Source organism: Thunnus maccoyii, chromosome 2 (genome assembly GCF_910596095.1).
Source record: "Thunnus maccoyii chromosome 2, fThuMac1.1, whole genome shotgun sequence".
In the NCBI taxonomy this organism is placed as follows: Eukaryota; Metazoa; Chordata; class Actinopteri; order Scombriformes; family Scombridae; genus Thunnus; species Thunnus maccoyii.
Window position 1 is genome coordinate 5,349,963 of NC_056534.1, and position 144,179 is coordinate 5,494,141.

Genomic DNA, 144,179 nt, shown 5'->3' on the forward strand with positions numbered 1-144,179 from the left:
TACTTCTTCTGTTAACAAAAAAACTCAAGTCACCCTGCCCCTTTGCCCTTTGCTACATCATGGGGAAATAACAAGCAAGAACAGAGTAAGAAACGAACACCAAAAGCAACAGAGTGCGAGTGATTTTACCTAACATACTGCACTGGACTTCTGTATTGTTTCCCTGAATCATCAATGGAAAAGGCTCATCCTCTTCCTTTTTCAAGATAAAAGTATATGACATTAGAGATTTGTATATACATATGCATTTGTGTTTGTGTCTGTGTGGGGCTTGTATAGGTATATCTATGTGCACATATAGAGTATTTCTTATTCTTAAATATGTATAGTTAAATTAGAGGTTAGTTGTGTTTGCGTTTTTTTTTACATTCAGTTCTTAACAACGATAAAGAGTAGATAAGTAGATAAAGAGGTATGCAAAAGGAACAACATGGGGACTGTGTGGTTTCAAGTGTTCCACGTATCGGCCTTCATTCTTTCAGCAAACCCACTTTTAAAAATCAAAAGACGGGAGGATTTTTGTTTTGTTTTTGTTCAATTCAATCTTCCCGAGCTGTTAGGACATTGCGATGTATCAAATTGCCTTTAAAAAAAAACGACCTCCTTTTCATCTTTTACTGACGAGTGCAAGGTGGGCTGCGAAAGGTTTAAGACCGAGAATGTTCACAAATCAAAAGACAGAACACATATAAGGATGTGAAACTGAAGCGATATAAAAAGCTATGGAACCTCCACTGGGCGCTACACACTGCATGGCAAAAAAAGAAGCAAGAGGGGGGAAACAAAAACAAAGGACATATGATGAAAGTGCCCAGGAGATGTGTTCATGGACAGGATCTGATAAGATGTGGAGGTTGTCAAGGTTAAATGGATTTCTTTTCTGAGGTATTCTGTGTTGTAAGTTTTTTTTTTTTTCTTCTTCTTCTTCTTTACATTTTTGCACACCAAGAAACACCAAGATGGAAAACATTATCAAAGACTGAAAGAAAGAACACTCAGTGTTACTTTCCCAAATGCAGATTCAGTCAAAGCGCTCGTTTCTTTCGTTTTATTTTCACGAGCAACTTTCCTTACTTTTGACATTCAGGAAGGCAACAGTCCAAGTCTTGTAAGTTAGATCTCCAGAGGACCAACGAGGTGGACTGTTAAGTGAGCTCCACATGAGCCTCCCCTGCAAAGAGTTATTCATATTTACAATCCTTGCTGTTTATAAAGCACTGAAAAAGTATTTGGCTGAAAATAATGTACAGAATCAGTCAAAAACAATATAAAAGGCTTTTCAAAGACCCTTTTAAGCGATAATGTTCTGGCTTTTATGACTCAACTTCAGCCAGTTCAGCGTGAGGTGTTCCATAAAAGGTTTTCTGAATAGTTTTTTGTTTTGGCAGTAGGAATCATCTGCATGACATTTAATCTTCTGTACTGTTTGACAGAATATTTATCTCACTTGCCAAACTTCCTGGCCGAGGACTGAACTCCGATATCCGCTCACCGAGTGCCGGTCTGTCTGACCTAACTATCGATCGTGCTCATGAGCCAGTGTTGCTCCTCAGCTCGACTATAAATACACTGGCTGGTATGGTTATCTGCATGTAGTGTAGACTTCACAACTGAAAGGTAACAGAGAAGGTAAGACACCAAAGTTCAAATGCAGAAGACGCCATAACTTGAAAGACGGCAAAAAGAAGCTACAAGAGAGGATCACAGCAATGCACTGGCAATTTCAACAAAACACAACCCCGCTCATTAGCTGATTTTTTTTTTTTTTCTTCTTGTTTTCCTTTTTTAAACACAGAAACTAAAAGTCAAGCCCGAGCCCATTACCCTGAAACATCAAAACAAGAGATCAGAGACATCATACAACATTAACGGCCAAACTTTTAAAATATTGAGTGTCTTTTGTGGAGAGAGTTCATGAAATTTTCCCCTAGGCTGAAATATTAAACAACTGTCAAACATACTGTATGTATGTAGGATGTTAGTGTGTGTGTGTGTGCGCGCATGTGTTTTTCTAGAAACAGTTCTCAATATTGCAGAGGATAATGACCCTCCTTGTTGCTGAAAGAACCTCAAGCCCTATCTTTAAAAATCTAAATCTGCGAGTTCCTCATCAGAGGAACGCGTGGCAAAGCCTCTGTGAAAAGATAAAAGAGAATGAAAAAGAAAGGGTGAGGGAGGACCGTGTTCAAGAGGCCTCTGGGTTGCGGATACAACCCCAAGAGGTGGCAGTGAAGTTTATGAAAAGGCCTGATGAGAGGTGAAGGACCCAGGGCTGCCCAGAAACACCTCATCTCTCCTGGGATAAACAAGGGCCTGTCAGCCCCATGGTGCTCACGCTCCACTGGCCAAGGATGCTGAGAGGATGACAGAGTTAGGGGGCGAAGGTGAAGGGAAGTGGGAAGAAGGGGTTTACAGTTTTTCATCAGAGAGAGTGACAATAAAATCAACCAACGTTTACAGAGGTGTAGAATGGGGGATGTGTGGCCCTGCCCGGCCACCTACTGCGCTGCACGAGCGTCACGTTGCATCTCCGGTCATTTCACACTTTTGAGTGACAGGACAATCAAGATCTGACACATTTCTGAGAGGAAAAACAAGAAGAGGAGACCAGCGATGGTCCGCCAACAATCAGAGGATACTGTCATCGAGGAACACCGGTGGGGAACTGACGAATCATCCAGCTAACTCTACGCAGAATTTAAACGAACTGCACTTATACATCGCCTTTATTGGTCCTATATCCAAACCAGCCCACCTGACCTCCAAGGTTTATAAGGCCAAGGGATGCTATGAAATACTTGTAATGGTACAATGGCAAAAAACAGACTACATTTAAGTTTTTTAAAACAACTTTGAAGAACTGTCTGACTCCTAAAGCACCTGAAAATATCCCTACAGGCAAGTCTTCCTGACAGACTGAGGTAGCAGATACAACAGAGACCATCTAAGAGACGAACAGAAAGACGGACAAATAAACGCTCTCAAATGGATACAAATGAGAGCAAGACAATGAAAGGAGACATTAGGAGAGGATAACGGATATTCTGTGGTATATATTTGTTTAAAAGTGTTGGGCAATGATCTTGTGTAACAGCACTTGCTTTCAAAGAGCAGCATTAATACATTAGTGTCGTTTTTGCATCAAGATGGTGTCAATTTTGGCCAAAAATCCAATGATGAATCAGTGTTTGCAGAGCTGGATTTGACTTGAGAGCAGCTGGTCCTTGTAGGTGGCTCTAAAGGGCCAGACACACCTCCACATGGGAGCAACGCTGCAAGATTGTCATGGCAACACACAAGGGCACCTCATGAAATGCACTCTATCACAGAGCAGAACCAGATTTCCTTCCTACAGTCCTGACTAAAAATTTTCCTTTTCAACCTGCACATCAGGTCTGGTATTTTTGTCCCTAATAATCCCCTTCCCTCTCTTAAGTGGAGTTTCAGATCGACCGTGGCAGCTTTTAATCGTAGACGCGACGCGCCGAAGTAACGTTCCGTCTGTGGAGTGAATTTACCGTTCCATTAAAAGCCTGTTGTTTAACTGCGGTGTGGGGGTGGGGATGGCGACCTTCAGCGGCCTTTATTCTTCTCTACTTCACTTAGATTTCATCCTTGCACTCCCATCCATCTCCTCCAACCGCTGTGTCTATCTTGACGGTCTGTCTGGCTGCCATCTGTGTGAGGAGGCTTTCTGACGAGGCGGAGGGATGAGACGCACGCCGGTACCCGCGGGCTCGTCGGAGGCGAGAACAGTCAATGTGAGAAAATGTCTCCCTGTGAGCCTTTCACAGTGCAACATAATCATAAGGAGGGAGGGGGGGGAGGTGGGGGGGGCTGGGAATTTAAGCCGACAAATTTGACCTGAATCTAACATGACATTTTGCTTCGACAGAGGATTGTTGTTCTTGAAGCAACCTCTCTCGTGATTTCACTCGGGCGGTTAGATTATACGTGATTAAGAAACCAACCCGTTACAGATTTGATTTAAAATAGTGATTAGAGTCTTCAAAAGGCACTCTTTATTCCATTGATTGAAGAACAACAAATTTAACTTTAAAACTGATTCCTGGTGGTGCCATCAGAATGTATGAAGCAGATTAATGAGCCACTTTAGATATTTGGAAATCATCGGCTTTGAATAATATGCAGGGAAACTAGGCTGCAGTTAGAAAATGAAGAGTGCAATTTGAAAACGCATTCAGCCCCATAGAAATATTCAAAATCTGGCTGAAAAAGTGTTTTTCTCATTTTCATGTTTGGTACATCAAAGCACAAGATTTTGCAAAAGATTGCATGATTAAAAACTGTATTAAAAGGCCAATTCAAAGTGTAGTTGTCAGAATAGTTTTGACTAAGATGCAACACTTAAACCATCAACTTTTAGCTTCAGAAGCCAATTTCTACACTTTAGGTTCAGAATTTTCTCCAAATTTCCGTCCTGACCACCGAGGCCCCTTCCAAATTTGTTGTTTTGCAAAGTATAACAATAAGGAGTGACGGTGTCTGTTTTGTTGATTGCTGCAGATGAGCATCGTTCCAGAGGCGTGTCTGGCCTTTAAGATCTGTACTTATCTCAGCTTTCAGTTCCAGGCTGCTACTGAGCGACTGCTTGTCACATCTCCACAAATGCTTTGACATTTACAACACTTGGCATCACACTCTGCCACAGAGATGCACGTTTTAAGAGATCTTTTAGCGCTGCTTTGATGAATATCGCGGGGGGGGGGGACAACAGCATGGCAAAGCTTACAAGAAGAATTGTAACCATCAGTTGATGTGCTGATTATTACTTTTTAAAAAGGTAATAAAAGTGGGATAGATCTCTTTGGATATGTAGTTAAAAATGGATCCATTCTAAAAATCACCAGTATTCTCTGACAGTAATCTAAGAATAGAAGAAATTCCGGGTTGGGAACCTGAGGAAACATATTTAGCTATTGGTGATGTTCTTTGCATTCCTGCATCTATTTTTAGCTTGTAGTGTTGTTTAGGAGGATCGATGTCTAAACCCACAGCAACCTGCAGGGACCAGAATGCACTGCAGCCACGAGATGAAACACTGGAGCGACCCTCGTTTTTTGTCTTGATTTTATCCCGCATCTGATCACAAGTTGGGATGTAGGATTTCTTTCTGTCAATTTCTTCTGAATTGTCAAATTGGCGTGGCTGCATTGACAGTCTACTGTGAACAAACATTACAAGATTGTAGGTTTTAAAGCATTTCTCATGTCAGTTATAACTCTCAGGTTTATGCTCCTGAGCAGCCAAACAAACACTAAACCACAGGTGTCCCCAGGTTTTTTCCATCTGAGAGGCTCGAATACCCTTCTCACTGCTAATTTCCCAACCAAACACGAATGCAACATGAATCTGTTCATCTCCACCGACAGTTAACACACAGCAGAACACCAGAAGTTCATGCCCGTACTCTGGCGGTTGTCAAAAGGAATTCTGGGAATCGCCGGCAATCGCTAACAACAGCGGAAATTGACAGATGGAAACAACAGAGACTTAAATTACAACAAAATAACTGCAGGAATGCACTGAACATCATAGAGTGGTGACATGCTACAGGGCAAAACTGACAGGAGGATTTTTTGCCTTAAAGGAGAAGATTGATAGAAAAAGAAAGAAAGAAAGAAAGAAATGGAGTCTTTGTTGAGAGCATGAAACAAAACAAAGTGATTTTCACAGAGGCATTGCCTGCAGTGTCCCAGTGTGCCAGATCAAAATCAGCAAGCAGGGCTGATGTTCTGCAGGCTGTGGACAAAACACACCCACCTGCTTCTAAAAGAGACACAGCAGACTCCCAGCTTCATAATTATACATATAACCTGCCCACACAAAGTATGGCTACCTGATGAGGAGGGAGAGTATATATGTGTGTGTGTGTGTGTGTGTGTGTGTGTGTATGTGTGTGTGTGTGCGCGTTCTGCTCTTCCACGGCTGTATGTGCTAGAGAGAATACAGCATTGTATTCACAGAAACCTGGCTTCTGGCATTTTAAAGAAATTGTCTTTTCTATTTTTTTTTTATATAAGAAAACAAAGAGAGGAAAAGAACATGCCATCAGAATAACAACAGCACGAACAACGACAACAAGAAACGACGATTATTCAAAAACTGCTTCTGTCGGTTACATCTAAAAATCTGGAAACTAGCCGTACTAAAAATCCTGATTCTTCTTTGTGTGTTTTGTGTGTGTGTGTGTGTGTGTATGTGTGTTTCTGATGTACAATCAGCTGCTTTGAAGTGGTCGGACCTGAGGTATAAATGACAACCAGATATGCAGCGTGACAGAAAAAGAAACAGAAGAAACCTCTCCGCTGAGAGAGGAGCATGGCAATCATATACATTATGGTTCTTTCTTTCCTGGTAGCCGGCAGCATCACATACCATCCTGAAACAAAATGGCACGTCATGTGGCGTCTACTAAGTGAGGTTACAATAGTTGCTGTTCGACATTTTTTTTTTTTCTTCTTTTATCACGTTTTTGACAGTCTTTCACTCGAAGAAATGAAAAAATAAAAACCAACCAGAAAAGCAAAAAGAGTAATCGATTGGCTTACCTGAAGATGCAAAAACAGTAAAATAAATACATATATATTCATAAGTATATAGCTATTTTCATCATATAAAGGTACATTTTCCTGTGTGTGTGGGGTGTTTTTTTTTTTTTTTTGGAATGCAGTGTAAAAGGTTTTGGAGAGAATATTTTTTCTTTTACAAGACAGCAGATAAAGGAAGGTTAACTTGTCCACCTGTCCCCCAATCTCCCCTCTGGGTCTCTGATTTCTCTGGGTGTGAGAAATAAAAAACGCAAAAAAAAACAAAACAAAACAAAAAACTAAAACAAACAAACAAAAAAAAACCTGTCAAGTTTCAACCTGGGGTTATGTTACACCTAAAAACACACAATAAACAAAACAAACAAAAAAAAAAAACCCTCAGTGAACAGAACACCTTGTTCTTTATCAGACCAGGGTGGGACCGACCTGACTTATCGCCTCCAGGGTGAAACCAGACGACTGAATCCCAAAATGTTTTGACTTCTAGAGGAAGAAATGAGAGGTTTGCACCCTTTCATATCAACCCCAACCGGCACAGAAATAGCTGTCCCTGTGGGTCTTTTTTTTTTTTTTTTCCAATCTGTTGCTCATTATGTACTTCTGTAAGGTTTTGTTGTTGCAAAAAAAAAAATACCTGAAAAGAGGTAGGGTGGCAAATATTGGTCAGTCAGACACTTGAAGCGTCTCCCTCCACCCTTTGCAAAGAGGGAGGCGAAACAAAGAAAAAAACAAAAAAAGATAATAAAAGAAAAGAAACAGCGGAGGATACTATATTTCCCAGAGTATCGGCTATCCCTTCGCTAGGCTCCCAGGTAAGGGATACATAAAAGTACGAGGCACGGAAAGGAGTCATTATTCTGAGATTGAGGTATAGCACTTGGCCTCTGCTGACCAAGTCGATATATTGTTTATATATATACGTCCATAAATTACATCTAGTACAGGTAGTTAAGTCTGCGCCATTTTCCGACTGACAAATATTGCTGCCCATCCTATTGGCTCGATCCTGAGACATTTACAGTACTGAAGGCTACTGTCGCACGCCTGCGTCGGAAAACGACTGCATTTCCAACGCAAGCAGCGTAAAGTGAAACTAAAAGCAAAATAATAAAAACAACAGTCTGACAGTGCCATCTTTTTTGCAGATCACTGTTCTGGTTTTCTAAGTTTGAGAAATTCATTTCAGTTCACTACATTCATTATGTGAGTATTTGTTAATATATATATGTATATAAATAGATATATACTGTATCTTAAGTATATAATATAGTATGAGGTTTCTTTAAAAACAGCAGTGAGACTCAGTTGCAAGAAGGAGGACTTTTTCGGACAGGGGGAGCCGTTAACCACATGACTATAAACAATCAATAGAACCCAAGAAAAATCAAATCAAATGAAATAAATATACCTTAAATGGCATGCACCTCAGTAGGTTAGATCAGGCTGAAAATGGGACTTTTAAAAAATTTAAAATTACATTTTTAGAAAGCAATGGCAAATTTATGGCAAAATCCAAACGCACAGTAAGGGTCAAGAATTTCTTGAAGGACAGAGAGAACATTATTGTCAATGATTTAGAGATTTGTGTAAATTATACACAGAGATCGTTTGGCCTTCAAGGAATCGCCCCTCTCAGGGGAGTTCAGTCTAAGTGCTGTTGGAGTTTTTCCATGCAAACCTATGCATTAAGTGCCAATCACAGTATTTCCACACATATATCTTTTTTTCTTTTTAAGCACAAATCCATGCTTTGCATGCATCACATGAAACAGGCTAACAGGCAGAGTGCCATGGGTTCATTTTGTTCTGGGTTTTTTTTTTTTTTTTTTAGAGGGAGGGGGTACAGTAAAGTAATCCCACACTGTAAGTCATGTTTTGTCAAATGGTAGGGGTAAGCGAGCAGCTATCATGCCTTTTATCAGAGGCGTGTTCATAAGAAGTGCTTTGCCATCAACGCTGGGGCTTTGATCCTGTTTTAACTATCGGATCAGTGCATTGTCCTTCGCTGGGTCCAACTTGATGCACAAGACAACCTATTAGACACTTCAAATGCTCAGCATTGTTTAAGTGTTGGACGCATTTCATGCATGATGACCCCCCGGCAATATTGATGTTTAAGGGGTCTTTTCTAGAGCTTTTCCCCATTGGCCGTGCATACCTGCCAATTAAGCCAAGGGAGCTACAAAGCTTAAGGTGGATAATCAATAACAATAGTGGGGAAAATAAGATTGTATGCAACAGTTAGTAAACAATTCTAATAATAATTAAATAATGATTCATTCGTAAGTTGGAAAGAGTTTTAGCATCTCTGGCTCAGGATTAATTGTGTTGAAATCCTCTCAACATAATATATTCAATTGCCCAACCCCCAAAATCAGCCAAAAACAAAGTGGTGCATGCCATTTTGAAGAGAATAATCAAAAGAAAACAAAAAAAACAAATCAAATAAATAAAATGTACAATACATTTCAAAAGGAGTGAATCATCATCATTTCATCTGAACAGAGAGGTACAATTCTCATGTTTAAAAATCTCACAGACTGGGTGAGCACCAGGCAGTGTTAGGAGCGAAGAGCAACATTTACCACAGAGCAAAAAAAAACATGACAAGCAAAAAGCTTCTGTCATCTCCTTCAATCTTTTCCTGATGGAAAATACCAAAAGAGCATTTTTTTTTTCTTTACACCTGTGTCCTCTGAGGGATATTCTTTCCCCGTCTGGTAAAACGTGGTGATAGTTTATCTATCCCTGGTGCTTCAGTGACGAGGGGAAGGGAAAACAACAAGACGACACTACACAGAACTTAACTTGTTCAAGCTGTTAACCATTTTTTTCCTTTTGATTTTTTTTTTTTTTTTTTTTTTTAATTTTTTTTTTTTTTTAATTGAGGAGGTAATCGAGTGGAAAAAAGTAGTTTGGGTCCAAGCTGCAGCTTTCTGAAAGTCTTAACACACTAAAGCTTTTTTCCTCCATCTCTCTGCACTCCTCACAGCTCCCTGCTCCATATCCCCCAGAGAAGAGCTACACTACATGCATAACCTCAGACAGCTTTCTTTCTCTCTTGTTTTTTCTCTTATTTTTGAAAAGTGCTATTTTAGAAGTTTAGCGCCATAAGTTTGATCCCCAAAGCCAACGTCGGTGTTTTCTGTTCTTTTTTCATGATTCGTTAGCAGGTCTATCGGCTATGGCGCTGCTATATTTACTCACATAGCCCCTCCCGCAGACAAAGCATTAGTGAGAGGCGTGTCTTGTCCTCCTGTCTGTCAACTATAGGTCCAACAGGAAACAACCACATTTGAAACCCACATCATCTGTCTCAGTTACCCTGAGTTAAAAACGAGGAGAAAAGGAATCTTCCAGAATCACGGATTGGCTTTTACGTCATCAGTCATAATAATTTATAATATATTAAATCTGCCTTTCCCTCACCTCTATCAACTACCCCTCCCCACTGCATATTGCCCACCCACCACCCCAAATGAACACCCCTCTATAAATGCACATTGTCGTAGTAAACTGCCTTTAAAACTGTCTTTGAAGTTTGAGGGTAGAAGAATTTTTTTAAAAATTCATCAGCTAAGCTGTTTCTGCTTAGTTTGATTAGAAAAGCAAAAAAACAAAACTTCAGCAATGTGTTGTTGTTAGCTAGGACTAGCTAAAACTCATTAGCTAAAACTAGCTAAAGCCTTGTATATGAGCTAGATAATCAACTGGATAGCAGCAGAGTTTCACATTCTGATCCTAAAAGGCCTTCATCCAATAAAGATCTCCATGAGGGGATGAGCTCACTTTGGCCACCCATTTGGAGGGCGGACCTGATGGCGGCTCTGGCATTCCAGGATCAGCAGTGAGACACTGATGGAGGTCCATGAGGTAGCATTCCGCCTTAAAAACAGCTGATCCATAATCAGATTACCCCTCAACTTGTCCCTTGGCAAAAAAGAGGGTTAAAGAGCTTCCTGGATCTGATTATGGATCAGCGTGCACAGGCGATGTGCACCTCTGACCCATTGCGAGGTTGCGACTGGGCTTCAGAGACAGACCATAATAAGTGCATGATGCAAGGGCAACAATGCCGAGGTAACCTGGTCTGTAAGCGCCAGACCCAAAGTGTAGTGCAAAAGAAAGCAAAATCAAATGAAAAGATAAAGATAGAGGAAAAGAAGTCGAATTATAGAAGTCAGTAGTATCCACGAAACTCACAAACATGCATCCCTGAATGACTTTTGTGTGTCTTTTCTCGTTCAAAAAGGACGGGTTAATGTTGCTTTCGTCCACACAGAAATTAGCAGAATATCTTAAGGAGGAAAGAAAAGGTTTGCAGTTAAAGCGTCATGGCTACCTGGCAAATGGGTTTTGATTCAGAACCCTGGTGAGGAATATCGATGGCATGATTAAACCTTACAGTTGGCTTCAAATGTAATCATCAGTTCACTTACCAATTTTCAGCTAGTACTCCATGACAGAGGGGAGCGGTTAAGGGGCTTTAATTTGTCAGTTTTTTTTTATAAGGAGTTAATTTTCAACCTTCCCCTCATTTTCCCCCAAATTGGAATGGTCCAAACCCCAAACTGCATTTATAAGCAGCAAAGGTTCAGTGTATCAAGTTCAGAAAAGAGGGGGATTAGGTTTTGGGGCTGGGGATTATCAGCATGCTTAAGGAAACTTCATTAATTGTCATTTAACTCTTGTCTTTAGCTGCATTTGTTAAGCCCCTGGATATAAAAGCTAAACAAATGCATGTTCAGCGTCGTTCAAGTGACGCTTGTTTAAAAACCATCCGATGTTGTTTCTCTCCAGTTTTTTTAAGAATCCTCATATTATCCCTGCGTTTGTGCTCACCCAGATACTGCAAAGTAAATTGGCACAAATAAAGCCCGATCCGTTTTCAAATTACTTTTGTCATTTGACTGAGGTTTACATGTGTTAGTCGTTTAGTCGATTGGTTTGAAATTGTCATCAATCTCTTCTTTTACATTGTCCTTGAGCTCAGCAGCTGCCAGTGGCGGGCCGTCATCTCGTGAGGTTGCGGTGGGTGTATTCTCTGACTCCACGGGAAAATCCTGGCCTCCTGCTTCCATCTTCATCATCAGCTTGAGCTTCTTCTTTGGGGGATTCTTCAGGGTTCCCATGCGCTCCTTGACCTTGTACTCCAGGGTGCTGTGTGGGATCCCGTACATGTTCTGGGCCTTGGACACACTCATCTTCCCGCTCATCACTACTGTAATGGCCTCCTCCAGGATCTCGCTGTTGTACTGGCGATAACGGCCCCTCTTCTTCCTCGGTTGCTTGGAGTTTGGGTCCCCTTCCACATCAGAGGTGGAGTACGCTGGCCCAGAACTGGAGTGGTCCAAGTCAGAGCTCCAGTAGTCAGCCGCCCCGTCCAACAGGCTTCCAAGGCTTCCTCCCCGGCGGTTCTGCTTGGGTAGGATGGCTCTCAGCTTCCGGCTCAAGGTGTTCTCCCCATGGCCACCACCCCCAACCCCCATGGCGCCGTAACCATACAGTTCAGAGGCATGAGAGTCCCAGGAGAGATCCATGCCCCGAACCTGGGGTATCTTTAGGTCAACAGGAGGTGAATGGCCCTGGTCTCTCTTGCCCTCGTGGTGGTGTTGGGCCTTGGAGACCTGATTGTGGTGGTGATGGTGGAGGGAACTCTTGAAGGAGAAGGCTCCGTGGTGGTTGTGATTCTCCAGAAATGTAGGCAGGTCTTTGAGCTCGCTGAGGGCCCCACTCAGAGCTCCACTGGCCTGCTTTAATTTCATCAGGCTGTCAAGGTGGGCCTTGCTCCCCCAGAAGGAGGAAGAGCCCTTCTGGCCAAGCAAGGAGTGGGACTGCCCGTGATTGAGCAAGCCGGCTGACTCTAGATTAGCCAATGAAAGAGCAGCAGGCTGGCTCAGGAGGCGGTGCTTCTGGCTGAGGAGCTCTTCCTTGATGCGAAGCGAGCGGGCCAATGGGGGCTTGAAAGAATTGGAGCTGATGTAGTTCTCCCTCAGTCCGTCCTGCAAGCTTCTCTGCAGCAGGCCGTCCTCCTCATCCACCTCTGGCAGGGTATGTTCCACTTTAAGGGAACGTCTGGATGGAGAAAAAAGGAAATAAAATTATGAACAAGGTCAGAGATCTCACAATTAAACAAAACTGATTTCCTGAGACCAGGGTTTGATGTATATTGTGTAATTAAATGTCAGAAATGTCAGCAGGGAATATCTTAAAACCTCTGCAAACAAAACTGAAACAATCCGCATAAATACCACTTAGGGTTATTGGGAAAATACATGTTTTTGTGACTTGAGTGAATTAACATGTTTTCATTTATCCAGTCAATAATTACGCCTGTTAATGCCCACACAGACCTGTTAAGTAAAACAACAAATCTTAGAGATGTCTACTGCATCGGTCTTCCTTTTTATGGAACGCAGAGCATTACTAGGCTTACAATTTGACAAAACAGTTGCAAACAAGTTGTTTTTCTCAGCCCTTCATTATTAAACATCAATTAGTTGTTTGCAATGACTATAACTGAGGTGGCAAAAGGATGTTAGAGTCATTATGTTTTAATCTTTCATGCCATAATTAAATCTCAAACTTATACACATAAATGCACATTGCAAAAGGCACCAAAAGCATCAATTATATAAATATTAGCACAAACATTGAAGCTGTTCCCTCTGCATTGGCAGTCTTGTCTTTACTCTGGTTAATACAAATTTCAGTTTATAGACCCATTTATTTTTTCAGTGCGATGTGACTGGAGTGTTAAAATGGCATTGTGATGATTTAGAGATGTAAGCTGATTCAGAGATGTTGGGGAAAAAAGCGAACAGAGAGACATAATGCTTATAAAATTCAGCACATGTAGCAGCAGGGTTTGCTAAGCTAATCAATAATGTAACAATAAGGAGAGGGTTAAGGGGAGATGTGTGAAGGCAAGGACACATGAGAAGCTATTATCATGGTTTTATCACACTTTCACATACTGGTCAAGCAAAAGGATTTTGGAAACTATAGATTTAACCAAATGTTCTGATGCACATTGTTAACTTCTTTCACTCATGCAGCATTCACTGATCTAACAGATAATGACTAGAATAAACTCTTCACAAACTTCAAACCACTATTCAGTATAAAATTGAACTCAGTAGACCTCCAAAATAATAAAAACTGAGGGACTATCAATCAACCAAAATAGTAGATTCTGAACACTAGGCAATAATAATGTGTGGTATGTGACTGCTGAGCTCAGTTTGCAGATTGTACCATAACTCATAAAACATTTATTATAATTCAGTTTTAAAATTTATAAAAGGCGTGGTTACCCCTTATATTTATCTTAAAATAAATATAAGAGTTGACATGATGATTGACACTATAAGAAAGAGGTAGAAAGGTCGTCCAAAGTAGAGACTGCTTCAATTTTAATGGTCACAGTCCAAAAAGATTGGGAAACTTGTCCTATGGTTTATCATTCCTGTCTTATTTTCGATAATTATTTACACCTTAAATTGAGTTTCTTGAAGTTATATTTAACTAAAATGAAAACATACAGTATGTCTTCTGTCCAACCTGCAGTGATCAGCAAGCATCTGACATTTCAATGTTTCAAATTTTCTGAAAACTGCCTGTGGTCTTGAAACATGTGCTTACATGCCACTTGAACTGCTGCAGCCAATGTTCCTACTGCTAAGTAACTATGGCAACAGTGGACAGTCTCTTTTAAAAACGCTTCCTTAAGGCTGATTTATGGTAGGTCGCTCGATACTTTTGATAAGTGTCACTCAACAGAAATTTAAGACATCTTCAATTCATGCTTTGGCGAAAGGCGCCGGTGGTCTCCATGGTAACCAGACGCCATCCACCAACTGGCTTATTTAGTTACATTATATCATCCAGACTGGGTCTAATTAAACAAGGATGTTATAAGTTATCTAAACTTACAGTCCAAAATATCAATAAGGAAGTTCAGTGAAAACTACAATCTCCATGGCGATGTTAGTAACACTACCCAATCACATTGCGTGACAAAATATAATGGTGTCCATGACGTAACAAAATTCTCGACGTGCGCATGAAAGGAAAGTGTTGAGCATCACTTATTTCTATAGAAAATACATAATTTCTGTCGAGCGACACTTATCAAAAGTGTCAAGAGACCTACCATAAATCAGCCTTTAGGTTCATAATAACAGGAAGTAGCTTGTCAAGTCAGCGGATGGCATGTGGGAGAATAAACTTGGGGGAAATACTGTATCTCTTCATTGGAGACATTCTGGTGAGCTACAGTGTGACCAACTGTGCGATGTGGGGAGTCCTCAGCAGGAGCTTTAAGACAGATTATCACAGTGGGCGGTCTCGGGCTTGTTGAAAACAATACAAGGTTAACGAGAGGCTTTAGAGTCTACATTCTAATAGAGCGTTCTGTTAAAATAAGCATACAGTCATCAGGGAGGCTCCGCCAGACAGTAATGGTGGATCTGAGGCTTCAATGTGAGCATACATTTGTGAAAAAAGGAAGAAAGAAATATGCATAACAGGGAGATCCCCAATGAGACCAATTGAAAGAGTCTTTCAGCAACTGGGTGAATGATGTGTTTCCCCTTAACAACAGTCTTTTGAGGCTCACATGGTTTTTGAAGAAAGGTAGTTTTATTCTGCGGCCAATGTTTATTTTTCTTTAAATATGATAATTTGCACTAGAAACTGCAAGGGGAATTTAGGGTATAATTGTATTCTTGTTAGTTGGGAAAAACTCTTTGAAACAACAATTGAAACCATCATGGGACATCTTAAACTAAAAACTGTTATTCTAATAGGGTTTGTAGCTTCTACATGCATACTTAATAAAATCACAAAATAATGAATTACTGTAATGCATTTGATTGAAAACCTAATAAAAGATCTAAATATTAAAATAATGTACAAACTAAAGAAATGTGTTTTTAATGCAGATGTGGCCAGAAAAAAAAAACTTTAAATTAAAGGCCCGTAACCTGTAATACATGCACTAACCTGCTGTGTGCTTTGGGGATTGTCTGGCTATCAAAGATGAATGGGTGGGTGTTAGTGGGGGTGGAAATACAAGCTCCTCCTCCTCCTATAGTTAATATTACATGACCTGATCATTAGAGAGTCCCAGTGAGGCTCAGGGCCTTAGGGCCTTCTGGGCCTTAGGGCCATGAGGCGAGAAACAGACTCCTGTCCTGAGGGGCTTAAGGTTTCTAATTTTGATTTTAGTCCTGGAATGTAAATACTTCACCTGCCGAGGTTTACCAGCTGGGCTTTTGCTCATGGAGTGTATTAGAAGGCAATATATTGTGTTAGAATAAAAAAAGGAATCTTATGTATCTGTAGAAAAGGTTTTGCTGAGCATATTCCATGAGTCGATGCCCCTTCAACCTGTTTCAACAGGAAATGTTTCAATTGGTTGATTACGTTGGCTCTGAAACTGTCAGGCATAATAACACAGTCCTCACCAAAGTAAATGTAAAGGTTGTAAACAAGCAGTTTAGCCAGATTATCTAAACCTCCTTTTTTAGGGGGTTCAACCAAAATTGAGACCACTTAGTCAGTAATTATCCCTCATTACACAGGAAAACTGTGTTCACAAGTACAGCAGATGGAAGTTAAACCAGGAAGTTGTAAACTGTGACGGATGTTTACAAAAGACAGGTTGGGTAATGATTTCAGCAGACACCTTTATTTCCTCATTTCATATGGTTTAAAACCTGTATGATTATCTGACTGATGTCTTTTAAGCAATTTATAAATCTTAGCAATTAACTTGGTGGTAATCATATGATTGCTGATAATTGCAGATAACCGCCAAAACTATACAAAATAAGACCCAAAGTGTAATTAAGTCGATATGCATCCTTTAAAGCCCCAATTAAATGCCAGGTCTGTAACTTAAAAAGGGTGGCTGCTGTTTCTCACTCGGTAACTGTCTTTTTGTTTCATTTTTAACTCCAAACTAGTGCAGTAAAGCTTTGTATCAAGGCAGCATTGGTTTTCACCAGGACAAAACACTCATGTGGTGGCCACACGGGACTCTTGTTAACTGAAATGTCAATGCAACACTTCTCAAATCTCAGTTCAGTAGGCGGTTGGACGTGTATTCACTGCTGGATTAAAGAGAAACTGTCCACATGGTGGGTGCAGGTTTTCTATGCCCACATCCTCCACCGAAGCACACTCACCACACTCAGCGTTTGGGGCTGCTCTGTGTATCGAACCTCTCCTAATCCATCTTTGACCTACAGATCAAAAGTATTCCTGGAAATGGCAGCTGCAATTAGCGTTGATTGTTTATTCCCTCTTGATGCAACAACCAAGTATGATGGCTACTGATTCAAACATGACTTCAAGGCAAAGTACACGTTCATCAATAAATGATCGGGCTGCAACACTGAGCTTCGTCAATAAAGGCACTGACACGAAGACAAACAGAGAAAAGCCTCCGTCATGTGTTTGACACGCACCGCCGTTGAACTCTCGCTCTTGGGTGGGGGGTTGGAGGTGGGGGTGGATGAGGGCGGAGTCTGAATTATAAATACCTGTAGTATGAACAGCTACAGCCATGGAATGGATGGTAGCTCAGGTATTGATCAGCTGAGCGAAACCAATAAGTAAGAGATGAAAGGTGGGAGGCGTTGGCAGGGCTCGCTTCAGGACGACTTCGCGGAAATCGAAGTATGCAACATTGAAATGTTGAGAAACCCAGCGAGGTCACGGCACTTTCAAGACCCGCAGACCCTTCGCTTTGCTGTTCCCACAAAGTCGATTTTCTCTAAGTCAACACTGTATTTACCAACAGGTTGTTTCTTGCCTTGCTGCTACTTCTGGAACTTAATCTATCTAAACAATATATTATTAGATTAATAGAAAGATATATGAAAAAAACACAATCAAGGAACAAAGAAAATATTTAAAGCCTAACCAACAGAAGGTTTGACACCTTAAGATCGTCTGGAACTGATAAAACACAGCTGTGATTAAACCTGTACTAAGTTTATAAAAGCTTAATGGTGATGGTTCAAGACACTTTTATCGTTTCCAATAAACACTTACAGAGAGTTGAATTTAATTAACATAAAATCCACAGAAAAAAAGAAGCATAATCTACTAGGGATAAGCTGCGTGTTGTGAAAATGTAAATATCTGGTTCACATATTGTGTTCTTTAAGGATACAACTGACACTATATGGTGGTTGGAGAAACATACTGCATTTGTCAGCAAGGCATGAGCAGAGGTGAGCCGAATGCTTACAAATGTACTGCATTGTCCATCTGTTTGGTGGTTTAACTTGCTCCCTGTGATGCTCTTCCACAGCAGTGGATTCACTGTTTTGCTCATCGTCACTTCATGCATCTTTAATGAAAAAAAATGTTCAAGGATCTTACTGATGCTTTTGCATTTCTCCCATTTACCACATTAGATTTGAAAAGCCTTTGCAAGCCGCTCTGTGGTTGCGTAGCTGGGATGTGTTTTGTACTGTAAAAATGTTAAACATCTTAGGCTTGAGATCACAAGTACTGCTTCTTAGAGTGTCTGTAAACATTCAGAAAGTGGTGTTTTTTTTTAGTGATGACAGCTACATATGTTGTCCACAGATGGTAAGAATGAATAACTGCAGATATAAGTCATGATAGTCAAGTCATGACAATATTGACAATATGTAATGCTCTTAACTTATAAGCACGATTAAACACTAATTGCAGACTGACTTCACAGCCTCAAATCTTCTAAAGCAGATCTATACATTTCATGAGATAAAAGAATTCATACAATTGATAGACACAGCATGTTGACTGATACATTTCAATTATTGTTTACCATCCACCAGTTATTGCAAGTAATACTTTGCAAACAAGGCTGTCTTACTATAGATACACGTGAAAATGTTGTGATGTGATCCACTGGGACACGTTGTTTTCAGCATCTCTGCCTAGATAACAGTTTGACTGTTCCTCTAGGAGAGGAAATAATAGTCTAAAGCTTCATTTATACTCCCGAGCAGACGCGCACACGGACAGCTGCAGACACCACGGATGGGTAGTCGATGTGTTTGTACTACCTTCTAGGGTCCGCTCGGAGGACGTGTTCCACACATGCGCAGTAGATCGCCGTCTACAGGAACACAACAAATTGCAGGTACACGGATGTCCGCACAGAGCCCACGCGCACACCCTCTGATGACGAAATTTACGTCACGTGGACCCAACTATAATTTCAGCTTAACAGTGTACAACACAGTCCACAATCCATTAAAAAAATGATAGATACATTTATGATACTCTGCAGTCCAAAGCTAAATTCGATACTATTAATTTCAGCCAGTAAATGGATTTAATATTTTTACTTTTCACTTAATTAACTGACTTAAATGTATTAAGACTCAAATCTTAGTTGGTTTTTGGTAGCTGTGTCATTTTTCTTTTTTTAGCCTGAATTTCAGAGTTTGGGTCAGATCTATGGTTATGCATCTATTTAGCCGAATCTCATCAATTTTTCAATGCACAACAGTTGATCTTTCCACCCCTTGTGTACTCTGTAGCTTGTTGAAGATAAGAGTGGTTTGCCATCTAGGGCTGTGTTTTCCAACCTTTTTGGCCTGTGACACTTTGAAGTGAAGTAGTATCAACTGCAGTCCCTTTGTGACAGTTTGACTGTACTGTATCTATGAGTATTACCTAAAGAGGTTAAACTCTGCTGTATTTCAAAAGTAAAGAACAAAGATTAAAGAAATGTCATAAAAATATAAACATAATTTGTCTAGCAGAGATGTGTTTTTTTTAATCTTGTTAATTATCTTACAACTTCTCAGATTCATTGAGCAACCCCTTGGGGGATTTGACCGTTGTTAGTCACATCAACACGCAGCGCACGTTCACCAGACAACAGTTCAGAGTTTTATTTTTGGCCAATTTGACAGAATTAATTAACAACAGTTGATAAGATCTGCCTGTGATAGTTGTCATCTCAGCCTGTGAAATCAATGTTTGTTGGCTAAAACCAAGAAGCCTGACTGCGGTTTAGCATCTGGATCTGAATCTCAATCTCTGAGTATGACATCATCACCTCAAGCCAAGTTTCCACACAGAGCCCAGTGTTGGACTGACATGAAGTGCTCTCCAGAAAATGCAGTGCAGAAAACACAGCAGCAGTGACCGCTTTAACCTCTCCGGTGTTGTTTTAGGCACATGACCGTGGCACTCTACTACCAGAGGCCAGTTTGACTAATCCTGTTGTCTTACCCTTTGACCCCAGGCGCAGAAGAGAAGCCGGGGAAGGCTTTGAGGCTGCCTGCGCTGTGGTTCTTCTTGGTAGAGAGGTCCAGGACGCCATCTGAGGATAAACACATACAGGAAACTGGTTGAACTCAAATCTTAGTCAAAGCTTTACTGGGCGTTGCAGTCAGAAAACACATTAAAACACATAGCAAGTCACATACCTAGATACTTCTTATGCATTTATATTGTACTGAAGGTTCATCATACTATACACTTACTCAGCAATGTGTAGATTAATGTCTAATTTGGTTATCTGGCCTTAAAGGTTCAGTACACCCCATCACAACCTTTTGCCAGATGGTCAAATAGCTTTGGAAACCCCCTCCCCGCCACACCTTAAGGTAAGAGGGAATATTTCTGACCATTTCTGAAACGTTTTGAAACCAACTCACCCAATTTCTGCCATGATTGATCAACTGTGCCAGAAAGGAGCCAGGGTTTGAACTCTCTCTAACTACAAACGAGTGCAACACTATGAATGTCTTCCAGGAGAGACTGTCTGAAAGTGCATACATTTATCCCCATATTTAAGCGTCATAACATCTCCCTCTCTACAATAGCCGACTTAACATTCCTTCGAGTGTAACCAATCGAAACAACTAGAAACACTTTTGATTTCCAACGTTGTCAGACAAGACTCTGTAGGAACTGGTTCTGATCAAGCATAAACTGAGGTGATGGTGATATGATTGCTGCTGGTGCCCTATGCAACCCAAAGAGGACACTTGTAAAAACAACCAATAATGGTAGAGAAAGGTTAAGATTGTGAATCAATGCCCACTTGCATATAGCATTTAGAAAAAGTCATATTTTCTGTAAGCATTTTGATGTTTTAATAAATACAGTCAATTCTGAGCTGCATAAACAAAACACTTAAGGTGCCTTCAATGGCAAAGGTTTTTTTTCTCAGTGATGAACAGCATCAAAGGTCCGTGTTTGGAGACTGACAATCCTGTGGTTGGTATCTAGTCAATTATTTCTTGCCACATTCCAGTGGATATTTTCAGATATTATTTACTACGCAGGATCTGTTTTCTTTCAGCGTATTCATCTAACAAACAAACATATTCATCGAACGACAATTTTCTCCTCCTCAGTCCAGCTGGACTCCTAATTTTCACCAGGTGTGTTTAATGCCTCACTATACATCAATAATGATGTTTTGGATCGCAATCACGATTTGATTAACCTGAGCAGGAACAGCGTTACCGTGGCAACTTATTCCATATTCCTGTGTGAAGGTGAGAAATCACTCGGTTTTGCTACGTTGACAACTATACTATATGTTAATCGATTTGCTAAGAGTAGCTGCTTTTTATTTTAAAACAACACTCCTCATTAGCGGAGAGGGAAAGGAATAAACTGGAAAAAAAAACAACTGAAGCATACATCAGATAATATATGTGTGTGTTATATATGAAGCTGTTCACTCTCTTCTCACTCAGACTTGCAAATGGATGCTGTGTGTTTACTGCATAAAACATTTGTAAAAATTTACCTCCACAGTGAGAAATCACTGCTGTGTGTGTGTTTTATTAATGAAATCAATCATCATCTTATATACAAATTAAGAGCTTCTGTAACTGCCTGTGTGGTTGTGTGTCTGCATATGAATGTCTGCTTCTGCTTATTTCTTTGGTTAGATGACAAAAAATGAGATATTTCAGAACAGGTGGACTCTGTGACACTTTAGCACTAAAGTCTGGGAAATCCGGCAGCATACTGTGTGTGAAATCTCAGCTTATTTGTGAATATGTTTCAGGCAAGTCAGGTCACCACACACAGAGGAGATACAGTATATCATCATGTTTTAACTAATCTGCTCCTTTTGCAAAATCCCGGTATCATGTAATGCTGTTATATATATATAAAAACCTGATCATTTCCATGCATATCATGCATAGGGGGCTTTTTCATGACTAGATAGTTGTATTAAATTATTTCCAGCTTTTTAGGACACACACTCTGACAGATAGTTAACAGGCATTGCATCTATGTTGGCCAAAATTGATGAAAATACATTTTTTTGTGTCTGATATTTTGCCAGAATTTGGCAAAAGTAAGTTTTTAAATCATAAAAACTTTCCATTGAAAAACCTACAGTGTACACATAAATGCAAATGTATACACATATATTCATGAACAAACGCCCTCTCTGTCTGTCTCTCTGTGTTTTGCTGGTGTAATCCCTAAAGTGCAGCTGACCTTTCGACCGCTCTAACCCACGCAACCCTATATGGGCACAGGACGCACTACTGCATCGCTAATCTTCAGGGGGCTTTTTGTCATTTAATCGGACAAAAGGGAAAATGTGAGGTGATATTAAAATGAAAAACAGAGTCACTGTACAGCAGCAAATGAATGAAAATGATAAATCTGCTGATGTGTGAGGGCAGCATGTACTTAATGTAAAGCATACAGTACACACTGGAATCCATGGCACATGTGTGTACACAGGAATTTGGCTCCAGAATTAATCTGAATCAAAATGTACTTGAGCCACAAAGTGTCCAGCAATAACAACCAAGATAGTATATGGAAGTGGCCTTCTTCTGGCCCGGACAAAATGGATGTGAGCCTGAATTGGCGTGACATGTAAAATAGCAAATATGGCCCAAATATCTAAAATCAAATATGGGCCTTTTTTTGTAAAGATGCAGTGCTCTCACTGGATGTGTGCCAGTTTTGGTTTGACATATGGCATTGCTATGGCTTGCTTGTGGCCCAGATCTGGGAAACAGGGGCCCAAGTGCCATCATCCCACATGGTATGTGGACTGGATGAAAGTGCTGAAAGTGTTGGGAGTGGGCCGGATCTGGGCCACAGCAATTTTGCTATCTGGGAACTATGATAAATTACACATAACAAGTCACACTAATGAGTTTCTTCTCTCAGTTAATGAACATGTTATTTAGAGTAGATCTACGTTAGCATGCTTGTTTTCACATAACACATTGGTGGTAGTAATAAAATCACCCTATATTACAGTATTTAAGAGTTAAAAGTCCACCTGATGAATGCAGGTCCAATATTCACTCTCATTTTGGCTCTAGTTTGGTCACCAGCAACTCCTGAGAAAAACATCTGGCTCATTAGATGCTAGATGCTCAACTTTCTTCAACAGCTAGTCCTTAACATCATCTGTCTACTGTTTAGTGCTGGGCACTTAGTGTTGGTTTATCAGAGCTTATTTACTGAGAGCAGCTGCTGGGAAAGAGGTTCATATGAGCAGTGAGAACGACACAGAATTTGCACCGTAAAACCAAAACTATGAGCTAAAAAAGGACAAAAAGCGTAGAGGTGCACCCATTCACATTACATGTAGTAATTCTATGATTGTTAATATAAAAACATTCATTAGTGGAGCATTAAGAATGTAATTTTTTCCTAGATTACACCTACTGTGTCATATTTAAACGAGTGCATGCCTGTGTATATATGATCCAGCTTTGAGGATAATCTGTTAGAATTCGTCTAAAAGGTGTTTTGTGTTTGCGTGTGTGTGTGTGTGTGTGTGAGAGAGAGATAACGTGCGAGCATGAATTGGATGTAAATGCCTAAACCTTTTTTTGTAAAAAATTAAGGAGGCTTACAGTAAGCAGATTCCAAAAAGCTGGTATTAAAGTGGGTGACCAGTCACACTGTGGTCCAGGACTGAAACAGTGATCTGTTGCTGCGGCCTGCTCGGCGATCGAAACGCAGACCTCCTGCTGGTTTAGTTTGATTAAACGGAGATTGAGCCCTGAGCTGAATTTCAGAGCTCAGAATAGTGCTGCGTGGGCTGAGTCCAAAATATGATGGCTTTTCAGTGATCTGTTCATGAGTATAATCTGTGTGTTGAATATGAATCTGCATGTGCTCAATGTGAACCTGTGTGTGTGTATGTGTGTGGTCATCTGTGTGTTAACAATGTCAAGGTAATGAAACATTTTGTCAACATGGCAATCCTCTCTGAGTTTAATCATCTGCTGTGTTACTGTGTCAATAGGAGAAGTAAAAACATGAATCAAAAATACAGAAATAATGAAATTAAGCAAATATATACTACAAAATGTACAGCTGATTTAATTACATGAGTTGAAATTATTGAAATGCTCCTGTATTCTCTTGATTAATGTGTACGTGTGGGTACCTTTGCTAATAGTATTGTGGGGGCTTTAAGCCCAAATAATGAAATATTGATTTTTTTTCAAGCTCGGGGATGATTCACAAATTTAATTGATTTTTTTCCCTGCAAAATGCAAACGTGATTAAAACATATTTTTTAGGACTTCACGTGCAAAACAGTTGAACAACATAATAAAAATAAAATACCTGCACTGCCTGCAAGGAATGGACTGTCAATGTCAGATGTCTCCACTAAATCAAGCACAGACATCCATTTAAATAATCAGTTTCAGCACAGATAGAGCAGAAAAGTTTCCATGGTAATTCATCTGCTTCTGCTGTTTGTGTTTCTTGACAAGCCTGATATCTACCCAGCAGGTAGGGACAGAGTGGGGATAGTAGAATCCACACACTCTTTTAATCTGTCCCTACTGTTGATGGGACTCCTTAAATTCACTGCAAAGTAGCCAGAACAAGCTAGCCACCTGAAATCATGACAGTCCAGCAAACTGCAGCAGGTGCACTTACAGTGTTCATGTCACAGTTTACAAGGCTGTTATGACTGACCAGTGTAGCCAGCAATCATCTATGTTACTTTTTGCCAACAAGATAACCTTTTGTGCACGTTGTAATAACTTGATTTTTACGATGTGTGGACGTTGTACACATCATGCAAATACAAAAACTTAAAATGAATATGGTCCAACGCTCTCACCCTGCTGGCTCGGCTCTGGGTCGACCTGGTCCTTTTTGACGGTGAGGTCCAGCGGGCCGTCCTGGTCGGCCATGAGAAGTTTGCTGAGGACGGGATTCTGTGCAGAGGCGACGGTCGTACCTCCTCCACCGTTACTGGATCCCGTGCCGTTGCTGCTCTGGGTGCAGGCGTGTGCTGAGGCAGCAGCAGCGGCCGAGGCAGAGGTGGGGCTGAGGCCCAGTCCCGAGGTCGGGGACGGGGAGGAGGAGGCAGATGACGGAGGGGAGCTTGGCGTGGGCAGGGGCCCGGGTGGGGAGCAGGGGGCCGGGGCCAGAGACGCCGCTCTTGGCAGGCTTTGGTCCTTCATGGTGCCGTTGGGCAGGGGCGGGTCGTCCTGAGTAGTTTTTGAGGTATATTCCGCAGCGAACTGGCGGATCATTCGCTGCATGATCTCACGAGCCACTAGAGGAATGTGAGGGTCTGAGAAACTTGGGAGGTCTGGAGAGAAACAAAACAGAGGAGCAAAAACATGTCAGCAACCCATCCTCCAGGAATCTGTTCAGGCATTGCTATGCTCAACAGTTTATTTATCCCATTTTATCCTGAAAATGTAATCCTGATGCTATGCTGAAATAATCCAAAAATCACCCAGAAGCACATTTAATCCCGTCTATTGACCACGATGAAAACACCATGATATCAGTGTGCACAGCAGATTATTCCCTGCCATTCATCAGCTGGGGTTTCCATCCTTCCTCCTTAAAATCTCAAAGGAGTCTTTCTTAATTCTATAAATCTCTTGTATTTCAGAACAATATATGTATGAAAATTCAGCTGCGTATTGTTCTTGAATCATAGTGTTCACTAAAATGTGTCTGCACAGACAAACACACATAGTCTTCTTAACAACACATGATACCATACAGCTCCTTTAAAATTGGTAAAGAATAGATTTAATGAATGGTGATTTTTGATGATCAATTAAATTGGTATGGCATCATATTGTTTTGTATGAGATCGAATCATATTGAATCAAACTGTGTTTTCTGATTTAGTCATTAATCAGGATTTTGTTCCTGTTCCATTTCTAAAATACTACTTCTAAAGTACTTTGAAATACAGAATATAAGAATATAAATATAAGATCTATTTCAAAGTGCACCAAGCACCAGGACTTGGAGACTGGGAGACTGGGAGAAAGCACAGAATCAAACTTTCCATCGTCCCCTGCTGCGACAAAACAAACCCACATCAAACACTGGTCATTGATCTCATGGGTTAATACACGTTGAGCAAAACAATGACGATACTCATTTGTTATTAGTGCATTAATCTGGCATCGTCCCAGATAAGTCAACTGTACTTATCTCTTTAAAACCAGCAGCTATATTACTTGGATACTTGCATATGTGGAACCTTAAATCCTCAAAACAATACATTAGCCCAAAAATCTAATCCTAAAGCTATACTGAAATAATCCAAAATCACATATATTCTATACTATATATATATATATATATATATATATATATATATATATATATATATATATATATATATATATATATATATATATATATATATATATATATATATATATATAGCACTTAATCCTTTCTATTGAACAAAACACCATAATATCAGTGTACAGCAGGTACATGCTGCTATTTTCCAGCGGTGCCTCACACAGCTGCTTTCCTAAAATGCCTCCTATGATGTTTTTAACTCTGCACTATTTCTTCTTCTTTCTTTTTTTTTTTTCAAATAGCTGCTCCTTTTTCCAAACCAATTTGTACCACTTCTGGGGGTTTCATATCTTATCATACCCATAGCTGTGTCATCACTTGTGTACTCCAGATAAGCAGCAATAAGGGCTACAAAGTAAATGTGTGAAAAAATACTGTAAAACCACTGATCTATCGTACTTCTCCATCTGAACTTCTGCCTGAGGCTCTTCCAAGTCTGGGTGACTAAAGCTGACATCTTGATGAGAGCTCAAGCCTGCAGAGGCAGTTTTTCATCAGACTTTTATAGCAGTTTTATAGTCACACTTACAGCAAACCTTTAAACAATGGGTATTATTCTTGAAGTTGCCATTGTGTCTGCTGCAGAATTGCTCAGATTTTGCATCTCTGATCATTGTATTACGTATTGTAACAATAAACACTCTTATCAAATTACTAAATCTTTTACAGAGATGATCAAAACCACCATGGAGATGAACAATGGAAATGTCAGACATGAATAAAAAAACGCCAAGACAAACAACAAGAAAACAAAGAAAGAGAAACAAATCATGTCAAAGCCTGTCTGGTACAGTGTTGTTTTATGAAGTTTTTTTTAAAAGGGGACATTAATAAGTCCTCTGAAAAGAAGGGAAACATCTTTCTCCCAAATGAAACCATGAACTCCTTTTATCAATATGAAATAAAACATGACACAAAGTATGTTTTAGGATAATTAAAGCTCATGTCACAGTTGTACTGGGTAACAATCCATTGTACTTTTTTGGAAGATAAAACAAGTCTTATGTCAAACTTGCAGCAGCAATGTAGTGCTAAAAAGGAGGGTAACCTAACTCCATTTACTGATCAACTGAACCTTCAGAAGCACATTTAGTTAAATCTTCTCTAAATTCATAAAACTGACATTTGTCTATGCCACTTTTAAGTACAATAAATAAGATTTCTGCCTTTCAGATTTGACTTTTCATTATCAAAAGCTTAAAAGACTTAATGACTACAACAGGCTGCTGTAAAACCACAGACCTATATGTAGGTGTTGTTGCCATTTGTTGTTTGCGATACATTGCCTAATCCCCCTGTTAATGTTATGTGATTTCTGTGCTTGTGTGCTCCACCTAAACAGGACACTATATAATCCCTGCCACTGAAAAGACCTTGTTGGCATGACAATAAAAGGGCTTAAACTGTAGATTGGAGTATCTGTTCTGACCTGACAAAAGATACGATAAGTTACAGTAGTTAACAGACTCACATTCGTGATTCCATTGTGTGGACACACTGTGGAGCTTTTTCCCTTCTGCCAGAATCAAACAGGCCTTAAATGCGAAGAAAAGCCAGGGAGCGGCTTACTTTGCTGTAAATGTGCCCTAATTATACAAGTTCATTTTGACAGGTGCGGGTTTTGCACTTCTACCTTGGAAAATCTACTGGGGGAACTCCAGCACGCAGCGACCATGTGTGCTGTGTTTGCAGGGAAATGGCTGTTGTGTAACACTGCAGGCCGGTGCAAAGGTACACGAGTGGTCTCGCCTTGCTAGAACAAAGCCGAGTGATTTGGCAGCTGCATTTTTTTTGAGAAACATTTCCTTGAGTGGTTGAGGAATTCTGCCGTCCACCCTGAGGAGAGAGGAAGCTTCCTGAGTTTGTTAATGATTGGACGTTTGTATGCTCCAATGTGTTTGGATATACTGTGTAGTATATGTTACACATCCGTGTCCTGTACAGGGTTTGGAATCAATGTAAAGTCTCACTGCATTCTGAATATTTCTGAGGATAATCTGCCATCGCTCTAGGCTACTGGTGTTTGCTTACATTGCTTACTAGATAGCACAGGTGGTATTTTTGGTTCATTTCAGATTTCTGACTCAAAAAAATTGACACATCGTGGTCAATACACTTCTTTTAATGCGGAATTATAATATATATAATAATAGGACAAAAACAACTAGGAATGAGTTTCAAAGGGTATGTAATGTTTGTCCCAAGCAAAGCAAAATTCAAAATCCTAAAGTCTAGTATTGTAAATTGTACAATGCAGACAAGAGGTTGGGTTTACTGTGCTTTTTCATCCCTGAGACTGTGACAGAAAACAAATAGTTTCCTTTCCAGTTCAGCAATTCAAACCAACCAGTTTTTTTAAAAATGCCAGAAACTGCAGATCAAACAGACGATACAAGCTTGTATTAGGAATCCAGCCAGAGGCCAAAACATGCTGTATCATCATAAAAAATAGACCACAAGCACAGTGCAGTAAAGTACTAGATACTGACAAATATGGTAGAGCAGTGATGTTACATGACAATGTGTTCTTGTGCTGACTTGTTTGTTAATGTATGGATGTCTGGGTGAGTGCCTGTTTGTGTGTCCCATCATGCTCATGCCTGTGCGACTGTGTTTATCTGTTCTATATATAGAAGCTCCACAGGCAGCCCTGCCTGTGTGAGCGAAGCCAGATTGATTAGGGACGGGCGTTGATTGGACAGACATCTGCTTCCTCCCTCCCTCCCTCCCTCCCGGAAAAAACACAACAGCGACTGTCTCCCAGGCTCAGCTCTCGTCTGTCACAAAATACCTGCCTGCCTGGGGACGGAACATGATACGCACTGAGTTTGGAGGGTGTTCTGGCAACTCAGCAAATTTTTCGGACATTGAATAGATGCTGATACCTGCAACAAAGCAGTGAGTGTATGTAAATGCAAGCACCACAATGGTAAATAAGAAACTGATGGGAAAATACCATCACATATATGGAACCATATTTATGTTCTCAAAATAAGCTTTGGCCTTACATCAATTCAACTAAGATATCATTCTGCTTGATAGCATTCATCACCAAAGGGGTAATAATACTGGAGAAACAATTTGAGTTCTCAAGTAATTTACCTAGTTGAAGCAAAACTAAAATTCGTATTCAAATCTTTGTCTCTACAGGAACTAAATGACCTGTAACTTAAAGTGTAGCCATTGTCACAGGTTCTGCTTTTGTTTCCATTGTGCTCCCCCTTCTTTGGCGGTAAGTTCCTGTACCTAAATCTTGGCTCAGGAGGTGGTACTAAATCCGAGTTCAAGGTGCTGTTGACCTTTTATTGTGGGGGTGGGGGTTTTCTATTAATTCAATGATACACACATTTAAAAGTCATTGAATGTAATGTTGTTAAACTGAACTACACTCGCAACACTTGCCTACCAAGCAGCTTGCGTAAATCACATTTTTGTCCTGGTGACGCCACACAATGTCTCCTTTTCAATGATGTAAATCCGAAATGTTCTGGTTTGTAAAGCAATAGTGGAAAACAAAGCAGAACCTAGAACCTAGACCTTACAGTCTTCTTACAAGTCCAGGTACAGGTTATGGGTCATTAGCTTTCTGTAGTAGAAAAGAGCTAAAAGACTATGAAGAGCTTGTTTTGTAGACATTGAATGCACTTAAACTTGCATCAGGTTTTAGGAGTATCCTGTTTAGATGTTCCACATGTAGACACCATGTCTTGGTTTCAGAAACCCGGATAAGTCTTTATCTTGGTTTTGAGAAACCTGGAGTGCTCTGATGGAAACCAGAATACTGGTTTATCCAGGTTTCTGATTATTCTCTGCCATTTTCAGAGGTGTGTCATTAATTCAAGTTATGTAGCAGTCAGTCAGTAATGCACATAATATGATGGCAATTTATGCTGTGATGATCAACATACTGAAAGGAAAAGTCTGACTTTGGTAATGCAGATCATGAAATGTGTTGTTGTTTTTCATTACTGGTGATCAAATGGAGAAGCTAAATCAGCATAATAATAGCAAAATAATACATGCAGCAGAGTTCAGACAGCCAGAAAACAAACTGTGTTCATTCTCAAATGTTGAGGTATCTCAGTATGTACAGAAACATGTCATATTGTTGTATTATTGTCCATGTTATATTTACTGGGATGTTACACAGCTGGTTTGATAGTTTCTTAGCATGGATTGAGGAATGATAGAACATAATTCCTTAAGTGTCCGAAAGCTATTTAAATGTACATCACTGAATGTGGAGTCAAAAGTCAGGTTTTCATTCAAATGACCTGCAAATTTTCACTGAAATTAAAAAAAAAAAAAAAAAGCAAATTAATAAGCGTTTCCATCCACTACTGTTTTGCAATATAGATAGCACAATGCGATGATGTAATTAATAGAGAGACAGTCATAGCTGAAGTGAAAAATGTGATACAAATCCTGGTGATGGAGAGCATGATGGACAGTGGAGATTTTTCAAATTTCCAGTGTTTCCACTCATATTTTTTTTTAACTGCAAATTGAAAAAACACATAAAAAAGGGTAGATGGAAATCCACCTAAAGTCTGCATGGAAGAAAGAGTTAGTTTGGCAAAAATGCTCTTTACAGGAAATGAAAGAGCATTTTTGAAAGATCTTTGTTTAGCCGTACAAAAGTCTCGACTATGACTCCTACACTACACTGAGTGTGACCTTAACACCTGCCAGATAATAGAGAGCAAAGGCCAGCTTTTATGCAATACTCTAAGCATTTAATACTCTATGTTTACACTGCGGTATCAAGTGTCATTGCTCAAACTTTGACGTTGAATGTGACAAAGATTTAACATTTATGGTTTATGAAATTGTCTTGTAAATGGCCTGGGGAGAAATCAGCCCCAAAGTTGCTCAAGGTTGTTTTAAGTTTGCATCAACCAAGCTTAGGTTTTATATTTGGCTCTAAATATTGAGGCTGCAGTCCTCGTGTGACGATATTATACCAGTGCCCCTAAAGTTAACTGGACATCTCCCCTTGGTTCATTTTCAGTCTGCCACACTTAACTCAAACAAGGCCCTCAAAAAGGCTCAGTCTGGGTCTGATTTGCACTAAAGCTAATGAACAGTCTTTGATTTTAATGTGTGTATTTCATGTATTTTTGTTATGGCTTTCTTATCTCCAGCCTAACTAACACTAGCAAGTAAAATAACCTTCTACAAAGTTCCCACATGGCCTCTCATAGTAATCATGGCACTGTTAGTACAGGTCGGAAAAGTGGGTCGGCCTTTCTGGCCCAGATCTTAACCGGTTTAGGGTCTACCTGGAGGGCAGAAATGTCTTTGTCCCAGTTGTAAAACTATGAAAAAGTTACATGTGGTGTCCCTCAGGGATCGATCCTTGGCCCCCTTTTTATCCATTTACAAAGTGCATAAATGATCATATTATGCAGATGACACACAACCTTACACTTCACTCTCCAACAGTAATGGCTATAGCACCTTTCAAAACCAGAGTTACAAGGTGCTAGAAGAGAAATTTACTCTGCAGATGAGAGCATTTACATTACGAAAACTGGTTTCTTTGATCTTGCATCTTGAGATTAAACCATATTTTTCTGATCATTGTAGGAAATCAGCAATTTTGATGCCGTTAGAGTTTTATACTGTGTACTGCAATGAAAAGCAACAAAAAGCGGGGGTTTGCTGTGTCCACTTACATGATTTATCCATTACTTTCCTTACAAAAAAGCTTTAAAGTCCTAATAATTTTCCCAAAAAGAAAACAAATCTGTAAGAAATGGTAAATGGTTTAGTTTCAACTCAAGCTGGGCTGTAAAATCCTCTAATGCAATAAATGTTGTATAATACACTCTGGTATTATATTCCCTTATAGGTATAATTTTTATGAAATTCCCTTATATTCACTGATTTCCCATGGGAATAAACCAAATTTTCTGACTTAACCTGTCTGAAATACATCTCTGGAAATAATTCCAGATGTTCATGACCAGAGGGAATGTGGTAATGAGTAATGAAATGACGGGTGAAGAGTGTGTCTTGTGTGTGGGGGTCTTACCTTTTCTGTGGAACACAGCATTGAGGAAGTCTTGGGCCTGTCTCTCCAGCCGGCTGATCCGAGACTGCTCCTGTTTGAAGTCTTCACACTCCGACAGCACCTGGCTGCCTCCACCGTTCTCGACACTGTGCTCCTACACAAACACAGAGAGACAAATGAGTAGGTAACGGCTCGTTCTGTCAAAAAATAATCCCTTCACACCACCATCGCATCACAGGTGAGCTCCACTTGTCATTTTACATTGTGATTGTTTAACCATGTCCAACTATACATGTCCATCATGGTTCTCCTGCTCAGCTCTGTGAGCCAATAGAAGATGTGAAGTATTTCCTTTGGCCAGAAAATGGAAAATTATACTCCAAGTCTACAGGTAAACCAAATTAACTTCTTTTTAAAATTCCAGTTGAGAAAATTTGAGTGTGGTCATCCTTTCTCAAAATGCAACACATCTTGTGGACATCTGCACTTGTATATTTATCCTGGTAACACTAGGACTATATTTCATTGGTTAAAAACAGGTAGGATTTTTGTTTTTATATCAGGCATAACAGTTAGGCTGAAAGTAACAATCCATTGTCAATTAATATGTCTGTTATATTTTTCAGTTAATCAGAGGCAGCAAATCCTCACATATTATATCATATTGGCTATCAACCACTGGAGAGACAGTCACCAATTGCTTTTCTCCAGTTGATTTTAAGACGGTGTTTTTTATGTATTTTATTTATTCTTTTGGGCAGTGGGGAGAAAATGCATTGTTGAAATGTGCAATTATTTTTTAAATTGGTGCCCTATGACCAGAGAAAACTGAGAAAAAGGCTGTAGATTCCCCATGTCCTACAACAACCAGAATGCATTGTGCATGACCGGTCCAATAAGACTGACTGACTGTGTGCAAGGAACATAAAACAAACAGCACACTGGGGTCAGTTATGTTGATAATTGCAAACTTAGCAAAAGCTGCACAGCTGCACACAAGCAAGAGCTGTCGATGGAAAGTTGAAACACCTCCAAGTCTGCAGTCTCCATGAGAGCATGTTTTGGGAAACAAATGTGGATGAAGGGGTGAAATACTGCAACCAAACGCTGTTTCTTTTACCTATTTTTGACGACAATGAGCAGCCGCAAAAGTTAACTCACAGGAAACTCAACACAGTCGCTGTTCACTTTTCTATATTCAAAGTTAAAGTTCGATACAATAATCTGTCAGAAAACAAATTGAGGACCGCAAAGTTTGCTGAAGTCCAGAGTTTTCAGTCTGCCTCCCTTCTCTCTGACGATCCTCACCGGTCACCTGTCGATGCTGCAAAGCTGCAGCGCCTGTCTGGTGTGGTCGCTTCCTCCTCCACACTGTTGTGTCTGATTCAACAGCGCAATATTCAGCCTCATATCATGAAACTAGTTTTCTTCTAAATATGCTGATATTTTAAAATATTTAGTAGTATGATATTTTAGTGTCTGTCTTCTGCTTTGCTGGCGTAACATGGTAGACTTGAGTGTTTTGGGAGACCCACATTTGACAGTCCTTGAAGGCACCACTACAGAAAATGAGAAAACGTAGTTTGTAGTCTAAAGTAGATCTCCAAAGTCCACCAGATGATGCGTCACCTGGCGGACTTTTACCAGCAAATGATAGGGGAGCTCTGGGTACAGGCAACATGGAGGGAAATTGTTAATTTGCATATACTACTCACATTGTAATGATACATTGCTGGTTGAAAAGTTTCCCTTTAACACCACTGTCAGCATGTCTGGTGGTTGTAACTTGTAATGAGTGTAAAACAATTGTCTTTACAGCACTTAACAGGGAATTTGAGTGTGTGTGTGTTTGCGTGCATCAACGGTAAGAGACAAAGCAACAAACATAGAGATGAGAGCATCTTTTTAAGGCTCTCACTGTTCCTCCCTCCTCTTTATTTTAACCCCCTCAGTTCTCTCTTTCTGCTGGCAGTTTGCATGGCGTCAGATCAATGAATCAATGGTTCCCGCCTACTGAAGCTCCTCTGGCATTTCACAAACAAGCAGAGGGTAATAACAGTGAGACACATAGAGCTTTCAAGCCCTAACAGATGAATAAAAGATGAAAATTATATTGAGTGAGAAGAGAAATACAATTAACGCTACTGCAAATTTTGTCTTATTTGTGTCATGATTTGCAACCTTCGAGTGGCTAACATAATTATTGACCAGTCAGACAATACTGCTGAAAAAAAATCTCATGTAATCCCTGCAAGGCTTTAATTGATTTTGCTCTGCTGATTGATTTAGATTTTTTTTTTTTGTTCAGTTCAAGTCTTAATGATATTTGTGAGAGCTTTGGCAAATTAGCTCTGTCAGTAAAAAAGGGCTTGCATGGCTTTATTAGCATAAGCAGAGAGAAGGAGACAGATGGGGGATGGTGGAGGGGGAGGTGGTGGCGAAGCGAGGATGTTTTTAGGAGACAGATGGCCGACTTCGGAGGTCGGGCAGGGGTCAAGTCGAAAAACAAGAGACGGTCGACGGCTGCAGGAATTACGCCCCCTCCTAACTTCCTTCCCTCCCTCACTCGCTACACATTCGCTCCCTTGTTCAATCACACCCCAAAAATAAAGAAGAAAATGGAAAAACAAGCTCAACACCACTTCATGCACCCATAGACCTGCAAATTAACCTACAAATAGAGACCAAGAACCACTTAAGAGAACAACTTTTAAGCCAATATGGGCGAGAAATCCTAAAAGTGCTCAGAATTGAAAGCTCTGCAACAATCTAGTAAGTGGACAGCAGATAACATTTTGTTTCAACTGTTGCACAAATTGCACAAGAGAATTTCTAAAATAAAGCCAAATAAAAATGTGAATCAGTGCGTTTTTCCATCAATGACCTTCCTGCAAACATACTCAAGAGAAGGCAATAATTCATGGAGCACAGGTCACACCTTTCATTGCTACTTCCCACCTACAATAACATGGCATAACATTTGTGTTTTCTCTTTTTTTTTTTAATAAATGAATTTGTCTTGATCTACATGGACACTATGGTGATAGAGAGGTGACATGAAACAAAGGCTGCCGTCTGGGTTCAAACAGGAGCAGTTACATACATAACCATGTGTGCGTATAAAGTAATAGTCATAAGTCATTATCTTGCTCGTACCAGTTTTTAGCCGACGAGAGAAACTCCGAGAGGAGGCACGCACTGGCCTCTTTGCTGCTGCGGGGAGTCTCACTAATTTACCCCTGTTTCACCATCCTCCTCCTACCTCCACATACATACCTTCAAATCATTATGTTACATTCTTTTCACAAGCTAAATTGGGGTCAAGACCATGATGGTTGAACAACAGAAATAACAAGTATGTCTGAGGAGAAGGAGGAGAGACGAAAAGATGTTGAGGAGAGAAAGATGGTGAACTTCCAACAAAAAGCTTAGAAATAAAAATAACAAAAAAAAAACACACAGAATATGTAGAAGGAGGAAAAAGATAATTCGTGAAATAACATAAGTGCTATATTGAACCGGAAGAGAATACATATAAAAACACACAGATTCTGTTGCTGGATTTTTGGATATTTTGGAATGAAACACTCATCTCTTCCTCTAATACTCTTGTCACCCACAAAGGTAGTACTTTCTATTTTGTAGCCTACATAACATATTGGTTATTTATTTTTGTAAGTCTTAGCTAAAAGTGTATGAAAACTGAATGCAATACAATGAAATCTCATATAAGTATATGATGATTACACATGATATATCATGTCTAGCATTTTGTCAGTTTTACTAGAGCCAGGAGACAGTTAGCTTAGCATAAAGCCTAGCTTGAAGACTGGAGGCAGGTAGAACTGCTAGCTTAGCTCTGTCCAAAGTTAATAAACGCCTACCAGCTGCTCTAAATATTACTAGTTAGCATGTTATATATTGTTTGTTAAATCCTTGGTTTGTTTAATTCTCTCTCAGGAGAAAATAAAAGCAACCTTGACCTTGAATCTGTACACAAACCGAAATGTAAAACTTTTTCTTTGCCAGGTGCAGTGACTTCCTGGAGTCTCTACTGACTGTCTGGCAACCTCAAGGCTCCAGTCTTCATGGTGAGCTAAGCTAATAGGCTCCTGTCTCTAGCTTTATATTTAGGATACAAGCTTCTCATGAAACTCTGCAAGAAAGTGGAAAAAGTATATTTCACAAAATAATGCACTATTTTTTAGTTATAAACTATTCACCTATGTGAAGAAACTAATTGACTAACTTTGAGCCCTATAGGGAAACCCTATATGAACATGAGGATAATGTGCAAACTCTACACTGAAAAAACCCGGCCAGCTCTGACTGGTTTAAACCGAGGGCCTTCATACTGTGCTGACTCTGAGCCATCCGCTCACCAGTTTCTGAAACAGCTATGGCAATAAAACCATTCAAACGCTGACAGGGAGTTTAGTCTGACAAAGAGACAAAATGTTACCTTGACTTTCTCGCGTCTTAAGCAGCAGAAGAGACAGTTTTCATCAAAGGACCAGTCAGACACTTCCTCGGGCTCGCAGTCTGGATAAGAGAGGGATACAGAGAGCAAAGGGTTAAATCCAGACAAACTCCAACTCCCATGATTCCTCGGTATGTCACAACTTGATGCTCATTCTAGCAGTCTTTTAAACAGGCATCACCAGAGTTGTAAAGTCGTGGTTTGGCACCTTCAAATGTACACACAAGCAAGTAAGGAGTTTGGAGGGAAATTCAACAGCATAAAAAGGACATCGCCTTTGTCTCTGATTATGTTTTGTGTTTAATTTGCACCGTGTGTATGTTTGTATGTCTTAATATCCGGATGCAGGTGGAGTCTTCAAACCAGCTGTAAATGAAGCGTAGATGAATCAACAGAGAAATCCCAACACACATCCAGTCGAGCCTGCAGAGTGAAAGCTGAGGGCCCACAAACCACAACAATGAGAGCATTAAAATGATTCACTTTTAATTACAGCCGACGATTAAATTAAAGCGATGACTACCTTCACACGTCAAGTACGCTGTGTGAAAAATTAACCACACCTGTGATTGACAGGTGATCTCAAACGCTACGTGAATGCCTCTCTGTGTGTGTGTATGTGTGTGTACATATGTCTGCATGTGTTTGTGAAGTATTCATGCCCTAAAGCCCTATTTGTGAAGAAGTAATAACCCCTTTCTGAGGCTGTATTCTGCTAACATGTTCAGTGGGATGAAGAAATTCACAGCATCCTCCTGGTAGTTCAGCTGCTACAAATCATGAAACGGAAACATCCTGGTTTTCAATCCTCTCTCACCTCAGAACGTTTTTTTTATCTCTCCCTATCAAGTGGAGACGTGGGAAGAGCCTCTGGTTCTGCGAGTAATTTCACCCCCACTGGAAATTCACCTTTGAAAGTTTATTTGTTACTAACTGTAGCTGATCAGAAACATACACAGGAGTTTTCTAGATAATTTAACATTATGTTAACATAACAGAACATAAAAATGACAGAATTCTGCATATTGTTATAACAAAGAGGCTCGTCTACCATGTGGTGCCCCTTGAAGAATAAACATGAGATCTTTTTAACCCTCCTGTTGTCCTCGGGTCAAACTTGACCCGTTTTCAAATGTTTTTATATCAGAAATATGGATTTCTTTCATCTAATTGCCTGAAAATCACATGGATGGTTCCATACCACACACTTTGCAAGTAAAAGTAATGATCACTACTTTCATTGAATTTTGGGTGTTTCATTAAAATTTATAGCATCTGAGTCAAAATTGACCCGGGAGGACAAAAGTTGCACGGTCGACTGGAAGACGACAGGAGGGTTAAACAATTATCACAGTATAATTGTGGTGAAGGTCTGAAGGATTTGTGCGTGACTTAATGCAGTAAAAGATTTTTTTTTAAAAGTCTGTGGTTAATGTTTACAATAGAAGTTGGACCTTGCTTTTTTGTGAGAATTAAAAAAAAAAAAAATCACTTTTATTGGAAATAATGGATAAACCAGGGCTGCAACTAACGATTAGTTTCATTATCAATGAATCTGTCGATTATTTTCTCGATTAACTGATTAGTCATTTGGTATATAAAATGTCTGGTTGCTCTCTGTTTCATCCATCAGTCTGTTGTACATCATCATTTTTTTATAACATGGTCAAAAATCTTAAATAAATCACTGAAAGCACTGCTTAACTGGATAAAGGTATAAGTGAGCTCTTCACAGGCCCTACTCAGGATCAAATAAGTCTGAATTATCTTCAGTGTAATTGGTTCCAGGTACGGTCCTGTTGTTTTGCCTCTGGGGTCTTTGGTCTGTGCGTCTAACATGGGATCCAAGCGGATTCACGATCAGCTCATAATCATCCCAGGACAAAAATATGATTTTTGACACGTGAACTGCAACGTGAAGAATAAAATTACAAGTACTGTGACTCTTTAATTGATGGAGCATCAACTGCTGCCAGTGTTGGTGCACTTTGGATTGGTTTAAACTGTCATTGGGCTCATTTTGGACCTGCCTCTGACTTTTTGTATGTGTGTCGGTTTTGGGAAGGTTTTCCATTGGTTAGATCAGTTTCAGAATTTTGGACCGGTTAAAATCTAACTTCTAGAAATCAATGTCTCAATTTTATACCACAGAAGCACAACAGAAATCATGTAAAGAATGAAGAAATTAAAAAAAAGAAAATGTGATATTATGGAGTCTATGTGAAAAAGAATGTTTAAAAGAAACACAACCGAGTCATACAAAATACAAATCTCAGCAATTATAACTGATCAATGGCTGCTGGTATCAATATTAATCCTGTGCTTGTGGGCTGATGATTGATTCAGATGTTTCCGACTGTCAGTGCAGCTTCACTGAGAATCATTTCAGTTCAGTTTTCTGTACTTACATAGGTTATATACATGTGAGTCTCCATCCCTCAGAATGTAAATGCATTTTACCAATATAGCATCTTCTGAACTGAGAGAGAGAGAGAGAGAGGAGAGAGGAGAGACTGCTGTCGGCTTGGTTACAGCTGAGCTGTTGCCATGGCGCTACACTTCCTTTAAAAACCAATTCCGTTCAGTCCGAAACCACATCACCAGAGAGTGACAGACATATATACAGAGAGAGAGAGAGAGAGAGAGAGAGAGAGAGAGAGAGATGCGTTGAAAAAGAGGAAGGAGTGAGGAGAGGGAGGAAAAAGAGGAGTATGTTACAGACAGGAGGAGAAAGAAAGAAGGCAGAGTCAGCTCCACAGAGAGACAGAAACACAAGAACAAAATCAATACGGTCACTATATACTGTGAACATACAGTACATGTCAGAAACCTTGTATGTCCAAAATGTCACCTTTTCAGGTGCTGAGAAAAGCAGCTGAAGCTGAGTTAGTGTTCAATCAGCCCTGAGGATGGTGAGATACTCTCATATATCTTCACATGACATCAAAATGTGAAAATCAGCCGAATAAAACCACATCTCGTTCATATTAACGGTAACGTTCCCACTGGATCATCTGGAAACCTTGCTCAGATTTACCAACCAGATAATTAAAACTGAACATTTTTTTTAACTTTGTGGACGCATACAATGAGATATAAATAACTCATCAATTAGTAATTTGTAATTAACTTATAGATCGCCGTAACTGCTTAATTTGACAGACCTGTATTATAAGATAACACAAATTTATTATTGAACCTGTCTGAAGATCACTCCTCTGCATGTTTGATTTGTCTCCTTGTTGCCATATTAGCCTCCAGAATTTGCAGCCAAAATGCAACCTGAGCTCCTATAAATCATTTCCTGTCTCATGTTTGACAAAATAAAAGTAAGAAAGTAAGAAAAAATAAAAACAAGCAATTCTTTTAGAGGAAAATGCAACCGAAAATTATTAGATTATTACAACACATGGAACTTAAATTGTTAGCTGATCTGTGTGTACATAAAAATTTTAATGGATTTACTTCTACTGTTCTAGGAAGCTAATGGTTTACATTCATTTCTGTTCGCTCTAAAACTTGCTTGAGCTGTGTCTTCTTTTAAAGTGAATATAAAGTTTTTTGTTTGTAATGTAATGAAGTGCATTTCTCTAAAGATCTCATTATTATGAGAATTACAAGATACAAATGTCATAATTATGAGAACACACTCTTTTCTTTCTCTAGTGAACGCAATGAGTTTCCATAGAAATTCAATATCGACTTTTCATATGATTCTCCAACCTTAAAATGTGTTACCATGCAACAATAATGCAACAATGCAGAAGGTTAATGCAAACTTGATGTTCACTGATGGATTTACACAATGTACTGCATGCATTGAACACAGTCAGTATAAATATATATGTGTATGACTTGGAGTTCAGAGTTACTTAACACCACACTGGTGTCCCGCTGCACCTCTGACCACGCCCAGCAGTGATGTCACAGTGTACCGACACACCCTGAGTACACCATTACATCACTACAGCAATGTGAGACTTGAGGTCAGTGAAAACAAAATTATTAGCTAGTGTTGTAGTGTTAGCAAGTTGCTTTTTTGGGGAATTTAAATTTGCAAAGACAAGGGAACATAACTGCATACTGGATAATACGCATAACACAGAACCTCAACGTCTGTGGTTCAATTTCTGCCGTTTACCTTTGTTGCATGTCTCACATGACTCTCTCTACTCATGTTTTCTGGTCTTTCTGCACTTTAAACTGTCAAATAAAGGCAATAAATGCCTAACAATGGTTTAAAAAAAACACTGGTGTGGTCCTTTTACGCCCGGGACACACTGGATGTGTGAGCAGCGTTTGTGTATCGCGGAACCTCTTGCTTTTCATTTCGGCGGCCATGTTAACATCTAGAGATTCGAGGTCTCGCCTATTTTCTCTGCGCGTGGTTCTAGGAAATAAGACGGGGAAAACGAGAAAGATAGGGCCACCAGTAGCAGAAGCGCCGCAGCAGACACGCTGCAAGCATGCGAAACGCAGCAGTTCAGCGACACACACGCACACACGCTGCTCATGCATCCAGTGCGTCCCAGGCGTAAGAATACAGACGACTTCTGCCATCATCACAAATCACAAAAAGGAACCATATTAGGTCTACTAGGTTACACAATGTATAAGTTATCTACCTAAAGCCATCTTTTTTACCTTTATGTATATGTGTGTAGGTGTGAGTGTATAAGTGGCTGTTCATACACGTTCCTTATAATACAACACATCTCATCTATGGCTCCTCCAATTACATTCCACCTTCCTTTCACATTCCTGCGAGACGCGCAACAGATAAACGGACAGTCTATTACTCTCTCTTTCCGTGTCTCTCGCTGTAATGAAAGGGTCAAAGGTGAGCTGTGCTTGAACCCTGTGGTTGTGCCACTTACAATATCCCTGGGAAGACGCCAATTAGCTCCAGTCCCACTGCTAACGTGACCCCCCCCCTCCTCCTCCACTCTCACAGTAGTCAAGTTTGTGTGTGTGTGTATGTGTGTGTGTGTTAGTGAGCTCGAAGAAGACATTGATGCTGTTTACTTGAATCTTTAAGTGTGTATTCCTGCTTAACAGTCCGTGTGTTTGCATACACTCCCTTAATCAGGTTACGGTTTTTGCAGTTATTAGTCTCTTAAACATCATGTAAACAAATATCATGGATTCCTTACTTGAGATTAAGAGAGAGCTGGTTAACATATGTAGATTTCTGCTGGAGATTCCTGATTTCCTGGCACTTAACTAGGTTTCTAAAAGGTTTTTTTTTTATATGTGAGCATGTGACCAAGACTTTAAAACAGGGGAAGTATTGCAGTGACAGATGAAAAGAAAGATGATGACAGTAGTGGTGCCTTGTATACTAAACTATTAAAAGCCATAGTTTGACTAAAACTGAAACATCAACTGAGATAAATTAGTCCGTTTTCACAGCTTAATAACAGGCGACTTATAAAAATTAGACAGCTCTCTCACTATTTAGCTTGTCATGGCGCTGTACTGTCTATTAAATTACCCTCACGCTTCAAATATGCCAGTTTGCCAGCATATAAGTATGTAGCCCTCCACAACACTGTGTGTGTGTGTGTGTGTGTGTGTGTGTCTACTGAGTTAAATGGAGAAAAAAAATCATTAAAAAACAAACCAAACATCTAATTGTTAACTGCAGATATCTGGTCAAACCAAACCAACTATTTCAAACTATACAGAGCAAGAGGAACAAATCAAGGACTTTTCTCTTTCTAAAGCTGCACTTTTAAAATATTTTATAAACATTTTCACAGAAGAAATCAATTGTGAAGGCAGGAAGATCAATTTTTGCACTACAAAAAGAAGCAGACCTGTTTTTTTCTCCAAACAGCTGTTTAGTTTACTTAACTTACATGAAAAAACTTGTACCTTCGATTTAAGTGCTATGTGTTGTCTTGTTGAGCTGTAAATGCGTTTGCCGCCAGGATGTTAGACTAGAACGGCTGACCAAGTGAAAAACACTTGTGGTAAACTTGGCAAATAATTCAGTACATGAAGAAGAGTTCCTTTAACAGAGAGTAAACGAGTTGTGATGTTAAACTTTAGGTTGAAGAAACTATGTGGTTGATGCTAAATGTAGCTATATAGAGACAACACGGTCACATGACGGTTTTCAGACTTTACAGCTTGATGTGGAGTGCCACGTGGAATTCTGGGAAATGTAGGAAACTACTAACTGATGCAGGAGAGGATATAAGGCCTGTTGAGGGAAAATGATTTATGATACAAAGCTGTGTGTTGTTGTACGTTCAGGAGATCTAGTGTGTGTTTGCAGCTCTGTGAATGAGGCAAGTGCCAGCTTTACGTGGAGAGTCTGTGTGTGTGTGTGTGTGTGTGTAAAGTGTAATGCATGAGTGAAAATGACGTAGACAAGCCAGAAATATTCTAAAAATGCCTTAAGTTGGTGGGGGAGGGGTCACATGACTCCAGGACGCCATGTTGACCTCGTTTCTTCGTGAGAGGAGGATAGAAAGAGAGAGAGAGAGAGAGAGAGAGAGAGATGTTGGATGTTTAGGTGAGATTGGTCTTCTTTCGCTTTTTTCTCATGACATTCATATTTGATTTGTGTCACTCAGGAGGAGGAAACCCTCTCTGAGAGGCAGCCAATCTGACTGCAGTTTTGTGACCGTATTTTCTGGTATACGAGTGCATAATTTATTTCCGTCCCACACAGCTCTGAGGTTATATGTGTTCTAAATAACATGTTATTCCCCGAAGTACTGTGCATTGCAAAATGACTTACACATGAATGAATGACCAAATGAATGAATAACACACAGCACACTTCTTAAAGAGTCCAGAGATTCAGATTTTTTATCTTTACACTATCACTAAAGTCTTCAACTAATATTTAAAAGTAAAAAAACTTTAAATGTATTTCTGTTTTATTGTATTTCCTCAGTAGAAGACATGAGGATGAAAAACATGAGCATAGTATACAAATATGTGCATTTATGTTTGAAGTCTAAACACTGTTGTAAAGTCCAGCGCTCTCAATGCTCTTTTTAATGCATTAAAGGTTAATTCCACATAAATTAACACATTTAATTTAAACTTCTATGAATTTGATTTTGTAGTTACAGCAGCATGGCTCCTCAGATCAAGATAAAAAAAAAGAATACCTAACATTTTTTACCCTAAAAATACTTGTAACTGTTTGTAATTTGTAATGTCAGTATTGTCTTTTAAAATACATTTGAGTCATTTAGAATATATTTCAGTTGATGTTTTGTATTATTTTAAGAAGACAGCTTTTATTGTGAAACAGCCACTTTTATTTAGAAAGCCAGTTCAGCAGGTAAAGATGCACATGCGCCCCAGCTAAGATACATGCTAAATATCAACCTGTTTAAGTGGTTATTATTTGCAGAACGCAGCCAACGAGGTAATTCATGTTTTTGTCTTTATTTTACTTTGATGAGCTGCTTTTATTTTCACTAACTTTGTCTTTATACCGTGTGTGTGTGTATGTGTCTGTAGTTTTCACGGTGGATTCAGAGAGAAAGCTACAAATAAACTAGTTGCAAGGAAGCCACCTGTGTTTGAAGACATGCACTAAATCTGCACCTTAAACTAAGAAAACTAATACTGACATCGTAACTCACTCACTGTATCTCTGCTCTTTCTATATAACACGTCAGGCCTGATGTGAGTTATTGTGCACAAATAGTATAATAACTCTGTCAAGGTCAACCCCCCCGCCTGAGTTACATCACTGAAAGGTCCACAATGTCCTCTAACTAGGACCAATAACGTCAGAGAAATGAGCCAAAATAAAGTTTTCTACACAGGATTGAAATGATTCGCTGGCTACCAAGAGGATAGAGGTTAAAAACTTAATATATCTTTGACTGTTACGAAGAGGTGAAGGCCCTTATCTGTTATGTTGATCCATAACATGAGCTGATGTTAGCTTCCACCTTTGTTGGAAAAAGAAAACAACCCAAAATACAATACCAGACCAGACCAGACCAGACTAGACAGACTGGTTATGCTGGAAGCCAGTCACTCTGGCCTCCGGTCATGCTTTGACCATGAATTAGCAGGTGCATTTTTGGTCATTTTTAAGCTGCTCCTAGCTAATCCATCAAACAGTGTTTTGTCCTTCAGCATCTTAATGAGAATCAGAACATTTTTTGCCTGGATGAAACCAGTAAAAGAGACCATCCAGCTCTGTTTAGTGACATCTGTCAGGGTTTTGTCAGCCAGAGTTTGGCATAAATTAAACATGTCTGTTGTATGAATTAATCATATTGTTGTGAATTGTAAGCAGTTTTGGCAGCATTGTGAATTCTTTAGTCATTGTAATAAAATGCCTTTAAGATAGATTAATAGATAGTGTGGAGCTGCTGTTTTGGCTTTTGTACAACCAAACAGTGTATCACACAAAATAAGCTGAATATAGAGAAAAAAATTGAAAAAAACGTGTAGTTCTGTTGCCAAAAAACTTAAATATTTACAGCTTGATTTGTTTGTTTCGTCTTGTTTATCTTCATAGTTTCTAGTCATTGTTTTATTAGCTTAAAATCACTTTGTAATTCTGCCATTTGCATCCTGACTGATGTTGTTCTCTATTTTATATTTGTGAATGTATATTTGTGTGTGTGTGAGCATGTTTACCTTGGAAATGGGTGATATCTTTGACTACTCCCGGCCCAAACAAGCCTTCCAAGATGCTTTCAAAGCCTGTGAAGAAGAGGAGAGATGTGATATTAATGTGAGCTGACATGTTTACCATCAAAAACAACACATGACAGCAGCTAAAATACTACGTAAAACAAAGACTGTAAAAAAAAAAAATTATAATAATAATAAAAATACCGTCACGCAGAAGAAAACGACACCAGCGTTACACAAATAAACCATTTTAAAGAATTTTTGAACCTTTATTTCATCTTTTAAACGGGGGAACATAAATGAATAGTGTGGTTTTTTTTTTCCCCGTGGGGCATATTTTGCTGATGCACAGCCTCTGCTGCTCTCACTCAGCAGCAATAACAACAACAACAACAACAACAACAACAAAAAAGCTGCACAAAGCACTTTGTAACCCTAAATCATGTGCTGAATTTAACGTGTAAATTAACAGTTTTTTAAAAATATCTTATGCAAACTGACAAATGACATTATTGCATGTACACAGACTCACACACTCAGATGAAGCACTTTCCAGGTACAAACAAACACAGAAAACAATGCAAGAGCACAAAAAAAGTATTGAAGTACACATGCATAAACAATAGACGAGGCTTTTTAGGCACTCACAAGCAGAAACACACCGAAATATCTAGAAAGGCAAGGCTGGATATAAGCTTATTATGCAAAAAAAACACACAATACACACACACACACGCACACACACTGGTGCGCCTATACAGACAGGGTGTGGAGCCATTTATTAGTCACTAAACACAAAAGACACACACAAACACACTGTCGTCTTTCTTCTCATCTCTTAAAGCAAATGAGCGCTTTACCTCTAATACACCAAGGTAATGTCACTCACTTTTTATTAACTGTAAATACCCTCATTTTGCTGTTGCTTGGCAACCACATACAGAGAAACATAAATACATATCGCAATTTTCAATCTGACCCCCCCCCCCCCCCACACCCCCTATCCTTCCCCCTCCTCCCCCCCCACCCCCACCTCATCCTCCATTAAATGGAAATGGAGGCAGACAGCAGAGAGAAACAGAGACAAAGACACGTGTGTGTGTGTGTGTGTGTGTGTGTGTTTTTAGCAGGGAATGGAAAGGTTAACAGAGCGCACACACACATACATATATGTGCACACAGTTCAATTGTAGCCACTTGTCTCAGTGTAGAGGGTGAACGTCTGAGGCCACATACTTACCATCGCAGGAATAAACTAGCTTGATAAACCTGGATGAAAAAGGTGGTTCTCTGTTGTAAAATCATTAAAGCCGACCTCACGGCAACAACGGCACCAACAGCACCACTCCACTGCTCCTACAGCAACGACGTTACAAGCAACCGACAGGAAGGAGGTAAAACATTCAAGGACTGTCGATGTTTATTGGTTTCAGTCCAGTTACTAGTAATGGAAACAAATCTGATTGGTCACATTTTTTTTTTTATATTAGACAGTTTTTGTGATGCTAGACTTTGAAACAGTGACATATTTTTTGTTGTTTTGACTCTGTACTTGACCACATTAAATATATTAATATTATATATTAATTATTTTGCTGTCAGTGACTATTTGATGATTGAATTCAAACCTACAGACATCAGATTCTTAGTATCTTTCCTGATGGTGCTGTCAGTGGTCTGTTGTGTTGGAGGCAGGGGCCCCTTTCATTCCTATGAAGGTCGCTCAGTGGTGCATGAAGCCAAAAAAAAGTTCAACTTCCAGGTATAAAATGATCTGGATCTAGCATTTCCTCCATTAAACTCTGTGACATCATCCTGATGTAAAGGGCTGCATGTTCGGGGGCCGGAGAACGTTTTTTGGCTCACGCACCAGGAAAGCAATTTTCATTCTAGTGAATCGGCTCCATTGTTGAGTATCCAGTTCTTATTATACAATACATGTTTTTTTTCTGTCAGTCTGGTCTTCAGGAGTTGGATTGAGGTCATGTGACTCACTTGGCCAATCAAAAACATTCCCATATTACCATAGAAATTAACATTAGGATCATTATTCCACTGCAATGTCCAAAAACTGTGAGTGTTTGTATAAAAAGGATGACAGATCCTACACTTTTCACCCAATGTGGATGTAAACACCCCCTAAATAAAAAACTAAATATTGGCAATTTGACCTCACACTAATTCGTTTTTTTTTCATACTATTACATTCATTTTTGTCCAAAGAGACTTACATTTATAGAAGCGCACTTCGGGAGCAACTGGGGTTCAGCGTCTTGCTCAAGGACACCGACGTGTGAATGGAAAGGAAGAAAGTAGGCAGCTCGTCGCTTTACCTGTCATCATAGTGCGGAAACACTCCTGCACTGTCTGCTCTGATAGACAAACACACAAAGCTCGAGACACACACTGCATCTCTTATAAACATCTTACTGATGAAGAAATGACCTCAGTGCTAAAAAAAGGACAGTAATCACTAAAGCGTCATAGTTTTGAAAAGCGAGAAGAGTCGATATCAAATTGTAGAAGGAGACTCCCGCCGATGAAAAACGTTCATTTCTACCACTTGTTTCAGTTTTATTTCATTTTAATGTGAAAATCAGCTTCAACTGACTTTTCAAAATCAGTGAGCACATTCCTGATGGATGGTTTAAAACATGCAGTGTTGCATAAAGTCACATTGCCTTGACTAAAAGTGTGTCATGCGCGCGTGTGTGTGTGTGTGTGTGAGAGAGAGAAATCCCTCATTACTGATCCTTTTAGACTTTTCTGCTTGTGTTTCCTCGATTAAACAAATTAAGTTTTCCCTTTAAGTTCCAGCAACACACATCATGTGGTGACGGTATCATAGAGTCTGTTTCTTGTCTATTCCAAAATTAGTTTTTTATGGCCATCCTGCGGTCGAGGACGAGCAGAGAGGGTTTTATTTGAAAATGTCTGTTCTTGTCATCTTTGCACTACATGAACTGGTACAAATTTGCAGCCACACAGTACTCATAGATTCATAAAACAACACTACACGAAAAGGAGCCTTCAGTCATGATACACAGAAAACACTTTGTGCATGTCCAGGCCAATCATGCACACATTTCAAAACTAAAAATGATGAGAAATGGGAGTTACATTCTTTGTTTTTGTGATTATTTTATGATTTTATTTAGTTTGTTTAAGGCTGTTGTTTTCGGGGGAGCTCAGGGCTCATGGCTCCCCTGTAATTCAAACACTTCTAACACATCGTGCCTGTTGGAAGATGCAAAGAGAGCGTGCACAAATTGTGCTTTTAGAGCTAAATTATTAGCTAACTTGAATTATTAGCTAACTTGAATGCAGATGAAGCAGAGAAACAAATTTCAAATGTATTCCTCATAATTCCCAAATATATTTTGTTGGATGGCTGACACACATTTTTCCTCCTCTTTCCTCTGTTGCACAAATTAGCGCAGTGCTGCATGTGGCACACACATAAAACACACACAAACACACACACACACACACACACACACACACACACACACACACATCACAAAGTTCCCTTAAACCTGCACATGCAAAATTCATGTGGCCTACAAAGGCAGCTTTGATAACAAAAAAACTGAAGCTTCAAAGAATTTTCAAAAGCTTCAATTTTTTCCCCCCTTCTCCGGCTGCCACTACGCACAGAAATGCAGCTCGCCTTTCAAGTCAAGGAGGGGGAAATAATTAGGGTTTCTGCGCCGCAGCGAAAGAAATCGGCGCTGAAAGTCAAAGTTACACGGGCCCCCGTGCTATTCGGGGGCCACGAGATGGAGGATGTTTTCATATTTAAAAAGGCAGAGTCAAGCACAGATACATCTTCAGAAGCGGCCAGCGGAAAGTAGAGGATGACTACCCCTCCCTCCCACCCCCCCCCCCCACCCCCCCCACGAGGCCGTGGCCGCCGCTGCGATTGGACGGATGAGATCCGGGATGTGATTGGACAAACGAGATTAGGGGGTGTGATTGGCTAGATGAGATAACAGCGACAAAGTCTCCCAAGCCACAGGCAAAAAAGCTCCAGAATGTAGGTCAGTTAGTGAACGCACACTCGGCCCAAAAGCGTTTACACATGACATGGTAGAGAGAGAGAGAGAGACCACACACATACACACACACACACACACACACATTATGGCATCTGGGATTCTGTCAGTGTGTTATGCAAAAATGCACATGAACATACACACACACATATACAGAGCTGTCCCCAATCTCTGAAACCTCCATTGTGTCACTTCGTTTCACTTCATAGAGTCCAACAGCACAGCCGAGAGCAGCGTGACACAAACTTATAGAGAAACGCACAAAAATACACACAAATACATGCATGAGGGGGGAATCACAAGACATGGAGATAATCTACATCTGCACCAGAAAGCACAGTAGCTCTTTTTTTTTTTTTTTTAAATATGTGAACATATATGCAAAACCCTGCTGACTTTGGAACTGCTGCGGAAGCAGGAAAACATGATTTAAATAGTAAAGAAGAGGCGAATTATGTAAACACACGCACACACCTGACAAATGCAGGATAAGCACATGATTCATCTCATAATTAGTTAGTTTCTTCCCAAGCTGCACAATTATTTATATTTTGGAGTTTTCTTATATGTTTATGCAGAAACTGAAACTACACAATATCATCCAGCTGCAACGTCAATGTACGTCATCTACAAGCAAAAGAAAGTGATAGCTGGTTAACTTCACCACCTGAGCCACCGGCAGCTGCTCCATGTACTGTAGCTTTATTAAGTCATGTACATATTTATGCATCCCAGAATCACAAATTTTGGGCTATATGAATATATTCTCAAGAGGAGGACAGTCTATGGTTGATACAGATACAGACAGATGCCGTGTAATGTGAAGAAGATAACTGTTTATCTCATTTTTAATGCCAATATCCATACACACACACAAAAAAAGCATTGTGTTTAGCCTTTTATGCAGTAAACATACAGCTACAGCTAAAGACTATGACTGCATAGGCATGAAATAGTGCTTTCATTATTTTTTTCCCCCTTGGTGTTGTTGTTGACAGGTAGAATTTAATGAGCTGTGATCACATCGCTGTTTTATACTATTCAAATGTCTGAAAATAGAATTGGGAAAATATGTCAATGAAATCATTTATCAAGATAAAATAAGGCAACAGAGCAGACATGTGACTTTTTTCCATAAAAACTGAATTTATGATAAGAAGTCCTTATATTTGGTTGTAAAGACTTATGACCATGAACTGAGCTGGACATTTTACAGTTGAAAGTCCTTTATATTTGTATTATCGTCCAATCTGACCAGGAGATTTATCAGTTGGGCTCTTGCAGAGACCAAATGGAGAAACATTATGTTAACTGAAAGAGGGGAAGAAGGAGAGATTTGCACTCATTATGTAAGGAGAGTTTTTCAAAACTGACCAGGAATGGGTCCTTCTGGAGTTTAGGGGTTAAAAACGTTGACCTCCTATGCATCTCTCTCTCCCTGATTTCCTGTCATCTCTCTACTGTCTGTAATAAAAGGTTCGAACGCCCCCAAAAATGCTTTAAAAAATATGACCTGGAAATGCTAGATTTAGCCGCATTAGTGTGAACATGGCCATAGGGAAATCCGGCAAGTACTACATGGAAACAGAAAAGTGCTGTTACACAACTTGCACAACTGCTTTGCCTCTGCTGAGAGCAACTGAGCTGCTCAAAAATTCATTCAGGGTGTGCTTGTCAAATCAAAGCACACACACACACACATATACACACACACTAGCATGTAAAGAAACAGCATCTCTCCCATTTCCAACAGCTGTGGAAAGGAAGTCGACACTGAAGGAAGCACCGCAATCAATCTGAGAATGAACGGGGAGGAGAGTGGAGGGGGGGGGGGGGGGGGGGGGGTGGAAGGAAAACAAGGAGCCAGAGAAGGAGTGTAGAGGAACAAGGAACTAACGTTTGGTTTTCTTGTGACCACTGGACCTAAGCTATATATAGTGCTGCATGAGCATTAATAATGTAGCATGACCAAAGCCTTTAGAAGAACAGGGCCCCTTGCCTGGCCCTGATCAAATCAATACCTAATTAACCCTAACAGGGGTGTGGGCTTAAAGGAAGAGGAGGGAGACAACATGTAGGAGAACGATGAGGAGGCTCAACAAGCCAAGTAAACTTAACACCTCTGACGCTGTTTGTGATGTGAAAGTTCTTGTTCTTGACACCTGAAAAGACGGGTTGTACCTTTCTTTTTAGGGTTATCTCCAAAACAGGGTTAGAAGCGGTGTGAATCAAGAATTAAGCAAAACTTTGGACACCTTTTTGTCAAAAACACTAGCTAGCGTCAAGGAAATCACTATTTATACCAAATGAGTTCTGAATCTGAGCAGCATTGAACATACCTGATATAATCATACACTGTGCATATTAGCAAAGTAGAGCTGCAACTATTAGTCTATTTATTGATTAGTAATGACTGGTAATCATTTAGAGTCATTTTAAGAAAAAAAAAATCCACATTCTCTGATTCCAGCTTCTCAAATTTTAATATTTTCTGGTTTCTTTAGTCCTCTGTGACATTAAAGTGAATATCTTTGGGGTGCGGACTGTTGGTCGGGACAAAATAAGACATTCAAGAACGTCCCCTTGGGCGTCGGGAAACAGCGATCAAGATTTTTCCACCATTTTCTGACATATTATGGACCAAACAAACTAATGAAAAAACAGAAGCAATGGTCTGTTTGTTTGCTGTAAGCGTTCTGAAAGACATTAAAACTAGCCGCTGATTATCTAGGGTTAATAAATACACGTGTGAAATGAGGTTAAGCTAGCCCTCGGCTTTCTGTAGCCAATTTATTATGCGAGCCAAGGGCCTAAAACATGCACATGCGGTTCACATTTAGTGCAAATTTTTTTCCCTGGTTGTTTCATACTGTATATGAAGGAGGTGTTAAGAGGCAGCATAAAACGTTTAAATGTGTATGCTTCTAATGGTATTGAAAGAATGAATGGGACCATCTTTTTTCACCTTACAAAAGTGCTCAAGGCAGCACTTTTTCCTTACAAAAATAAACTCCATCTTACTGAGTAATATGCATTAGTAGTGATAGCTGAACAGAAGAAGAAACATACAAGTAGACAATCAGGTAAATCAGACACCACCAACAAACTTTAACTGACAATTTGAGAAGTTATTTCTGGTAAGTACTTTTCTTCCTTTAGGATGCTTATTAACTCTCTATATATTTATCCAAGATTGCTAACGCCCTGGAAAAATCTGTTCCTGAACTTTGTCTGATTAAGGTTACAGCAGATGTCTGTGATCATCATGATCTTTGCACTCCAAACAAGCTCTAATTAGCTGCAGCTACTTCCACTGAGGTTGCTTTCTGCTGGTAAAAAAATAACATTATTCTGAGTAATTCTTTGCACTTTGACCCTGATTATAACCCCCATACAGCAAAACATCTAACCCATACTGGTGACAGTGAAGGGCATGGCGAGGAGGACTCAGGATTTGGAATGACACGGGGTCATCACATGACAAGTCAGCTCCTATAAACACTAAAACAGAAATTTACTTGCAGACTAATCTATTTTTTCCACACATGTTTCATATTTACTATGATTTGGAGTCATCTCACAGTGACTATACAGTACGCCTAATGTGGCGATAAGTACAGTGGACTGTAGAGTGATATGTATAGTTAATCTTATAGTTGATCTTTTTAATGTCTGAGTATGGTCCTTTGCATGGAAATCAATATTAGGGCAGCCATTTTGATACACCACTCAGAGAAGAAGCATGAACAGCCCTGACATGCTGCTTTTCACCAACATGCACATGATACACAGATGAGGAATTGAAAATTTATCATTTCACAGATTTCAGCTGCTTTTTACGTTTTGGTCATTTGCTGCTTTGTATAAACCATATAAATTAACCACTAACGCAAGCTACTTCATTAAGTTAGCCAGCCAGAAATGGCAGCCAAAGAAAACAAAAGCCAAACATTCAGCAACCCAAAAGAGAGAGCAATATCTTTTTCAGGAGATGGTGAACCAAAGTAGAAGGAAAATAGAGTGACTGTCCATGATAAAGGTTTAGGAAGCTGTTCGCTAACATGATACAACTTGATGAGCTAAAGCTAATTGCTTCAAGTGTTGTTTGGCGTTTTCTTCCATCTAGTAATTAAAAATGTCTTAACACACCAAGAAAAATGAGGAAAAGAAAGATGTGGAATAAAGCATAAGTATTGTTGCTATGGCTACTGCTAGTGTAATGTAAGCTAGGCTAACATGAGCACATGTTTAACTGTTGACCCCAATCTGTAAATTGTAATTAGCAACTAGCTAAAATCCAAACAGTAATTTTATCTGGCTATAAAATGAAGTTGAAGTAATACATTTGTGTTCATGTATTACAATATATTCATCTGTAATGTCTACTGTGTTCTTGTAAAGCGCATTGATTGATTTGATTTTACGCTTTAAATTAGAGCTGCGACAATTAGTCGGTAATGAATTAGTTGCCAACTATTTTGATAACTGATTAATTATTTTGAGTCATTCTTTAAGAAAAACAAGTCCAATTTCTCTGATTCCAGCGTCTCAAACTTGAATATTTTCTGGTTCCTTTAGTCCTCTATGACGGTAAACTGAGTATCTTTGGGTTGTGAACTGTTGGTCGGGACAAAACAAGACATTTCATGACATCAGATTGGGCTTTGGGAAACAGTGATTGATATTTTACTAAGCAAACAACAATCGATAAGTCAAGAAAATACAGATTAATCGATAATGAAGATAATCTTTAGTTGCAGCCCTACTTTAAATAAACATACTTAGTTATTAACAGTTGCTAATTTTGGTAAATGTCAGGTATATTTAGTATGTTCATTGTTACGGCACTATTGGTGTGTTTTCTTTTTTTCTTTTCAAATATGACACTGAGACAGATTCCTGCACATTAATTGGCCTCAGTGACTCTGTTTCTATAAGCTTTTCACTCTCCTCTTTGGGTGTGTCTTTCTCTCACACACACAAGGTTCAGGACAATGTTCTCATATGTCGCCCTAAGGACCAGCTGTCTGCTTTGACTGGATGATGTCTGACTGACTGCTGGAAGAAGAAGAAGAAAAAAAAATGAAATTCGGTTTGACCTTGGAGCCTCAGTGGAGATCGTGGGTCTGATTTCAAGGCTGCAGAGAACATACGACCAGCGAGAAAAGGAAGCTGGAGTTAATGAGATACTGCTGGGAGGAAACATTTAAAACCCCTTACTTTTCATCATCATTAGAGGGAAGTGATGTGTGAAGTGAATTATAAAAGTGAAAGATGTTTTCTTTACATTCAGTGAACGAGAAATGTGAGGAAGTAAATTGCATTACCGAAGAAAGACGTGTAATTGAGAATGACGACAACAAACCTTTAGCTAATACTAGTACTGTGAATAGTATGATAAGTATAATTCTCACCATCATCATGATGTTGATAACTGGCAGTAGAAGTTAGTAGACTTACAGTTTATCACCAGTCTTCATGTGCTCCAATCTCTCTTGTATATTTAATTATCTTTTTCCACCAAGAACATTATGTTTCTGGTTGTGTTTGATTGTTAGTTAGCAGCATTTCTGAAAAAAAACTGTCTTTAATTATTTAAATTTGGTGTAAACTTTGTTTTTTGCATGCAGGTGTAGATGATTTCTTAACATTTTCACCCTTTCTTTATGAACTCCTACACTTAAATGTAGGAGTTGCATCCCATGATTAGCTCTCTTTCTGTGTGTTTTGATGCAGATCTGAATGCAGATTAAAATGTCTACATTTTTTATATTGTTATAGAGGACTGTGCAGATTTGGAGAAGGTATTTTCTGTCTTCAAATTAGATTTTCATCCAACTGAACGAAAGTCACAGAAATAACTACTCTCCTCACTTTAATTAGTGCCTGAAAGAGTGGAAGCAACAGTATCAGTAATGAATCTTTATTTACTTGATTTTAGATCATGCTTTTAAAAAGCAGTAATTGCGTAAAATCAATACTGACACACATAATAAAAACCTATTGGATGGTGTTTTTGTTAACCAACTCTGAAATCTCGGAAGGTTAGAAGTAATTTAAACAACTGAAAATGTTTGAGCACTGAAATAAAAAGACCCAGCAGAGCAGAGAGAGCGGTGATTCACAGACATCACAGCTGAGGAAAGATCAACCAAATCCTTTTTTTCTCTGCAGGAAACAAACTTCAGTGGAACTGTTGAATCATTTTTGTATGTGTCTGTGTGAGAACAAATACAAATATAAAAGCGTGTTTACCGAGAGTCACAACCACCTCTGGCATACAGTTTGCGCGGTGTGTATATGTATGCATGTATATATGTGCATGTATGTATGTGTGTGTGGGTGTGTTTCCTGGGGAATGAGGAGGAAATGGAATAAAGCAAAAATGTGCATGATTGGCCGAAGGCGTGGTAAAACACAGAGACTCAAACAAACTGCAGCAAACGCGCACACACACACACACACACACACACACAAAAATGAAACACAGCCTAAACATGGTGTGTCAATTCAATCTGACGGCTTCTCGGCAAACCAAATCCCTAATCTCATCTCATCTCTCTCTCTCTCTGAAGTATCCGGTGATGAGCTCAAAGGAGGCTGATGTGTGCTGGCAGCTATTTCTGTGACTAACACACCACCGCACACACACACACATACTGTACACACACACACACACACGCGTGCACGCTTATTAACACAGCAGAAACACTGTATAAGCAATCAAAATTGGGTGGAGTCTCATAAGAAGGTGAATCAACCAGAATACGAACCGTCACACCACACATCAAACTGTGCATTTGGAGGTTTTATGATGAATTATGTTGCCAAGGCGTCGAGCTAGTCACACTTTCAACATTTGAACACGGTCATGGCTCGGGGAAGGGAAGGAGGAGAAAAAAAAAAAAAAAAAAACTAGGTCGAGCTCTCTGATTGGCTTACGAATCACCCCCTAACATCAAACAGCGGCACAACGGATGACTGCACGTGTGCAACGAATCACTCTCTCTCTTAATGCATACACACACATATACATACACATGCACTATAAATGCATGGCTGTTTTGGAGAAATTCAAACGATCCGTCATGGCAAATTTGGGGGCCCTGTTCCCCCATAATGCACCGGGGCAGCCTTGCGCCACCAGCTTGGAAAGGGTGTGGTGAGGCGGTGGCGGTGCTGCTCTTGCTTTGAGCTCCCGATTCTGTTTCGCTTTGCTCATTTCTGCAGCTACGCAGACGTCACAGTGGGAGGAAAGAAAAAAGAATCAGTCCAATTACTTGTCTAATTATCTCATTATTCAATTATTTCATTATGTGGTGGAGAGCAGGAAGGAGGATGAAGATGGTCTCTGTGTTTCCTTTCGCCCTCTGTGCTTCGCTCCTGGTGACGACACCTGGAAATATTTCAAAGTATTACCTTTCTGCACAGAGCTCTCGGCTATGGATTCTAGACATCCTGTACAGAATTTGTTGCTACCTCCACCACACACACACATACAACCCTCCCTCTCTTATTTACACCCCTCCCTCCTTTTTTTGCATGTTTTCTCTCTCTGCAGGCGGTTAGATGGAGAAGAAAGCTAGAAGGAAAGGAGGTGCAGGCGTATCAAAGTGCTAACAAGAAACAAATTGAAAACAATTAAAGGAGAGATAGGGGAGTTTGCGTGTTTGTGCAAATGAATGAGTTTGTCGGTGGGTGTCTGTGTGTGGGTGGGGTGGGAGTGATTAGCAGGGTATTAAAGAATGGGAGTGGTAATTGGTGTATTCTTTTATTTTCTGCCAATTAACTTGCCTGCTAAAGTGGTAAACAATGAGGGTGTGATGGAGCAAAAGACTCGAGAACAGACTGAGGAGAACAGACCGGACTGTGTTGGGATACCTCGGTTTATTTCAGCTCTGGAGTGTTAATGAGTTACAGTGAGAAGTTGTATTTGAACAAATAACAGCACTGAGATACCTGCAGATGTTAGTCTGTCATCTGTTCAGTAAACTGAGGTGCATTCTGCACAGATTGAGGATTTAATCTCAATCAAATACAAGAAAAATGTTGAGACAGGGTTATAAGAGAGTTCTTTAACTGACTTTTATTTTGAAAAATGAGAAAATACACTTAAATACATTATCCCTTTATGATTTTTTTGCCTCAAATTCACGTCATGACATTCCTCTAGATGGAAGAGATGAATGTTAGTAGCTGGAAAAATCAACCATTAAAAAGTAAACTAAAGCAAAACTGCAATCTGATTATGATCTTCACAAATTTAGCTTTTTTTGTGTGTTCCTGTCTGATGTGGATTGCTAGATAAGCCAATCTGTCTTATTCAAAGATAAAGGGACCGGAAATCTGATTTGTTTCGACTCCCCTCTGCTGCCAAAACCTTTGGCATGATGACAGGCAACCAAACATCTGTCCAGAAAATGAGCCACAGCTGAATGATGCAACATTTGTTTACAAGCCTCCTTTGCAAAATGTTCAGCAGGTGATTCCATCTTTGTAGTGAGGCAAAGAACTGAGTGAACAACATCAAGCTAACTGACTTCCTGGTTTGTGTTGGTTTGGCTGTTTTCCAGCCCAAAGATACTCCTGATTGCTTCTAAACCACAGAGTGGGCGCTTGCGGTCTGTCTGTCCGGGTGCACCGGCACTGTCTGGTTCTCAACCATCTGCCACTGAGCCCCGACAACACACAGGCAATGTCTGCAAATTAACTTCATAGTTTACCTGCCAGGAAATGCCAAGAATAAAACACATCTCACTGGTCTTCATTTGCTTCTTTTCTTGTAGCCTCACATTTAGACATTTAGACGCATATCAACAACTGAAAAACAGATGCTACTGTTTTCTTGAGAGCAATTTCATGAGTTTCTAGATTATTAGAGAAAGCCTCATCTTTCACATAAGTCATACATGATGTGACTGTGCTGTAAGGTTAAAATCAGGAAGGGTTTCTAGCGCCAAAAAGTGTTTGGTTGAGGTTTGGAGGTGGCAGTCACTAAAGTCAAGGCCAATATCACCAAGACTTTTTTTTAGGATGCTTGGTGCTGCTGGTTCTAGCATCTCCCAAGTGATTGTCACAAACAAATGTTTCAGCATTTGAGGAAAAAGCAGAAACCAACCGGTGATCAGTGAAAATTCTGGTGGGTCAAAGGTGCAAAAGCTAAACAAAGACGATCAGGCAAATCACATCTGTAATAAACAATGCTTATCAAACTTGTACCTAATAAATCAGTAACTCAGTGTTGACAATCTTACATTTTTGCCCACAGCAGGTCAAGTTATGGGCTGTTATGCGACATAATAGCTCCAGTTGTTTGTTAGTCTTATTGGCTAGAACGAGAGTAATAATTCCATTACTGGTTAATCTAATGATCTCTTTTCAATCAACTCATTGACTGCTGAGTCTATACAATTTTTAAAAAAGTAATAATAAATGCCAATCACAAGTCCCCAAAGCTCAAGGTGACATTCTCAAATTGCATGATTTGTCCGACCAACAGTCTAAAAGTATTCAATGATATAAAAGCAACAAATCCTCACATTTAAGCAGCTGGAAACAGTGAATGTTTATCATTTTTACTTACATCGATTTTCTGAATGAATGAATCTGAATAACAACATGTCAACTTTTGACACCACTTAGTCGCGTGCAACTTATTGTGCTGTTACGGGCGGCGGGACGTGGAGTGCGTTACGCTGTTGTTCAGCTCTTTCACAGCATCAGACAGATTCATACTCACAAGCTCTGAGCTTGTACCCTTGAGTCACAGTGTTAGCTGTGTCTTATTAATGTGTTTCCATGTCCTTGCCGTGTGAAGCACTTTGTGTTTAAATAAAAAAAGCGTTAAATAATTAAATGTGATTGACTTGACTAGAAAGGAGGTGTAAAAATGGGTCAATGTCTCGATTCTGTTTACCGTGGCCTCTTGAACGTCTCCCGCACGAGTCACACTGACACCTGAACTGTGTCGACACACAGCCAAAAGATTAAATACCGTTGAAAACCTACCACCACTACACTCGGTTGGATCTTTCATTCTGCTTTCTTTAAAGGATGCAATTTAATTTTTATTCGTTTCTGAAGTACGTTCAGACCTTTGAACTGACCCGCGAAGAAGACAAGAGTCTCTCATTTCTATGGCCAATACATGTTCCTCTCCACATGACTGTATAGGTTTTTCATTATGCTACAAGGTCGCAAAAAAAAAAAAAAAAAAAAAAAAAGGAGAGGAAAAAAAAAGAAAAATAACAGAAAATGAATGTCATTGAGAATCAACAATAAAACAAGAAATGAAATGAATTAGACAGTTTTGTGATGCCTGAGAGCTTGGTAACATTTTTCTTGCCTCATCGACCATTCTTTAAATTCTTTTCAGTCACAGGAACAAATTATTCACAGTTGGAATGAAAAGAATCTAAAATATTAGTCTGCAGCTGTAGGGGACAGAAAAAAAAAAAAAAACGTAAAAGAACGAGACAAGGTTTTAAACTGTTACTGAGATAGAGACCTTGCCTTTTAAAGACCATTTCGCTTCACTGCACCACGAGCCCCCCAACAAGCAGTCAAGACTTCATAATTTCTAAAGGGCAGCAATTTGCAATTCACTGGAAACAGAAGCCTTTCAGATTGAAGAGGGTGCCACACAGCCGTCCTTCTGGCCTTGAAATTCCATCGTAAGAAGAAGAGCAAGCAGGCAAGATCACTAACTAGCTCCCTGGCTACCCCAAGAGTTGGCATAGCAACCGGTGAAGACCAGCCATGATGGACTTGTTAAAACTGAACAAAAGAAAATAATTAGGGCTTGTGTAATTTGATTTAATTAATGATTAGTATCGGGGAGATAATTGTTTATGTGGGGTTCCACAGTCCAGTGAACAGTCAGGAGATTTTCTTGCTCAGACTCAGGGGCATTTCCTGAGGTCTTTATTTAAAGGGTCAGTTCACTCAAATTACAAAAACAACATATTTTCTCACTTACCACATATGATGTGTAGTTTAAGTGAAGGGAATTAATTTGTGGTGCTCACAAGATTAAAAATGACATTTCAAATAAATCAACAACAGCATCTCTTTACAGAATAAGTTCCTAAACCAACAGAACAAGATGTTATACTGAAGGTCTTCAGAGTCCACTCGGTTCCTACTACCAAGACTTGACCTCGAACCTGAGTCAGGCCGGGTCCAAAGTATATTCAGTGTAATCAGGTTGGATATGGGTCTCAGGTTTGTGTGTCAGTATGTCTAATTCCCAAATCCGAGCGATGATCAGCTCTGATCACATGGTACGTCTCAGTCATCGCAGCAGAAAAACATGTATTTGACAGAAGACGAAGAGTATGAACTGTGAATTGAAAAGGACAAATTACATGTGGTACTGCTAGGGCTGAATCTGATTAATTGTAACATTTAGAAAATGTCAGAAAATAACACATCAAGGTTCAGGTATTCCACAGATACATCTCAGATTGGACCTGAAGACCTCTACGGGATGTCAACAGCTTTATAAGGATAAGTAAAAACTGTTCAGAGAAAGGTTTTAATGCCGTGAACACAAAACGAAATCCCATTCACCTCCATCAGGAGAATTCTCACTCTCAAACCATCTGGACGAATAAAACTAAATCTATCTGCATGGCTAGATACCAGCAGCGTAACTGAGAAAATGTGTTTTGTTGTAATTTGGGTGAATTGACACTTTAAAAATCCTTTGTTTTAATGTCTTGTGACATGTTACATTTGCACCTTTACTGTCTATTTGAAAAGCATGTGTAGCGTTCATCAGTTTTACATGAGATGTGTTTCATCAGAGGTTCTCAGAGCAGATCACAGCAGTTTCCAGGCTGTTGATCCCAGTTCATCACCGGAGCATTTGGAAGCTTTGTGTAAAAAGTCTTCTTGTTCTGGTGCATGGCAAAGTTTCAGCATTGAAACCAACACTGTGTGAAAGTTCTGTGGCAGTGGCACACGAGTCAACAATCACATGCTGAATCTGCTCGTTAGCATCAAAGAGCTGTGAAACTGAAGCCTTTGTCTGCTTTATTATCTCTTTACATAGAGCTCCTGAGCTCAATCTTCCACCGGTAATTACTATCAAGTTCTTTGCAAAGGGAGGTAGGGATTTGACAATCTAAATTACCATTTTTCAAGGGAGTAAAATATAATGACTCTACTGTGTAACAAAAAAAAAAACATCCATAGCACAAATGAGGCGTCCTTCTATCAAATGAGAAACATCCGGGCTCGGATGGAAAGCAAAGGAGGCTGATGTCTAATCTTGTTAGTTGAGCTGAAGTCGACGGCATGCAGCATTCACAACTTCCACAACTTCCACATCATTATCTAGCCAATCAGCAGCTTGTTCTCAAAAAGGATGGGTCGTTTTCAGCACTAACCTTGGTCTATATTATCAATATAAAAGCTACATTACAGTGGCCAGAAAGTAGAACAGCAGACAGGATTAAGTTTTTTTTCCACAGTGGTCATGTGACTGTGCTACAGGTCAGAGATCATCCTGTACCTGCCACTTTCGTGTCTCATAATGTGGCTCAACAGAACTCGAGAGAGGAGGAGAGGATTTAATTGTGCAGAAGCAACAGGAATTGCTCGCATTGTATGTTAGCATTAACGAGCTGATTTATTCTGACTGGTTTGTTGCCCTGCTAGTGTTCAGTGCATCCGTCTCTGACTCTACACCAATATGGTTTTTCCATGACATTTTGCAACCAAGCCACACCAAGGGCAGTCAAGCCATGCTGGCATCGTGTTAGTGTTTTTCCCCCCAAGACAAAAGAAGCTGTTGACCTTGTTAGAGTGCTGGAGGTGTGCTGGTTTGCAGAAAAGCTTTTCATCTAACAGCTCACTGTGGCAGATTCTGCTTGTACTATGTAGTATTTAAAACTGATCTGTTATCTTCATATCTTGTTGTGTAGATCTGTTTAATGATGATAAAACACATTTAACTTACACAATAAAAACCTCCCATTAATTTGTCTGTTGGAAGTTTTTAATGTTAAGTGGCAGCAGGAAATGTTGGGTTTTCATCAGAGGTAACTTAACACTTCAGAAAGTGATCAGGAAGCAGTAAAATAAGGCTGATATCTGAAGGAAAAGATAGAAATGCAGAAAAGAAACTCAACTTCCAGCCCACAGAGATTCAGTTTAAAGCTACAAAAGTACTGGGAGCTGAACGCAGAGAGATGGAGACATTTAAAAACATGGATATTCATTCTGCCCAGATTTCTAATGACTTTATTTACCCCTTGACCTTTGACCAAGCATCACCATGGGCCAAATATTTATCATTATGTGTCATAAAATTTACTAATCAGGTTTTTGCTCCCTAAAGGATGAACCCTTTCCATTTTGGACACTCCATGAGTTTTCATCTAGCAACACCCTCAGGCCAAAATATCCATGTCACTTTCCCTCGACTCCCGTCGCTTTGCTCAAGAGCTCTACGACAACAGTTTTCTGATGAAAGATAAGTGTGTTAATGTTTTGACTCTCCACACTCAAGATTTTTCCCAGAGATTCAAATCAGCAATGTTCTGGTCACAAGTCTGCTTCTCTAAAAATGAGGCTTGAAATCTTCATTTTGCATGTTGATGTAGCTCACATGTATATGTCGAGCTGTGCAGCAAAGTCAGGAGGAAGAAACACCGTCAGGAATGTAACAAGTATTTAAACACAAACCCGAGATGTGTCCTAGGATTTGAATTTGGGATCACATCCCAATAATGAATCAAAGATCTAAAAAAAACCCACCAAAACAATCAAAATTGACTGATGAAACAAGGAAGTAAATTTTCATTGTGTAATGATGTTCAGGAAAAGGGGTTGATAATTTTGTTCTGATTTTACACTGGCTTTATATTCCCATTTATCAAAAAGTTGTTTCCTGTTCAGCAAACAAGATCCTCTGATGGTGAAAACAGGTCAAAACATGCTTCCGCTTATAGAAAATAAACTGGGAAATGTGCAGGAAATGTAAAAAAAAAAAACAAAAAAAAAAGGAAGAGAAGAAGAAAAATACAGCTGACTACTACAGATCAGAATAAGTTTCATAAAAATTGTTTCTTTTACAGTTTTTTTAAATCAGATTTTCATGTTTTTTATTGTTAATACTCAAGTAAATACTGAAGAATTCCCAGATTAGAAAAATAAAATAAAAACTACTGAGTTCTACTGTATATACTTTATATCACTGCCAACCATTTTCCAAAACACACCTTAACACTGCACATTGTATTAATTTTACATTATCATCTTTTGAAAATGGTCCGCAATAATGTCATTAAACTAAATGTACTGTGTATGTATGTATTAGACATACAAAAATCACTGAAATAGTCCTTTAAGGGTGCTGTCTAAACTGCTGACCCTGCTCAGGATTCAAGACTGAAAAAAAAAATCTAACTACAGCAATTAAGACTTGAAAAAAATATTAGATTTGGATGAATTACAAGTGAACTTTCAGTCTGAAGGATTCGGCCAACACTGAGCTGTAACTGTAACACAGACAGACACACACACACATAGATATCTAATGAGATTCAGTGACTCACTGTACCATCACACACGCAACTGAGTAAAGATGCACCACAGAGCGCTTCAGCACACAAGTCCGTCATTACACACACACACACATACACACACACACAAACACACACACACGTGCTGCGTCAAACACACTATTTGTTTTGTTTTTGTGCGGCAGAAGCATCAGGCAGCATTACTGCGCTAAACAATCTCATCTGGTCCCCGCACTTGACCTAGATTTCACTTGAATTAAAACTCGCTCTGACCAGAGGGATGGAGAGAGATAGAGAGAGAGGGAGAGGGAGAGAGAGGAGGAAGAGAGCGAGCGAGAGAGACAGATTTGGAGTGACATCATGCTTAACGAACAGCTGAGCTACTGGAGAGCAGAAAATCCAATTTGTGCAGGCAGGACCTCGGCCACCTAACACACCGAGGGGGGGCTTTTTAGCTCCAACACCCTCCAACCCCCCCCCCCCCCCCCCCCCCCCCTATCCAAAGACAGCAGCGGAGTGGTGGGGTGGATTTTTTTTTTTTTTTTTTTAAGCTTTTAATGCCAGTGATTAAAGCCAGAGGCGAGGTTCGAGGTTCTTCACTAAGCACCGAATAAATGTGTTTTTTTTTTTTTTTTTTTTTAACGGACAGATGTGAGGCATCCGCCGTCCGGAGCAGCTGCGATCACGTTTAATCTTCACTGAATGCATCTTGATCCAACCATCCTAAAATTGTTAAAGATTTTTTTTTTTAGATGGCATTGAAGCTTTATTATACTTTTCAGGGTGAGTGGAGATGGAAGAAAAAATGAGTACAAACAAAAAAAAAAGCTCAAGGCAATTGTGGTTTCACGGCACATCTACTGAACACACTATGACTTAAGACTGCTTTCACCGTCCCTGGAAGTTTGTTGAGATCTGACGCAAAAACTCCTCCAATGTAGAGACTGAAACATGGCTTTTGAAGTTAGATACATCTCAAAGTTCACAGATTTTTAATTTTTTTTCGCAGTAATCTTGTCTTACAAGACATGACAGCATAAAAAAAAACTGCTGAAAATGTCTCTTAATACCATAACATTCCCCTCACAGCACTACACACAAGCACGCACAGTTTGATCATTAAGTGATGAATGGTCTAGCTCATTATTTTGGTTTCACGATTTACCTTTGACTCTCTAAAAGAACAAAGAGCTCGTGTTGCCTGCAGCTGTTCAATTGTTCTCTTCTTCAGATGTCTTTCCATGTTTTTGGTATCTTTTCACGTCCGTATGAATTCATGAATGTATTAGTTTATCCCAAAGTCTAAGTGTTGTTGTACAGGCAAAGCGTTCACAGTATGAGGCTTCACAGGTAAAGACCTACAGTAAAAAAAAGAAGTGATTTGACTTGTACAGTGAAGCAACAGCAAGAAAGTAGTTCGGCTTTAGCTGCTGTCATCTAAATCTACAATTGAACTACAACAGAAAAAGCTGACCCCCTCTTGTTTAGGTTCACTTCCGCTCACAACAATCATGCTGAGCAGTTCAATGAAGCTCTACATTCAGACAGGAATACTTTGTCCTTCCTCCGCCGAGCCATTCAAAAAGGTCACACGTTGCATCTTTTGTCTTTCTTCTAGTACAGATTCCTCCACGGACGCTGTGTATGTGTGTGTTTACTACTCTCTGATTAGCTTTAACTAGCTGATATTGCCTCCTTTAGGACTGAGATCGATCACCTCTATGTACACCGAGTTTGCATGTTTTGCACAAGCCAGGTTAGACGTTAAGATTCATGGACTTGTGTGGGGCATAAACAACAGGATACACTGGACAACAACATTTTTACAAGTGGGAAAACAAGCCTTATAAGGACGGAGCACCGATACAAACAGGAAAAGACGCGTCTTCAAATTTAGAAATCACAAAAAAACAACAACTGCGGCACAAAAACGACCAAACCGATCAGCTTTACTGTTTGTTTAGGCGACACAGCGGAGCATCCACATCACTCACAACCAAAACCGATGGCTGAATCTCAATGTGTGAACCCCCATCTGAGCCTCATTGTTCAGCGTGGACACCACTACGCCTGCCAGACAAGAAACTACGGCGCTACGTCCCCTATTGTACTGTGTGTGTGTGTTATTATGTAGTGTGTGGCCGCCATTAACCCGCTGAGGCACGAGGCCGTCCTCCTGTTTTTGATTTCAACACTCTCAGCTACCTCTCCTCTACTCATAGACTGACAATCTTTCATTGCAGTGATTTATTTTTTATTCATTTCGTCTTGTTTTGGGGTGTCTGTTAGCCAACTGGCTTCTGGGTAGAAAAGGTTGATAGTGGACTAAAGCTCTTTAGCCGGCCCCCTCTCTCTCCTCTCCTCTCCTGTTGACCCGCCGGGGCACGTGGGTAAATTCCTTGTGAGATTTAAATGTTGGATGAGACAAAAGAAAGCAAGAGGTCCCCCCCCACACACACACACACACACACAGAGGTTTCTGTGATGTATTGTATTTACTGAGTGTGTTCAAGGGTTAAGGAGAGAATAACATACTGAGGGAGGATGGATTGAACGCGACCTTCAGCTGGAGACACTTCAGGGCTCCGAACTCGGATAATAACACAATTGGAGGAAAACATGCTCTCTTTGCTCAGATTTTCTATCCTTCTTTGACCATGTTATTATCTCTTGTCTTTTTTTTTTTTTTTTTTTACCATTTCTAGCCCTTTTATTTCTTTTTCTTTCTTGTTTTATTCTCATTTTCTGTTGTAATTCTTCTTCCTTGCTGCTGTTGATTGATTCTTTTACTTCTCTGTTTCACTTTCTTCTCTTCTCTAACCTGAACTCTCTTTTATCCTTCCTCCATTCTCTAATTCCCCTCCCTCCCTCGTTTGATCCAGTTTATAGTTCATATTTTTCTTTGTTCACTCGTTCTTTGACCTAATCTTTTTAGTTCCCCTCTCTCTCTCTTTCTTTCTGATATAACATTTATTTGTCTTTTTTTCTCCCGTCCTTCACAGTGTCACTGCCTCTTCTATTTACCACGAGAGATGAGACCTTCTTCCTCCAACAGTACAACTGTTTAGATGCTTCACACAAAGCAAAGGCCACACACACACACACACACACACACACACACACACACACACACACACAGTGATAAAGCCATTCAGAGGGGTAAAGAGACACTGAGGGATGAACTTGTTGAAGTAATGAGTGGTTTTGTTTGTTCACAGATTTTTCTAGTTATGGTAAAAACATTTTGGTTGTGATTTGGGTAAAATTTTGATTTTATTTCCTGAATTTCCTACTTATTGGACTAAAATCAATAATTTACAGCGATAAAAATACAGTTCAGTAATTTCATGATCATCAGGCTGATGATTTGTGTTTGTGTTGACGGAAACATTTTGTTACCATTTAATAATCGTCCCGTCACCTCTCTGGGGTTTTTTATTTGTTTTTTTGCAATTAATATGATATGAATTTGTGTTACAGGGAAACTTATCACATCTACCTCGAAGGATAAAGATCATTTACCAGATGTGAATCATTGTTTGACGTGTGAGCGACTGGCTCCTTACACACAATACCGCAGAGACAAATTACATTTAAACGATGTAAGATATAATTGTTGTGTAGTCGACCAAACCTGTAAAAGCAGTAGTGCTGCGACTAATGATAGTGAAGGATTTCATTATAGGACAATTATTTCTCAATGAACTGATTAGCAATTTGTGCCATAAAATGTTAGAAAACAGCAAAAAATGTCCATCACAGTCTCCTAAAGCCTAAGTTAACATGTTCAAACAGCTTCTATTGTTTGAAAGATACTCAGTTTACACTCTTAATGCTCTCTCAATCAAATAATCAGTTCATCACCTAAATGTTTCAGCTCTTAAAAGCTGCAGAAGATATTTTGTAGGAAACATAAAGCTGCTCAAAATTCTTCAGAATATCAGAGCAGCATATTTTACACATCTAAAAAAAAACATTTACTACAAACATCCTTTGTTAAATCTTCAATATCTGCACATGACAACTAAACTATAGTTACGGTGTGAAGAGGATTATCAAATTAAATGTTATAAAGAAATATCACGGCTGTGATCTCACAATAAAGAATGTTAAAACTGACAACTAGAGATAGGACTTGAATGTGGGACAAGAGTGTTGAAAGCACATTTTTTTTATGACTTACATAAATGTCACATTACTTTGTGTTCTGGCACCGAGTGTCACCATTGAATTAGTGCAGAACAGTCGCACATGAATGTCATTTGTGGATTTGTGCTGCTAAAATTGTCTCAGTCTAAAAGTCTAAAGAGTTAAAGTAGAGTTATGTCAGATTTGGACGGGGAAGAGGGCGGCGACTTTTCTTTAAAAATACACAAAGGATCTGATGGAGGGACGATCCACCACGAGCTAAGAGAATAACCGTCCCGCTGCGAATCTCCATCCATCTCCTCCCCCACTCCCCATAAACACACAGTGGAGGCTTTTACTGAGGCCTCATGCTGACTGACTGATTGACTACCTCTATATTTATGTATGCATGTGTCTGTGTGTGTGTGTGTGTGTGTGTGTGTGTGTGGATACATGCACTAAATGAGAGCTAGTGAGCCACGTGCCTCAATTGAAGAACAGGGATAAGAGCAAAACCCACAGAGGCCATTATGGTGTAAACCCCCCCCACCCAAAAAAAAAATCTGCCTAACATTCAGAGGCAGATTAATGCAAACAGTCGTCCACAGCTCGCTAAGCCAACGTTATGTGAACGCTGGACTTACACCTAAACAACACAGATGACCCAAGGTGCAGACATTTGAAGCTAAAACACACTGGAGAGCACCAACCGTCACTGATTCCCGTTAAAAATAAAGAAAAAAACAAAGAAAAAGATGTAAGCACAAAGCTTTCCTCTAATTATTTTAGTAAAAGTCTTATGAACTGGTCAAGAAGGCAAAAAAAAACTGGAAAAACAATACAGACAACACATAGAGAATACTCTGAAAGCATCTTGTGCAGCTCAGCTGAGCTGACCTTTATTGCCTCTTGTGGCTGGAAATTAAAACTGTGTCCTACTTTTTTTTTCTGTGTTACATTGCAGCGACGCAACTAGCCAATCACAACCCAGCATGAAACAAAACGGCATGTTGTTTTTTTTAAAATCCAAGTGTTCAAGTTCAGTGAGCATTGATCGCTCGTGGTGCATTTTAGTCGCACATGTCTGCACACGGGGCGAACCTGATGTAACTTAAAATCTTCAGCGAAAAGGGCAGCAGAACTGCAACAACAGATGCGTTTATACTGACTGTCTTGAGTTTTAAGGAATAGAGTTGTGTATCCAACCTCAATAGTTTGTTCAGCACAGACTGAAATGTGTCTGTAAATAACTGTAAAATACCATAAAATTACATCAAATGCTCAGATTTTATATTATTGTTTACTTATTCGTTAACCAGGTATTTTTATGATTATTTTAATCACAATTCTGCATATTTCAGAAAATTTAATTTCAGGAATGTTTTAAGAATTTTGTCTTCTTTTGTTGAAAAGTAAACCCAAGTCCTCAAAGTAAAGTATCATTTTGATATTGGTACTGAAACTCAGGTATCATATTAGCACTGGTAGAGTACTTATTGAGGAGTTTAAAAGCCTTCATTAAACAGTACAGTGGAGTTCCAAAGTTTTTGCATCTGTCTCACATTGTTGGTATAAATTCAGTCTGTAATTCTCAGTAATGCAAAGTTGTGTCTCCCAAATAAATGGAAATGCTTCAGTTCTCAGTAAGCGTGTCCATCTGCAGTATGTTTTTGGGTTTTTTTTTCGCAATAAATTTTTATTGGATAATTTCATTTTAAAATCACCAAAACGGATCAGACTCCTCGACTGCAGTTTGATATGATTACATGTGAAACAGCAGCTTCCTATTTCGACTGCATTCACGGGACAAATAACATTGGATCTATTCTGTAAGTTTATGTACATTTTTTCAAATCTAATTTACTGTATTTATTTATTTTTATTACTTCATTTGGACCCGTATTAGCTTCACTAATGGCTGTTAATTTTCCTGTAGCCGACAGACAAGTCGATACTGTAACTTTGATTAAATCTGGTAGAAAAACAAATTAAACATCAGGGGCTAAAAAAAAAAAATCAAGGTTATATGAATCCGTAGAGGTAAAGATGACCCACAGGTGTTCAGATTATTAATTCAATTCCGCTAAAAACAATTTACAAATACATTGAATGTGGTTTTTAACATGTTTTTTTGTTTAAATTGGTGGGTTACGACTTTATATGTCACCGCCCTACAGGCTGAATTTGTTCTAGGCTGCAGAATTACAATGAAACCAACAATAACCTGCTTTTAATAATTCATATAACAAAATACAGAAGAGCCATGACAAAACTGCTTGCATCTTTTCCAATGAAACCATGATTATTATTTCAGAAATTGGTTTTACATTCCATAACACCTAAACATTTCAGTGCTAAAATCCACAAATTACTGTCTAAATGAGAGATAAACTGATTCACCTTCTAACTATGACCCTGTTTGGTGTTTGTTGCTCCAACATTGTGCGGACGTGGAAGGTTCTGGTTCACTAACATAGTTGTGGAACTTTATAAAACCCAAACACACACACACACAGATTCACATGTCTGCATGTAAAGAGGAAATAAAAACCATTCTGCTGTAACCAAATGGAAACGTAGCAACAAGCTCCTCATTTGTACAGAAATGTCTCGTCCTCGACCTTTTTCAGCTCTGAGGTCAGAGGTCGTCCACTTTACACCAGTCTGTCAACCCCGAGAGGTGGAACCACTTTCTGAGCCCTTTAATGGACAAGTGAAGACGATTCCAACGGCTTGAATTTCACTTTTATCTGAGCGTTTTTATCAAAAGCATCTCACAGCAGAAAAAGCACGCTGGTTGCAATTTATACAATACTGACACTATCAGCAACCGACAGGGAGGAGTGGAGGAGAAGAGCAGAGGAAGAAGCAAGCGGCATAAATTAAAGGATTGGTTCGCACAAAATACTAAATCTAGCCAAGCAGATACCATATCGGCCTGAATATAAGACGATATTTTATTTCAAATTACATTTGAAAAAGTGGGGGTCGTCTTGACAATTACGTGTTCACAACATTCGAGACCGGGGTCCAAATCGTCTGTCAAGCAGCCAAGAATTACTGCTGTCACAGATGATGAGGAGCACAAACAGGCCGTCTGAAAAATGCAAACTGCCAAAGAAAATAATTTTGAAATCTTCCAAGAGCCTGACAGGAGAGAGTGTGAGTGTGTGACTGATGGTCAAGCTACATAAATGTGATATTTACCTTCTGCTTTAATGGAAGTATTTCATTTTTAAAAAGAGAAATGGCTTCAAGGATGAGGACTTCTTCTCCTCAGATTAATATACTAAGAAACTTTCCCAACAGTGCGAGTATGAAAGTGTGTTGTATCTTCAAAAAGTCATTCTATAATCAAGGTCGTCTTGTAGTCAGGCCGATACGCTAGGTTTACATTTTACATTTTGTCATTTTGCAAATTCTTTTCTCCAAAGCAACTTAGGGTTTGGCCGGACCAAAGGTTTGGCTTTATTTGTCCAGGTTTTTAGTTTTTAGTTTCCGGTACAATGGAGGTAAATTGAATTTAGTTTCTCATGCTCTTCACCACGTACCCCTAATGCCGTATTCAGACCAGATCAGGCGGTGCGGCAAAAGTGGCCGTTTTGGCCACTGCAGCGCCGCACCGGACTGTGGCTGGAAAATTGAGCCAAAGTCAACTTTTGGAGTACCGCAACCTGACGTCATCTGACTGATAAGAGTTGTAAACTCTGCCATGAGGGAGGACAAAGACATTACAAGGACGAGGGGAGGACATTTCCCTTCGCTTGATGACGTTAGTAAAGTTAGACTTTGCTGTCGGCTTCCCGAATCTCATTTTAAAAAATACGAGAGAAAAAGAGAGAGAGAGCAGCTGTGGTCGAGCGAGCTAGAGAGTGAATGAAGAGAGGGAGCGCTGGTAGCGAGAAAGACGATGAATCGGATCAATAAAAGGTTATTTTCTGATTGTTTCACAGCGGTTACGTTCTAGAGCACAAATAAACACGCCCACACCCCCCCGTCACACCTCCGCTCGACCCTGGACGCCACACCGCCTGATTTGGTCTGACTACGGCCAAACACGTGTGCCTTTTCATTCCCTACAATCTGCAAATGAATTAGTCCTACTGTCACTGAGGCAGGAAAGCTTGGATTGTATCTCACTGGTACATAGCTTTGGATAAATAAATAAATGTAAATAACATTCCAGTAACTCTAGATAATCCAAAAACCTTGCAGTTGTCCTCAGAAGTAACTTTCTTCCAAATGAATAGTTGACTGTGTGATCTGTGGATTATTCACAGGAGTAGAGACGTTACTGTTCACACTTCGAATGTCTCAAAATCCAGACAAATTAAACCAAAACTAAAGTCATGGCTAGAAATACCAAATATGTTTGTTTTATTTACATTTTGGGTGATCCTCTAAGATCTTAACAGAGGAAACATTCAAGAAAATTAAAGAAGAATTTGTGCTTTCTTACAAGTTCTGTCAAAGTTACACAACGCTGACGGTCAAGTACAATTTTTTACTTAAAGCAAAGAAAATTAAAAAGCATCCAAACTGCAGTGACACACTTTATAGTAGAGCAGCTGTTTGCTCTTTTATTTCATTGACCTACACACACACAAACATATACAAACACACATAAACACACACACACATAAAGGACGCAGGGATCATTTAACATCTTTTTTGCCTTGACTACATCAACCAGCTGTGAGGATTGGTTGAAATCTGGGTGAGTTAACGAGGTCAGGGGGCCCAGAGCCGATAAAACATAGACATATTTTGGACTTCTGTGTGTGTGTGTGTGTGTGCAGTCTAAATGTGTGTGTGTGAGCTTCTTGTTATCATATGATTTTCACATGAAGTCGTGCTGCTTACAGTTTGATGGACAAAGGAACCAATTCACAGACAGCAGCACATACAATAAAGGAAGGATGTATGGATTCAATAACAGAAATTCCCCTAAAACACACACACACAAATATAATTGTCTGCTCTTATAAGTGGAAGCTAGCTGATGCTTTCAGTGACCTGCCTTTTTTCAAACATGAGTTATTGAATTAAGACTTGTGTTTAGCCCTACATTTGGTGTTTGGGTTTTTTAAGTGAATTGCAGAAGTGTGAAGTTTATTTAGCCATTAAAAATAGGTTTTTTGTTTTTCTTAAGTAAAATTAACTTAACATGAGAGTCCATTTGTATTTATTTAAGTTGGCTGTATAGCAGATGATCACCCCATCAAACACAAATCAATCGTCAATCACAGCTTTCTACACCAGGGACCAGATGCGCAAAAAACTGTAGATTCATGACTAAAACACACATACACATTCTTTTCCTCAGATTCATAAATCTAGCTTCCGTCTCTAACCTTGTTTTTTCATTTCCACCTCATCATATCTGGAAAAACACGTGTACGCCTAGTCTGAAGTATGCATGAGGTAAACATCGTTTATGCATCCGGCCCCAAACTGGACAAAGCACCATTTGCCAGGATATTGTTTTCTTTGCACTTTGGATTTTCAAACTGGTATCCATTGTCAAATCTTTCAAACCCTCCCACAAAACTAACACGCTCTCTGCAGCTTAATGATTGTTCCAGTTTCCACTTGTTCAGTTCTCAGGATGTTTTTTGGACTAAAGAGCTGAATAAACTGACATTTTGAGGTTAGAGGGTGTTTGTTAGCTAAAAATCCTGTTTTTACTGACTCCCACCTTGCTGCAGTGATGTAGAAGTGTACTCCAGGGTGTGGTCAGTACACCGTGACATCACTGTTGGGTGTGGTTACAGCTGCAACAGGTTACTCTTTAAGTTTTAAGGGAAATGCTAGAAAAATATTTATTTATTTACAGGTTAAATTTAAGATGACTCTACAACAGCAGGACAGACGCGGCTGCAGGGACAGTCGTCATGGACCACAAAGAGGAGACAATGAGCTGGGAACTAGTTGATGTGTGTGTTCGGCTGTTGTCATGGGTTAAACCTGGGACATGAAATTGTATTTTTGTGCCTCGGAGCGTCATATGATCCGGTCAACATCCGCAGGCAAAATGAAAGCAGCAGCAGCCCATCATCCATCTGCTTCAACGCCGCGGGGACATCCATATGTTTTTAAAGAACAATTAAAGCTGTAAAGCCATTAGCTACATATTTCTTCATTTTGGTCATGAGAGCATGAGATATGAGCGACATTATCTGACAGAGGCAAAACAACTTTCCCAATAAAAATCACATCTCCAATAACTTTTGCATTCTAATTTTCAAATTTCTAAAATTTTGAACTAAATCGCATTTAACCCAAATTGTCCAACCCATTTTTAAGAAGTGAAAATGTCCTTTAAGACCATCAACTGTGTTGAAAAACTTGTACGATGGGTTAAAGTCGAACCAGGAAGCTGCTCTAATGAAAAGTAACAACAGATAATTGGCCTGATAAGTTAAATTAAATAATCAACTTAGCTTTCCTTCCCATCTTAGTAATTCAGGAAACTGGAAGAATATCTGAGCAATTAATCTAGTAAGTTTAATGTTCTCAAATCTGAGAGGAATGACGGCCAAAAACTACAAAAAATTTGATGCAGGTTGTAAAAATACTTTGCATCGAGCATCTATGTTGAGATTTAATAGTATTTTATATATAAAATACTTTCTCAAATTCATGTAGGTTTGGTTTTAGGGCACATTCACTGAACTACAAGTATTTATTTTGCATTTAGCGGTTAGCTAAACGACTAACTTACCATTTTAATAAGATGGATTCGGCTATCAGAAACCCCACCCTATGACCATCTTTAAAAAAAAAATGTATATGTTTGGTTGGCATATTTCTCCATAATGTATAGTAATTGCACTGCATTGTGGGTATAAAAGTTGCTCTCCAAGTGAGGCCTTAAAGCAACAAAACCCTGCAGATGTCCTGTAGATGTAGACAAGCTGAGAAAAAAAAAAACAGACCTGAGAGCAGCCAAGCAGAGAAATGATTTCCTCGAAAATAAGAGAGTAAGGTCAGAAAATTTCTCACAACACGCACACACACGCACGCACACACACACACACACACACACACACACACACACACACACACACACACACACACAGAAACATACATCATGGCATTAAAGGAACACCCCATGTTGAGAGCCTGAGATCTGAAGCCATTTTGGAGCCGAGGCTAAGTGCTGCAGTGAGTTTAATAGGAGGCGACCACGTGACACACACGCACACATAATTGCAGACACATACACACACACAGAGATATGACCATATGGCTGCTTTTAAGTCGTCTTACTTCACATTCACACACACACACACACACACACTGTGCAAACCTTCAGTGAGCCCACCCAGAGCAAAGGAGGTCTTCAAATGGAAATATCTGTATGGCACTATTGGCCCACAGTCAACACACACACACACACACACACACACACACACACACACACACACACACAACACTGTACCCAGGAGAGTTTTAACAACTGTTCATAAATATTTCCCTTTTTGCAAATCAAATGTCTGGTGGTGTACACTCTCAAATGCTCGTGTGTGTGTGTGTGTGTGTGTGTGTGTGTATCTGATAGAGTGAGCAAGCAAGCAAGCAAGCGAGAGAGAGAGAGAGAGAGAGAGAGAAAAGAGAGGGGAGAGAGCAGCTCTAGAGTTCAATATTGACACAGCAGCGGAGGAGCCTCCTCGCATTAATATTAGATGATATTATCACTAATATGGAGGAATGTTCTCTTAGTTAGCTCCGCCTACAGCAGCACACACACACACACACACACACACACACACACACACACACACACACACACAGAGGAAGTCGTCCCTCTCCGTGTGTTTATAGCCGTATCCTTGAACTGTTCCCTAAACAGCTTCCTGCCCAATTTGTCCTCGCAGTCCGAAGGTGTACGGTCCAAAGAGCCGCTGATAGGCAGCGACACACCTTAGTTCACAAAATGTTCACAACTCATTAACTACATCCAAAACTGATACAATGCAAAACAGCGTAACTCAGATAAAGCTGAACTCTACTCAGTTTATACAACCGAGAGACCTTTTGCTGCACAGAATGAAAACATCAGCAGAACCAGTGTATAACAATAATTAGTGAGTCTCATAGTCTCTTCAATTAATTTTTATGTTTTTATTTTTTTTATATAAGATATTTTTAAATATTTTGTAACCACAGCAGGACTCCTTATGTAACATCATGATTTCTCTAGAAACTGTCGACATCAATTAAGTTGGCAAGTTAATTGGTAGAAATGCCTTCCTATCACAGGCTCTATTGGCTTTGCTGGTTAGCTAAGTAGCTAACTGAATAGTTCAACATTTTGGGTGATCCGTTCACTCGCTTTCTTGCTTAAAATTAGACTGATACTCGTGTCATCTCATGTCTGTACAGTAAGTTATGAAGCGACAGCCACCAGATGGATCAATTTGCTTAGCATTAAGCTAGCCTGGCTTTGTGAAAATGTAACAAAACACACCTGCTAGCATCTCTAAGGCTCACAAATCAGCCCACAGTAAAACTACAACAGGGTTAAATTTGCTCTTCAGTTTGTGTGCAGATTAAATAAAAAGAGATGTAACGTTGTAATTAGCCAGATTTAAAAGGTTCTAGTAGCTTTTGTTAACTGTGGACAAAGCTACTAATAACATAGCATAACCCATATAACACATATATTGTTGCTATGGCTACTTACGGCTTAATATAGGTTGAGTACTGATTGAAAACACAGTGATTAAACTGTTAACTGGAAAAACGTTTGATCAATGGTTTTAGCATGTCAGCCAATCAGAAACATCTCTCACATCTATTCAGTTTAGTTGAAATAGACAGGTTACTGTGAACCAGTCAACTTTTGACCCCTCTTTAGTGCCTTTAATGTTTCCTTTATATGATTCACATGAGTTTGTCCTTGTGGTTCTGATCTCTTACACTCTTTATAAAAAAAGGCCTGAAAACCTTTCTATTCAGGAAGGTTTTTTCATCTTAACTCTCATTACTATTTTCTTTATGATGTGTGTTCCATGTAATTAATACTGTAGCACTTTAAGTTTCAGTAGGAATGTAAAGTGTGGTACGAATGAAATGTGTTATTATTATTTAATTATTATTAATGCAGGTTTCAGCTCTTCAGTGTGTGTGTAGCAGCACAGTGCTCTCATTGTTGTTGTGTCAAAACTGCAACACTGCCAAATAAAATGTCCAAAATTGCAGAAGGCTGCCATGTTAATGAACCACGGAGAATGTGTTCCTTACTGCTTTTTAAGTAAGGAAGCAAAATAACTACAAATTAGAGTCACATTAGGGAAAAAAAAATTCATTAACACGGTCTAAACAGTCTTCAGTCCCTCTGATCCTTTTTACAGTGTTGAAAAAGGCAAAAACACTTGATCCACATGGCTCGCTATTTACACGCCAGTCGCGATATTCAACCCAAAGAAAAGTATATGGACATTATTGACCTGAGCACAAAGGTAGCTCCATAAAAAAAAACATTTCCCAGTTTGGTATGGAAGAACTTTACTGGCCTACACAGATCCCTGACCTCAACCCGGGCTGTTAGAGTGTCTACATACTTTCGGCCATGTAGTTTATATTTCCACCGTTGTAAATTTTCATTTGAAAGTTACTTTTAACAACGTTTTCTCTATTAATCACCACAAAAACACAACAATACTACAAGGTGATGCAACATCCACAACCCAACAGTTAATATGTTCAGTGACACTTAATACTACAATACCCATAAGTCTCATCGGCCATTGCTCAGTTTTAGCAAGCTGTTTTTGCAAGTTGAAATATAACATCAGTGAGGCTGCAACTAACGATTATGTTAATTATTGATTGATCTGTCCATTATTTTTCTCAATTATTCGATTATAAGTTGCATCTTATTATCACTGTTTTGCAAACCTCAAGATGCATATTAAAATGTCTTGTTTTGTCCCGACCAACAGTCAACAACCCAAATATCTTCAGTTTACTATCACAGAGGATGAAAGAAACCAGAAAACATCCACATCTAAGAAGCTGAAACCAGAGAATTTTGACATCTTTTCTTTAAAAAATGACTCAAAACAGAAATAAATGATCAGAAGAGTTGGCAATTAATGATCTAATCATTGCAGCTCTAACCAGAAGTGATCCAAACTCCAAAATAAAAAACTGAATTTATCCAACAATTTCTACATTTCAGCCATTAGCTGCACAGCAACAGAACTTAAAGCTCACTGATTGGACGTTTTCTCACCACAATGCTCCTTGGGAGTCGTAGTTGATTTCTCTCCTCAGGTATGTATGAACACGGAGTCTCTTGTAACATTCAGGGGGACCAGGACTCTTCTATGGAAGTTTCTGACTATTTGTACTCAAAAAGCTTCACACGCATCCAGTTTTTAGGCAAACTCTGACGGCCAGTAACCTCTCGCTGACTTTTACCACCAGCCAAATATAACCCCACCCACTTCACTACCCTATTTTTCCCCCCACTTTTACTGCCATTTCTCTCTTAAGATGATATTTCAAAGGAATTTGTCCTTCTGGTTTTGACCCTTACATTCATTACTACGGGTTTCAGCTCTTCCAGCGTGCGACACAGTGCTCTCATTGTTGTGTCAAAACTGCAACACTGGCAGCTGAAATCTCCAAATTGCATGAGGCTGCCATGTTAATTAACCAGAGAGAAATGTGTTTCATGCAGCTTTTTGAGTAAGGCATGCAAAATAACTACAAATTAGAGCCGCATCAGAAAAAAAAAAAAAAAATCTTTCATTTCACTCACACGGTCCAAACCTTAAACATCTTCTGAACCTTTTTTTAAGCGTTGAAAAAGCAATTACTTTGAAAACACTTGCTTTACATGGATCACAATTTATCTCCCAGTTAGAATATTGAACGCGGAGAAATTGCACTTTGATTTTTTTTTGGTCTCTATTGTGCAGCTTTACTCTCAACTAAATAATGAAATCACATGCTTGCACTGTGCGTTTGTGCGTGTGCACAGCAGCTGCACTCAAAAAGCTCTGTGCATTTATAATACAGACATCTGAACATTTATCTGACCACAGCGGCGTGACATCTGTACACAAGTATGAGGAAGTAATGATATTAGTGAGAAAAAATGTTTATCATAAAAATCAACACTGACAGATTTGAAGAACAGAGAGGAAATATGGAAGAAAAAAAAAAAAAACCCCAACCTGCCTACGCCTCAATTAAGTCTGAGACGAAAATGTCTCAGTGTGTGCTTGTGTCTACAGACACACGCTCGTTTGAGGGTGGGTGTTAGAAAATCTACCGGAATAAAAAGTTGCAGAATATAAGTGCCTCTTGGCAGAAATGAAATGAAACAATTCAAGAGATCCTTCAGCGAGCTGCGGACTCACGACGACTGATACGTTTCTATATCCCTCCGTCGGAAAAAGTAGAGCCACAGTGAGAAACGCTCCTTCATAAGATATCAAAATACAGAATCTGAGGAGGAAAAAAATGTAGGTTGTGAGAAGATAAAGAAGAAAAAAAAAAGGAAAGGGAGATAAGGATGGAGATGAAAAGACGAGGAAGAGAAAAAAAAGTCATCGGGGGAGGATGAAGAGAAACAGGTGAAAAAGTATAGAAGAAGAAAGAAGAGCATAATGCAGAATCAAACTTCTTATGGCATGAGAGGACTGAAGAAAGACAGGAGGAAACAGAAGAGGAGTATAGAGGATAAAAATATATAAGAAGAAGAAAAAAAAAGCAGACAAAAGAGAAGTGACCATGAGAAGCGAAAAAAAAGAAGCTAGAAGAAGAAGAGTGAGGATCAGCGCTAAATGAAAAGGATGAGTTGCTGTAAGAGAATAAAATAAAAAGAGAAGAAGAAATATGGATGAGACAGAAGAGAAATAGAGAGGATGCAGCGGGGAGGGGGGGGGGGGGGGAGATAAAAATACAAGTGACATTTCTCCTGACGGTGACGAGGGTGATGGCGGCGGCGGAGCAGCGTTTGTTGCTTGACCTTCAGTTTTATTGGAGTGTGTGTGTGTGTGTGTGTGTGCGTGCAGTCTGGTGGGCTTGACACCTAACTGAGGGTGACACGGTCACACACGGTGGAGAGTTGAGAGCCCCCCAGCTCTAGCTAGTCCAGCCCGGCCCTCACACAGCACAGCTGGCCCTGTCACCTCCACTTATCCTGCACGGCTCCCAGTCTGCATGTACAGTAACTCTGTAAACTGTAATATCTGTGTGTGTGTGTGTGTGTGTGTGTGTGTGTGTGTGTGTGTGTGTGTGTGTGTGTGTGTGTGTGTGTGGCTCCAGTACAGAGTTGGGTAAAAGCCAGATGCAGAGACTCATTAACATAAAAGGTACAATAACAAAAGCACTAAATGACTGTAAATTAGCTGCGAGCGTTGCCAGGTTTGTTGTTCAATACTTTTCTACAATCAGAAGCCACAAAATCTGTTTAAACATCTGGTTGACATGGCAACTGTTAATCTTGCATGAAGCAACAGGGTTGCGGCTAGGATTGGAGTTCAATAGCATTTTATTTACTTTAATATTTTGTGATTAAAATGTTTAATTAGCTTTACCAATTTATACAGAAACATAACACAACACCAGAGGAAATATTACTTCATAAAACAGTGTGAATATTTACTTCTTGCTGTGTTTCTTTCTTTAAATACATCAAAAACTGAGAACTTCCTAAAACTTCCTTTGTTAATTATTAGTCGTTGGCATTTGAGCTTCAGGGAAGTAACGTCTGTCATGTTTAACCAATCAGCTTCCACTGGTGCAGAACAAGCTCCAGTAAAACCTGCCAGTACAAGTCCAAATTCTTTTTTCGAAAAAAAAATGTCTTGGGGGGAGATATGAATGTATATTTAGTATCTAATGCATTGATAGAGTCCAAATATCTATTTATGTCTTGTTTTTGACAGTTTTAGGTTGCAAAACTTACAAATCTCAAATAAATACAGACAAACAACTAAAATATGTTGTTGTATTAGATAGTATACATAATATATATGCAGTATATTATTATAAATAAGAATAGAACTACTGTAAATGAAATTAAGACTAAAACTTAATTTTGACATACAGAATCCATATTTACTATTTAGCTAAACAACAACCTGAAAGTTTTGCATGATGCTCTTTGCTAATAAAAAAGAGAGAGATCAGATCTATTTCCTCAAGCCTTAAACAATCATCTATGTAAAGAAAAATGACTTGTTTGAAAGTATTTTCAGTATTTAAGTATTGATTTTCTATTGAGCTAGCTAATACAGCTATGAGAAGCATGTACAGTCTTTCTATTTTGTTTTTTTTTTTATTGTAGGCATTCATACTTTTCAGTATAAAAAGGAGACATGTCACGTTCTGTAACTACATTGTTAGAAAGGTCGCTGTGTCTCGACCATCTATGATCCGTCTCTTTCTGCCACAACAACAACAAACCATTAGCAGTGGTAGCGACCAGTCAGCATCCTTTATCCGATCACAACACAAGCTAATAAAATTCAAAATTCAAACTAAATGTGTTTATCAATTTCCTTTTAAAAAGGTGCTAAATGAAGAATATTTGGAAGTTTGGACTACATTTTCCCCTTCCAGGTGTTTAGATCAAGAAGAAGTTGAAGTTGAAACTACGCAGACAGAATAATGAAACTGAAATAACGTGTTTATTACTAGCAAATGGTCAAACAGCACCATCTAGCTGTGATCTGTCATAAAGCAGTGATTCAGACTTTGGCCTCCACAGGTCAGAGTAAAGATGTTGCCAATATTCTTGACAGTGTTTACAGTAATTACACTAATCATGATTGTTTTAAAATTACACCACCGACTGATTCTGTGGCGTGAAAACGCTACACGGAGCATCTTGCACGACACAGTTCACCATTGAGCCGACAGAGGAACATGCATCATACGACGCAATGAAACAGCGGCTTTGGATAAAGGTTGCACAAACCCACCACTGAAAACAGGCAGGGGACTGTTATGTGTGCTGTCGCCTCTCTGTTACCTGAAGGTGAAGAATCTTGAGAACACAAAAGAACCATGTCGTAGGAAATTCAGGCTTCTCGTCAGCCGAACGTTCTCTACGTCTTTACCGAGCTCTAAACAAAAGAACGGGGATACAACAAGTGCAACTCCAAGAAACAGACCGTGCACATCTATGCATGTGAGCAACTGAGAGTCTGAGTGAATGACGGACTGCAGGATAGTGGATTAAGAAGCAGAAACTGCTGGTTAGGTGGGAGTTAAGGTAGACTGTAGGCGGAACTGAAGAAATGGCTCAAGAGAAGTCCTGGAGAGAAAATCTGCATTGCTGCTCATCACATCTACGACTCACTGAATCTAATATAATGTAGAAACCAAAGCTTTAAACTCCTACTTTATCATACTGTGGAGACAATGGCTGACCAGATAGGATAATAAATGGTCAGGTTACTGACAGTAAGGCTGCAACTACCAGTTATTTTCACATCGATTGACTGAAAATCTTAAAATGTCAGAAAATAGTAAAAAATAGCCATCAAAATGTCCTAACTCCCAATGTGATGTACTCACTGTTTGTTCTGAACAACCAAAAACCCAAAAATATTCAGTTTACCATCACAGAAGATGAAGAAAAACAGCAGATTCACAACTGAGAAGCTGAAACCTGTGCTTTTATTTGGTATTTTTGCTCAAAATAATGACATAAATGAGTGATTATCAGTCAATCGACTAATAATTCAGCTGTAACTGACAGTATAAGGATTTTTTTTTTAAAAAAAGGGGGAATGTCTTGCCCCCTTATCTGATTATTGAATGCATTTTCCTCCTTTTCACAAGTGGTAATTGAACTTTAAAATAATGGACTTGCATTGTGAGTCATTTCTCCACTTACAACAAACAATCACCTCCAGCTGCGGTCGGTCGGTCCGATCAGATCGCCTTCCAATCACAATGCGGTTTTTACCACCTGCGTTAACATGTGTTTTTCCTTTAAACGCCAAGAGTAAATTATGTTTTAACTTCCATCTTGCTGCTGGAACCTGCTGGCAGGCTTCCATTTCCTCCACCTCTGCATGACTAAAACATCCCATACTCCTCCATTTTAGTTTTTTCATATATATATTGTTGGGTTTCTTATTATTTACAGTGCGTTGTTGTTCATCTACTGCTTGCTGTGTGGTGTAATTTCTCCTCCTATTTTTACCCAAATCACACAAGAAAGAATCAACCTCTCATTGGCTCCTATGACTCACCTACAGTGGCCCACAGGGGACAATTGTATTCATATGTGTCGACAATTAAAATATGAGCAAGGTGAAAAGTATCAGGGTTTTTTTTTTTTGTTGCTATATTTCTAATTACTTTGTTGTTTTATGAATTTTAAAAAGCACCTTTGCCCCTGAGCTGCCATTAATGTCTGACCCTGGTTAACAGACTGTCAGCTTTAGATTCAAATGCTCCCTTCATGTGACACTTCACCTCTAAATAGCAGATTTTAGCCTCATTTGTGCCCTGTTTCATTATGATAAACAAAAGTGTAAAGCCTCGCTAACAGCCTGCTTTCATTTTCATTACACTCCACTGTAGAAAGTGTCGGACAGAACAAAATTGTCTCAGGAGCAAGAACATGATTGGCAAATCTAACAGCGCTCAGTCCGTCAAACTGTGAAAAACCTTTTTTTGTAAAGATGACATTTTGACCTAATCTTAGTGCGACAGTAAAGGTTACTACAGTAGTTCCCAAAGCACAAGCTTATAAGACCTTTTTTTTTGTCTTGTTACCCCTCCTGACTAAAAAAAAAACTCACAAGCCACAAAGTGTGTTGTTGTTACTATGACAACCGGCAATTGTGAGCTCTAATTAGCCGGGGTGTCGCTGCATATTAAACATTTTTAATTCATTGATTTGTTGCTTCTTCCTCTGTTTTAATCTATTTTAGAACATAACATTAAACATAATTAACTGTAAATGTCACCTCAATTTAACAAGGTGAAATTATATTAAAAAATTCAGCTTAAATGCAGAATAACATGAAAACATTTTTTGCAACAACCTTGGCCCATCCTCAAGGCACCCTAGACTGTTCAATATGAAAAAAGGTTGTTTTTCTGACAAACATGAATGTATTTGATACTTTTCATGGGTTTGTACTTATTAGAGTTTAATTTTCATTGCGTACAAGTGGAAGCTTGAACCTGAAGACACCAAAAACATCAGGATTCATCCTCTGGGGATCACGAATCTATAGAAAGATTTAAAGGGAAATCTGTCTGATGGATGACAAACATTCTTGGAGTCTCAAAAAGTATTGATGCTGATGTTGGCACTACAGGAAAGTTATTAAGAGGCATCTTTTCACAACCATGAACATCTAGAACAAATTTCATGGCAATCTGGTGAGATATTTTGTTCTGGGCAACCATCTTTGACAGACCAAACGACCACCTGACAGCGCTCATCTCAGACGTCACTCAGCTCTTTCCTGATGACATCAAACGTCACCATGTACAAGTGGAAGCTTGGACCTTATAGTAGCGCTACAGAAGACACCAAAAACATCAGGATTCATCCTCTGGGGATCACGAATCCATAGAAAAATTTAAAGGGAAATCCGTCTAATAGATGACAAACATTCTCAGAATCTCATAAAGTATTGATCCTGATGTTGGCACAATCTGGCGAGCAGCTGTCGAGATATTTTGTTCTTGACAACCATCTTTGACAGACCGAACGACCACCTGACAGCGCTTATCTCAGGCCTCACTCAGCTCTTTCCTGATGACATCAAAAGTCCAAACAGAAGCCGGCCAGTACGAGAAGCTTCTGCCCTGACTGTTGTTTTGTACGGAAGGATGACAAGGAAGTCAGTCTTCCTCGAGCGGTGCTTCAGAAATCAGCACATGTGGGGGGGGGGGGGGGTGGGTGGGGGGGGGGGGGACGATCCTCTGTTCTGCTCTTCACACAATGACCGCTGTGTGTTTTTAACGACGCTGACATCACCATGAGACTCCCTCTGCGGTTGCCGGGTTGTTGAATGCGGTCGGCTGTCAAAACCGGCTTATTCTGACACGGCAAAGGTCGGAGGTTTGCTTCTCACACAACGTCTAGGTTAAGAATTATTTGCAAAGATAATGCAGCACAGAGAGAAAAGACTAAAGATTGTGAACTATGCAGACAGAAAAAGGGGAAAAATGCAAAATGAACATACGCTGGAATGAAGCCGAAAGTGAGAGAGCGGCAGTAAGTGGGGAGGTTGGTGCTTTCTCTCTTTCTCTCTCTCTACTCCTCTTTCTCTTCTGCTTTACTCTCTCTGTGTGTTCGTCTTGACAGGCTGTCAGGAAGAGGAAGAGAAAAACACGGCGGAACGACAGGTTTGTTGTGATAAAAGCTAAGTGAAGCAGATGAAGTGAGCATACAGGTTCAGATCCTGCCTTCCTCTTCCAGTCCTGTCACACTTGTTTTGATTTTTAACCGAACACTTTGAGGCATTTAGCTCTTACCCTGCCGAGAGTTGGCACACGGACAATGAACAGGAGGCACTTCAGTCTCGAGCGCACCTTCATAGGCGGGAACTGAGATCCAACAAGTGACCTCTGTGTTTTGGGGTGATGGCTGCGTCCGCCAGGTCAACTTGTTTCAGCGTCGTTCTTTCTTTCTGTTCTCTAGGTTTGCTTCAATGAATCACAAACACCTGAATATATCTGTAACTGGTTAAAGCAAGTTTCTTTTGTTGACATTTAAAAGGATATTATCGCCTGTAAACACTGATTTATTCCCCCTGCTGTTTTTGTTTACATGAGGACTAAAATAGCTGAAGATATTCTTCTAACTGTAAAATTTACTCTGCGAGGGGTGAATTCCTGGGCAGATTATGAGGACATGACGAACATGAGGTTTCTAAAAGTTACAGGTGTAACCATTAGTTGACCTGCAACTATTTTGATGATTGAATAATCCATTTAAGTCATTTTTTTTAAGCAAAAACGCTGCTGGCTGCAGCTTCTTGAACGTGATACATGATGTTAAACTGAACTGTTACACTGAACAGATAAAACAAGACATTTGAAGACGGCACCATAAGGTCTCGTTTTCACGTTTTATAGACAAAAACATAATCTGAAGATTAATCGATGATGAAAACAGCGGTTAGTTGCAGCCTGAACTGTATCAACTGTGCAAGAATGACATCATCTAAGGCAGTCAGGTTGTCATTGTTTAGTTGTACCGGGTTGAAAATGTCACAAATTTCTATGAAATTTGGTGGAATGTTTAGGCGTTAATCAATCAATAAGTGATCCACAAATTTATAGAGGATTTCTTAGTATCGGGCGGACTGAGCATTTTCCCTTTTTTACACTTATTGCTGGCTGCAGCTTCTTGAATGTGAGAGTTTGAAGCTTTTCTGTGTGATACATGTTGTTAAACTGAATATCTTTAGAGTTTGAACTGTTACACTGAACTGATAAAACAAGACATTTGAAGACGGCACCATAAGGTCTAAGAATTTGTCACATTTTTTGTATTTTCTCATTTTATCGACAAAAACATAATCTGAAGATTAATCGATGATGAAAACAGCGGTTAGTTGCAGCCTGAACTGTATCAACTGTGCAAGAATGACATCATCTAAAGCAGTCAGGTTGTCATTGTTTGTTCGGGTATCTCTAAGTTAGTTGTACCGGTCGAAAATGTCACAAATGTCAATAAATGATCCACAAATTTATAGAGGATTTCTCAGTATCGGGCGGACTGAGCATTTACCCTTTTTTACACTTATTGAAGAATATCAGCACTGAATGTCTGCTGAGATTTCTCATCTTATTCATTTGATCTAAATAGAAAATTTGCCAGTTTTAGATTAGAAAGAGGCTATATCCATCAAAGGAGGGTATCTATAAGCTTTAGCATCTGTGTGTTGGGTATTGTACTGGAGCTCTGGTGTCACATAGTATTGAAAAATTTCCAAGCAATACTCAGCTCAGCAAGATCTGATGTTTTCCACTATAAATCTGTATTTTGAATTAAAAGAGATTAATTAACTTCCATAAAGGTTTTTTCTCTGATTCATCTATGAATGAATGTCTTATCTATTGAAAATAACGATGGTGCTTTAATAGTTTATTGTATTTATGAACCACGGTTTACTGTCTGTGAGGAAGCAGTGGAGGGTTTACCTGTGCAAGTCTCCTGTCCAAGGCCAAATCATAATGAAGTGCCAGTCGCTCTTTGAATTGGGAATAATTGCTCATTGTTTCCATGTCATTTGTTGTGCAAACCTCATCCGTCATGTGCCCTCCCAGGGTTTGTTTTATGAAAGCAACATACCTCACTAAATACCCCCTCCTCTCCTGTCGTCTCTCTCTATTATTTCAACTCCTCTCTCTTTGAGGAACTTCATTTCCCAGGGTGCAGCTGTAAGCAGCAGCAGCAGCAGCGGCCTGGCTCGCTGCCATGCCCAGTGGGTACAGTCTTGAAACAAACATGCTCACATTGAACCCCAATGACACACACACACACACACACACACACACACACCTTCACCTCAAACCGCTGATCAACAACCAGAACTAATGATACACAGTAATCACACACTCTAAAGTCACTTTAGCTCTCAGTTATATTGCAGCTTTGCTAAAATTATCACATTTTCTACAGTGTTTTTAATTAAAGGTGCAGTGTGTATAATTTAGTGGTGGAATATAATATTCATTAGTATGTTTTAATTAGTGTATAATCACCTGAGAATGAGAATCGTTGTGTTTTTGTTGCCTAAGAATGAGCCCTTTATATATCTTCCATGGAGCCCGCCATATTTCTACAGTAGCCCAGAGCAGACAAACTTAACACTGGCTCTAGAGACGGCTTTTCGCATTTGTCGTAAGTTTCACGGCCACCATAGTTTCTCTTACATACTTGGAAGGTGGAGGAGAGCTATTCAAACTCACAGCTACTAAATCCTGCACACTGCTCCTTTAAATTATTATTCCGTTTTCTTAAATTTACATATTTCAAATATTTAGATCAGATAGATGAGATCATGTTGTTATCAGGTGTTGAAGATGTAATAGTAGTATGTCTCTAAAGACTCATTCAGAACATCAAAAGGTTCGCAGGCTGTCAGGAAGTCTTTTCTCTCTTTTCTGACTAAACGTTACCAGCTCGACTTCATTTATCATGCTCGGTGAAAACATTGGCTTTGTTACACTGGAACTAAGAGAAAGTACACAGTGGTACACAGTATAACAGCTGATTACAGTATTTGGCGGTGTGAGGGTACAATAATTCCAGCTCACATTGGTCTGATTTAATACTTAACAAACACACACACACACACACACTGCAGTTTGCTTTATTTAATTTCAGATTTTTTAGTGCAGGTTCTACAAAAAAGGATGAAATAAATGTGTAATATTAATGTTAATTCTTCATTTTTACTATAGATAAATTACAATGCAATACAAATGACCATCATGTGGATCTGTGGTCAGTTTGTTGCAAATTAAGATCGTTCTGTATAAAAGAAAACATTTTCTTTATATGTTTATATCCAATCAAACTGTCGTCTTTATGTCTGTAACACATCACTTCCTGCTGCGTCGAAGGAATCTTGCACAGATCTAATTTTCCATCAGTTAGTGTTGTCGATCACGTTCATTGAGACGACAACAGTGACTTTATGTATTTGTCAGGAAAATATGCAGATTATTCCTTTAATGATTCAGAGTAGACGTGTGCTCGCGGACTGTCCCTTTAACTCTGAACCGTAACACTGCTTAACCACTTGGATGCAAACCAGTGGTAACTGATTATTTATTTAATGATTTTTTAGTATTTTTGTTTGATCAAGAGGCAAAAAATCACAACTGAATTAAATTTAGACTCAAACAGGCAACAAATCTTGAAGTTCTGATTAAATGTTTGCTCTTTTTATTTGATTAATGACCTGAAAATGAATATTAACTATTTTCAAATTATTAATATCAACTGACTTATTGATCATTTGACTAATTTTTTCAGTATTTTGTGTGCATGTTTGATTTCTTTTCAAAAAAACAGTGAGAAGCTGTGAAGGTGTGAAGGACACACACACACATACTTCTATACTTGAGTGTCCTTATTGACATACTACTGCATTCCACAACCTGAACCATCACAACTAAAGTGCCCAAACCCGAACTTTTCCTTAACCTTAACCCTAAAAACATCCATCTGAAGAAAGAACAAGATGTCCTCCTCATTCACACAGGTCTAAAACTCAAACTAGTCTTAGAAAACAAAAATAAAAGTACATCACACACACAGAGAGGCTCCTCTGTGCCATTGATCAAATACTCTGAAAAGCAAATTGCTCAAATATGACCTTCAACACAAAAGCAGCCATTATTGAAGAACTAGGAGGAATTCACTAAAGGCGGGTCCAAGTAAACATTCCTGCTGCTCTAAAGCAGGGCCTTGACACCTCCGAGTGTGTGTGTGTATGTGTCTGAGTGTGTGTGTGTGTGTGTGTGTGTGTACTCCAAACACAAGCTCCAAACCCTGCATGAGCCCACATGGCGTCAGTGTCCAAAGAACTGTACCGAAGAGGTCACGCAGCTCACATAACAAAAGGAATTCACACACAAACACACACATACAACAATGGGACACTTAAATAAATTTTTGGTTGGAGTCAAGGGCGCTGTGTACAGAGTTTAGTTTAAAGGTGCAGTGTGTAGAATTTAGCGGCATCTAGCAGAGCGGACTTGGCAGAAATTACATTACATTTTCATTTAGCAGACGCTTTTATCCAAAGCGACGTACATATGAGATACAACACAAGCAAGGATCTAGTCAGGAGACAACAACACCAGTAAGTGCCATAAAGCTTAAGTTTGGGCCCGATAGGACGTAGATGCCAACAGGCGGTGCAACAAGGTGATTAGAGTGCATAGAGTGCATAGAAGTATGTTTTTTTGTTTTTGTTTTTTTGGGGGGTTTTTTGGGTTTGTTTTTCTCCCTATAGTTCATCAAGTGCAGAGGTGTTCGCGAAAGAGCTTGGTCTTTAGTCTTTTCTTAAAGATTGAGAGGGACTCTGCAGATCGAACAGAGTTTGGTAACTCGTTCCACCACCTGGGAACTACAGCAGAGAAGAAGAGTCTAGCCAGTGACTTAGGGCCCTGTTGTGGTACCAGGCACCTTTCGTTGGCAGAGCGTAGTGGGCGGGAGGGAGTTCAGGTAGGCAGGAGCCGTTTTAGTTGCTATTTTGTAAGCAAGTGTCAGGGTTTTGAATTTTATGCAGGCAGCAACTGGGAGCCAGTGGAGGAATATCAACAGCGGGGTGACATGTGCTGTTTTGGGCTGATTGAAGACCAGACGCACTGCAGCGTTCTGGATCATCTGCAGAGGTTTAAGTGTACATGCAGGGAGGCCTGCCAGTGGTCGATGTGTGATATTACGAGAGCCTGGACCAGGAGTTGTGTTGCGTGCTCAGACGGGTAGGTTCTGATCTTCCTGATGTCGTACAGGGCGAATCGACACGATCGAGCGACTGAGGCCACGTGAACCTTAAAGGTTAGTTGGTCATCGATCATGACACCCAAATTTCGGGCAGACTTTGTCATGCAGAAATGGAAGATAATATTCATAAGTATGTTTTACTTAGTGTACAATCACCTGAAAATAAAAATTGTTTTGTTTTCGTTACCTCAGAATGAGCCCTTTATATCTACAGTACATAGGGAGCGGGTCCATGTTGCGCCGCCGTGTTTCTACAGTAGGCAAGAACGGAGGGTCGTTTGTGTTTTTCATGAGTTTCGCAGCCTTGAAATGGGGGAGATGCCACTAAATCCTACTCACTGGTCCTTTAAGGAGAGCGAGGGCTTTGGTTGCTGTTGGGACCCGAAGGAAAGGAAAGAACGACAGAGAGTTAAAGAAATTCAAGATTTCTGATTTACAAACTACAAACATTCATCAGCACAAAAAACGACTGATACAGGATTTCCAAACATATGATTAAAATTTCCAAACGCATCTGCTAAAATACTGTTTGTCTTTAATTCGGTACATCAATGTAAAGAGATAATAAACAGTAAAAAAATACTTACAAAAATCTGAGAAAATTGTTTTTTTAAAGACTTAAAATCTTCAAACAAAACGGCACTAAAAGTCAAACAGTAACAGAACAGAGTGAAGAAAGACGTAAAATCAGTTTAATTTGGCCCATAAAAGATGTTTTTGGGAACAACGACAGAAACATAAAAGAAGACGTGCCGCCACGTCTTGGAGCAGTTGGAGGTTATCAGCAGGTTAATCACTGACACTGCTCCATCGGCAGAAGTCAAATAAAAACCTATAAATATCAGTAAACTGATAATGAGTCCAACTATAACATATCATAGTTTTATTCTTTTATTAGGTGAATATTGGCCCCTGAGCAATTCATTTTTATCTTCAGTTAGGATTTACTGTACAATAAATTCAGTAAAATATTTTTCTCCCCTTTCTAAATAAACCCCCCCCCCACACACAAGACTGGATCACTTTTACATCATACAGGTGTGTAAATGACTCAGACACAAAAACAGTTTGGGTTTCTTAACCCTTATAAAGCCCGCAGGACAAAAGTTTTCCATAATGTGCAAACAAACTAAAGGCATATTAAACTACTTTGGATAATCCTTTTTGATTAATCTTTCCATTTTCTTAATCAATCCATTGATTGTTTTGTCTATAAATGTCAGAAAAAAGTAAAAAAACAAGTTCTAAAAGCCCAAAGTGACAACTTAAAACTGCTTGTTTTGTCTGACCAAAAGTCAGTGACACAAAAATATCATGACAGACTAAGAAAACGAGCAAAAAACAACATTTGAGAAGCTGCCACTGATTGTTTTTTGAGCATTTTTGCTTAGAACATGACTCTTGTTCTCTAAATGAAACCAACTGACGTCAAATAAGCAGAAAAGGCTTTAGTTCATTTCAGGTTCAGGAGGAATAACCGCAGTTAATCTGATAATCAGACTAATTTTGTCCAAATCAACTCTGCTAACTGACTGTAACAACAAGCATTACAGCCTATGAGGTTTTCAAGACACTCTTGACGACACTCCAACCCTCACAAACAATAATTAACAGCTTCCCGTGTGTTTTCAGAATTACCAGAAAGCTCCCAGTGAATGAAAGATGTAAAAAAAATACTGACTATAAAAATCAAAGAAGTAGGTTTATGTGAAAGATTTTAAAAAAAATAACAACAACCATAAAGGAAATAAGCTTACTTCCTCCTCTCCTGAGACTCAAAAAACAGTTTGTTCTTTTAAATCTGTCACACTCACGCTCCAATCACAGTCTGAATAAAAAGGATTATTTTCTGAAATATTTGACTACTTTCTTAACAGCCGACAAAACCGAGATGAAATAGTCGCTCGTCAGGAACAAATTCAGGCTGGATGATAAAAGGAGCACAAGTAGTATAACCAGAACCATGATGATGGCTTCAATCCTTTTCAAGTTTAGATAAATGTGTTTTAGTGTGTTTGAACGTTGAGGCAGGACGTCGCTGGGAAAGAGCAGAGCGCTCAGTGGACGTTTTCTGGATAAATAAAGGTTCACACACACACACATACATACACACATACACACACACCTTCTGTCAACATTCGCTCAGTGCCAGTGGTGTATTTTGCTTTTCCACAGATTGCAGTCAAACCCCCCCAACCCCAAAGAGAGCAGCCCTCCTCCCACGGGGCTCCTGGTTGGCATGGACGAGCCCCCGAGATAGCAGCACGCACAAACACACACACACATATTACTGTCAAGCAGAGGGTGTGTATGCATGCATATGTAATGAAGGAAGAGATTTACAGTGTTGGCACCCGGTCTGGTCAAATGGGTGGATTGCTGCCACTTTCAACACCAGCTCCGACGAATGTGCCATGTTTTGTTTTCCTTTTCAAAAAGCCCATGAAAAGAATTAACAAGATGAGAAAGTAGCAGGCAGATCTCTCGGGGCGTCCATCTGTCCATTACTGAAATAAAAGCCGTCCGCACAGAGAGGGAGGCGTGGTGGAGGGATAGAGGGATTTGGATGAGTTGCTAAGACGCAGATTTGACTTTGAGTACAGGAAGTAATCGAAGATAAATAGACAGATAGGCACTGTAGATAATCAGGAAGATCGTTATCAAAATAAAAATGCTATCGCACATGGAGCTTCTGTTTGTTCACCATGACTCAAAGTCTGGTCATTTAATGACACTCTAAGCCAAAATGGATGATCTTGCACAATGTTGTTTAACTATGAGATACTGTATACAAGGAGGAGACATTTGCAGTCTTTATAGCCCCTGGGCAAAGCTGTCAAATCCTCCTGCAACCTCAGTATGAATCATCTCCAACTCGCTCACTAATCGGCTGTAAACAAAAGCAAATAAAAACCAAAACACACAAATGACAAATGCAACTATTCATATGACATATCATTAGGGACTCACAGTCATTCAACTAGAGGCAGAGCCACAGACATACTGCCATGTAGATTTAAGACCTGTTCTGGAAAAAAATACCTTTCTGTACATGACAGCGGTAGAGTGGAACAGACTTCCAGTAGAGATAAAAGCAAGTCATAGATTTAAACGTGCAAGTGGGGAACGGTTATTTGACCAAAATGAAATTACGACTCAGGAATGTGCGTGGGTGTATTTATGTAGGTATGTGTGTAAGTGTATGTAGATATGTGCGCTCGGAGGACACTGTCGGGTGAAAGTAATGAAGTGGCCTCACTCAAAGACGGGAGTGGCCTCCTTTCATGGGTGTGCAGGGGTTCCTGGTGAGGTGGCTGCAGGGTGTATATATATATATGGATGTAAATAGGTGGGAATGTGTGTAGGTATGTATATAAAGATGCATGTATGTACAGTAAGGGTATGCATATATAGAGATAGATAGATATATTTATGTGTTTTTCTTTGTAACTTCATATATATAAGGAGGTATTGTTTTTTCTACAGGGTACCTTAGTCATGTGTGACTTGTCGTGCTATCTTTGTCTGCCTTGAAAGAGGACCCTAATAGAAATAAGTTATCTTTTAACTTTATTGTGTTATCCTTGACATTCTAAATGAATATGTATTTGTCGCAGCGTGTGACATTTTTATATATCTATTTGTTTTGATACATCAGATAAATTAAATCAAATCAAAAAAGACAGTGAACCATGTGAACCTGTGTACTCTGTATTGATGAAAGCCAATGTTACACATAATTTCAGATGCAAACCAGAGCCAATTACATTGTTATTTCTCTGCCTTTATTGGCAGGTTGGATTTGTACAGACTTCTCTCAGAGGCAGCATGATCTCAAGAGTTAAACTTGAGCTTAACCTCAGTTTAAGTAACATTACACAGGAATCTTACTTATTTAAAAAAAAAAAGGCCATACCAAGTTAGCTATTTGAACTTGAGCTCAGCAAGGCTCAAACTAGCTTAGCATGTGCTTATATAGTGGAGCTTACAACCTATAAAAGCACAAACAAGTATGACCTCTATCAACTTGTTGCCAAACAGTTAGCAGTAAGCCCCTTTTTTTTTTAGCCTTTTGTATTTGATATTTGACAGCAGCAGGTTAGAAGATAACAGGAAACAGAGAAGGATGGATGACAAGCCACAAATGCCCCCAGTTTGACTCGATGTGAACAAAAGGTTAGATGATATTACAGCTATAAAATCTTCTGTCATCGTATATGTAATTCTATGACGTATTATCGATGCATATAGTCTTTTGGAATTCGGAGAAAACGTTTAAGTAAACATATGGAAATGTTTGTTTTAGGCAAATCTAGAAAAATAACTACTAAACAATCAAACTTCTTCACCACAAAAACTCTTGCACAATTCAAATTGTTGTAATTGTTTGGTCTATAAAATGTCAGAAAATGGTGAAAAATGCCCGTTAAAGTCTTCAGATGTCTAGTTTTGTCTGATAAACAGTCCAAACCCCAAAGATATTCAGTTTACTATCATGTGTATGACAAAAAACAGTGAAATGTCCACATTTGAGAAGCTGAAACCAACTCACTTTTTGGCATTTTTGCTTAAAAAAAAAAGAAGTTGCCAATTAATTTTCTGTTCCAACTAATTGATTAACCAGCTAACGGTTGCAGCTCTAGAAACTACATCACCGCTGTATGTTGAGAACTTCAGTCACACTGTAGCTACTCAGACATTTGACTCAACCGGTGGCATTTCTTTCTGTGTTTGGAGCAGCTCTGCCAGTGTGAAGTGTCGGGGAGGTAAAAAAAATGCAATCTGCCACTCAGGGACTCACATCTCTCTTTCACTCCCTCACAGTCTGTCTCTCGCCAGCACTGCCACAACCTTTCAGCAATCAAATTAGCTGCACTCTCTTACCCAGAATATGTGCCAACAGAATCAGCAGTTGGGCTATAATTGCTACCAACTAATAATATTAACCTTTCTATGGCATATAGGACCCCTACTTCATTATCAGTACAACACAGGGGCAAGAAGATGAGGCTGAAGCTAAACTATAGTCCGTCCACCTTTGCTACTTGAACTTGATGAACCGAATGTCTCGAAAACAAGGATCATTAAATCTTTGATAACAAGGGCTGTATGACTCATGATAGGATGTGCTTTGCCTTTCATGCCAGCCGTCATTTTTTTCCCCCCTTCAACTGTAAGTTTGGAAAAGATTTCAACAGTTGAAACAAAAAAACAGAAAATGTATCTCCAACTATTCTGAGAATCAGTGAATCATTTTTCAAGCAAAAGTGCCAAACATTCCCATAACTCTAACCCTTAATTGTAAGGATGTGCTGCTTTGTTGTCTTTTGTGATAGCAAATGCAATATATTTGGGTTTTGGGCTGACATTTGAAGACATTTTTCACAACTGTCTGACATTTTATTGACCAAACATTTAATCAAGAAAATAACAATTTGTTGCAGCCCCTAATAATACCTGCCATTTCAGAAAAAAATGACAAGAACTCACAAGGTGACTGAAATGTTATTCTGGTAACAAGAAGAACACACTGAACATTTCAAAAGGACTCAAAGCATTTTTTTTTGGGAAGTGAACTCTTCCGCTGTGTTAGAAGACAAACATGCCATATGATGTTCCGGGTTTCTCACAGTTTCAGAGCTGATTAGCCTTCAAACAAATAAACACGTCAGACTTCAATCTGACTGCTGATAACCGCTGCTGTGCTCGGCTCTAAAAACCCGTCACGCATACACAAACCAATAAACGTCAAACAACCAGAAAAGAAGAAACATGCCGAACTAACGCACAACCTATTACCATGCACACACACACACACACACACACAGAGCAACCCATATAGAGTTAAAGCAAGCTGCGATATCCAACTGTGAGTTCATTATTGTGTTTTGTGTGATTGTATCCCCAGTGGCATCATTGTGATATTACCACTTCCATTCAAGGTGCACAATAGTAAGCTTACAGTATGTTTATCACACTTATGGCGTTTGTATTGACTTTGGTATCGTTCCAGTATGTCTACAGGGACTCAAGAGAAATCTGAATAACATCCTGCCAGTGATTATTTCAGATTTACATACAGCTCTTTTGGCATTAAAAGCAACCGCAGCCCTTAAAATGTATTTACGGGAAGTGTTAGACTTTTTAACGAAGGGCTGAACACCATCCTCTAATGCTTTTAACTCTAGTGACCCACTAAATCATTAAAACAGAACTAATTAGACTATAAATGCAGCAAAAGCAGGACACAAATTAGGCAGCACTGGAGCTAAAACTCATTTTTATTGAGTCGACACATCTTTTTATGTGATCATCTGGAAATATCTCACAAGTAAGCAAAGTGATGTAAGACAAAAACGAAGAAAGGGAGGAAGAGCCTTTTGTTGCCTTTTGTTTACATTGCTGATTGTGATTCCTTATGGCTTTATACTGGAGGTCAGAGATTACCAAACCTTTAATTTACCACTACATCCCCTCATTAGGGAGGTTTTCTTACTAAAAAGCCCCGCTAGCCTACTCGGAATCAGGCCATGTGAGTTATTATAAAGCGGTCGGATGGGTAAGTAGGTGACAGGTCAACGCGCAACATCTGGACACAGAAATGGATCCAAAAACAAGTGGAGCCGCAACACCCCGAGTCTAGTAGTGCTACTGCTGCTGCTGCTGCGGTGCTTATACCGCCGATAAAAGCCAGATTAGGAGCCGGGCAGAGAGCCGAGGAAACCCGGAGAGGTTAGGAGATCAGAGGCGAAGAGTGGATGATAATCTTGACATAACATCAGGATAGGTCGATGTAACCGGATTAAACTGAGCTAATGAAATACACCAGAAATGGAGGGTTGGGGTGGTGGGGGGAGGAGGAGGAGGAGGTGGGGCGGTGGGTGGGAGATATGTATGGATGAGAAAATCCAAAATAAAAACGGCAAAAAAAAGGCTGGAGAGGTTAAGAACTGAATGTAGGCAAAATTCTTCAACAACGCAAAGACTGACACATGTCAAGGCCGCAGCTGTGAGTGATTTTTCTCCTGCAGTGACGAGAGATGTTTGTCCTGTCATAAACATTTGAAAAATCAGAAATGTGTCTTAATGTAAAACTGCGCCGGACAGATGTCAACCGCAGAGTTTTTTCCCACCGCATCCAGGAGCGCCGTTTCAACAAGTACCGAGCCCGATCCGCCGGCGAGCACGGAGGCTTTTTTTTCCACTGTCGACCCCCCGCCCATACCTTCCCCCTAAAATACAAAAATTATTTCCACTGACATTTCCCCCAATGCAGCAATGCGCGCTCCCAAAAGCCGATTTCCAGGGCAGTGGAGGAGGAGAAGGAGGAGGAGGGGAGGGGGGCGTTATGTTTGGAGATTGAGAACGCGCACCGCCCTCCCCCCTCCACCAAAAACTGTACCCGGCGGCGCGCACGCGGGGACGGGACAACCTATAGCGGGGGAGCCGATTGGCTGAAGCGCAGCTCCATCTGCACACGTGACATACCCTGCTTACAATAAATAAACAGCTATAGAATAATGTATAAAAAATACTCCCACGGCTCCGGAACCGCCGATAATCTGGATTAAACATCAACACTCAACAGCCAAACAGGTTACAAACACACAGTGTGCAGGTGAAACACCTGACGACAAGCCCGACATGAGCCCAAAAACTTGGGAGCTGAATATTTTTGGATATGTCCGGTGGGAGGCGGGCAGCGCCAGGCAACAGCCGTGCGTAACAAAAAATGACAGCTTCATGGAGAGCTATAGGTTTTTTCCAGTGGACATTACAGCCCCGGCTCTCTGCTCTATACACTTCCAAAAAAACAAACGCAAACACCAAATCACCGGCACCCTCCGGCAGCCCGGACCCCGCCACACACAGTCACACACACAATACCAAGCGAGCTTACCTACACAGTGAATGAGTTTGTGCCTCCAAGAGTCAAGTTCCTGCCGAAAGCCGCGCCTCTCTATCGTGCATTGCTGTCTTTTGCACAGACTCGCCATTTTCTATCGGCCCCTCCCGTGGGCGCGCACATACTGCTGGGTGCTTCCCTGCGCGCACGTCACCGGCGGTTTTTATTCTAGGGCTGGGTGGAGATATGAGGGGACGGGGCTGCAGCATCCCCCTTTCTATAGCGCTCATTTGTCCCACCCACCAAAAGGGCCCCCTCCTCCTCTTACCACCACCACCACCCCCTCCATCCCTCCCAGCATCTCTGCGCGAGGATGTGCTGTCATTGGTCGTTTAAAGGGATGTTTGTCTGTTTTAATGTTGTGTAGGGTATAGCACATGGCGCCTGTGCTCCAAATTTGCCATGGCTTAAAGCTATGTGTGTCAAAGGGCGCCGGGGATTTAAAATGCGCATAAAGACACTGCATTGTTTAAATTAACAGATGTGTTACAGTGTAGCTCCCAAAGCGGTAGTAAATAAACTGCAGTCTAGATTATGAAGGCTATATACAAAGAGGCATTGTTATCAAAAATTGCTGGGGTATTATTCCACGAAAATAAAAACTCCCTGATATGACTGTAAACAAAGTGGGACTGTCTGAAAAAATCCCCGCAGTATTCCTTTAAGGCTCACAGTGTGTCTACTAAGGAACAGTAAATTCAGCCGGTGTCTAATATTCAAGGATTACAACTTATCTTTTAAGGGATTATGTTGCCTTTTGTTAATGATTAATCTTAATCAAATTAAAAAAATAATTGATTATTCAGGTATTTTCACCCATCCATTGCTTCTTCAATTTTTTCCATGACCTTCATTGCTGTAGAGGATCTTCCATAGTACACGGTCAAGAGGTATTGTTTTTATTGTAACAATGTTTATGGTGCCTTCTTGACCAGGTCTCTCTAAAAAAAAAAGAGATTTTAATGTCAATGAGACTTTTTACCTGGTTAAACCAACCTCAAGAAAGAAACTCTTATTGAAATTATTTGTATTTTTCCAGGCAACATTTCAATTACAACATATTTTCTGCAAGTTTAAATGGAGCCTTTCTTTCATGGAGATTTCTCCAAAAATCTAAAACTACTTACATGGACTCAACACAAGTAAGTATATCTCTCTAGTCTCTATTTTGCTCGTATACCAGGGATGTGCAGAAATCCCAGTATTTGTATTTGTTGAGGAAGCAAAATTATTTGTATTTGTATTTGTATTTGAATAAAAGTGGAAAGAGGCTTAAAAATCCTGTTTTTGTTTTTACTACGCTTTTAATTTTAGAAATTTAAAGTGTTACAATAAGTGTTCATAAATAAACTACCTTATGAAGGAGGTCCCCACACCGGGTCTTGAACTGGAGTCTCCCAGATCATAGACGACTGCACTGATTACTGAGCTAAAACTTTACTCATTGCCTCATTACCTCATTGCAGACAGACTTCTAACTAACAATTTAAAAAAAAAAAAAATATTTGTATGAAACAAATATTCGCAAAAAAAAACCCATTATTTGTGCTTTGCTGAATAATGTATTTGTATTCAGGTACACCCCTATCGTATACCATGTAAATTCTTTCCAGGAAAGGAAGTGACAATATCTGATATCTTGTATTTTATAAGTGTAGTGTTATGTCAGTAGTTCATTTTTTAATAAAGGTGTATCACAGACACAAGAACATTGTATGTTTAATTTGCAAAGTTTATAATTTGACACACATGGATACGGTATCATGTTTGCTTTTACAGTACCTGTAGGCAAGTCTAAGTAGAGCTACAATGATTAGCCAATTAATTGCTAATCATTAGTCAATCAACAGAAAATTAATTAATTGGTTTAAATAAACTTTCAAGCAAAAAATTGACAAACATTTGGTGCCTCCAGGTTGTCAGATGTGGGAATTGGCTGCTTCTGGCTTCCATACATTTGAGTAAATTGAACATCTTTGGGTTTTGGACAAAAGGTTACTTGATAATGAAAATAATTGTTAGTTGTGTGGCCCTAAATTTAAAAAGTGCATGTGGACTGGGAGCCTTTATAACACTTGAAATAAAATATGAATTAATTTACTGGTTTGATGTGTTGACAAAATCTTAATTTCACGATTTACATATATCCTTTTATGAGACTTTATTTTTGTATAAGCTGCTTTTTAGCAGTTATAGATACATTATGATTAATCAGCTTAACTTGCACTAATGAAGTTCAAAATTGGCTATGTCTAATTGATAATCAGATAGTTAATCCTAGTCCTGGTTTTCCCCCCTGAGAAACTAAATCAGGGCGGCAGAGTTTTGTTTAAGTTGGGTCACCTTGATTCTACCACCCACCCATCCACCCTCCTCCTCCTCCTCCTCAGCTTTTTATTGAATTAAACCCTTACTGGCTTTGAATCCATATCACCTCATTTAACAGACCCTCACCACCTCAGTGCAGCTGTTTTAGCGCACAGGGAGAACAATAAATCAAGTTCCATAAAACTCGCCAAAACGCAGGCCTAATCACCAAATTGAAACATGAAATGACACGGTATCATTAAAAGGGAACCTCGCTGCCGCTTTATAATCCTACAGAGACGGTGGGCAGCACATAAAAAGGCAAGGGCAAACGTTTTAACGGAGGAGCACTCCGGCTAATTAAGTCGTTGAACCCGTTGCCCTCGACAAAGATGTCTCCCATGGAGGGCTGGACAGCAGGAAAGAGCAACCAATAGAGGGTCGCTTTGAAAAGAGGTGGAGGAAAAGCGGACAATCGGAGCGCGGCACCTTGGAGAGACGCTGAGGCAACAGAGAGGAACAGAAATCCTCCAACTGCCGTGTTGTTGTCAGTGATGTAGAGAAAAAAAAGGACTGAATTGCTCTTTAATAAAACAGGTAAACCGTTTATTTTATTTCTGCTCCCTGTGTGTGTGTGTGTGTGTCTATGTGTGTGTGTATGTGCGCGCGTGTGTGTGTGTGTGTTTCGGAGGCTGGCAGCGTCATGCCGGCAGGATGAAAGGGATTAGGGCGCCGTTACTGTGGCAACATTAGATGGAGGGATACACACTCCTCCTCCCGTCTAATCTGACAGCGTGCCTGATGGCATTTGTGCAATTATTCAGCCTAATAAACGGGCTTTAGATGTTTTTCTCTCTTATTGCGAAGCCTAAAATGTTTCTTTCATGCTCCTGTCGGCGGCAGTTTGTCTGTAGCCTCATTTTTTTTGAAACAACAGGAAAGAGGGGAGAGCCTTCACAGAACCACAATAAACACAGCTGTTTAAAGGGTAGGTTCACAGTTTTTTTTAAGTCTGTCTTAAAACAGGTGTCCATGTGAACAGTGAAAGAGGTTTTTATTGCTGTAATCATTCCTCCTGTTCATACTGGCTATTAAAAGATCCTTCAAATGTGCTTTCAATGTAAGTGATTGTCAGTATGAACAGGAGGAATGATTATAGGCACTATTGTTTTAAGACAGACTTGAAAAATTGTGAACCTGTCCTTTAACAATTGTAGGTGTGTTTGAGTAAAACTGAATACTGAAAGTGGCATGCAGCTACAACAAACACAGACAAGAGACAAAGGAGGTCTCTTAACACAAATAAGAAGTGTAAATGAGTTAAAGGGGACATATCATGCACATTTACAGGTCTGTATTTTAAGTCTGGGGCTCTACTGAAATATCTTTGCATGATTTACAGTTCAAAAAAATATTTATCTTATACTGGTCCTTTATGTTCTGACTGGTCAAGCTCTTGGAAGCTGCCCCTCCGGAGACTTCCGCCAGCTCTGTAGGCTACGTCAACAAACAACAGTAGTAGGATTTCACTTCTTTTTCTAGTTCTTTATTAAAATGTCAACTTCTCACATACATGCATACATGTTAGAGCTGGAATCTGATCTGAAACATGAGAGCAGACAACTCAAACAACTCATGGAAAAACCTTAGCAACAACCTTAGCAACAAAGGCCGTCGATGGGCGTGTGCGACGAGCCGACGTTAGCTTGTCGGCAAGGTAGGAAAAAGCGTTGAGAGCAGGTTGAAGCCCTTTTGACTTGCATTTCGACATACGTTCACCTCAAGTTTTGGAACTTTGACCATGTTTATCATAGATAGTGTAAAAATAACCGAAAATCACAAAAAGCATAATACGTCCCCTTAAACTTCTGACATGCTAGTGTGCTAGCGGTCAACTAGCATAGCTGTTTTCTAAATTATATAGAAGTGACAGAAATGTTTATCTGCCACCTGCGCAGGTTCTGCATCAAGTAAACCGGCTGGTTTGACTGTATGAAGCAGAGAGAGAAGGTGGTTACTTCAACTGGCTGCAACTTGGCTGCAATTTACAATTATTTTCATAATCGATTAATCTGTCTGATCTATAAAATGATGAAAAATGTGGATCAGCATTTCCCAAAACCCAAGGTGACAACCTCAAATGTCTTCTTTTGTCTCTGCAAACAGTGAACAACACATAGATATTCAGTTTATCATCATAGACGACTAAAGAAACCAGAAGATATTCACATTTGAGAAGCTGGAATCAGAGAATTTGGGATATTCTTCTTTAAAATACACTCAAAACGATTAATCGATTACCAAAGTAGTTGGCGATTCATTTTCTGTCCGTCAACTTATCAATTAATTGACTAATTGTTGCAGCTCTGCTTTAAACCCATCCGACACCTTTGCAATGAACTTCAACTGCTGAAAATTAAATGTCAGCAATTTGTTAATTGATTAATTGTGCAGGTCATTTATCAAAATGCCAAATATTCCCTGTTTCCACTTGCTTGAGGTCTGTGTTTAAAATCACAGTGAATAAAATCTTTTCAGGTTTTGGGCTTTTGCTCAAATGAAACAAACAATTTGAAGGCATCACATTGAGCTTTGGGATATTCTCATGTTGATTTTTCAATGTTGTTTAACATTTTAAAGCTTAAACAGATTACAAGACAATGGGGAATAATGCTAATGCTCTTGTGTCTGAATGGGAGCAAATCCCTGCAGCTGGTCACATGTGGGTGTAATGTTCAGGTGTCCACATACTTTTACAGTGTATCTTTACTTCCCTCTGAGGTTGTGCAGTGGAAAGTTTTCATTATAGTTTGTTGAACCAAAGTGGGGTTGTTGGGGGTGTGTAGGTTCTGTGGTCGGTGCTGCAAACTCACTGCGGCATTCAAAAACTAGCAATTAACCCTCGGCGGGTTGAAAGGTGGACACATTATTTGATGAACTCTCAGCTCTCTATGTGTGTGGTTCACAATGTCAGAGCTACAGGTGAATAGCTCCAGATCATGATGGTGGTTTGTGATTGTCGCTGTGTGTGCCAGCAGGACCCATGACCCTGACACGAGGTTCCTTCACCTACTCCAACGGCGAGGAGTACCACGGCGAATGGAAAGAAGGCAAGATTGATCTTCTCAATCACCCATTCATACTCCATCCATCACCGGCCACATTTGCATGCACAGCAGAAGTGTTGCTATGTGATTAAGGCAATAATGCATGTAAGGCAGAGCCTGCATGTAAATACCACACTTGTATTTGATTCATTTAATAATGCTCTTAGCTGAAGTAAGCATAATCACAGTAACATATGTGGAGTGCTCAGACTTTATTTGCATGTACAAACACCGATAGGGACATGTATAGAGCTTAGTGCCGTTTCTGGATCCGACATTACGTTGAGTATGTGCTCGGCTCGCTGTATGGAAAGTGGAAAGGAAGTCAGTACTGGATTATTTCTATTAGGAGGAGAGCAAGGAGACAAATACTGCGAGGTATGGATATCACCTAGTTTTTCGGCAGGTGTAAGCACTGTCAGGGTAACCTTTTTGGACAAAAGGAGGGTGAATCTTCCAGAACATTTCCAGAAATGTAAATGGAATCAGTTTAGGCAAATGTCACTGTGTCATTATTCCAAGTGTTTTCTGAACTGACGCTCTTATGGGGAGTTATCAACAGGATTATGTAATTTGTCTGTGCCAAAACCAAATCACTGTTTAAATATAATGTTGTCAAGTTGGTCAAGGTTTGGGCTCAAAAACGTGGTTCATGGTTTGGATTAAAATTGATTAAAATGACTACTTCCTTAAAGGTTAGGGGATCTTCATTGTCATGGTTACGTTAACAACCACGATGGTTGAGTTTTGGGGAAGATCTTGGTTTTAAAAAAAAAACATTGTACACTTGTGGTTGGAAACGGGAAATGAACAGCATTCATTCATTTAAAGTGTTTAAAGTCTGATGTTTTGTTGACCTTTCCAACCACCCCGACTTCCTCCCTACGCAGACTTTGTCACTCTACAATAACATCACCTGGTTTCCTCCTTTTGCTCCCGTCATTATTAATGCGGCTGCTAGAGGGCTTTGTCACTTGAACATGAATATATGATGTTTTGGGGCGCTTGCATAAAGGCCTGAACCTGATGTTGTTCTTGGGAGGACTGACTCCAAATGGCAGGTGAATCTTCTCCAGTATCTGGTTCTTCTTAATCCTCCTGGGCAGTCACAAGGCCGACAACAGTGATTTATCAGAGTCACTAAGAAAAGTCTCTTATGTCATTAGAACATAAAAAATGAGTCAGCTGTATAACCAGTATGTCAAAGGAATTTGTATTTAAAAGTATCTTAAGTATCTAAAATAGAAACTGAGAAGGTGGGTCATTGTCTAGTTAATACATGTACTGCAGTCGTAAAAAACTATTTACATATCTGTAGTTTGACAATCCGTCAGAGCCCCTTTCCAGCATGCTGATACAAGCTTTCCCCAGAGGGCTGAGCAGTGTGATGCCCCAATAATTGGAGCAAACCCTCCAGTCTTCTGTTTTAACGGTAATCTACCACCTACCTTCAACTGCCAGTCAATCCAGTCCAACAACACACCCTCATGATTAAACGACCACATGGGTCGATTGTACCTGCACTCCAGAACGACCCATAGGAGCGTTTTCAGGAGCATAATAGGCATCTTTCCAAAACCTTTATGAATCACTGTTTAAATATAATGATGTTTGGATGGACTAGCCATGGACCAGCTGTATAACCGTGGTTGTCTGTGAGTGAGTGAGTGATAAAGTTGGCGGTCAACCTGTTGTTGCTCTTTCAAAATGAATGGGCGTTAGATGATGGAAGTGGAGGGCAGCAGCGTTTCCTGCTCTGACGCTCTCAGGTCTGGTGTTAAAGACAATCAGTGAAGTCTTGTTTAAACAGACGCATACCAACGTCTCTGCGTTTCCTCCTCTACCGTCCAGTGTGATCGACTCTCCAGCTGGTAGCGTTGTCAGCAGCCGGCGGAAGAGACGCTCCGCAGTGCGTTTGGATTTTATAACTGAACTAAATACCAGGATGTAAGCTTTTTATTTCTCTGATGTAAAACATGAGACACATGTAGGCTGTTATATCAGGTTAGTGTGGGGTGGCTGCTCTGCAGGTGCGCTTGATTTGACTGTAACTGCGGTAACCAGGTGGAGATAAGCCTCCTGAATTTGCAACCAAAATGTTGTCAAAACTTTCATTTACAATTTCCATCACAGCCTCCATGATCATCGACCAGGAAAGAGGCAGAAAAAAGGAGCGTAGAGGTATGATATGAGAGAGAGCACACAGTTAAAGCAACCCAAATAACCTTCACTCTGATAAAACACTCAATGCAGAGTGAAACAGATGAAAGAGCAGGGGGAGTAAACAGATAGATAATTAAAATAGTTATAATTAGAAAAGTTCTCTTTCAAATCAAACACCCCAAGATATGAGTGGAAAGTATTGTTCTTGCAACTGCATTTATAACCTTTTTTTTTTCACTCAAACGTAGCATAACCATGTCATGTGATGCTACTTCAGTACACTTTAACAACAAATATTACTGGAACCACTACAGATGAACATTTAATATCCAGGAATTCACATTATAAACACTACAACTGAGTATCCTTAACAAATTGGCCACAATTTCACACATTGACCATACACGGTTCAGCCATATACTAAGTTTTGACCTTGTTTATGGTGTGACGACGCTTTGGTTAAGGTCTGGTTAGGCTTGTCATAAAGAGAGGCAAGACACAATAATCGTTCAGCTGGCGATAACAGTGAACACTTTCAGTCTCTCCGAAGGCATGAATGATGTGGCAACGGGCTGTACACATGACAAGTGATGGAAGTAGTTGTGTGGAGGCTGAAAAAAAGAGAGCTTACACAAGAAAAAATATGCTTCACTGTGCAGAATGATGTTTGTGCAGTTTGTTTTCACATTCATCTGCTGAAAGTGGAAAGTTTCTTTGTGCTCACCTTAAATCTGAGTTGAAGGCATGTACCTACAGGCGTGATTTGTGACCTCACGACTAGTTTGGAGCCAATTGTGGTCCAGTATGCAACTTATGCAAGTGTGATGTGGATGCTTGAAGCTTCAAGTGCACATTCACTGAGAATGGACTTTACAAGGAAGTACACATCTTGCATCCAGCAATTAAACCATTGAAATGATTGATTCAAGATTTGGCAATGAGGGAGAAGGAGTTGATGTCATTTAAAGGGAAAAACCATATCAAATACAATTTTATATGTCTTAAAACATGTGTTGATAAGATCTTTTAGGAGAGAAGTTCAAGCCCTGCTCACTTTCTTGCCTTCTCACTTCTGGCAAATTGCTGCATGAAGGGAGCCTGCTTGTCACATGATAGGATTTGGAAAATTACAAAAATTTCCAGAGGCAGCTCCCCCAATTCTGATGTCAGAAAGGTTTGGGAGAACTGGGTTTCAAACAGTGTTTGACTATCCAACAAGTAAGTAAGTAGCTTGTCGGCCAGATCCCTCAAAGGGTTCCTTTCCCAGTTACACCTACTCTTGTGGGTGATGTGTCCACATGGCACCCTATATTATTTCTTCTGGTTTAGCCTTACCAGACCCCATAGGTACAATCTCAGCCACCAGGCACCACTATTGTGAGCTCCCTATGAGGCCTGGTTCACAGAGGAGACAGGCTAGGTCACTCGTTCGCAAAGATACCAACCTAAAGAGCACTGTATTAGTATAACTCCTCATCTGGGACCATTTTTCCTTGGGAAATCCTACCAAGAGCTATTGCCCCTGACAACAGAGCTCCCAGGGACCTCCACCGCAATTCTCTGAGGGCTATATGTGAGTCCAGTCTTTATAGAATTGAAGGAACAGTTCATTTTCCAAAAAGATAGTTCAGTCATTCAGAAAATCCAGGATCTCATTCCTTAAGTTATCAACATGAAAAATAGGCAACACGTCCACATTCGCAGCACCTGGTAATGTTACATTTGCTCACCTTTTTGTTGGTGTGCATATTCTTGTAGTTTGCAACTGTTTTGTTGCCAAGTTTTGTCTAATTCTCAGTGGATTGTAGATGAATTTAATCCATAAATCTCTTATTATCATTAATAGTGCTATGGGTAAAGCAGCTAAATCAATTTTGGGTGGCAGCAGATAGTGCTTTACTAATCAGGAGCTACAGTGTGTCGTTCTGCAGATGCATGCAGGTCAACTTTGCATTTACTGACAAAAATGTAATACATTTTGTCCCATCACATATTGACCATTTATCCTTACAGATGCCCCCAAGTGGTGTTTGTTCTTATTTAGGAAACAGCACCAGCAGAGAGTGAGAGGGACTGGTTTTACACTTGATTTATGGATATATACCATTTTTATTTTAAAAATGGTTCTAAAAAAGTTACTTATAGCAGCTTGGAGGAGAGTGTGCTGTAAGTTAGTCACCACAGTAAAACTAGTTGGCTTTTAAATGAACCTGCACGCTCACACAAACAGATTGAATCTAATACGCAAGGAAAAAAAAAACAGAAAAAGGTGTGAAACTGAATTCTGTAACTACAAGCATATCTACATACACACACATATGCACACACAGACCATCTGGTGCCAGTGAACCTGCTGAGATAGGATATCACACCACCTAAACCAGTATTTTCAGTTTGACAAAAACACTTAGACAACCTTTAGGGCAAGGTTAAACAAAGAACAAAAGCTTCGCAATGAAGCGGGTGCGAGGCTGCGGGGGGGAAACATATGGCCGCTGCACAGTTAGCAAAAAACTGTTAAACTGGTTTGGGTGTGATGTACTGATATGCGCAGGTTTTCGTACACAGCAGTGTCTAGTTTTAGCACAGACGTCTCTAAGTGATGTCTGGAGAAATTAATCCACAAATAAAACCGATGCAGCTCTGTGCAGTCTGTTCAGAAGCCAGGAATTCTTTCATTATATTGATTTTTTTCTCATTTATTTTCTTCAAAATAAATGTTAGAAATATTCAAAAGCATGAATATGGAAGTTCATTCTTGACCTTAGAAACATGTATCTGTGATAAAATTATAAACACAAGGTTCACTTACTGTATATTATTCCAGAGCTCTTGACCAGCTCTTGAAGAAAAGCTGTGAGATACAGTCGAAACCTCCGAAAAAAAGTTTTTGTTTTTGTTTGTTTTGCATCTTCAACTATGTTCATTTGGCCCACTTTCCTTGAAATATGCACGTTTTAACATTTAGACTATTTGTTTGACTATATCTGGGAATGGAGTCGCAACAATTAGTTGTAAATCGATTAGTTGATTGACAGAAAATTAATTGGCAACTATTTTGGTAGTTGATTTATTGTTTTGAGTTATTTTTAAGCCAAAATTAGCTGGTTCCAGCTTCTTAAACGTGAATATTTTCAGGTTTCTTTAATCCTCTATGATAGTAAACAGATTATCTGGGTTATGGGCTGTTGTTTGGAACAAAACAAAACATTTTAAGTTGCATCTTTGGCTTTTGGGGAACAATGATTGAATTTTTTAACCATTTTCTGACATTTTATTGACCAAACAACTAATCGATTAATTGAGAAAATATTTGACAGATTAATTGAAAATAATTGTTAGTTGCAGCCCCTTTCTGGCAATAACTTCTGTTACGGTTTCACCCATTTCCTTGTATTTTACACCTGCTGTTTATAACATTTTAATTAAGTATCTTTCTCCACCTTGTAAAGTTCCTTGTGTAAACAGAGCTGAAGTGCTTCAGGGAATATATATTGTAACACTTTCCATTTCTTTTCCTACGACACAGTTATTCTCTGCCATTTCCAAAATATGCATAATTGCGCATTCACATGTCGATTTCAACACTACAAGTTGAATGAACGCTGCTGACGTTGCTCTGTAATAAGTACAGTGTGCATCGGGAAGTGTTGTCATGAACACAGATTGATGCGTGTCGTGCATCGTGTCTCTGCGTCCATGCATGCAAAGTCACTGTTTGCACACAAACATGTATGTCGGACAGAGGTCTACGGTGTCACATGAATAATTCAGCAGAGAGCGCCGGTTGAAGACAGGCCCGGGGGCTATCAGGTTACAGGAAGTAGGCTGGGTACATCCACACAACAGCCGAGGCACAGCCAGAAGCCATTTACTACTGTACTTTGCCCGTGTGGTCATTTAACATCTATGCATTACCGCTATTGATTGACATAAAAGCTGGACAAATTCAGCTAAACCATAATTAGCTGGAGACTGTGACCCAACAGAGAGATTGGAGAGAGGCGTTACTAAGAAGCTGAACGACAGATTAGAGTCTGTCTGGAGGGATCAAATCCAAAGAGACGAAGAGGAAATTACTGTCCCTTGCTGGAGTAGTCCGCTGCTAATCTGTCCCTTCAGTAAAAAGTAAACTGTTAGCTTCATAGCGGTCTGTAAAACTCTTACACTGGTGCCACTTGATTTGATTATATTCAATAACACCATTCATACTATGACAGCGCTCCTCTAGTGCTTGATTGAAGGGACCGCTCTTGGCGTTCGTGGCCAGACTGCGACCTCTTTGACACTCCACAGATTGTTATATTTGAGTGGGCAGTCCATGAAATTTTTGCCTCCAGCTCTCACTCGCTTGTCAGGGCTCTCCACTGGTTGAAGAGTTGGATTTAAGCCCCTGCTGGCCCTCTTCTTCACCCATATATATATATGTATATATGTACTTAATGGAGTCCGGCTTGATGTTTCAGAAGAGGGGAAAGACTTTGAAAATGGAATGCAGAGCTCCAGATTTAGTTTCGGCCAAATCTCTTCTCCAAATCTCCCGTGAAAACCCTGCCGAGATTAGGCAGAGAGCAGCACTTTAAGCAGCCCTGACAGATGGACCGCCTAATTTACTTTGCCATTAGCTGGGAGCAAGGGAGAACACTCACTAGCCTCACCCCTTGCCTCACCCCCCTGCCAAGCAGCCCGCCCCCTCCTCCTGTAAATCCCAATCCGCTGTTAGGGTTTCCCCCCCCCCTCCTCCTCCTCCAGATCTTCCCCTCTCCTCTCTACCGGTTCCATGCCACTTGGCGAGCTCACAGTAAATCCTATTCCTCGCTTACAGCTGCTACGAGGAACCCAGGATCTCCTCAGCTCGTGTCCAACTGTGCCTCACATCCAGTTATTCTCCTAATTCCTGCTGGGTCTGCTAATAGATGTTGGCAAGGAGAAATGCTCCTTCCACTGCCATCCTCCTGATCCTGGAAATTAGTCACAGAATTAAGGAGGGAGGGGGGAATTGAGTCTCACCTCACTGAGAACATGTTAAGAGGTGAAAAATTAAAAAAGAGTGATTCACCTTTTCTCAGTTAGCACCAATTATGGATCTCCAGAACAGCTAATTACAAAATTTGAGTTAAAAGAAAAACACCTGTCTTCTTCAACTGCCTAAAATCACTTGCACACCTTTTAATAAGGTTCTTAAAATCTTTAATGTGGTGAGATTTAACCAACAGGTTGTCTGAACATTATTGGATGGGTTTACTAGCATTTTTGTATTCATTTAATGACACTAACAAAGTCGCTTTTGAGGCTTGCTGCTGTCTTGTAAAATAGCTTGAAGTCAGATCTAAATTTGTGCGCCATCACGGAGCCTGAGTGAAGCTGAGGGAAGAAAGAGCCTTCAGGAACCGCCATGATCATGAAAGGCCAAGAGACCTGTTCATTAAGCAAATTTGCTCAATACATACCTTCTTTTTGCCTCAACAGGTTCTATTAATAAGTTGGACGGAGAAAAAAAAGCCATTTAGATTAGACTGTCTTTTGAATTGATCGACTTTGGATTTCTAAAGATTATTGGAGCCAATTCCCAAATGTTGAGAAATCCTTTGTGAATCAGGATTGGTTTTAAACTGGATGCATGTTTCAGTTAATCCATCATTGGCAAATGGAAACGTCCATTTATCCAATATAAGAGAGAACAGTTCTTGGATGCTGAGATGGATGTGTGTAGTGGATACATGGAGATGTTGAGCAGACACCTACCAGCACTAAGAACATCCCAATTCAGACATCATGGATCACTTCCTGTCTCCTTGAAATTACCTTCATATATGTTTTGTAAGAAATGTAATGCTGGCTGAATGACGTTTTCGCAACATAATGAGAAAATGTTGTTAATCGACGTATTTGGTAATGTGCAAAAATGTTGATAGTGAATGCACAGCGTGAAATTTACAGAAACAATGTTTTTTGGGGGGCAAAATATCTGATCTTGCACTACAGTATCAGCTTGTAGTGATTCATGGCAAAGTGTGATGTGAAAAGACTCATCAACTCTCTGAAAAATAACATCTAGATAAAGAACACATGAGATACTGTTGATGATAGGAGTCATAAGAAACTTGGCCTCCAAAGTTTGTTTGTTTTCAAGGAAAGAATCAACTGTGCTTTAGAAATATGTGTGGATTTCAATTCAGTTTGGTTCAAATACGACTATAAACCTCTCTCAGCTGTTGTATATTCTGTATAATTACAACAATACAAACAGAAATTCTAACCGATGCAACAAGATTGTTTTGTTTTCCAGTTTATCGGCTGTTCTTGGTCAAGTGTGGGACACAAACATGTCAAATCAACTCTTATAGACTTTATATTTATTTTTCCAATCCCATCCTTGGGGAAAAGGAAATGTAAATGTAACAAAGAAACAGGATATTTTCTGTCATTCACTCAACAAACCATAATATCTTAGAAGGCCAAATAACCTCAATTATTATCAAGGTTTCATATTCAGTTATTTTCACTTCATAATAGCTTATTTTAAAGGCTTTATTAGCTTACCTTCAACACACGGGAGCTGATTGGTCCTTTTTGAGAAACAAAAATAACTACAGAGACCGATGTGATGTGAATTTCTATACAACTCTATACAACCAGACAAACGACCCGAGGAGTCGTCACGATAACAGAACCGCAACACGTGAAAATAAAGACCACAAAAAATACATAGTAATAACAGCACAGATTGACCAAAGAATGCTAATACTGACATTTGAGAGTTAAAAGAAACAATAGCAATAGTGAAGAAAGCATCCAGTATGATTTATTTCATGCATTCATGCTTTTGGTGTCCGGTTATTTTAGTTTTTGAACTTCAAACTCTTTCGTGACTTTTTTTGAAGTTATCTGGTTTCTGTTTACCTTCGTTTGAACTTTTTTCATCTCTCCGGAGCTGTTGAGATGATTTAATGAGCCTCTTTGGGTTCCCACATCTCACAAGTGGACTAAAATACTCCTTAAAAAAAGTATTTAATTATTTATATTTAAAGCAACTATAGTCACGTATGAGCTGTCAGTGTGTAATGTGTTGGTTGTGGCTCGTACTGATGAACCTACAGAGAATTATCAGCGACTCTGCAGCTCCTCTCGGCTTTATGGAGCTTTATAGTGAGTTTCAGCTCATTGTTTAGCTGTCAGGCTGCAACTTTACTGTTCTGGTTCACTCTCAGGGCTCTCATAACGTCGTTTTCAGTCGCAGCAGGCAGCTGTTTTCAGAGAAAAAGCTCTAAAAACCTACTGTTCACTACCTGCTCAACACCAAACAGCAAACACACAGTTAGCTGTAGATTAGCTGGTGAACATAGTGGAGCATTTAGCAGCTAAAGAGCCAGATATTTCCCTCAGGAGTTGGTAGAGAGTAAAAACAGAGTTAAAAGAGAGTGAATATTGGACTTACATTCACCAGGTGGACAGAAACACAACTCATAATGAATGATAATGTTGTTCCTTAACTGCTGGATGTGGAAATAAGCAACTGTTCAACTTAAAAGATGATGATATGTCAGGTGTTGTGTTCACATCTCGTTTCTGCTGCGCCCAAGTGGCCAAAAAAAACTGTTAATGGTCAGACTGTATCTCAGCTCTGTGTGTTTGCGGATGCAGGTCTGCGTCACGGCCTGGGTCAGCTGACCTTCAGCGACGGGACGTGTTACACCGGTCAGTTTGAGAACGGCCTCTTCAACGGCTGCGGGGTTCTGGTCTTCACCGACGGCTCCAGGTCTGTACCTCATCTGCTGACCTCTTTACAATAAAATCTCTCTCTCTAAAAAAAAAAAAGATGTTCAGAAAGCTGATAAGATAAACAGAGAAGGACAGAAAGTTCAGATCAGTTTGTTCAACAAAACCACATGTAGATTTACAACCTCCAAGTTGTTTGAGTGCTCTTGCTTTTAAAATTTTGAATATCAGATTGAAGGTTTTTTTTGCTGTGAGGATCATTTCAGAGCAGAAAGCAGCATTTGTTTCTTTTATTTTATTTTATTTTTATTAGCAAATTTAATTAAAGGCTTCAGGTCTGGGACCATAAAAGATATTTCAGGCATGTCAGGCATTCAGATTTCATTACTTTAGAGTTTTTCATTCGCTCGTCTTTGTCTCATCGGAGGTGAAATGTTCAAGTGCAGTTAAAGATGTTTAGGAACCAAAAGTGTGGGCTCTTCAAGGTCCTCCATTGATGTTTTTTTTCCAAGGTGTTTTATGAATGCCCCAATGAAAATCTGTCTTTTGAGTATTAAATACTTTAGCTCATTGGCTACAGACTTGAAAAGAGGCTCTGAAAAGTTTTTTAGCTTGTTACGGTTACCATGGATTCCAGTGAAAACCTCAGACTTTCAGTGTTATTTGAGAAAGTAATATTCATTATACGCTGGTGAACTGTCAGTGTTTAGGCCACTAAGTCATAATTCCCTTTTTATCTAGAAATCAAAATGAAAAGCAGGTGAATGTCACCGTTTGCTTTGGTGTTTCTTACTTCAAGTATGACTCTAATTAAACGGTTTTTAAATCACTTCTGCTTTCACTTATTGATTATTATTTGCCGTTAACAATCATTCTTATGGAGCAAAAATGGTGCTTCCTTCTTTTCCTGCAAATGTTTGACATTGAAATGATAGTGCATAGTGTTCACGCTGTGTGTGTGTGTGTGTGTGTGTGTTCAGGCTGTGATTCTGCACTTTGATTCACACCGTTTTATCTCAGCTCTGTTAACCTTTGTGGAACTGAAAGCTCTTAATAATGCAGCGAATATACAAGACAGAACAGGTTTAATTTCTGCTTTGTGAAAAGGTACTTTTACTTACTGTTGGGAGGATGTTATCTGTCTCGCATGCTTACAAAGATTCATGAGGTACAGTATTATGGATGAGTTTGTTGCACTGCATCACATTAAGCCTATATTATTATTATTATTATTATTATTATTATTATTATTATTATTATTACTGTATCATATCTTCAGTTAGTTATACTGTGGTTTCCAGTCAAAGCATCCAACCCCCTCTCCTCTCTCCTGCTCTGCATCTTCTTCTTGTGTTTCAACTTGTGCAGAGAAACAATAAAATTGCAGCTTTTAGGTATGTGGCAGGTTTTTCTTGCCGTAATCATTCCTCCCGTTCATAATGTTCATAATGTAATTACAATGTAAGTGATGGGAGACAAAATCCACAGTCTTCCTTCTGTGCAAAAAGGTATTTAAAAGTTTATCTGAAGCTAATATGAAGCTTCAGCATCCAAATGAGTCAAATCAAGTAGTTCCTCTTTTTGTTACTATACTTCCACCACAGCTCAACAAGGAAACACAAAGAGGGAATTTGATGCTGAAACGACTGTTAATGTGTCAGATATCCACTTGATATGACTAACTCAGACTGCTGAAGCCTCATATAAGCTTCACATTAACTTTTAAATGCATTTTTGCATAAAATGACTGTGTGGATTTTGGCCTCCGTCAGTTGCAAAGAGGATCTTTTAATAGCCAGTATGAACAGGAGGAATAAAAATTGTGAAAAAGAAAATAAACTGAATTAAATGCATTTTACATTCTTAAAAACAGAGCTGAACACTGTCCAAGTTGAGCTGTGTTTAAGTTCTCTGCAGCCATTCTACGTTTCAAATTATATAAGTTTAAGGAAAACTTTGTGCAATTTTGACTTGTCACAAAAAGTTGATGCCATTTAACACTTTCATACTTAAAACTCCAAACATTCAAGGCAAATATTACGACAACAACAGCAGTGACTGTTACTATATAAGCATTCCTGATACTTTCTTTCTCCTCTCTGCTCTGCTCTTCGTTCTTTAATCTCCCGCCTACTCAAAAATTTCACTTATTTGTACTTGAATCTGACAAAACACTTCTAACAAAATATGCAGGAGCTTTGAGATGTGTATGTACCGCTTCAGCATGATTTGGTCACATGATCACAGCCAGGAAGACAATAATGGTTGATGTTGAAACTTGAAACCTTCAAAGGTGAAGTAGAAGCAGTTTGAAACAAAAAAACATTTAAACATTTACATTATTTAATTACAAATCAGACAAAAATTGTTATTCAAAGAGTATTTTTATATGTCTTTAAAGATATTTTATAAATCTGCTGTCAGAGTGCTCACTGTGTCTGGAAATGTTGGTCTTTTTTCCGCTTGTGAAATGTGTTTGTATGTGAATGTTTTGTCAGGTATGAAGGTGAATTCGTTCAGGGGAAATTTCAAGGCTCCGGCGTCTTCACTCGCTTCGACGGGATGAGGTTTGAGGGCGAGTTTAAAGGCGGATGTGTGGATGGTTACGGTAAGACTTCACCACTCAAACAAAGATATTTCATTGATGCAGTGGGAAGATCAAAACTTTTAAATTTTAAAAGGCTCTGAACAACAAAAAACCTTGTATTCCTTATCAGTGTTTCAGCTTGTGAACCTTTGTTACTTGCTGTACTTTAATATGATTTCATGCTTTTTATAATTGTGTGAACGCACGTGTCTTAAAGAGGAATCTACCAGTCTCACACTGTTACAGCACCGGGTTCATCTGTCTGTGCTCTTTGTTCTGATACCAAACGTTTTAAATACTTTTAAATTATATTAAACAGCGATACGTGTTAATTGTCTGGTCTGAAGCCCCCCCTGTGTGTCTGGGCTCGGGAGTCTCTGGAGGTAATCAACACATTTTATATGAAGGCTGCCGGGTGGCGAGGGAGGAACAATGTGTCACCGTGACAACTGGCTAATTTTTGTACTTATAAAAATAGAGATGAAACATAAAGATTCCTTCACTTCCTCTCTGAGTTATAACTAGCTGAAATGAGAGCCAAGAGGTTTTTTTTTTTTTTTTTTTAAAGGAAGGGCTTCATTCCTAAATGTGTTTTTTATGCAGTTTTCAGTTAACCATTAACACAGGTTCAGGTAACAGTTGAGCCATTATATGATGGAAACAAGAACTCAAGATAAGAGAAGCATAAACGAGACCGAGTTAAAGCCTCAGCTTATATATATATATGTGTGTGTGTGTGTGTGTGTGTGTGTGTGTGTGTGTATATATATCAGGGAACATCCGTCACCCTCTTGAAATATTTTTATGGTTTTGTTTCATTTTGGTCCAAACAGCAGTGACAGTTGCAGGAGAGAAATCCAAAAGAATGCCAGAAAACTTCCACAGCACTTTGTCTTTTATGATGAAAAACAACAAGCACCAAGAGGAAATTGCTGATTAAACCAAAAGCTCTTTGAAGTTTGTGTAGTTAGTTTTTATATCCGCCTTCATGCCAAACACACCAATAATTTACTAGACTTGCATTTTCCAGTAACACCAAAAAAGATCCCAGAAGAACAGAAAAGTTACAACATTTTAAGCATTTCTATATGTTTATTTATGTGGAAAAAATCCAAATAAGCTTTACACTAAAAAGTTTATCCTTTCTTCAAGTAACTGGCTCATTTAAATGGTTTGTATGTGCACAGTAAACTCAGTCTTTGTGCATCATAATCATCTATATCGATGGCCGAAGAGCAAAACCCCCTATCTGAAAAATGCGCTTTTTTGAGAAAACTTGTTTAAAAGCATTAAAAGCAGAATGCTATTTGTTAAGGTTCATAATTTTTCCTTTCTCACATACTTTTCCTTTCCTGCTAACCTAGACCCAGTGTTTACTTCTTCTTCTACATATTTAAGTCTAACTGGAATCTGCCTGCAACAAACAGTCTTACTGTCAATGCAAATTTAATGAAACTTTATTGGCTGTCCAGGATTATACAGAATATCAATGGCCGAAGGAGCAAAACCTCCTATCTGAAAAATGCGCTCTTTTGAGCATATAACAAATAGCGTTCTGCAAGACAACAACAGCTTTTTTTTAGTTTTCTCAAAAAAACCCATTTTTCAGATAGGAGGTTTTGCTCTTCGGCCAATCTGAAAAATGCGCTTTTTTGAGAAAACTTGTTTAAAAGCATTAAAAGCATTTCTTGCAGAATGCTATTTGTTAAGGATACCCAATACATAATACACTGTTTTTGGATTATGTGGTATTGTTTATGGTATGTTTGTATGGTTATTACAGTATTGTTAACACATAATATAGTAATTGCAAGAAAACAACAGGTTTTTTTTAGTTTTCTCAAAAAAGCGCATTTTTCATATAGGAGGTTTTGCTCTTCGGGCATCGATATATAAGTTATTCACTCCTGCACAACTAAGATTTCTTTCCATTGGGTCACTGTTGAAAATAAAATGTTACTACACACTTGATATCCACATATTATTCTTTATGTTTTCATGCAAAACATGCTTCTTGTTCCAAGAATCTCAATAAGTTCTAGAGATATGTGTGTCTGTGAAATGTGTCAATTATCACAATTTTGATTAGTGTTACATTCATGTTTGTCTTCTGCTGCAACTTCAAATCTGATTTTCTTCTACTTTCTTCTACTTGCAACATTTCGACTCGACAAAATTATGTGCATGTATAATGAACTCGCATTAACAGATACAATTAGTAGGAAACACAGTGCCACTAGGTTTCCCAATGTTTTGGCAAATAAGCCTGATTAACATTTTAATAGTTATGTTTAGGCAAATCAAAGCTCCATAAGGTAATTGGAAAAAAGTCGACAGTGACTCGAAGCAAAAAAACAGGATGTGTTAACCTTTCCGATGTTTTTTTCTTCTACTACGTCACTTGGATGTTTGAGCTTCTCTGTGCAGATTGATGTATGTTTGTTTTCACATTTATTTGCTGAAGGAGGAAGTTTTCTCTGTTCTTCCTTTAAATCTGAGTTTAAGACGTGTTCGTACATGCATGATTCATGACATTACAAATAGTTTGGAGCCAATCATGGTTCAGTGCACGTACAGTGAGAACGGACTTTACAGTGAGCCAGGTATATTTATAGATGCTGGAGTTTTTCAATGAGTGAGAGATGTAAGAATTTTTAACAAGGTCATTAAAGTTTTTTGTCAAAATATATCAGTTACATGATTATTAGACATCTTTTTTTGAAATCAGAATATTTTTTATATGTCTTAAAACATGTCTGGAGGGGATCTTTAACCAACAGCGTGATATTTCTCTCACTTCATCAAATATTTTAGCGGCTGAAACGTACAAACACTTTCAAGGATGCAGGCCGCAAACCTCTGTGTGTGTCTGGTGTTAAAATCCTCTGCTTTGTGACCTCAACCATCCACCATGACTTCCTCCTTTTGACTTCTTCATACTTCCTGTATTGGAAACAACATTGATAATGAACAAATGCAGCTGAGAAATGCAACCTTGTATCCCCCAAATATGGAGGATACAACAGGTTTACATTTGTGACTTCACTGTTCCAGCAACTACTAGTCATTTTTGGTGGAAAGTGGTGCTTACGACAGAGATTCAGTATGTTAAATGCTTTATTTATTTAAAGCTAGCTCCTATCTGCTTTGATGATATACTGTCTGGTCCAGGAGTGCTGTCGTTTGCGGACGGAGGCCCCGGTGGCGGTGGCGGTGGCGGCAGCAGCCATGAGGGCTTGTTTGAGACCAACCAGCTGATAAGGAGGGAGAACAGTCAGGGCGCCGTGCAGAGAGCGCAGGCAGCAGCCGCCAAGGCCCGCGCTCTGGCCATGTGACCCGAACTACAACACCCACAATGCCCCGGTGCCAGGATCATCTTCCTCCTATCATTCTCCTCTCGGTTTGAGCAGCTGATTGTTATTTATGAAGAGATTAACTCACTTTTCTTCTTTCTTATTGTATTTTATTTTCATGCCTGTGACTTGCAGTATTCCCTGGAGTACAACCCGACGGCTCCAGGAAGTTAATATGTTTATATAATTCTATTTAATTGCGTTTCAGTTAGAGAGCCACTGATTTACGATCAGCTGAGTCCAACATAGATTTAGTGTTCAGTCAACTCACTGGTGCTAAATATGCTTCAGGGTCAGCTAACCTGACAAAACACAACTCTGGATTCAAAAAGTGCATACAGACATTTCCAAATAAGCATCGATTTGGTGACTTTAATGTCAAAGATGATCTTGATAAATGGGTTAAAACTGGGCTGAATTTGGTTTAAAGTTGTTTTTTTTTTAGATGTCAGATATCTTAACGAATCCCTCGTTGAACATAATTAAATTCAGCTTCCAACATTTGCAAGTAATTGAAGTCGTCTGAAAGATTTTTGTTGGATGAGAAAGAAGGAACTTTACAACTTTTTGTGATAATCTAACTAATTAATTAGCTGAAAATGAGATGAGCTGCAAAATATATGGGTTGTGTGTGACACGTTAGGAGAACAGTTGTAGCCTAGTTTGCACACCTTTTTTTTGATACAACTTGTGGAAATCCCAATTCAGAGCTAAGTTAATAAGCTTAAACTATTGATATGATGAGCAACTTTATTGTCTGACAAATCTTTAATGGATAAAATATTAACCAGATATTGAACATATGAATCAACGGTGATTAGCAACAGCTGATCTAATCCTGCTGCTGGTAATGTTTGAGATGTTTTAACTGGTGAAAGTGACGATCAGCACTGATTAAAAATGATCAATAAGAGATTTATTAGCATCAGAGAACTTTGCCAACCAGGAACCGGATTCAACATGGAACCAGCATTTGAATTAGAACATTTAACCTGCTACGTATTGAAATACAGTCATTTAAATACTCATTTAAAAAAGGTTACATATATAACACTTTGTTTTACAAGTCTGTAATTTCCTTATAATAAAGGAATAATCTCAATAATTTCCTGGGAAGTTTCCTTGAAAGAACTGTGTCATTTAGTACTAATTAAGGCAGAAACAGAGACGGGGTTTGAATTGTTACACTTTCAATTAATTCATTCCAATTAACTTATTAATTGCTAACATGACCTACAGAGTTTTTTAAAGCAGTGCAGCAAAAGTCAGCTGAGCATGGAAAAATCAACATATACGCCAAAATAAAATTTCCAATAATAACTGAAAGTTGAAAAAACTAAACTCTAACTAAACTTTATCTCCTTTTTCTCTATGTTTATCACCAAGTTGCTTAGTTCTCTCCATCAAACATCCAAGGATTAGATAAAGCATCACCAAATTTAGCCGAGTTCAGACATCATTTGACCTTCAAATCACCAAACCAGTGCTTACTGGGTTTCCTGCCTTCCTGTTAAAAGACACATTTTGTTCTGACCTCTTATTGGTGCTCAGGTATCAGAACATGAACTGTTTACTGAATGTTAACAACATATCAGAAGGATGTAGACCTCGCCTGAAGAAATATGTCAACAGTATCCTTTTTTTTTTTTTTTAAAGTTTTCTTTCACTCAGTGCCGTTACAGCTCCGTCTGATCACAGATCGGTGTGAACATCCTCCTTAGTGCCAACCTCACACAGTGCCAACAGGCTGCAGCTGATCCACAATCAGTGGCTCGTCATCAGAGAGGAGGTTGAGGAAGAGGGTGGAGGGTTGACAGGGAAGGGGAATATGAGTGCAATTTATGTTTTGGAGGTGCAATTTGATAAAAAATGTGCAATTTCTGCCTGAAAGCGAGGTTCCCCTTCCGGTGGGTTTTACATTTGGAGAAGAGAAGCTTAATGCTTCGTCTGCAAAAGAGGCTTTGTAGGTCAAAGAGAGGCTCATCTGATGATTTAGACGCTGGGTGTCAACTGACTCTGTGAACTCGAAGGGTTTCGTTCCAGAAATACACACAAACACAGACCAATTTTTCAGCTGAAATTCGATAAAGATTGGTTCTATTTTTATCAGGAAGCTATAATGAGCTTTAAATTAATGCTAAAACATGATTTCTTGTGTGTGTTTTTGAAATGAAACCCTTCTTTCACCTAGCAAAGTAAAAAAAACACTCCTGAATGCTTTTTGCAGCTTGTTTTTATTTTCTACTCTTTGCATCCTTAATTGATGATGTCACTTTCACTGTGTAGTGTTTGTGTTTTTAAATCACCAAAAAACCCTCCCTCAGAAGAAAAAAAAGAAAAAAAAAAAAAAGAGAGATGTAAGCATCACTGTTGTGAACTTAACAAAGCTTGTGATAAGCTCTAACTCACACATACTGTATTTCACGCGTGTGTCGTGCCTGCTGGGAATCAGCGTCTGTCTGTGTAATGAGACTGGTGTGTAGACGTGCCGTATGTGTGTGTGTGTGTGTGTGTGTGTGCGTGTGTATAGTCGTACCGCGGGTGGGCGGGTTGGTTGGGGGGGGGGAGGAGGTATTAAATGGGAAATGGAGTTAATTGTCGTTTATGTGATTATCTCAGAGTGCGATTAATTTAGGATGTGGTTTGGGGGGCTGACGTCTTCCCCGCTGACCAATTTGACAGCGACGTTGAAAACAGCCGAACTGATGGAGGCATCTCACACCTTTTTAATTGGCTCTGGGATCCGAACACTTTTAAATGGAGCTGACTGTTGCCTGTAGCTGGTTTTTTTTTAAACGGGAGGGGGGGGGGGGGGTGATGTGCACTTAAATGATCTGTCAGTTTTGGACACTGTGTTATTGGCAGGAAAAAAAAAAAATCCTTGTGACTTTTGTGTTTTTTTGTTTTTGTCCTTTTATGTAACCGAACGATCCCATGTTCCTTCACGGTCTGAGAAAACATGGAGGATCACCAAACCCTTTAAAACGCACCTTAAAATCTCAACTTGAAACGTTGAATGGAAAGATTTTCACTCAACAGCAGCAGCAACACTGTCGGATGTGGATATGATTGATTTTCATTTTTTTTTCACTGTGATGAGTCTCTATGATTTACACAAACCGCCCAGAGTGCAGAAATCACCCTAAAACTGAATTTACGACTTTTTATCTTCCTCAGGCAGTTGATCATAATTCAAATTCTTCAGCTGTTTGGTCTACATCAAAGAAAAAATATATTTGGTATGAAAGCTCAGCCGGCAACAGCACAAAACCCACGAAGAAGCCTCAAATTAAAGGGAGGACACAACTGTTGATGCTCACAAAAGTTGACCATAATTGTCCAATTAAAGGAGAGGTTCACAATTTTTCAAGTGTGTCTTAAAACAGCAGTCAGGTGTCCATAGTAACAGTGAAAGAGGTTTTCCTCGCTGTAATCATTCCTCCTGTTCATACTGGCTGTTAAAAGATCCTTCAAATGTGCTTTAAAATGGAAGTGATGGAGGCCAAAATCCACAGTGTGTCCACAGAATGCATTTAAAAGTTGATGTGAAGCTTATATGAGGCTTCATCAGTCTGAGTTAGTCATATCAAGTGGATATCTGACACATTTACAGTCAAATTTTAGCATCAAATTCCCTCTTTGTGTTTCCCTGTTGAGCTGCGGTGGAAGTATAGTAACAAAAAGAGGAACTTTGGCTCTAAAAAGACTGTAACATTGAAAGATATCTACTTGATTTGACTCATTTGACGCTGAAGCTTCATATTAGCTTCAGATAAACTTTTAAATACCTTTTTGCCCAAAAGGAGGACTGTGGATTTTAGCCCCCATCAAGTCTTCCAAGATAATTGTTAGCTCAAAGAAGCAGCTCCAGATTTGGGGAAATTTGCTATTTGCTAAGAGATAATCACTCTCATGTCTGTGCGATAAATATAAAGCAAGAGCCGGGAGATGACAGCTAGCTTTGCTCTGTCCAGAGGCTCCAGCTGTTTCCCCCTCTGCTTCCAGTCTTTATGCTAAGCTAAGCTAATTGCCTGCTGGTGAGAGTGATATTAATCTTTTTCCTTTAACTCGAGGCATTTCTCAAAATGTTAAGCTATTCCTTTCAGGGAACAGTCTGTTATCTCAGAAAGGAAGATAATTTTTATCTTGTTGGAAGGCTGATATTTCAACATTTGACACAACTACACATGCTGTTTCCTCCTACTGCTAGGCTTTGCGCTAAGCTAATTTAAACACTTCCTGGACCTCTTCTCAAAGTAGACAGTAGATGTCAACCTATTTATTAGCTTTTATTTAGATCATCCAATATAAAATGTTTAAAGACCAATGAAAGATGAAGTTCAGATTGGAAGGAAATTATATATCTGAATATTCTGTTTTGGTGGTGACTTTTTTGCAATCTGAGCATACTTTGACGCCTTTTTAAATGGTTTATTTTAACAAGCAGGTCAACTTTGAGCTTGTCTGGATTTTTCTTTTTCTTTCACAAAATCTTTGAGTTGAATGTACATTTCGATTTTGACACTGTGTATTTCAAGAGGCAAAACCTTTAGCGCGTGTGTGTTGAGAGAAACTGTTTACTTGTGTCACTTATTTCACACACACACACACACACACACACACACATACACACACACACACACACACACACACACACACGTGAGGACTGGAAACGTAATCAGTGTCATTATTTTCATTAGTTCCACACAGTATTCACCTCTCACACTCACACAGTCGAAGCCGACCGGCCTGATTCGTACGGCGCGAAGTAAACCAAACCAAACCCATTACCATAATCACCGACATAATGAGAACATATAGAAAGAGCATTCCCACGGCTCTGTAATTGTTGCTTAACAAGTGAGCAAAACAAGACTGGATATTTAAAAAAAAAAAAAAAAAAAAAAAAAAGAACGACACAGAGGGAGTTTAACGAGTGCCTGAACAAAAACCTTCTTCTACTGTGCTTTGAATACTTTGAATACTGCCTGACTGTTTTACTAACTTTTTCTTAAGTCTCACTGTTTTTTTTTTTTTTTTAAACTATTTGTCTTTTCTCTGCTTAATAAAGAAAAGTAAGAGAGGCAGTGTGTGTGTGTGGGGGCGGAGGTGGACAGACTTGTACAGTGTTTGACCCGGTGCATGACACTCTGGTGAGATTACAGCCTGTTGACCGTAACGACACGACTGACTCGCTGCCTTCCACTCGGCGGGCCTCCGCATCCGCTCCGCTCTCTCGGTTATAGACGGAGCAGCTGGTTTCAAATTACACTCGACGTGACTGCATATACATTAAAGCTTCTACAACGATGAATATACAGCTAATATAATGATTTGCAACAATAGAAGGAGAAGAAATGAACCAGGATAAAGATCCCACATTATCTAGCTGTCACACACACCATTGTTATGAATATGTATAATGTTATTACAATAAGAGGTTTAGTTAATGAGACACAACGTGTATAATGTCTTCAGTGGTTCTGGAGGAGCTTTCTAGAGTCTGATAATAACCCTGATGACGTCACAGTGATGTCATCAGGGTTATCTAGGATTGGATGTAAAGAAAACAACTTTGTAGCGGAGAGCCTGCACTTAAAAACCTTGAGTTTGGAGGAAGCTGGCATTTACCAGACAAAGAGGATCTGAATGAAAGAGTTGCATCATGGGAATCGTCGGAGCCAATGTTTTTATCTATATCTCTGGACTCTGATTGGCTGACAGGAGCAGATGGGCATTTTCAAACGAGGTAAACCAGCCGTGTGGAGGCGTTTTGAGTTTAGCTGCTGATTGGATGGATTTTAATAAATTGTTGATGAAAGGCCAATCAGGACCAAGTTCACTGATGATGTGTTTATTGAGGTTATAGTGAACCAGTTCGTTTTTTTTTCACCAGTTTCTGGTGAAAACTGATACATTTTTGAAAATCAAGTAATATTTAACACCTCTTAATTCAAACCAGTTATAACAAAGTCGAGCATAAAAGTTCATCAATGACATCGGAAATATTAGCTTCACAACAAAAAACAAAATGACTCAAGGTCTACTTACTAGCCTTTTTTTTCAACCTTTCAACCATATCTCACGTTCTTCATCAGCAGATGTTTTGACAGACTCCACATAATGCATCTTTTAATCATATTTTATACAGATTAAAATGATAAAACAGAACTCACTCGATTGTGAAACTAAGCTCAAAGGTCGACTTACAAGTTTCCTGAGCTTTCATACACATTTCACAGTCTTCAGCTGACAAATGGAGCGAGCTCAGGTGTCAACAAATGACCTAAATTTGAAGAGCAAAGTATGTTTTACTAACATGTAAAGAGAGGTGAGTTTCTGTTCAGTTAGAAGCTTCATGATTTCCATTTTATTTCTTTTGATGGGCTGATTACAGGAAACAAAAGCTATTGAACTTGAACCACTGAGACTCTAAACTAAGATATCTTAAATAAAATCTAGATAATGTGGGACCTTTTTAACGAATCAGTATAAACATGTACGTTTCACACAGGGGGGGGTTGTCCCTGTTTTGGCACCTTTAAACACTTTAAAAACACTGGAACCTGAGAGCCGTTGTTGTCACAAAGCCATAATGTCACTTTTGTTGTTTCTGATGAATTTGTTGCAAGATGATGATGTCATGGGGAGAAAAAAAAAGCAGTATTTGGAATTTTAAACGGAAACAAATCCACAGAGGAACAATAAAGAAAATGCATGGAAAAGAAACCGCATTACGAGTGTTTTCCTTCTCCTCCTCCTTCTTCTTCTTCTTCTTCTTTTGTGTTTTTTTTTTTTTTTTTTGTCAAGCAGAGGTGTGAGAGGCCGCTGGGAGACATGAAACACTGAAACCTCAGAGCAATGAAAAGGTGCAGTCAACACACACACACACACACACACACACATACATACACAGGCATATGGAAGGATTTTGAACTCTGATCACACATCTCGGCAGGTCTAGCGATTATTTGTGGAGCTCGGCTGTCAGAAACCCCTCTCCCTCCCCTCCCCTCCCCTCCCCTTCCCCCTCCCCCCTCGCTCCGTCCTCCCCTCCCCCCACCCACTCTCTGCTCCGCTGTCACTAAAATAGCTTTAAGGTGTGTTTAGGTTGGACTTTAACCCCTCCGCCTATTTCGTCTCCTTGGCAACCGTCCAGAGTTCCCTTAATTTGTATCATCTCAATCCCAAGTGCTGCAGCAGTTTTGCCTGTTTGCCCCTAATCATAGAGCCTGTTGCCATGGCAAAGTATTTAAATATGCTCTGCAGATCATCTTCACCTAACACACCAGAAGTGGCAGCTGTGTGAGTGTGTATTCTTTTGTTCCTTCGCGAAAAAAATGAATTTCTTCCTCCCTAACCTAAGGCTTCATGTCTTAACGCTCTTTTTTTTTTTTTTTTGAAATTGTGTTTTCCAAACATATGATTTCTCATTGCCCCTCTCCCTGCTTTTATTTCCATCTAATTCCACGGGGAAGGGATCTCCTATTTTCTATTTCATGCGTTCCTTAAAGAGAGAAGGCTTTGTCTGTTATCTTATCAGCGAAGCTTCACGGCTCCCAAAAGCTTTGGCCATGTTTAGAGAGGAAGTGCACGCGGCATACTGATAAGAGAGGCCTGGCACTGCAGGGACGCACGCTGCCACTGCACATGCGAGAAATAAAAAAAAAAAAAAACGGCAATATGGAGAAGAAATAGGAAACTCATACCCTGCGTAAGATTTTTTGCCAGGTTTTTAAGTGCTCTGGGTTCCCACTGCCTCACAACGGCACATTTGGGAGTTTGTGTATGTGTGTATCGGAGTGTAAACATGCATGTGTGAGTGCGTTGGGGGAGGTATATAATAGGTTTATTCATCTAGCTAAATAAAAATTTCAGTAGCTCTTACTCTTCCACTGTGAGCTGCTGCAGCTCAAGGATGAGAGGAGGAGGAGGGTTAGACAGATACATCAGACAATACTGGTTTCTTCTTATTAAAAATTGTATATCAGCTGCGTCTAAGAGCTGCTCACCTTAAAAACAGTAACAGTTTTAGTGCCCAGTGATCGTCTAAATGCTGTTTTAGAGGCTTTTTTGTTCTGAGAGGAAGCAAACTCTTTGGGATTTGAAGGTTAGAATGAAAGATGCAGAACATCATCTGTATTTTGGATTAAAAAACACTATTTCTGGCACATCCAGTGGCCTATTGAGACAAATATCCAATATTAACCGAAACCGTTTCAGGTTCAGTTCCAGCTGGGGAACTTTTTTGCAGACCCCTTGTGTCTGTATCTCCACTGTAATTATCACATTAAGGAAAAATGCCCCCCCCCACTGCCACCACCACCAAATACCAGCAGGAGTCTAAGCAATACAAGTCCATCAAGACCAAATAGATAAACTGGTTGTTATTCTCCCAATATGCTGTTTACCCCCCCGAACGGTTTCAGCTACATTGTTTCCAGTTAATTTAAATACAATTTATTATAAGTCGTGATTCACAGGAAAGCTTTTAGATTAAGAAAACAATCAAAAAAGAAAAAAATGACAAAACATTCATGTCAATATTAGAACTTGTACTGAAATAATTTAGTTGAGAAGATGTCAAGAAACTGAGAAATTAGTCAACATTTAAAAAAAAAAAGAGAGAAAGAAAAAATCAATTAATTGTAAAACATTCTCATAAGGATTTGCTGTTTTTTTTTAAATATGATGGTAAATTTAATATCTTTGTACTGCTGGTTGAACAGAATATAGGAAAATGGGAATTTTTCACCAATTCCAGATCTATTTACAAGTATTATGTGTGTATCCGAAGGCTGATATATCTTATTCCTCTGCACCGTAAACCTCAGTTATTGTCCAAAAGCTATTAAAAACACATCAGTGAACCACACTAGGTGACATGTTCCTTTGTCATGAAGATTAAGGTCACGTTAGTTTGTTTCGAAACAGCTCCAAAGACTAACAACAGCGATCACGTTTTCAGTCTCTGGAGAGTAGTTCTGTGTTCGGCAGACGCTACTGAGCATGTGTGGGAATGCAGTTGTTTGCTAACTTGTCGTGCTACATATAAACATACATGAACAAAGTCAAGAGGTTGTGATATGTAGCACGACAAACTAGCAAACAACTGTAACTGGAACCACATTCCCGCACATGCTCAGTAGCGTCTGCCGAACACAGAACTACTCTCCAGAGACTGAAAATGTAATTGCTGTTGTTAGTCTTTGGAGCTGTTTTTAAATAGTTTTTGGACAATAACAGAGGTCTACGGCACAGAGGAATAAGATGTATCAGGCTTTGGATACAGAGAGGTTGTGACGTGTGATATGAGACGTGCTTTTTGTAGTTTTTGGAAAACAACTGAAGTCTGCGGCCTCAGAGGTCTAAATCAGGCTTTGGATACACACACAATACTTGTAAGTAGATTGATTCATTGTTAGCGTGGCTCTACACATGAGATTTGTTGACGATAAGAAAAATATAGAAAATCGTCTGCCATATCTCTTCAGTACAACCAGATTTTTCAGAAAAAACACAATTTAGATTATGTCTGAAATTCAGTATTCCCTATATATTCCACTATGTAGTGCAGTCTGTCTCAAATTAAAGTGAAAATGATTACACCCCATATGGTTGACTCCAATTAAGACATCTGCCAAATGAAGAGACTGACCTTTGTGGTGAGGTTAGAGCTATGTGACTTATGCTTCTAGGCTCTTTTTTTGATTTTGAAAAATATTATTAAAAAAAAAACCCCAAATTCAGAGAAGCCACACTCTGAGTCACATGTTAATTTTGCTCTCGACATAATCAAGTCAGGTCTTTATTACAGTTCTCCCTCAGGCAAGTCATCACAGCACATCTTGGTTTTAAGACCATGACATTAATTTTATGATTATATTTTAACATTTCAACAACCCCCCCACCCTCCTACACACACCCCCACCAGGTGCTTGAGGCACAAAAAGAGAAGAAGAAAAAAAAAAAGAGAGAGAAGAGCAGCAGATTGAAGGAGGGTGAGAGGGATGGAGTTGCATGTGTAAATATTGGAGAGGAGGAATAACACTTGCGCTCAGCCAACAAGACCAGAGGAAAGGGAGGCAGGGGAGTAGGGAGGGGGGAGGGATGAGAGCGTACTAAGGGATGTGAAGACATGATCTACATATTCAACATTTTGAGTCCCATCAAGGAAAAATCCACACTTTGATGCTCAGATGCATTTCATCCATCTGCGGCGTTCAGTGGGTTCCAGCAGCTATTTTGTAATGAATGTTGGAACAGACTCTGTGGTTGTTTTTTTTTCAGCTGTAGATAAGGTGCTTGAACTTCAACATTCAGCTTCAGGTGGAGAGCGATGGCGACAGCGGAAGAGCCAAAGGTCATGTCCAAATTAAAAAAAATTCCAGCCTGTGTAGATGCTGCTTTGAATTCACATCAATTGAAGCGACTGCGGGTAGAAACTCGTCTCTCTCTGTATCTTTTACAGCGAAAAAGTGGCTCCAGAACAAAGGCCTTCCTCTGTTGGCCCTCCACCACAACCGTTTTCCAGGAACCTGAGGTCTAAATTTGTTTCCCGCCCACCTAAAAGTCCCTGCTCCAGGAGTATTAAGTCCCTTTTCAAGCAGATAGCTTAAGAACTCAGTAACCACAGAAACTAAACAGAGAAACTAAATAATTTATGCCTCTATTCATTTATTTGAAAGGGGATGCAATTGTTGCAACCAAGGACAACAGTTGCCGCTGCAAAAACTTTCCATAGTTGTAAGATACTGTCCGATGTGCTGTGTTTTGGCATCTGAGAAGCCTTTAAACACATTAATCTGCACCTCCAACTTGACTTCTTGGATCATATTTCAATGTTTACGCAACACTCCCTGTGCCAACGCAGACCTTTGCATTGTTTTAACACAAGATTGTCAGCATGCAACCATGATTGCAATAATAGCACTAACACACTGCTGACCAACAGAAAAACCAACATTGCCGTCCCTAATGCTACACCGCTAGCTAGGCTAAAAACAACGATTTGTTGGACACAGTTTTTACACACAAAAATTGTTCCCGCCCCTCCTAAAAGAAATAAAATATGTTTATTTATGTTATTTACCTAATTTACATGCACTCGTTTCATTTCAGCTCGATGTGAGAGTCTGTACCGTGTTTTTCTGTCATTTATGGTTGCGCTAGTTTCCCTCCTCTCCCCTGCTCACTGTGTTTCACACACACACACGCAGCGGAGCAGAGGAGACACAGTTGCCGAGGAAATGCTGCACAGTTGTTGGATGTCAGGAAGCAAATTTGTCATTGCACAACTTTCCAAAGGTTGGATAATATTATCCCTAGCCCTGGTTTTACCTAATATGTTACCTGTGGTTGACCTGGGTGTGCGTCACTCAGAAAACAGTCAGCCAATCAGAAGAGAGGGGGCACCGAGCAGACACAAAATAGCATCCATGACATGCACAACTGTAACTAGCTTCCTTTTGACCATAAAAACATGCAAATGTTTTTAAATAGACCATGAAAATGATAATATTAAACTGGGAAAGGAGCATAATATGACCTCTTTAATATTTTCTGCATCATTATAACAATGTCACACTACTTCTGCCTTTACTATTTAAAGAGATAAGATAGTTATTTGTCATTGTCAGATAAACAAAGATGTTGGTTGTGTAACATGTATGAACAATAAACGCTGTCTTTGTGTTTCTCTTGTGAGAATAGTCTCCATTTGAGGCAAGAAATAGGTCACGCAGCTGCTCAGTTATGCTTAATTTTAGATCTACGACGCCCAGTTGAACTAGTTGTTCACATGGTTCAGGATTTGTCGCTCACTTCAAATTCCAACTAGAGCATTTTCATCATGAAACCTGCTCCCTGTGGCTCTCTGATTGGACTGACATCCAGCTGTCAAGCGCCATCAATAATGAAATCTCACTGTGAAAACTGAGCTTCTATGACTTTACTGGACTAATCTGTACAAAGCATTATGTTTTCAGCAGTTGGCCTGTTAATGGGCCTGGAAATGCTACATACAGTCAGCCAACTACATCTCTTTCCTGACCAGGTTTGTAAGGATCTAAGCAAAGCGGAGACACAGATGAAAAGATTAAGTGGTTTTTTTTTTTATTTCTCTTTCTTTTGTCACTTCCTTTCAAAAATCCGGCATCATTCCTCAATCTGATCCGTCTGTGTTTTCTCTTTGACCTTGTAATCTTTCTTCTCTTTCCATCATGCGCATGATATTTCTTCTCCTCTGCTCCTCCGTTTGTTTGCCTCTCATGCCGTCCTTCCTCACTTTTGTCTCTCATCTCTGTGCGGTTCAAGGATGAGCATTGATAGAGCAGTGAGCTGAACTGGAGGTGGCTGGAGGAGACAGAGAGAGAGATGGAGAGGAAAGAAAAGACTGTCCGCACTGTGCTGGTGTAAAAATGAACCTTGTCCGCGCTAGTATTTTCATTTAGTTTCAATTCACAGTAAAACAAACAAAAAAAATGTCTAGATGTCTTCTTCATCCTATTTTTCCATCACAGAAGCATCTGATAAGGAGGAGGCCTCATTACTCTGCTGATTAAACCTCTTTTCTGTCTCTTTCCTACTCTATGTGGTCGCCTGCATTAAGTTTGAATACAGCTGAAATCACAATTTAGTCGCCCATTTATCTGTTTCTGTTGTCAGACAACGGAACAAACAAAACAATAATTCGATTATGGATCAAATTTGGTGCCTGTTAAACAGGCAAACAGGAATTCCTGCGCTAAGATGCTCATCAAATCACTAATGGCAAAGACATCAGACAATATAAACTTTAACTATATTGCCAAAAGTATGTGGACACCCCTGTCCTGTATGGGCATGTTTTTCGCTTCCAACTTTATGGCAACATTTTGGGGAAAGTGTTTTTCTGTGCTGACGTGACCAAAACAGGTTTTCAAATGTATTAGTTTAGGATGTTTCTGTCTATCCGACCTTCATCAGTAAATGTCAAAAACTAATAAATATTCCAGCAGTAAATGAGGCAGTGTGCAGGTTGTGCTTTCCTTTAATGCACCTGTCACATATTCAGGTGTGAAAGTCCACGTAGCATATCGTCGTTTTTCAAAACCTGAGTTTTTCCTCACGCACATTAAAGCTCAGAGAGCGGCGTTTTCAGAAGCACGGAAGGCCAAAATAGATCCATTTTCATATACGTTCAGCTTCATGTGGATGTACTCTCAGAGAGCGAGAGAGATGGAGGGAGTGTGGTGTGAGTCAGGCAGCAGCAGCTAACCACAAGGAAGGAAAGAGGAGAGAGATGGGGGAGGAGGGAAGAGAAGGGAAGGCAAAAAGGGGGGGTGGTGGGGAGGGGGAGGAATCTGGGAATCTTTTAAGCTTGGTTTTAATCTGGGGCGCCGCCAGAATGAGAAAGAGAGAGAGAGAGAGAGGGAAAGAGGGACTGAGCATTACATGCTACACTACACAGAGAGGTCACCACATCGCCTGGAGGGCTGGGATGCAGAGAGAGGAGAGAGGGAGGAGAAAGAGGAAAGTGAAAGCGAGAGCAGAGAGAAATGATGGAGGGAATAGGAGGAGGAGGACGACAAACTGTCTGTTTGGAGGGATGATGAAGAGCAAGGGGGAAGAGTGTGTGTGTGTGTGTTTGTGTGATGGGAGGTTTTGACTCGATGTCCTCTCCGTGTCATCGTCACCCCCTCTGTGACGCTGCAGTGCTGAGGGCAGCTTTTGCTGACTCGCCACTCGCTCGCCCTAGGAGCAGGAGGAGTGAGATACATGCTGGCCCCCCCCCCCCCCCCCCCACGTGCCCACCGGGAGCGTTGGCATCGCTCGCCCCCGGGGGTCTAAGACCGTCTAATTGAGATCAAAGGGATGCCCTTGACGCAGAGGAGCAGGCAGTACAGGAGCAGCACGGTGGGGCGTGCCACCTCCATGTGGCTGCTTGTGGCAACTACAACTCAGACACAGATGAAGGAAACCAATTACAGCATCTGCAATTTCCTTTTTTTCAATTTAAGGAACAAAGAGCTTTGAATGATGGTCCTCTAAACTGTTGAAATTATATTGATGGAACAGGGCCACAAGGGTCAAGGAATGTTTTACAAATAATGTCAATGGTTAATAAAAGCTGTGAAAGAAAATCTAAATTATTCGGAACTTCAAGGAATGTTAAAAATGTATTTCCTTTCTCTCCCTGACTGTCTCTGAAATGAATGAAAACATGTTGACACAGGCATTCCTATTGGAGATTTATCTTCATTTAGTTCAATGGCAAAAATCTGAAGCACCGTGACCAACCTTGGAAAGAGTTTTTATAGATGAGAGAATGAAAAGAATTCACCTCGTAGTTTCAGAAATCCTTGAACAGGTGTCTTATAGGAAGGTTTGTAGATGTTTTTCATTGTTACACAATTAATGCCTCCTCTATGGCATGTTCCCAAATTGATAAATTAATATGAAATGGTGACTGGAATGTCTTTCAAAATGGAAAAGTTAAAGAGACTCATGCTGCTGTCTTCAAAAAATGTTGCTTCTTTTGAGCTTTTGAATATACACTTACAATATATACTTTTGAACACTTTTTTAAAGTTCCACCAACCAGTATTTTTTTAAGTTAAGTTTCCAATGACTATAATGTCATGCCAAAATGAATTAACAGAGAATTATCTCCCAACTCTGCAATTGTACTGACCTCTTTAGCCTCTTTTATCATTATTTTCACCTTCACCTTCATATTTTCATGTTTGGTTAAATCTAGGCGCTCTCATTTCCAGATGTAGCAGGCAGCTGTTTTTGAGCAAACAGTCAGACAAAGTTAGCGACTAGCCAGTGAAGAAAGTGAAACATGTAGCTGAAGAGATTTAAATTCATCAGGTCAGGAACTCAATTCAAAATGAATGTTTCTCTGTGATGTGTAAATAAACAGTTTGGTGATGATGAAGTTAGACAAAACAACTTTCTGAGGGCGGACTCTCGACAGTAGCGCTACTGCTAGCCAGCTAATATGCTAGCGTGTTTACCTTGCTCGTGCGAGCTGTTAGCGTTATCTAATAGACGACACTGGCTGTGAGTTTGTCGATCAATTCTTATTTTAAAAAAATGTTACAATGGACACATTTTAGTAGGAGGGAATTATGTTTGTTGTCCAGTTATTACAATAAGTTGTGTCGTCTTTAATTAGCTGCTGCTAACTCTAAAGAGATTTCTGCACAGAGTTGGTGAAAGTCTTTTGCTGGACAACTGGGGCCCGTTTCACCAAATTTGCAACATGCAAGCTGCAACTTACAACATGAGAAAAGTTCCTCGTGTTTGACTTGTTCAACTAATCGAAAGAAACACCATACTGTTTTAGACCCATGCATGGGCATATAAGAGGACTGTTAGGACTCACAAACGTACCTGCAATTTGCGGGTGACAATCATCTGCGCGTAAGCAGTGCTCGCAAATCTCTTTTATGAAACGGGGCCCAGATCCACACATTAAAGAATCTGAGGGAAAGTTCAGTGATAATTAAACTGTAATACAAAAATAGGTAGGTACTTTAGTTGTGTTCATATGAATATTCATATTGGAAATACTGTCATTTTGTTGGGAAGTTGGCTTGGTGTTGTTTAGTTTGTCTTCTCGTAGTTGTTGCATTGTTCCAATCACAATTTATCAATACGAAATGAAAGACTAGAGAAACATGTCAGGCTGATTAACTGTTAAACTGTGCTTGCTGTTTTACAAATTTTCAGTTATGTTTTGTGCTTCTTCACTGTTTAACTTCCTAAAGTACAAGTAGACAAGCTAGCAAGGCTACCAGGAAGTAGCTGACTGACACCTTCGGCTGTCTCCGTCTCTCAGTCATGTGACCCTAGCCTTGTAGGTTGTAGCGGTCCACGAAGAATCTCCCTTTTTAAAGCTGTAATATGTCAGATGTTGTGTTTTTCAGCTTGTTGTGGTGTTCTTCTACCTCCAAATCAGACAGAAGGTTGGGACACAACTTCTATCCGACTGGTACTGTATGTCAGATATATGTTTAAAAAAAAATCTTTTTTAATATGAGTTGACCTGAAGTGGTCACCTCACTCACACACTCCTACACACTTTCCTATACACTAGACAATGTCTCTATTTTTATCAGATGCATTTATGTGCAATACACTGTCAATCTATCTACCACTTTTGTGCAATACCGCACCCACGCAGCAATGTGCAATATAATGTATATATGTGTATATTTTAATTAGTCTCTCGCTTCTCTTTCCCTTCTCTCTCTCCTTTTTTTTTTTTATAATTGAAAATATTTTATTATAAACTCTAATTGGAACTAGAGCTCAAAGAAGCCAAATTTTGACCACTTTCGGTGTTGCCATCTGCTGAGTTGTTGTACATGTGATAATAAAAGCTCTTGAATCTTGAAAATACCTCTCTTTTCTCTTCCTGTAAAACTTTTTATTTCTGCATTTGGGGCTGCATAAATGCAATGCGTTATGCATTCAAATGTGTAGTGGAGTGATATAATGGGTTTGAGCCATGTGTGTTTGGATATCAGGTTCCAAAAGTGTGTATTTGCAGACTAAATTATTTATTTTTTATTTATTAAGGTGTGAGTTTAGGCCAACAGTCCGAACTCTATACATGCTAAGTCACGTCTCCTTTTATACAATCAAATCCCTTAACGATTCACTCAAATCACTCTCCAAATGATATCCTGCATCCCGTATTCTATTTCACTAAGAAATATTTGACATAACAGCAGCTATAGATGCTCTGACTGCCGCTTCATTGTCTCTTTAATCTTGGCTCCACTGCATTTAAGTCTCCCAGACAGCCATGAAGTCATTGTGCACAATACCATGGCAATGGGATCAGAACATAATGGAAAGCAGCCAATATTAACCTTGTTTGACAAGTCAAAATTGCCACAGTAAGAAAGGTCTGCCACAGTGAATGAGCTTGTATGAAGGCAGTGATTTTAAGATATATATAAGCATTTTGAATATTAAATGGGAAAAAGAAACTATCAATGAATAAGCCTTTGAAAGCCATAAATATAACCAGTGATCCACTTAACATTGGGTGACTGCTGATTTCAACACACTGTTTTCCTGCAGGAGTCTCCTGTGCTGCGTCCAGATAAACAACAGAATTCTTCCTTTCTTTATGATCCAATAAGTATTTCTGAAAATATCTCCTGCTAAAAAGGTGCTAATTAGAGTCATGGTTAGATAAATGCGGAGAAACTGCTTTGTGAAAAAGCTGAAGGCTCTCATTGCCATGACTACCTGCTACATTGCTTTAATTACCGCAGTAATTACAGCTTTTAACTTTTTTCACATCATAGAGGCAAAGGCAGTTTATTCTGCTACAAACTGTGACTGTGACTTGCAGCTTTGCCGCCTACTGATCCATGGTGATCTGAAATCTTAAAAAAATTAAAGTAAACATTCATAATGTCAGTGTTTTAAACAAAACAACCTTCAAACCTTTCCTATCATATAGACAACCAGACAGAAACATATATGAACCTTTACTCAGAGATGTGCCCTGTGCAAAGATGCTCATCTTTACTGCGGAAAAAAACAACAAAAAAACAAAAACACTACCAGGTATTTTCAGTTATTCTGACTGAGTAGACGCTCAGGTTGATGATGGTCAGGGCTGCACTGGGAAGGTCATCGAATCTACTGGGATGTACTGGTAAGTATGGGTCAGTTTTTTATTCCATGCAGCATGCACTAATACTCCTGGGGAAGCGTAGTCCACCAAAAATGTTAAAATAGAGTATTGTGTGGTGTGTAGGTGAAGACTTAAACTATTTATTAAGCATTTCACGTTTTTGCCCAAAACTCCTGTGAGACCTAGAAGCTAAATTTTTGCACATGGCTGCTCCCTTTTCCACCTTTCCAAGCCTTTTAGCCTCATCTACTAATCAATTTTTAACAAATTAAGCCACGTTTAGAGCGTTGGAGTAAAATTTTGTTGACTGCAAAACAAATACTATACTGTATACATAAGGGTTTGTAAAATTATTGTAGATGAGGCCTAATGTATCTAAATTGCAATCATTTTTTAAATATGACATGCAATCACAATCAAATTTGCACAAATCATAATTAAATCCTGCAAAATCTGATGTCATTTTGCCGATAGATGGCTCCAGCAACATCGTACATTTAAATGGATCTGACTCAAGTGATCATAAGCATGACTTACTTGAAATTTTGCACATAAATTAACTAATTACACAAGGAAGAAGAAACACTGATAATATTCAGGTGCAGTGTAGTTTTTATTGTCAAAACACATACACAGGATTCCCAACACTTATTTTAAAGTTTTTTTCCATCACGTCATAAAAATTATGTTAAATTTATACAAACAACAAAGATGACTTGCTAGATGCTGTGACAGTTGTTTCAGAGTAAATGTAAGGAAAAAACGTTTCTTAAAAAAGTAACACTGTCAATCAGAAGGCAGCTACAGTTTAACACTACAGTTGGAAAACATGTTTCTATATATTAGTAGTCCATTGGCTACCATCAGCTACTGAAAAGTAGCAGCAGACACAGCAGCTCCAAATCTTGAACAATGTTTCAGGTTGTGGTGAGGATCACAACAAACAGAACACCGACACTCACAGATCAATAGTCTTATTTATTGTCAGCAAAAACAAACGCTGGAAGCCATCATCATCATCAGCGCTGATGATGATGATGATGGCTTCCAGCTGAAACGCGTTTGTTTTTGCTTACAATAAATAAGACTATTGATCTGTGAGCGTCGGTGTTCTGTTTGTTTGTTTTTTACCCTCGGCTACTCTTATAACCTGCAGATGGGTTGTGACACACTGATTCATGATCCAAACAGTTTGTTACAGTTTGTTTTGTTTTTTTTTTCTTTTGTCAAACAATGATAATAATTTGCATATTTTTCTTCTGAAATCATTTCAAAGTTGTATGAATCTGTTTAAATTTTGTGATAAATGTGAAACTTTTTAAAAAAAACTGTGGATATAAAGTGATTTTGGCACAAAACTACAGCTGTTTAGTTTGTAAATGTTGTGCTCAGTTGCATTGTTACACTGCATTTAGCCTCGTGTGTGCTGTTAGCAACAATTATATGAATATTTCATTTAAACTGAAGAAGTTGATTAGGTTTTTGATGTTTTTATGGGAAGCCGTGAAGCTTTATTTTCTTTGTGTGTTTCCCCTCCATACCATATGACACTGACAGATCTAAACAGCTAAAAGGTTTCCCCACACACACACACACACACACACACACACACACACACACACACACTCTCTCTCTGCTGGGTCGCCTCACAGCCAACCATTGGATGCGAAGTTCCGTCTCAGCTGCTGAGTCTCGGCCTCTTTGAGCGGCTGAAGAGGTGATCGACAGGCGCCGCCGTGGAAACCAAACCACTCCATCGCCTGCTTGAGGGCGGGCACTCCCAACCCCCTGGTCACCTAGCAACACAGAGCTCCAATCAGTCTCTAGACAACACCCCCCCCCCCCCTCAACTGAACTGAACTGAACTGAACTGCAGTATGGTTTCAAAGCTTTATCATCAGCGACACTTAAAGTCAGACATGTGTTTTTTTTAGTGTTTGTGATCAACGTCTGGGCTGGTGAGTTACATTCAGACCGGTTTCTGGGAGTGAAGTTGGGTTTTCATGATGCGGCGCGTGTGGAGGTGGTTGTGTGGTGGTGGATTGATGCTGTTAGGGCGGTGACATTTAACTCACCTTAACAGACACGTTTGTAGCCTGAAGCGAATTATTCAGAGCTGTTTTCTCACACATCTCACTCAGGGCTCGGAACAGCTCCGAGGAGCACGCTGAACAAAAATCTGACATTTAAACTCGTGTCGTGTTTAGAAATGCAAACCTCGGTCTCAATTTGGCGTCTGTTAATTCAGCCCTCAACATCCAAACAACTGTTATCATTTCTTCATTGTTCTTCTTCTCTGGTCGACCTACGGGTAGTACTATCCTTTAAAAAGTACTATAGTACTGTAGTTTTAGTGCTATCCATCATTTTGTCACAAATTTAATTAAAACATTTGATCTAAAATCAACTTGAGAGCAGAGTTGCTTACTTTAGAACATAAGAGCACTTTTAATTACTTTTACTTTGTTACTTTTTACAGATCACATCATCTGTGTCAAATGTAAACAAGGTGAATTAGTGTAAAAGGAAAGCTTCCTTGTTTTTGGGCTGATTTTATCTAATAAATAAAAATTAGTATCACCAATGAGCCAAAATCTGTCAGGGTGTAGACCTACAAGACTACAAGACTACAGTTTCTGCTCCAGCCACTGAAGTTTAATGAAACCAGTGTGATTTCTTCTGCCTCCGAGAAACGTCTCCTGTCACTAAAACTCTAGTTTGTCACTATTTGTGGCAGCGTGGATGCGAGCAGGCTGATGAGCATTTGTTTGGTGGTGCGATGGATAAAAAAGCGAGACCGCACGGCAGATGGTACTCACGGCGGCGTTGGGCTCGATCAGGCGCTGCTGCAGGACTCTGGCTTCCTCCCAGCGACCGGACACACACAGACGCTCCAACTCACACAGCTCCCCGCCCAGCACATTGGCCAGCGCACACACTCCGCCCACCGCACCTGAACACACAAACCATCCAGAGTTACAGATCAGAGTAGAGGAATTTTTCTCTTCTTTTCATTTGCTGACTCTTCTTTTACTTAACACATGTTACACAATGAGATCAGCGCTTGACCTTTTAAACTTCCTTTTCTTGTAGAATAATTAAACACCTGTCTTAAAATAAAAAATGAAGAGAGGAGCCTACTGAGTGAGATGCTATAATTGGTTATATGTACTGGGAATCAGCAAAAAACAGAAGAACAGCAGTGAGCGCTGTCCAGAGGAAGGTTAGATATCTCTGGTTTGCTTGGTTTCCTTTGCTGCAAAGCATCAGATGTTGAATTTAACATTATTTAAAGCATATTTTAAGATGTATAAACCATCTGCTTGGAATAATAGTTTGTTTTTTCACCAAAAACTTCAGTTACTTTGTTAAAATCCTTGAAATGAGATGCAAATATTGTTCATTTCAACCATTTAACTGCTAGACAGAATATGCGTCCTACTTCACAGAGTTCATTCTCAGTGTTTGTGAACTGGAAGCTTCAGGTTTCCACATCACACTTGTTTAAGTTGCATAACGGACCCCGATTGGCTCCGAACTAGTTGTGATGTCACAGCAGTACAAGCCTTAAACTTGAACGTGAAAACAGTGTCAAACTCAGCACATAATCACTCCGTACAGTGAAGCTCAGACATTCACATTAGTGCTGCAACTAACAATTAATTGTCTAGTCTATAAAATGTCAGAATGAAAAAAATGCCCGTTATAATTTCTAAGAACCCACGGTGACATCTTCAAATGTCTTGTTTTGTCTGATCAACAGTCAAAAAGTCTGAAGAAATTCAGTTTACTATCATTTCTGACAAAAATAAAGCTTTAAATTGTCACATTTGCGAAGCTACAACCAGCAAACAAATGACAAAAATGCTTATTTGATTATCAAAATAGTTGCTGATTCATTTTCTGTCAGTGGACCAAACGATTAATCAACTAATCGTTGCAGCTCTTAAACACATTCTTCAGTGAGACAGATAAGCTCAGTGAAACGGGGTCGTACACTTATTCACACCTAATTGTTGAAATTTGGTTTAATATCGTTGTGAAGTTGAAGGAGGTGGTCTGAGAAATCACATTTGATCAGTTTTCCCCTCTGGCCTTTTGCATGTTTTGAATATTAAATGTACCGTCCACCAATCATACACGGTGCGCTAAAACATTAGCATGCATCACAGTTAGATACATAAGGGCACTCGAATCGCCCGAGAGGTCCGTGAATTTCCTTTAACTCGTAGAGAAGCATGTAAATCCTTCAGCCGGTGTGAAAACATACTGGAGTCCTCACATGACAACGTGTCGACAGAATTCAGTGTTCAAACAAGTGAAGATAAAACAGAACAGGAAGGACCGGAGGGATGTTTTCTTCCTGATTTTTAAGCCAAACATATATTCCTCTTAAATAAAGCCATCCATCACTCTCCTGGTTTTACATTTCACTTGTCAACACACAGACATAAAATGATTTACTGTCAACACACAGAGGTTTGTCCAGCCTTCCATCCTCTTCCCTTCCTCTCCTGACAGATCACTAAGCAGCAGCAGCGCTTTAGATGATGTCTTTTTTTTTTTTTTATTTATTTACAGAGATAGATACATTTTCCCAGGCAACAAGATATCATGGCCTTTCAGTGTGACATCTCATTTTCTGTGTCTGATGTAGGAGAAAAGCAGAGTCTCGGCCTTCGTCCGCGGCCTTGGAGAGTTGTTGTTATTATGGACAGACGAAGCCGGTGGATGCTGAGGGGCGGATTTTCCGTCTGATTAATGTTTCTGTGACCCCCCGTCGCCGCTCGGATCGCTCAGCTGACGGCGGCTTACCTGACGGCGCTGACTGACAGGTGAACGGCACGGCCCCGTCGCTGTGCTGCGAGTGACGGCTCATGAGCGGAGACGCTACAGGCTCATAACTTCTTATTGACTATGTTTACATGCACACTAATATTCCACTATTATCCCAAATATCCGAATTTGATACGGGTCATGCAAATATTACGCCAATATTATTCAGGTTTTAGGAGCATTCTTTGGACATGTATACAGCGCATTCAGAATATGCATCTCAACTGCCTGTTTACCCCTGCACAGGCAAAATGACATATGCTGGAGGTGTTCAGGACAGGCTGGAAAAACAGAGCGCGCCTTCACCACAACAGGAACAGAGGGGATTGGTCATCATCCTGACATGTAGCCATGGACTGATGGTGACAAAAACACTCAGCAGTGTAGTAAACATCATGGGACAACTTAGGTATTTGATACCTGTAACTATAAATGTATAGTATCAGTCATATCAGGCAGCAGCTCACTAATGTTTTTTTGAGATCTTGTTATTCTCATTCCTACTAGAGCGGAGAGAAACCCTGAAAACCTTCTGCATGTAAACAGGAATATTAGTGGAATATTAATTTTCATGTAAACAACTTAGTAGGAATGTTGTCTTTTTGGGAATAAGGGCAAAAACTGGAATATTTTGTGCATGTAAACATAGTCAGTGAAAGAAAACACAAATAACTTATCTTTTTTCCTGCTGTTGCACCTAAATGCAGCATGCCAGCTTCACCTGCAGCAATAAGGACGATGACTTGTTCATACATGAATTGCTTACATCTATTTAATCATTTTCATAAGTTATATTGTTAAAGCTGCACAAATCAATGAATCAAATGACTATGGTTGCCATAGTGACAAACCCACAGAGGATTGTTACCTGATTCTCTTTGATTCAGTCTCTCACCGTACGCTACCTGCCAAGCACCAAACAGCAGACTGACATGGTGAACATGGTGAAGCAGTTCAGCAGTTAAAAAGCCAGATATCACCAGCAGGAGTTGGTGGAGACAAAACCAGAGCTAAAAGGAGAGTAAATACTGGACTTACAGTTTCCAGGTGGCCAGAAACAGAACTCCAAGTGAATGATGATGCTTTTCTGTGTCTGTTGGACATAGTTTTGGGAAGTAGGGGTGCTGAGAGTATTTTTTCTTTATTTATCTGTTGTGACATGAAGGTTTGGACTGGATTCAGACAGCCTCTCCAGCATGTACAAAATACTCAGTTTTTAACCAACAGCAGCACTTTAAAAGTGTAGTTTTGTCATGAACGGCTACTCTGTGTTATGCAGTGTAGTCATCCTGATGACTATTCTGTTCTCATATTGTCATATTGTTTGGTGTATCATGTTGTCTGTTGTAAGGACCCCACACTGATTATTCTTTTTGTTTTGCTGATGCTGTATATGTAGCAATAAGGTGATCTGATATTATAATAATCTGTTTATTAAGGTGTTTTTGGGCAATTTTCACTGAAGACATGTTCTTGAGCTTTGAGGTTGGATGTGTAATTATGCATGTTTGCCAACACAACTACTTCATGAAGTGATCATATGTCAATGTTGGCTTTATAGCTTTCTTTGCTGTTCCCAGGTAACTAAAACAATCAATTCAAGTTTAATGTTTGCAGTTGTATGAAACAGAACTCCTAGAGCCATGTACTGTTGTACTGTGTGTTATTTTATAACTTAACAACAAGCAATGAGTAACATCCTGATGTCACTTCTGCTGTTACACTCGCTTTTTGTGACTCAGACTGATTGAGAGTTTCTTTCTTTTTGAAGTGAAATGTGTTCCTGGAGTTTACTATCCATGTTGTAAGAGAACATGTGTTTGCAGGCATTCAAAAAACTACAGCTCCCATGAAAATCTTTTAGCACAGCAGTGCACGTATTACACTCCCCCTTATCCATGATAGCCACCCACGCTCTCTTTGCATGTAATCTTTCCAACTCCGTAGCTGTAATCTGCAGCCAAAAAAAACATCTACTTGGTTTAGCCCTCCCTGTTGAGCTGGTGATGTTTAATCTGCAACAGTATTAGGCCTGTGGGAAATGATGTTAGTTAAAGGC

General features: G+C 39.5%; 3 protein-coding genes and 1 long non-coding RNA gene across 6 annotated transcripts in view; 2 read left to right on the forward strand and 2 right to left on the reverse strand.

Moving 5' to 3' along the window:
• Nucleotides 1-10,063: 10,063 nt before the first annotated feature.
• lcor (ligand dependent nuclear receptor corepressor) lies at nt 10,064-98,562 on the reverse strand. The gene is made up of 7 exons (XM_042435290.1): nt 98,396-98,562; nt 45,311-45,376; nt 36,665-36,744; nt 32,224-32,356; nt 24,682-25,158; nt 19,824-19,914; nt 10,064-12,647 (listed from the first exon to the last, which is right to left on the reverse strand). The coding sequence occupies exons 1-7, from the start codon at nt 98,490-98,492 to the stop codon at nt 11,507-11,509; spliced, it is 2,085 nt and encodes a 694-aa protein (XP_042291224.1). The 5' UTR covers nt 98,493-98,562; the 3' UTR covers nt 10,064-11,506.
• Nucleotides 36,232-37,744, forward strand: LOC121913192. The gene is made up of 3 exons (XR_006100235.1): nt 36,232-36,293; nt 36,690-36,813; nt 37,031-37,744. It is a non-coding gene; the product is annotated as an uncharacterized LOC121913192 (long non-coding RNA).
• A 2,596-nt stretch (nt 98,563-101,158) lies between the features above and the next one.
• Nucleotides 101,159-120,742, forward strand: LOC121913022 (MORN repeat-containing protein 4-like). 3 transcript variants are annotated; one of them, XM_042435659.1, is made up of 5 exons: nt 101,159-101,305; nt 103,744-103,818; nt 113,623-113,737; nt 116,196-116,305; nt 119,456-120,742. In XM_042435659.1, the coding sequence occupies exons 2-5, from the start codon at nt 103,752-103,754 to the stop codon at nt 119,617-119,619; spliced, it is 456 nt and encodes a 151-aa protein (XP_042291593.1). In that variant the 5' UTR covers nt 101,159-101,305; nt 103,744-103,751; the 3' UTR covers nt 119,620-120,742. The 3 variants fall into 3 exon arrangements, with proteins under 3 accessions (XP_042291593.1, XP_042291586.1, XP_042291576.1); XM_042435652.1 differs by having other exon boundaries at nt 103,747-103,818; XM_042435642.1 differs by lacking the exon at nt 101,159-101,305 and adding an exon at nt 102,231-102,425 and having other exon boundaries at nt 103,747-103,818.
• A 17,136-nt stretch (nt 120,743-137,878) lies between these two features.
• The window catches only part of hoga1 (4-hydroxy-2-oxoglutarate aldolase 1), a 22,879-nt gene continuing 16,578 nt past the window's right edge, over nt 137,879-144,179 (reverse strand). The window contains exons 6-7 of the mRNA XM_042435475.1: nt 140,104-140,237; nt 137,879-139,080 (exon numbers count right to left, since the gene is read on the reverse strand). Coding sequence (XP_042291409.1) covers nt 138,931-139,080; nt 140,104-140,237 — 284 coding nt within the window. The 3' untranslated portion in view covers nt 137,879-138,930. The remainder of the gene's footprint in view (nt 139,081-140,103; nt 140,238-144,179) is intronic.

Excerpts from the sequence above, each read along its gene's own strand:
- lcor (XM_042435290.1), bottom strand. The coding sequence starts at position 98,492 with ATGGCGAGTCTGTGCAAAAGACAGCAATGCACGATAGAGAGGCGCGGC. Across the intron at positions 25,159-32,223 it reads TGCTGTGTTCCACAGAAAAG|ACCTCCCAAGTTTCTCAGAC; the intron begins GTAAGACCCCCA and ends GTTTCTCTCCAG. Across the intron at positions 12,648-19,823 it reads TCTGCGCCTGGGGTCAAAGG|ACGTTCCCTTAAAGTGGAAC; the intron begins GTAAGACAACAG and ends TTCTCCATCCAG.
- LOC121913022 (XM_042435642.1), top strand. The coding sequence starts at position 102,386 with ATGGGCGTGTGCGACGAGCCGACGTTAGCTTGTCGGCAAG. Across the intron at positions 103,819-113,622 it reads CCACGGCGAATGGAAAGAAG|GTCTGCGTCACGGCCTGGGT; the intron begins GCAAGATTGATC and ends TTGCGGATGCAG. Across the intron at positions 116,306-119,455 it reads CGGATGTGTGGATGGTTACG|GAGTGCTGTCGTTTGCGGAC; the intron begins GTAAGACTTCAC and ends TGTCTGGTCCAG.